We start from the raw sequence: 130544 nt of genomic DNA on the forward strand, positions 1-130544 counted from the left end.
GCAGACATCTCTTCCCCACAAGGCATGCAAACACAGACAACATTACTAACCCCCCACCAATCCACACACATCCCTCACAGGGCCCCATGAGTCGGTTTTACAGAAACTGCAAAGTTCCTGTGACACAGTTTTCACTTCGTCAGAACACGAGTATATAAGTGTATCAGTACACAAACTGTAGTGTGTGCAAATAGCATGCCGTAGCCACTGAGAATAACCAGCACGTACAAGTTTATTAACAATATATAAAAAAAATGCCATCTGCTGAATTAACGTATGCTCCTTGTTGATATGAACAAACAATGAGCCTGCAAATGTATCATACAAATCCTTAAAAACGGCATGTGTCATTTATTTCCATCTTGACTGCTGTCTTACCAGCTGAATCCAAAACTAGCTTTTACCACAGAGAAGGACGTTTCATCTTAACAGATGCAGCCCATTCGTCAAAAATTACCCCCAGTGGCCTATTTCTATTATGTGGCAACAGGCCACATGTCACAGATAGGAAGAGCCATTGAAGTTGTGAAAACAGGACAGGAAATTGCAGCAAAGTTATAGAGAAGACATCTGCAGACTGAAACATCACGGCGTGATGCGCTGTGCGCTGCTGTGCCGTCCACCAGGCTGTACGATTAAATTAGAGCATCTGGACATTATGTGTACTATGAGGGTAACAAAAGGTGCATCTTTTCAAAATGACTAACATTTTAAAGTCTGAAGTCTGATCTTCTAGTTGATATAATCTACCATGTATAATCTACCACCCGAGATATACATTTTAAAAAGTCCACAGCAAGGGCAGGCTAAAAATGAGAATGACACTGCTCTTTGCTAATAAAAAAGGAATTACCTCGAGGAACCAACCCTATACATGGTTCTATCCAAAATGACAACACTTTCTCAAAAAAATCCCAAAACAAGATGTGCAAATTGCATATTATAACATACAAAGACACAACACTATGTCAACCAATGCTATTATTTGAGTTTGCAGGTTTCTCTGCTATATTATGAAGTATTCTTCTGCAGGCCGCAGTCAGAGCTGGTACAAGACAGAACCTAAACAAATGTTGAGAATCCATTGTTTCTTATAGATCTATTTCTTTTATATATGGTCATATTACAACCAGCTTTTGAATGGACAGTTCTTGTCATGCATGTGGACAAGCAGCTACTACATCTTGACACTGTTTAAGTGTCTCTTTAATGAAATCATACAGGATACGCTGTTTGATTTCAATTGTCAATCTATCAAGTTCTGGAGATCTGAAAATATATATCTGAAAACAATTTTAACATAAGCAGCTAGTTACGCTCCCTACAGCCTCTTTTGTGTCTCAGATCAATCACCTAATTTCAAAATCACAATGATTCAATGTTTAAAACACAAAAGGTATATAGGATAGGATAAAAGTCATGCAAGTCTGTGCGTGAGTCACACTGCCCTGCTGAATCCTTTCTTGCAGACATATTTGAAATGCTTCTTCCGGACTCTGCTGCTGTTTTGGCTGCTGTGTGGGAGCAATTTAAAGCATGACTCGACTGGAAAAGCTAAATTTGCCCTTTTATACATGTAAGCAAGCCTCCCACTGGCATTAGACATGTATAGGAGGCTAGTGCATCCTGCCTCTCATCACAGCCTATCCCTGATGTGTTTACATTCATACCAATAGCAACATGTCACAGCACAGGTATACTGGCAGCAGCAACAGCAAGAGAGGACATCAAATACCAGCAGCAGCGTACTCTCAACCGAGCCTGAATGAAAACAAGGACGACATTCCTGTTTATTTCTTGAACTATAAACCACAGTGCCATCTGATTATGTAACTTCCCACAACAGCTAATTTTTCCGAAGGGAGACATTTCTGGTTGGAGCTTTTGTTCTATATGAACTTTGCCAAAATACTTTGCACACCAGCTTTGCAGCATACGTGTTCAGATGGAGCACTGAAATCTCAGGGCTCCAAGTCTGAGTCAAGGCTGGGAACAGGGGACCCGGCTGTTGCAGAGGAGGCTACATACCAAACAGGTCTGGACACAAGCAGGCTGATGTGTCCACCCATAGTCAGGCATGCAGCACTACGCCTAGAGAGGGAATACAATCAACCAGAAATTAAATAATATTTTTTTTCTCTGTAGTGTCAAGCCCTTTGGGGTCAAGCTCTTCTTAAAATTATAGTTAAACGTTTTGGGAACTATGCTTAATTGCTTTTTGACAAGATTTAGATGAGAACATCTATGTCACTCTCACATCAGTAGAGCAAATATGTAGATAGAGCCAGCAGCCGGTTAGTCTAGCTTAGCATAAAGATTGGAAGCAGGGATCAAAAGCTAGCCCAGCTCTTTACAAAGGCAACACAATCCAACTACCGGCAGAGAGTTGACCTCATCCCGCTTGTAAAACTGAAGCTTGTGGATAAAAAAAAAAAAAAGGTAAACCCACAAGCTAACATATGAACATTTAGTTTGAGCCAGGCTAGCTGTTTAAGTCTTTCCGCTAAATTGAGCTAACCGGCTGCGGTATTAATCTTCTTAACTAACTCTGCAAGAAAGCAACAAAGTGTTTTTCCCCAAAAAAAATTATTCCTTTAAATCCACGATACAGTCTATCAGCCTACAATATGTCACACTATATTCATATATAGTATGTATGATAATGAGTCTTTGGTGGGAAAGGTTAAAACACTATGAAAAATGCTAATTTGAAGCTTTGGCAAAGCCCGATTCAAGATCCCTGCAGATCAAGCTTCAGTTTAGCAGCTAATAACGACTAAATCAACTCTTCTCATCTGATCCCTTGTAAAGCCTCACAGATAGGACCACTCACACTGAGACAGCTTAGCCCCTTCAAGAGAGCTTATCTGATTTCACACAATTGGATACTAGGTCAGTGTGGTATTAGGTATCGCTGGCCAATGTTTCTAGTCTTGATGCTGGTAAAAGTCTCCCCCATTCCGGGATCTGAGTCATGATGTCAGGTGCATACTTCAAATGGGGACAAAAACAGTTAAGTCATGTGACTGATCTAACAAGCCTAAACTACAACTCATGAGGTCATGACGAATGTTTGGATTGCATGGTTTAAGGATGACATCATCACTTACACCTCAGTCAGTTGATCTTGACATCTTGGCATGTTTTGCCAAGGCATGTCAGTTTTACACTTGCAATAATGTAAAAGTTAACAGAACTAATACCAATCATTTTCTTTTTAATCATTTATTTCAGCTGCAAACATCAAAGGTTCATTTCATGTCTTTGGTGGAGTATTGGAGCCTGTGCAGGAAGCAGAAGGACAGCCGGGTCAATATTTGAGAAGGCTTTATGAAATACACTCGTTTATGATAGTCAGGAGGTGGGGTGGGTGCAGCATGGGTGCAGGAGATGGGGACAATAAACTACTTGGCTACAGCAACTGACGTGCTCAATCTGGTCATATAAGAAAATATTTACATGGTTTTATTGTTTACCCATATTAAGGATCTGTAATAATTAAATGTTGGAAGAAGAAGAAGATAAGAGTTCAATGAAAATAACTCTAAATATATAACTTTTTTCAGAGGATACATACATTAAAGATGTATGTACACGGCAGCCTTTGCTTGAATACTACTTTGAATAAATAGGCCTGACAATCAGTCTGCCGAGGGGCTGGCATTATGTTGTTCTGACGAGAATCACGATGCAAAAACTCAAAAGGTAAACAAGGAGTGGCTGTTGCTTAGGAACAAGCAGAGGGAGAGGGCTGGTAAAGTACGCTCCGTGGTACAAGAAAGAGAGAGTTGGTGGGCCTCGTTCAGCTCAAGGCCCCTAGTGTTTGCAAGGGAGCATGTTGGAGACAAAGCCTGACAAGCATAAACAGACAACTAACTGAATGGATTGTCAAAGTGCTTCTGCCTGTGTAGTAAACTGCTCCAACTGGATGAATCAAAGAAACAATTGGAAGAATCTGACATTGCATCACCAATAGCACTATTGTAAAGTGACAGCTATAGTTGTTGTTCAAGAAACATGACATCAGATACTTTCAACAATACTGATGTAAATGGAGCTACACTAATGAGCAACACTCAACATTTTGGGAGAACTAGATGAGACTGATCTCATGTCTGTACAGTGCATAAGAAACCAGAGGCAGGAGACCGTTAGCTTAGCATAAAGACTGAAAACAAGTGAAAACTAGCGCGGCTCAATCCAGAGGTAAAAACATCTGTCCAGCACATGTAATTTCCTCAAATCAATACTTAATATCTTTTGTCTTCTATACCTAGCCAAAAAGTAGTACGGCAAATCGCTGTAAAACCATAACGTGTTCACATCTTTTGTTTTTTGTATGAATTAACCAAACAAGATATTAGGTGTTGCCTTAGGGAACTTTGGAGGTAGTGGTTGGCGGATTGTGTTGTCTTTGGACATGGTCCCGCTCGCTGCTTCCCCCTTTTTACATTCTTCATGCTAAGCTAATCAGTTGCAGGCGGTAGCTTTATATGTAAAGGACAGATAGGAGAGTGGTGTCAATCTTCTCATAAAACTCTCAGCAAGAAAGCCAATCAACATATTTCCCAAAAAATAAAACCACAGAAAAAACAGAGAGAGAAAAGTGTTTGTCAGCCATTAAGCAAAAATGTAACAAGTTTCACTTTCAAATAGGACTTGAAGAACTGAAAATTTCTCTGTAGTGTTACTAATACCCCAAATCTGCCAGCAGCTTCGTATGTGTGTTTGCTTTGCTGTAACGCGTTTATCTTTCAAACCTGTGGTTCAGCCCCTTGTTTTTCCTCTCACCGTGTCCAACAAACCAATCACATGACATGACACATTTTCACAGAAAGGGCACCTTCCTGCTGGTAAATGTGTCTCTTTGAGGCTCAATTTAAGCTAAAAGAAATGCCTCAGCCTTTCGTTTTTTGGTCATTTAACATTTCATGAACACGCAGGAGAAAGTGATGAAAGGGGGGAAAAAAGATAGTATGAAAGGAGAGCATCTTGGAAAAGGAAGAGAGCTTTCAAGACAAACATAAATAAATTAAGCAATAAATGAACTTCAGCTCTGGCCTCCATAACTGAAACCTTTCCACTCAGACAGGAGTTCAGCAGATCATTTGAGTGCAGGAGTCATTATGGCATGGCCAGTTTTCCATATAACAGCCTGCTGCTGAGGCTTCTAGACACAGACAACCACTGCAGCTGGGTGTCTGGGTCCAAAGCCTCCGCATACCATGTGGGCAATCAATTTCCCTCAGTGCCTGGGTCAGAATGCCTCATTGTACCAAGTGCTACTGCATTAAAGGCAACATGATGTTTAAATTAGCATGAGGGAGTGAGGGAGTTGGCAACAGACATCAGCTAAAACGAATTTCACCGAGTATGTCAGTTTTATGTTCAAACGCACCCCTTTTTTTTAAACCACGTTACCTCAATAAGGGTGCAACCCATGTAACTGGAAAGAAAAACATTGCAGTGTGAAGGTATTTTCAGGCCACTGCATTATATAGTAACATTCTAGCAATGTATGTAGCTGTATTGTATTCTCCTATCTACAAATGACCGTACAGTAACAATAACCGTGATTCAAACAAAGACGGGGCCAACAGAAAGCTGTAATGAGGTTCTGCATGCTGCTTTTATCTGGCACAAAGTAAACCTGCACCTCAAACCTGCCTCCACCCACACAAGCACGAGGACAGATAAACTTTCATCAAGACATGCATTATCACAATTTTCCCAGTAAAGCATCACACAAGAGAAAATAGTTGAGTTTACTAATAAAGTCAGTTCCATGAACTGCATGCTTTTAAAATGACATGTCATTTCCAAAAATAGAATCAGAAGAGTATCAGCTTATTTAGTTGAACTTCTGGTAGTTCATAAATCAGGAACAGTGAATATAATAATTCCTTACTATCTAATGGTCTCATCGTCACCTGAGGTATATAATATCCACGAACAAAAGTCAACTTTTTATTTAGAAATGTATAGGAAGTTGTGTGTGTGTTGTTGGGTAAATCAAGCTCCTTTACTTGAGCAAAAGGTATCATATCCACAATGTACAAATACTTAAATAAAAGTAAAATTCCTGCATACAAAAATGTCTTAAGAACACATAAGGGCAGCATAATGTTGTATGTAGACAAGTAAATATAGCTGTAACAGAGAACAAAATACAACATTCCCTTTTAAATATAGTAGACGCATAAAGTAGCATCATTTGGAATAGTAAAGTAAAACTACCTAAGTACAGCAGTTAAGGTAACGTACATGAAACCCTTTTTTACGACTAGACTAGTGGAACTATTTTCAGCCATATAAAGAGGAGACTCTTGCTTTTACCAGCACAGAATCTGTGCCCCGACCTGACATGGTACGTTGCATAACCAGGAGTGTTATCAAAAGGTGTGACCTGATATTCCACATATCATCTCTCTCTTTCACACACTCTCTCTCTCCCTTTTTTTCTCTGTCTGAAAACATGACCCTCTTGTCTTTCACCCATTCCTTCTGAGTTTCATACTAAACTCTTTTAGGGCTTCTAGTCGGACTGTGCGGCGATACGATACTTATCATAATACAGGGGTTACCATTCAATATACTGCAATATATTGCATTACTGTAAGCAAGGTGATACACTGCAACGTTGTTTTATTTATTTAAGGAAGACAAATAAAAAAATTTAAAAAGTGAACTTTTTGATTTGCCATCAGAACAGTGGGATCTACGGTTGCATTTTTTACACTGTCTGCCACACATTTTTACATGTAAACTATTAACTAAAAATCTATAGTGTTTTTGAGAATTGTCAATGTCACAAAACATAATATTCGATACTGAAGTGTATTGATGTTTTCTGACACCCCTAGTTTTTAGTGGATTTAAAGCAGTTTTAATGTGATAAATAACAGCAAAAATGTGCAAATGACTATCAAAAGTGCATTCAAAGTACTGTCACTTCACCATCATACACCACTAATGTAAAAATTAAAATATCTGAAAGACCGAAGCCATTCTGGATCGTCAACATCAGTTTTCTTATCACTGAAAAGTCCATTATTGCATCACATCCTTTTAAGTTCTCAGTAAATAAATGAAAGGAAAAACACAAGAGGAAAAAAGTATGAGCCCTGCTACTCTGATACAAATCACAATTTTCAGGGCTGAACTGAAATCGGTCTGGACTGGGCTCTGTGTTTAGATGTGATGATCACAGCTCTGGTTTGTTATGTTCTGCTAGTCCCAGCATGCTCTTAGTATGAGACAGTTGCAACACGGAGAGACTTGCTCAATCGATTTCCCTTTATTTATCAAGGGAGGGTGTCCTGAAAAGAGACCTGCAGTATATTAACACAGAAACACAAGTGTCATTGGCCTGCTGAGTGTAGCTATGCCTGGAGCACCTTGAGACGCAGTATGTGCCTTGCTCAGTGGCACCTTGACGCCATAAGGGCAGAGGAGAGTGTTACACATTAACTTTCCCCACCCAGTTTTTTCCAGCTGGCCACAGGAGTTCAAACTTCCCGTCACAAGCCCACTTCTTCAACCTTTATACATCCACTCCAGAAAAAGAGAGTGCCATGGAAATTAAAATGTATCAGAAGAAATGAAGAAACTGACATGGAAATACAATGCAAATCTATTGAAGCAATACAAAAATAGTCAAACAAACCATCAAAACAGGATAGGAGTGCTGACGCTTTCTTATTTTTATATTTTCCAGGCAGTTTGATTAAAAAATAATGACTGTGGATAAACAAGACATGTAATTCTGGTCTCCTTTCGGTTTAAAATATTTTATGAGTTTTAAGTTTGAAAATATTTAAAGATTTCTCCATTTGTTTTCCATTTTAGGACCAAACAGGTTGAGTTTAAGCTTGTTTATGCCACTGACATTCAATCAGTATAATATTTAGCCTGCACAAATTAATTATATTTGCAATATTGCTGCCAACAGATATGATATGCATGTAAAGAAAGAAATGTTTTAGTCTGTTCAATACAAGGCATTCAAAACAATGTGTACCTGACCATACAAAGTTGGCTCTGTTTTTAGTCTTTCTGAACCATGTGCCTGTAACGAAACTGAATAAGTCCTCCACTTTTACATATCTTGGCATGCTGGGACTTTAATAAACTCCTCCCCACCTCCTTTCGTCATGCCCTTCTCTTGCAACGCCTCCGTCATCTTGCCCAAGTCTAATGATCTAATTACAGGTTAAGACTTGTTGACTTTGTATTGAAAGAGGAGCCTACCTGATACTACTGTCCAGCCCCCCTCCGTCTCCTCATCAGCCTCTGTGTCCTCTGAATGAGGCACACACAAAGCCTCACTAAACACCACATTCAGCACAAGTTCATCCTCTGAGGCACGACGGCCTCATTTACAATCCAAATCAGGGTGGGCACCGAGTACGAAGAGTCAGGTCAAATGCAAACTCACCTGCTCCACTCAACAGCGCTATTCACTCACTGCGTCATGTGCTGATACTACAGCAGGTGTTAAATATAAATGGAGTCCAAGGCCAATTGATCCAAAGCTAACAATAGTTAAGTAACTGAGCCTAAAGTATACAGATATATATTTGGTATCTCTGGGATCTGTCCTCAGTTGCCTGTATTTGGCCTCAACTGCACGCAACGTCAGAGATTATGTCAACAAAATCAATTATAAATGCCAAACCCATGAAACAATCTCAAGCTTTGGTCTTTTGCATATGGCTTCATGAAAAAAGATGAACCAAAATTGGATAAAATCTGTACTGGTTTACTTTTGTAGACGGAATCGATAAAAAGTGGGTGTGAAATCTAGACGCTCAAACTGTAGTCGTGTTTATTCAGTGATACAGAATTTGCACAATGTCTTGTGTGGTCCCAAAAAAGTGCAGAGTAGATTTCTGGGGAAACAGGAAGTGTGATTTTTATCTCTGCTGCACTGAGCAACTTTTAGAAACAGATTCTCACCAGCATTAAGACAAATAACTTAACTGGCTGATGGGGGGAGGGGGGGGGGGGGGGCAACTAATTTGGCCATTAAAGAGGAAGCAACACAATGTGGGACCAAACTTCTTGCCAAATTGAACTGAGGACCTTGCGGGCCTTTACTTTACAAGATTAACCTTCTGTTCCGATGAACTGAAGATGAAGCACTGAATGACAGACTCCACGCACCAGACTCGGGAGTGCAACAACAGCAAAGCCACAGCAGTTTTTGTGCCAACTGACGCAACATTCAACATGTTAATTAAGGACTGTATTAAACTTTGAAAGCAATCACAGATCAAAATCAACATCATCAACATGATGTAATTACAGATTACTACACCATGAAAAATACATGTGGGCTTGGTCAAAGGGCTTGCAAAACACTGTTCCCGCCCTTGCTTCGGCACACCATATAAGGCAACAATTCATAAAAGAAAAGCAACTATTATATTTTTCGTATTAGTTCTTAGAACGACAAACTCTGGAACTCAGCCCCATTACTTGAGCTCACGCGTTGTCAAGTCGGAGAAGTGTCAACTTCAAACCAGTTTGAGGGAACTGGTTTGATCTGCGCAACACAACAGAAAAGCTTCATGTATAAAACTCACAGAACTATTAATACTATGTTGCTGTTTCCTTGAATACATTTTGATGTAGAAGTAGGCTTGGAAAACATTATATGGGGGAGGGGGGGGGGGAGAAAAGCTCCCTTAACAAAAATCGTACAATATGTCATGTGTGCTAATGAAAATGCTACGATAAAACCAAAAGGTACGCATTATGGCGACCTATCTAGCTGCCTGTTCAATAACAAATACAACTCCCAAATAATGTAATAAATAAGAATCAAAAGGCTTTGGGTGTTAAACTTAAAAATTCTCAGAAAAACAATTTTACGGCATTTGTTTCTACTAACAAGAAACAACAAAACATGTCAAGTGTGAAGAGGAGGAGGAGAACTATTCATCACTAACCTCAAAGACTCAGGATTCGGGTGACAATGTCCATAATGGCAACCGAACAAGTGTCGCTCACAGTAACCAATGAAAATCAAGAGGGAAAACCGACAACAAAACACGAAAAGGGGAATAATCCAAAGTGCGTTCCGAAGGGGACAAAGCTGTCTGAAGGTGGGGACCACAGGCCAGCCTCACACCTCTTTCTCAAAGCAACTAAAACAAAACTGTAGAGGACGGAGAGAAAAAAAAGACAATGCAATGGCTGCTGTTTGAAGCAGAAAAAGGAGAAGTGTAGTGAAGCAACTTGTCCTCTCCCTATGAGTCACGCAGCACTACCACCATTGGTAGGGGAGCCCTGAGGCAGAGTGCTTTTACCTGGCCAATCAGCAGCAAGTATCGGCCCTGAACGCAAATCCTTTCAGGTGAGTTTGATGTGTGGCGGGGATTGGACGATGCTGCGGCGGGGGAGGGGAGAGCAGAGAGGTCCAACAAGAGAGCCACACCTCAAACAGCATGAAAGACGATAGACAGGTTTCTCCTGCAGAGGCGGAGGAGTGCTGGTGGTGCAGGTAAACAGTTGGACAGGTATGCACTTACTTTAGACTTTGACCAGACAATATGGGCCAGCGCGGTTATTAAAATCTGTATGGCAGCTCAGAAGTAAAGTTCACATCCCTTTGTGTCCCATTAAAACATTTACAATGAATTGTGAGTCTATTAGCCGTGTCAGGGAGCCAGTTAAGCTGCTGACTTGTGGGGGAGTTGTTCTCCCGGCAGTAGAAAGCCCCATAAAACAACTTCTACCAGTGGGAGGTACAAAGAAATGAAACTGTAAAGTTGACTTTGTTTAGGTATGAGCAAGTGCTTTATCTCAGAGGGCCAAAAAATGCTCCTCCCCCTCCTCCTCCTCCTCTTTAGGATTCAGTGATCATGATAACGAGAAAGCTCCTGCTGTGAGCGAACATCTAATGCACGTTTAACTCAAGCACAAGGTATTTATGTCTCACATTTGACATTTAAGGTGTTACAATAAACAGAAAGTGCCCCAGATCAGCTGCAGTAGGTATCACCGGTCATGTTACTGTCACATGTCTTGTTAAGTTTGGAGTACACAGATATAACTGAGACTTGATAAGAATCTAACAGAAATGACACTCACAGGAAGTGGTGGTCTGCGGTGAGTGCTGAGCACTTTGTGTCTTCACACTCCTGGCTGTGCATCAATACATGTTTTCCACTGAAAAGCCCCATGTAGTGCATTCAACAGTCAAATGTGTAAATAAAACATGGCTCAAATTGGGATTGTTGGGAAAGAACATAAACAGACACTGGACTTGGAGATTGATGTTTAAAAAATGAACCCATTAAACTCAATTGCAACTGCAGCGGGGGTCTGTTGGTCGCGGACGCCTAAATAACCCTCTCAGTCTCCACCGAGTGCTCTAATCATCACATTAATTCTTCCTGGCCTCCATTCAATACAGTTCAGCTCATCTGTTTGCCTTAGAGCAAATAGATATCCTTGCTGTGAGGGAAACGTACACCAAACAAGCTCCATTCATCACCGCCATGTGGAAATACTGTCCACAACTCTGAAGCAGTGGAGGAAACTGCTCACTTCTTGTATTATTTACTCTTAAGGCTGATGCAGTGCAGCACTGCTAAAATCCAGGACAACTATGTAAACAATCAAAAACACACACACACATGCATGTGCAAGAGCAAAAGACATTGTACTCCCCTTATGTAAGCCGTAAGGATAAACTAAATCTCTATGCAAACAAAATTGTTTTAAATAGCATTTGAGGCCCAAAAGTAGAGGTGCATAAATTCAGCACATTATTGTCAATATTATGGATCAATTGTGTGCCACTACCTCGCCACTATCAACAGGGACTTTCTGGGTCCATAATTTAACCGTACTCTGGATCCTGAAAACCCATTTATATCTTCTGAAGGGGGGAAAGCCATCAAAGGAAAGGAGACTTCAGAGAGCTGTAGTACTGACAATAAGCTTTTAGATTCCCAAAGCACAAATTCAGCATATTCTTTCCAAAATGACAAAAGAATAGAAACCCATAAAGAGAGTGCACTACATTCCATAGATCTGTTAATTGTGGGTAATCAGCTGTGACGGGAAAAATATTTCCCGACCAGGAAGTCTCTTAAGAGGAGCAAACAAATAGAGAGATGGCATCAAAAACAATTCATGCATCTCCTTCAATGAATATTAAGGATAACATTTATTCCTCTATGTGTGCCAATCAAGCGGAAACCTCTGGTGCTAAAAATGTAAGCAAAAGTGGAAGTGTCAAAAATTGTAGTTCTTGAAATGGTCAGTTGAGACTGACTCCAAAAGCGAGACAAAAAAGACCCCATTTTAAAGCAGTTATGCACATCTGGTACACCTGATACAAAATGGTTTTGGTCTCTATACCTAATATTCCCGTTCATGACTGTACGAGAGTTGACATTTGATATAAGTCAACCATTTGCATTTGAGCCAAACACTTTGAGCTTCACAACTTGAGGTGACGTCACGGATGTCAAGCGAGCTTGCAACCATTCCTGAAAATGATCATTTCTGCTTAATATATTTCAATGGAGAGGGTGGATAGCAAAGACATCAAACAATAGATTTCTGCATCACCATTATTTATGATGTCTGCTTCTGAAACATCCAGTAAGTAGTACCACTGAGATGCTAAATACCAAAGTCAGAGCATATCTATTGCCTCAACACAGCTCTCAATATGGCGACAGCTGAGCGGCTAACAGTACTTGCAAATCCTCAGATTGTATGGCTTTTTTCAGCTTCATATCCTAAAATGACAACGTAAGAAATCCCCTGACATTAGTTCAGGCTTTGGTGATTTCAGACACTTCATAAACATTATTATTTCTTGATCAAGCACATGTCAAATGAATTAATTGTGGATTGAATCTAATATCTTTGTATTGTTTAAGGTCTGAAAAACACCAACGTTATATAGAAACAGTACAAAATGTCAAGTTTTATTTATATATGACAAAATGACAAATTTGCTTTACAATCTGTACTGCAGACACTATTCTTTGACTCTTGCATCAGATAAGGAAAAACTCTTTTTACAGGAGAAAGGAGCAAACTTCAACAAGCCAGGAGGGCTCAGGATGGACAGACATGCAAACACATCTTTCATGTTTAAGTGGATGTTTGGGGTAAAAACACACAATGAAACAGGGAAATCACTGTTCTAAAGTTTGGATTGAAAGAGAATGCACTAGACACACAACTTTGGCTTACAGTGTTTGAAGAGGCTCATTTGTGGCGTCAAATCTAAACTAAACTGTAAAGCCTCATGAATGTGAATAATGTGTTATTGTGTTTTTTTTATTGAACGCAGCAACAAAAAAACAAAAAAAACTATTTGCACTTATCCTCTCCAAAGGATTTACAATCTTTCCAATTATCTTCTGCAATGCTGAACGCAAACTCACCCAGATTTGCACAACAAATCACATCTACACTCTGGGGGGAAAGCAATAAAAGTGAAGATGTTTAAATTACTGGTGCTTCATGACATCTCAGTGGGATACAATTAAAATCAGCCCGCAGTGTGTGAACACAAAAATCTTGTCTAACACAGTGCATTGTGTTCTTGCTTCATTTCTACAATGGTGGTGTATTAATGCAAGCAAAACATTGTCTTGTTGTGGGATCAGTGCAAAACCGCTTGAACCTGTAGACTCACTGAAAAGACATACCTTTCCTTTGCAGCAATTCTTTTTTTCTTTGCAATGAAAAAACTATTATGTTGTGCTAGCTCTGCAGACAGAGGCCAACCACGACAGGACAAGCCCTAAAAGGCCCCATTTCCTGCAGTATCTCCCCAATAAAGGGCAGAGAGAGCACAGCATTACTTTACAGCACAAAGCTGCTGTGGTTATGGCCTGTGTCAGTGAATTCCCTTTAACCCAAAAGAGGGACATACGATCGTCATCTAGACAATTGCGTGCTGTTAATCGTTCCGCTTGTCTATCCAAATGTCATTTTGAGTTGCTAGATTCACATTATAACATTACTATTATTATATGAATATGACAGAATGCCACTTAGTTATTCAGTTTACTACACAAATGTCTATGATAATAAATGTTATATAAGCCAGTGTTTATTTTTATAGGTTGAAGTTTCGCAAACGCAGCCCTCAAATAGAGCACAACTAGTCCTCGCTGCAGTTTATATTTTTGCACCCAAACTTGATTCATGTGACACAATTTATCTCGGCATGCCCTACAAAGTTGTACCTGACAGATCACTTCACTAAGAACTGCACTCGTAAAATCCAGATCACTCAGTTAAGAGTTATTTTGGAGTTCTGTGTGACAAACATTTTGGAACAGTCCTTGGCAGGCTGAGATATGAGAGCATTTGGAGGCCGCACAGAATTATTTGTGTAGCTTGGAGGTCAGAATTGATCCAGAATGCTGCAGCGTGTACGAACAAAAGCTAAGAAAAGAGATCATATTACTCCTGCATTAGCTTCTCTGCACTGGCTCCCAGTAAAATCCCAAACTGAGTTTGAAATCCTTCTCCTCACCTACAAAGCCCTAATTGGCCAGGCAACATCATATCTTAAGGAGCTTATAGTACCATATTACCCCACTAGAGAGCTGCGCTCACTGAATGTGGGGCTACTTGTGGTTCCTAGAGTCCCAAAAAGTAGGATGGGAGCCAGAGCCTTCAGTTATCATGCTCCTCTTCTGTGGAACCAGCTCCCAGTTTCAGTCCGGGGGGCAGACACACTCACCACATTTAAGAGTAGGCTTACGACTTTGCTCTTTGATAACGCTTATCATTCGCTGGCTCAGGTTTGCCTCGGTCCAGCCCCTAGATATGCTGCTATAGGCCTAAATTGCTGGGGGACTTCCTAAGATACATTGAGCTCCTCTCTCTCTCCTTATGGATGAATTAACTTTCCCATTAGTACACATTACTATTGTTCCTTCTTCACCTGAGTCTTTGTGCTTTCTTGCAGGTTTCCATGCACCGTAGTTATATCTGGACCGTGACTGTACCTCCTGCTGTGGCCCTGCTGACACCCACTGCTACCATCATTATGACTATTATTATTACCGATACCATTACTGCTTTTATCATCAATATTATTCTACTATATCCACTGCTGTCGTTATTATTAGAAGTCGTAATTTCCCCATCATTATTTTACTTGCTACCGGTACTCTAATTAATACGTACATACAACATCTATTGCACTTCTGTCCATCCTGGGAGAGGGATCCCTCCTCGGTTGCTCTCCTAAATACAGAACAGAGAGGCTGAGGCTGTGAGACGCCAGCTAACAGGACAGGAGGGCACCCCATAAGAAACACAGAATGTGGTGAACGAGAGGGCAGTGAGGCTGTATAAGCAACCCCACTGAGATGGACATAGTATTGCTGTCGGTGACACTCAAAAACATATGTCATATCTGGATTGTAGGGAAAGATTGAAGGCAGTTGTTATGATGTAATAACTGCCAGCATGCCAGCTGGTTGAGGTCAAACTTTCTTGTTGCAACAAGTTTGTTCAATAAGCTTGACAGCTCATAGCGCTGTGAAAACTTCATCATTCTCGGACAGTGACCATCCTGACTGACGTGATTCATAGTGCTGACTGAGTCTGGCTGCTGTACATACAGACCAGAAAACGAGCGGTGTAGGTGGACGGCTATAAAGCCAATGCATTCAGTGTGCAGCAGCTCATCCAACTGTATGCAAGTGATTCAGTAGCAGTTCGGAGAACAACGCTCAGACCACAGGCCTTCAGCAGATAATATTTATGTGGTATTGAACACTATGTGCAAGCTGAGCAGCTATTGGTTTACCTCCTGTTCAGTAGAACAATGCAGCTTGAGATTGAATACCTTTAGAATGGAAGCTTGAAGACAGGAAGTCACATTATTAAAAATCAAAAAATGTAATCAAATGTCAAATGCTCCTTTGCCGTTTGAGTGTTTATGTTGGCAATTACTCTAAATTAAAAGATTGGGAAGAAATACATACATTTGTGAACCAGATTTAAACCTAACTGTGTCTTTCCGCTGTTTGCTACCTGGAAACGGTGCTGATGAGACATACAGTGGCTGTTGAACAGATAGGCAGGGGCTAGCTGTTGTATTCACATTACGTCTACTGCTGCCGATACACACATACAGACTGCAAGTCATTCATTATTAAATACAGAGAGCAGGCCAACAATCCAGGTCATCCACATCACACCTCTGTGGGCTGTAAAAGCTACCTGCAGTCAGATACTGGCAGAAAGCATTCATTGTTACGCGACGTCACTGAACCACATAACTGCTGTTTCTCATAGAGACGTCTTATCGTAAACAATCGCTGAGGTTCTGAAAAGGCCATCTGTGTCACACCAACTAATTCAGGGCCAAGAGCATGCCTGCTTCAGTGTGCGCCAACAGCCAGCAGCTTTTCACCCGAGAGCTCTAGTTTATCTCAAGCTCATTATTAATAAAATGCCATGAGGCCCTAAGAGCATATTGCTCTGTCACTCAGGGCCTAGATTATAATACCCATTGCCTGCATGCAGTTAAATAATTTAACCAGCCTGAGGACTCCCTGTCACTTTGAAATTAACCCAAAAGGGGGAAAAAAATAAAATAAAGAATAACTGACAGGGAAGACAGACACTTGCCTCTCAGCAGATATGATGAGCTGCCTGAGCTCACTGCAAATTCTGTTAACTCTGTCTTTGCTTGCGTTAGTCATTTGTTGAAAGAGTTTGTTGAAAGTTGAATGAGGAAAGATCCTTTGGCTTCTTCGAGCAAAGCTTGCACTTGGAATCCAACCACCACTGGCTGAGCTGACTCATGAAAGGCCTCTGTGAACCACTCACTGCTACCTCATTAGCTCCAAGAGACATGAGAAATGACAGGGTGAAATATCATTATGCGCCAAAGTTGCAGGTTGAGCCATTTTCTATTTTTGTTCGGAGCTACTTTGTGTGGTCAAACTACAGTAAGGTAGAACACTTCTCTCCCTAATGTAGTTACACATACATCAGGGATACGGCTCACTACACTGTGTGCTTACGTGGACCTCGGCGGGAGTCGTAAAAATATCGAAGTAATGTGGTTAACTAATCTGATGATGTCAACATGCTGCCAGAGTGGACGCGTTATACTCTGATTCATCATACAGTATTCTTCCTACAGACAAAGTATATTGCGGCTAAGGGGTTCTTTTACTTTCCCTGGTATCTGGAGGAACATAATCTAATGTGAAATGCATCATCTCTCTGCAACAATAAGCAAATTTCCCAAAATGTCAAGCTATTCCTATAAGTAAAACTATTAACACTTTTTGACCAATACAGTCTATTCCCACTTGATTATCACAACAAACTTGACTGCTGAATAAATAAATACTCAATAACTAAACTATAATACTGCATTTAAACAATGATATACTTAAAACACAAAGTCACATTGTCCTCTTTTCGCATGCTAAAAATAGCTTGACTGGAACACTGCATTACATCATGACAATGCTCAAATTCATGGAGAAACTCTTGTCCAAGTCACATGCTTGTGAGACCGGCAGCATGAGAGCAGAGTGAGGTGACAGGTGGAATTTCCCTCGACTCTCCTTTCTCTCTGACGTCAGGTCCAGTGGCAGCGGTTTACTGCTGCGATTAAACATGTCCGACAAGGTGATATTCAGGTGTCAAGAGTCTAAGGTTGTGAAACAGCAGCGTACAATTATGGAACTCTGCAAACAGCAGTTCCCCTGAGAGCCCTCAACAGAAAGCAGGCCAACGTGAGGTATGTTTTCTGCACATGAAAAGGGGGAAGTTCTACAGTTTTATTTCTCTTTTCACAAGTCGGTTCCTGCATTTTTGCAAGTCATTTGAGGTGTCAGCCATCTCGTATGATTGTTTGTTTAGTCGAAGCATAAGAACATTGCCATCTTGTGGTTGTTCCTAAACTACCAAGTTACACCTAATGTCATTGCTTACAGCTGGGATTAAGAAAATGTGTTTTCCTCGTTTTAGCAAGCAAGTACACTTTATTTGCAGCAGCATGTGTGAACACTCATCATTAAATCTCTGGGTTAAACAATGTCACAATAGTTCCTCAATACTCAAATATGTCTGAACACAGTTACAGGGGGTCGACTTGTTTTTTAAAGATTACCACATATGCCAACTTGCAAAAGATTGCCAGTAACTTGCAAGGCCACTCTGAAAGCTTGTGTGAAACTGCAGTGCTGCTTTCTAAATAGGATAAAAGCTCAGATCTTCTTTTTGTGTAGCCAAATCAATATCCAGCAGCCCATTAAGGCCGGCGGGTACGTCTTGGGCAATAAGAAGTGTCTAATGTCTGAGGAGCTCCTCGTCACTGGAGGGAGAACAGCACAGGAAGGCTCTCCATTATTGCCCTTGGTCAGATGGTGACATCACTGTCACAGGATAAGAAGGCTACCGGGAACTGCTTTAACCTCAACCAGACAGTCTTCTGTCTGCCGTGCACACACACACACACACACACACACCCACACAAACACCCACACACAGTATAGAATTCAAGCTACCAAAGCAGAGAGGACAGGGGAAGAAGAGAGGCTAAATATGTGGACAGAAGCATGGAAGGATGTTTCTAAAACAAGGGCACACGCTAAAAAAGAAAAAAAGAAAACAAGACAACCCTACACTGGAGTATTTTTGGAAAGTCTTGCTCTGGATAATTGATTTCAGGGGAAGTTTCCAGTTATGCACAAGCCTCTGCCAGTGTTCCCACCATAGGAAGATTGTAAGGGGAGAGCGGGTGGGTGAAGGGTTGGTGGGTCCAGCTGGTCCCGTCTCTAGCGGGACTGACGAGCTCAGGGCTCGTAACTCTTCGCCTCCCTCTGCGTCACAGCCGCCTCCTCTGAAGGGAGCAACTGGAGTCGACCAATGAGATTGTGTTTGTCCGTCCCATGATACAAGCATCTTAACTGAAAAATGTAAACATCTGGCAAACATTTAGACTTGCCACAAAATAGAGTTGATCAACTAGACTAAAGAGAAAAACATTTTTGCTGTGAATCTCAGACATATATTTGTAGAAATTGAGAAAAACATAATTTATATTTGTCCTCCGAGGAAGCTAAATGAGTATTTCAGACTCCGTCTCAAAGCAACTCTCTTATTTTAGTCAATATATTCAGTCTGAGGCCTCTTCATTTGAATGAGTGAAAATTAGGAAATATATGGATATAATAGAAAATGAATAACAATCTCTGAGAGCCCAAGTTACCATCGTTGATCAAAACTGCTTAATTTATGCAACCAACAGTCTGAGGCAAAAAAAAACAAGCGCTTTACTATAATTGAAGACTTCAAAGAAAATCCAAAGGCATTTTTGTGAAAAAACAGACAAACTGAATGATTAGTCTAAATGCATTCGATCATTCGATGGATTAATTGATTTAACACCAATTAACTCTAATAAGAGGCCTAACATCTATGCTTGTTAAAACTTATTCTGAGGGGTTATAAAAACAGTAGATTAACAAGGTTCCATGTTTTCAAGAAAAGACTACAAATGGCGTCAGGGTCAAGACTCACAATTTATCTGACTATGTTAGATGAAACTAGAGCTCTTTGTTCATAACAACTATTAGTATTAAAGCTCTGAGCACAAATAAGCACTACAAACTGTACTGACATTCCTCTTCATGTCTATCTTACAAATAAGTGGTTATTAGATGTAGCTGTAGATTGTCGAGGGGGCATCTCTGAAGCACTTAATTGTGCAGATTTTCATCACACTCACACACACACGCGCACACACACACGCGCACACACACACACACACACACACACACACACACACACACACACACACACACACACACACAGTCACATGATGACCAACACAAAGGGCAGACACAGAAATGGAGTAGTATGTATCCCAGATGACAGTAGTATCATCATGAGTTCAGTCATGCTTATTTAGCTGTAGTGTGATCACTTTTTGTGTACTGAGTGAAGGCAAAGTGCAATAAAATACATAAACTGCTAGAATATTGTACAAATCAATAATAGCTTAAAGTAATTTAACATGAAAAGCACCATGAACAATGTCATCAGCATAACTCCAAAGAGTTCTCACATAGGCCTAGTACAGATATTCGGCCCGCATTGTTAATTAAGGCTACAAGAAAGTAAACAATAAGTATAAAACATGCTCGACTGGACTCACCCTGGTAGAAGATGTCATCACACGTCCTGGCGTCATGCTCCCAGTTAGTGTCTATCCTCTGTCCTCGTGAAAACACGCTGTCGTTAAAGGGGAGACAGACGGTACTATAGCTCCATCATCCCACAGTCACCCGTCGACTTAAACATCCTGCTGCGTCCGTGTGCTTTCTGACACAAGGTTGCAGTTTTCTTCGACAGGGGCTGATGCGTGGGGAATTCCTAACAGTCACATTTTCCTGGGAAATGATTGGCCCGGTAGCAGAGTTTGTCTAGCTGTAGCCTCGTACTAGTAAAGGGGAATCAGGAGTGGTTTCAGTTGAGAGCAATATATTATCGAGGGACGAGGGTGGATTAAAAGGCGCTATGACAAAATAAAGAAAGTGGTCGCGACATGTCCTATTGCTTAAAATGTAAATAATGACCAATATATTTAGTTTTTTTACGATAAGGATATTATTAACATGTAAACCATTACTGAAACGTAGGTAACCATTAAACAAACTGTTATCTAAGCGACAGCTAGGTTAACGTTAATGTTAATAAACCGTGACGCGGTCACAGGTGTCACTTTAAAGGCAATTTTGTCAACAGCTCAACGCGATTTAGGTCAAATTAAGTTGCGGACGAAAAGACAAAAGCGGTTGTAGGCTTCAAGCTTGCGTTGAAGTTGTTCTTTTTAGACGAGTTTGTTTTCCTCCACCAGACAACGATAAGTGTTAGCACAGGGAGAAAAAAGTGCAAATGGGCATCTTCCGGGAAGGTCCAAGCCCTTGTGAGATGAGAGCAGTCGAGGATAACTCCTTAACGGGCGGGGTCTAAAGCACCGTGAGATTCCCAGAGAAGGACGAGCGAGAATTACAATAGCTGTATCAAATAGAATGAAGTACTCACCAATCCTAAATATGAATGTGCTTCTCTATATTTGGGATATATATAAGGAATTATTATTTTAACCTTGGACAAAAGTACGTTCCCATACCGGGAGTCGAACCCGGGCCGCCTGGGTGAAAACCAGGAATCCTAACCGCTAGACCATATGGGAAAGATATCATATTTTCTTGTCTGTCTGAATAGTTACATGAACTGACATTTAATGAAAAGGAAATTGCATGTATTTGCAGTGATCTGATAAACCAACAAGCTTTAGTTATTACCATGATAGCTACACACTCATGGTACACACGTTACATTAAAGGCAATCTTATCCTTGATTGTTTTGTCGCGTAATAAACACTTGAGGACTAGGTACCATCTAGTGGTCTTTAACTGTTACTGTTGATTGAATACAGGATGTCAGCCATAAACAACTTGTGTTGGTAACGGTTATTGGTTATACCCAAAGTAAATAATGTAATATGAATTTAATTAATTGATACATTTCCGAAGAAACAAATAAATATGACGAACAAAGGAGGGATCAAACCTTAAAATCACACGAATTGTTACAGTGTTCAAAACAAACTAAATATGGGTGCTAAACATATGACGTAATTCCATTTGGACTAACACAAGTTTAGAGACGAGGTTTATCCACTGTATACAAATATTTTTAGCTAAGTATATTATGACCTGAAACTGGTTCACACAAAAAAAAAAAGGCATACCCTACAGTACTTCTATCAGTGATACGTTCATCGTGGATTCATGTGTTTATCACAGCTCACCAATTCACAGCCTGTCGGTTAAAATACCCTCCTTTTTCTAGCTTGAATGGTAGCGCCCGTAGACTCGCACAGGCAGCCAAATATTTGACAAACTAGCAATGGTTGGCTAGTCAGTTAGGAGTTAAAATAACACACCGAGAAAAATATAGATATTTCCCTGACACATAACCCGTTTACGTTTATGCCAAGTATTTAGGTGTCCGCGTCAACAGGATGTCAACTCCAGCAAGACGACGTTTAATGAGAGATTTTAAACGGTAAGCGACAGGAAACCATCAGCGAAGTAAGCTAATAGCATAGGCTAACGTTAGCTTGTTAGCGTTAGCCCATAACTGCTCCTGAACTACAACTCTAATAATACAGAACACATATAAACACTGGTGGATTATTTGTTAGCGAGGGTACTGGATGTTAGTTTTGCGGTCGTGTTAACTAGTTAACGGCTGGTCACAGATTAACTGGTAACGATGATGGTAACGTTACTGGCGACCAGCGTTGGCGAGTAGCAACGACGGTGTTGTGCAATTCATGGTCACTGATCGCTGTCGTGTGTCGATGTTTTTAAACAATGTAACATAATATGGTCGCCTTTCCCGAAACTGTCAGTGGTTATGTTTATACGTAGTGTGTGTGTGTGTGTGTGTGTGGGCTGGCTCATTGGTATGTATTTGTAACTGGTTATACTGGAAAATGCGGTTCAGGTCGGTGGCCAGATGGCCCTTCACAGGCAGATGAAAGGTTTGGGTCTAGGGAACACTGTCCAAATACACGATGATCAAGGGATCTCCGATTCCCGGGCCCCTGATAGATCACTATATAAGCCTGAGGATAAGCAACCATCTGCCAGGCAGTCACTGAAGATCTGCAGACCCTTCAGCACAGTCCGCTACTGCACATGGTTTCTTATCTACAGTATGTTCCGACTAAACAGAACTGATTGTCACAGACAAAGGCCTAGAGTTGATCCTGGTTTGCCCACTTTCTAAAACAGCACAGTATTTATCTGACGACGTGACTAAAGGACTAGACTTCAATAAACGGTCACTAAGAACTTGGCTGGAATGGCCAAGCAGGTAAAGGCATTGTCCATTCTCACTGAGATACAACAGTACACTATAGACAACTCTATTTTCCACTGTACAATCTTACAACAGTATGATTTATATCATTATATTACCAAAACAGACATTCCAGATGAGTAATTAGCATTATAATCATGTTTCCTTTGTGGATGTATGTCCAGCTGTAAATCCTGGAGTGTTTTCTATTAAAAAATGTGCAAACTCTCTCCTTGAGCATACAATTGCCCACCCGGCCTTAGAAATGGAACGTGGGGCTTGTACTCCTGTTTTCATATTCAATAGAGCCTTGCTGTCTGCTGATTTAACTTCCATCTGTTTTGCTCATTGGAATATCACCTGTATTTTGTGATAGCATTGTGCTTTTTTTACTCCATTAGACTGCAAGAGGATCCTCCAGCTGGAGTTAGTGGGGCACCATCAGAGAACAATATCATGGTATGGAATGCTGTCATTTTTGGGTAAGTCAAGTTAATTTGTTAAATGTAATTCATTACATTTATTTTAATAATCAGTTGTTTTGTAGAAATTGTCACTGCTTGTTTTTGAATACAAAATGTGATAATACTGTAGTTTGTCAGCAGATGTTGTGAGTATTTAAAATGAGGGTATGAAAAGTGAATTGGATGTTTTTGTTTTTGAAAGTGATGATCGACCGCTTCTTTTTTACCTCTCTTTTAGACCCGAGGGAACACCTTTTGAAGATGGTAAGTCCTATAAAGCTCTTTATATTCAAAAATGTCCAACCCCCATTATGACATTACTCATTATTATTCACGAGGACCCCATCATTGGACGTGGGAAGTTAAATTGCATTGATTGGTATGGTAATGAGTAGATTTTAGATGATGCCTTGAATTTTAAATCAAAATCGCCAGAACCAGATCAAATTGATACATGCATTTTCTTGTTGGCTAGATTACTGTAATGCACTGTAACACTGTTACTGTTCCTGATATAAACTGTTAGTAGTTAATGTATCTCAATTAATAAAATTCTGTTTCTTCTTACTTTCAGGAACCTTCAAACTTACCATTGAATTCACAGAGGAATATCCAAATAAACCACCAACAGTGCGATTTGTCTCAAAAATGTTTCATCCAAATGGTATGTTAGTAATATATAGCACTATTTAAATTGCAGAAATTGCATTTTGTTCCACATATTTTTTTTATGTAATAAAATGATGTATATTTTACATTATATTATGTGTGCTCCTTCGCAGTGTATGCCGACGGCAGCATATGCTTAGATATTCTTCAGAATCGTTGGAGTCCAACCTATGATGTCTCTTCAATCTTAACTTCAATACAGGTAATCTAACATTCCTTTATGTAGGTAAACACATTGTGTGCCATTAGTTGACGTGACAAAGAGAAATAATACCCACATCATTTTTATAAACAAGTACAAGTAATGTATACGTTATGACTGTGTTATGTCATAAACCTTCATTTGAAAAAAAAAAAATTGTTGTGTATTTTTAAGTCTTTACTGGATGAGCCAAACCCAAACAGTCCAGCCAACAGCCAAGCAGCCCAGCTGTACCAGGAAAACAAGCGGGAGTACGAGAAGAGGGTTTCTGCTATTGTTGAACAGAGTTGGCGTGACTGTTGACCCCCCCGTTATCGCTCGAGTATGAACAGTGTCCGGCCCAGAATCAAGAAACCACCGATCAAGAAAACAGCTGATCTCACAGAAATAAAATGACACATTTTAAAATCCTTCTCAGTATATTTGTCCCATAGCTGTTGCTAAGTTTGTATGCTGTTGTGTTGTGGCATTCATTCATGCCAAATGCTATTGTTGGGCTATAGCGTATGTTTGTTAAAAGTAAATGTACCTTGTTATATCTGGGTTACTTACATGCACCAACTCTTTTCTTTAAAAAAAAAAAAAAAAAAAAGGCAATAGCCAGTCTGTCACTTTACTATTCGTTTATTTTTTTTTACATGAAGTAGACTGTTTGGATGACACAGTGACAGTTAATTAGACGTGCTTGCTGTGTGGTTTGCTGTGTAGATACCGATGGTACATATTTACAAAAAAACAGCTGTTCATGGGTGTTTCTCCTGTTTCAGTGGCCTCACTTCTTTTGGTTTCGTTTCCATCTGTCCTTTGAATGCCTTTCAGAGGGATAGAAATTTAACCTGGCATGGACATCCATCCCTCTAACAAGTTGTCAGCTCAACAGATGCCTTTGGGCGTCATTTTTATCTCAACTGTTCTTGTAAAGCTATGCCTTTGAGTTTATAAAAAACTTTCTAGATATTGGTGAATATATAGCTATATGTCCCACTTCAACACAGAAACAAGATATTTAGTTCCCTTTCCGGGCACTTAACTTTGTTTCATGCAGTTTCATAATGCTGATATTTAAAGGCTGTGTGAGAAAATTTCTATGCTATTTTACAATCTTACAAATCAGCTGACATAATACTGTTTAAAAACAGGAAGTTGTCCGTTTTCAGATTATAAAACTTTGCACTGGTAACCCATGTAACAAACTGTACATTTTCTTGTAAATAAAATAAATATACATCAGTTGTCTGTTACTTTAACTCTCAATACAAAAATATCCATCTGATGTCATCAGTTTAAATTTATTCAGTCGTTACAGCTGTGAAAACAAGCAGACAAGTCAACTGTACTCACATAAACCAACACATCTGACATTTAACAAAGATCACAGCTTACAGTTTCCATGTAAAGATTTTCTGATAATGGATGCAGCTTGTATTTGTAGAATGACCTCCAGGTGTGGAAAGAGCAGACCGCATTGCTGGTAGAGAGATAGAAATGTATCACTACATTGAGACTGATATGAGCATCGAGCTACAGTTTGATGCTTCATGAGGCAACTATCTACAATGTTCAATAACAAGCAGTGAAAAGCTGCATTTTCTGCAAAGTTCCTTAAATAGCCACAAAACTAAAAGTGGAATTTGGTAATAAAGAAGCAATTATTTTTAAAATAACTTCTCATTCGTAAAGTAATGACATACCACACAAAGTATTGAAGCTTGTGCAAAAGTTAAACAAATAGACGTGGAATGGCAGGAGACAAAAAAAAAAGACAAATCACTTATTCTAAAGCCCCTGCTAAAGCTGAAGTACAATTCATGGCAAAGGAATGCAGAAACCACAGGTGATCCCTGAAGGATTCTCCTTTATTCATGTGTGTTGTAAGTTTGTCACATACAAGTATAAACACAGCATTTACGCTTGAGTGTGATTTGTACTGAAGTTTAATGGATATCCAATGTTTTTTTTGCCCTGCATGCATGTCAGTGAATGGCCTGAGGTTTTACAAGCTCGTATCGTCCCACCTGTCCCTCTTGTAAAAGCTGACCAATGAGCTGGTCTTTGTGTACTTTGCGACTGACAATAAGGAACCTCTGCCGTCCCTGTCCGTACGACTTGCTTCGTAGGCCGTATTTCTGAGATATCTGGTGGATCTGTTTGCGTTCGTCGTTGGTGAGGTCAGTGGAGAATCGAAGGTCATCCTGGCGGTCTGAACTGGCGTAGTTACGAATGATATCCTCTATGTCACGCTTGCTGAGCTGGTTTCCGGTTTTGTTTGTCTCCATACCAAAACCTTCTCTGGAGAACTGCTCCTTCACTTTGATAGGTTCTGCGATCCCTTCCCCGTCTCGGCCCAGACCACCTCCTTTCCATCCCATCTTGCGGAGCAGCTGGTTTCCGATGTTGTCTTCCTTAATCTCCTGCTTTATGGCCTCCTCGCCGGAGCGAGCCAGGATCTGGGATCGCGATATGGCGTCGCCGTGACCCTCCTTTCTGAGGTTGGATTTGACCACAGCCTGTGTCAGCCTTAAGGTGGTCAAGGCCTCCTTTGCTGCAATGTGCTTCACTATTTTCTTGGGTCCAATTCCTGCTGCTACATACTGTCCTTCCAAATAAACCTCACACCTCCATCGATGATCAGGCAAAACTGTGAACTTGTAATCAGCAGTCACTTTATTAAACTGCGCTGTGTCATTTATGATACAGATTGCATTGTCAGAGTTTTCCAGGATGACCAACTCACTCAGATGCTTCTTTTTGCCAATCTGTTGTCCAAAGCGTCCACCAGAATCTGATTGATTATTTCCTCTGGAGTATTGTGATAGTTGTTGCTGCTGTTGTTGCGGCTGCTGCTGTTGCTGCTGCTGCTGCTGCTCTCGTTGTGCCTGGTTCATCCGAAGTTTCCTCACAGCGTCTTCAGCCGCTAAATGCTTTGAGCTTTTTTTGGTACCTGTCGACTGCGCCACCAGCTCACCTTGCAGGAAAACACTGCACAGCCAAGCAGTGTTGTTGGGGAGCACGTCAAACTTATAGTCTACCTTCATGCGATTAAAAGCTGCGGAGTTGTTGAGTATGCAGATGGCATCGTGCGCATTGTCCATAACCACAAACTCTGTCCAGTGCTTACGTTGGTCAGGCTCGTATTGGCCCTTAGAGCTGGGTGTCGGTTTATCCTCTGGGTTTCGGAGTGCAGGTAAAAAGCCAGGGGTTGGGCTGTGCGTCTGGCACACAACTATGTCATTGACTACCAAGTGTCTGTATTTGCGCTGCACCACACGAATCTCAACTGTTTTCAGGAAGAGTTTAACAGCCTGCTCAGAGGCCCGGTCCCTCGCTCCATTTTTACTCCCAGAGTAACCGGTGGCAAGATACACACCCTGACATCTCAATTCACAGGCGTAACCATCGGTTGGTATTTTCCTGTTCTTCGGTAGGTCGGATTGAGGAATGTCCTTCAGGTTGACGTAAATATACTCAGGATTAGTCTTGCAGGCCTGAATACTGCGGCTCAACATGAAATTATAGTTTGGCGATTCACTTCCAGTAATGAACATCGGGTCCCTAAATGCAACAGCCAATGCAGCCGCTACACTGGAAATCAGCCTTTGCTTCTCATCCAATGTTGGCTGAGTTATAGTAATAGGCTGAGATGAAGAAACAGACTGAGAAGTGGTGGGACTGCTCCTGCCTGGGCTGTTGTAGACTCTGCTGAATGGCCTGCTTGATGCCGGCCGGTCCAGATGACTGAATCCCAAACCCTGACGTCCTGTATCCCAGCCTCCTGGTCTGCTCGCTGCCCCGTATCCATTGTATCTGTGGGGCTGAGAATAGGAATCTGAACCTTGAGAGGAGTGAGATTCATACTTGGCTGAGTAGTCCTGCTCTGTTTTCACCATAAAGTTTGAAGTGGGCAAACGTCCTCCATAACCCAACCCACTTGTGCTCCCTGAAAAAATCTCTCTGTCTCTGTGGGAACCCCAAGAGTCAGAACTGTGCGATGGCACTCTGTCAAAAGCAGGCCTCAGGGAGGAGGAGCCCTGCGCTCTGCTGGTGCCGCCGTAGGTAGAGCGCTCAGAGTCCCACTGTCTCGCACCAAACGACTCACTCCTCCTGCGCTCCTTATCGTTTTCCTTCTCATCAGTGCCAGTTCCTCCACTGACAAAGTGTACAGGCTCAAATCGAGGTCTGGAACCAAATTTTGACATAGGCATTTTCCTCATTGGCTCGTCTCCTGCAAAAACATAATAAAAGTTTTAAAAAATTATAATAAAAAAAGTGTCCAACTTGACTTCAATAAATCATCAACTAAGATGGGCACAATGTGGTTAATGTCATAAAAGTCCCATGAAACCTGTTTGTAGGTGCGATTTCATTCTTTTCTTCAAACGGGATGTTGTGGCAGAACTCAATGGTCAAGTTTCTGAAGTTGGCAGGTCAAAGACTGTAGAACGGGCACAAATTGTAATTTGCCTCCTTAACCATCCCCATTTACAGAGGAGGAATATGTGCATTTCAAAGTGTTGTGCTACGCAGATCTGAGCCTTTAACGATAAGTCTGGTGATCGTCTGTATTTTTCTTATCGTCAACAAATCCCATGAAAAGTGAATAGCACTTTAACAGTAAATATATCCTTCTACAGAGCAGTCTTTGTAGAAGGATATATTTACTGTTAAAGTGCTATTCACTTTTCATGCATCACTCTGGAAACAGGTTCTCTATAAGGATGTGTGCACATCAGTATGTGCACACATCCTTACAGAGAACATGTTTCCAGAGTGATACATTTTGTATGTTAAGATGACGGCCATATTGTCTGCCCAGAGAATTCTGTTTACATTCCCCCTGATGCAAATGTAAAGCACTATAAAGCACAATAAACCTTATTCCTGTGTGCCATAGACTCCAAAAACACATTTCTTCAAAACGATGAGCATGTGCACTGTAGTTTATTTACGTTAATCCTACATACTTTCTCCTGCTGCAGTAAAACTCAGTAGTGCACCAAAATGCAGCTTAAAATGGTCTGTATCTAGGCTAATGCAATACTTTACCCCAAAAACATCAAATCCCAATTAATGAACGTTTTAGATAGATAAATACTTTATTCATCCCCAGGGGGGGGATTTGTTTGTAGCAGCAAGCAAAGCTACAGAGTAAACATACAAATATTAAGTATGAAAAACACGTACTTATATATATATATATATATATATATATATATATATATACACACACACACACACACACACACACACACACACACACACACTACAATGTCTAACAGTAGTTATACATGTGTGATCAAAATGTATATATTTGGGAATATTTGGATATTAAGATGTGAGCAGCAAATCACAAACAGCAGATAATAAAAAGACGATACAACATAGATCAACACTCACTGCCATCAGAAGAAGTAGGTCTCTTTTTTGCTTCAGAACTAGGACTTGGGTCAAAGGAGGGCATTTCGCCAGTGTCAGTCCCTTCTGCCATCACCAGCACCGTCCAAATCAAATCCGGGCCATACCTGTTATTGAGGCAAAATATGTTGGACATTAATTACATGAATGGATGAAATACAAACACACACAAGCAATATCTAGAGTTAATACTCCATGCTGCCTCTGAAGGCTCAAAACATCCCGTGGAAATCAAACACCACCTGCCAGCAGCATGCAGGGACCGAAACACAAACTATCGATACGTGCCTGGACAAAACAACTAATATTGTAATACTAATACTAGAAATAAAGTATAAGATGTTATTTGAACAGAAGGAAATACAGTTGCATTTGGCACCAAAACAAGGCCCTGACAGAATGACGCAGTAGGCCGACAGAGTTCCTTTCTCACAAGTAAACGTGTTTAAACAAACACACATAAACATTTAAATGTGCGACTTATTACGCGCTAAATTCCTACCTTAAGGTGTAGCCTTTGGTCCGATTTGTACCCCTGTCCCTCGGCTGCGGAAGAGACGGTGCATGTATTCGTGTTTAGCTAGCGAGCTAACACGGGCTCTCCCGGTAAAGACGGCTAGCTTCAGCCAGCTAGCTGCTAGCCTCGAGCTAACCCGGCTGCACTTCAGCAGCAGCAACCTGCTCATATAGTTTTATATCAGATTCAGAAACCAGCATGTACGTGTGTGTCCTCTAGGTGTAGCATCCGAGACGGTCGGATTGAAATGATGCGTAAAACCTCCTGGGAGCTTCAGACACCCATTGAGCTAGCTAGCTAGCAGAAAGCCTCCATTTTCTGGTCCAGCTACAGTAAAAAACATGGCGTCTGTCAGCGCACTGACCCAGAATGCTTTGCTGCCGGACAGTTCGGGCACACTGGGCTGCTGTAAATTCACGCCAGAGAAAATACAATATAAACATATTTTAGTATTTACTGACTAATAGAATAAGGTAAGTCTCGTTTAAAAATGTGAACATGTATTACTCAGCTGATCATTATTATTGTCGAGGTAATACAATGATGTAAATTGTTAATTCTGTGAGTACTCTCAGGAACACTTCCTTCATTTGTTCTGGCACTGTACCAATACTAAAAGGCTATGCAAGGACTTGAGTAGATTTAATATAATGATATAATAATACTATATGATAATATTGACTCTTATTTCACTTTATGCCAAGAGAAGGTTTTGTTTGGTTTTAATTAATGTAATGGCAATGGAATTAATGAATATTATATGATGTACCTAATCTTTCTTTTAGCAAAATCTCATGTCCACAAATCAAAATTGTATAACTCATTGTATAACTCGATACCCTTTTTATTATGTTTGGGAATGAAACCAAGCGATATAAACTATTTTCTCCTCCAGAAACAAGACGTCTATAACAGTGAATGTGTGCACGTCCTAATGTAACTACTGTATTTGTATGGAAGGAATAATGTCTTCTGACTTTGTATTCTGTTCCCTGAAATTCTGGTTGTTGTTGTTGTTATATCCTTTTTTAAACTAAATTTATTATGATTGGTTGATGTCATATATAACCTCTGTATTCTATTTTTATAATCATTTATTTTTACATCAACAACCAATAACAACAATATCAACAATGATTGTCTCAGTAGCGAGAGAGACCAGTCCCTTCTACATCCATGTACCTCAATGTATTTACACGTTTCCTTACTTTGCTTCATCTAACCATTCCATAAATTCACCCGACAAATGTATATACACCTCCTAGCGTTGCAAACATAATTTTATTTTTGAATCTAATTTTCCTCTAAGCTGGTAATGTTCTGCAAATAAAGGTAGTACTGCCACAGTATAAAATGATGTGGTACAAGTAAAAGTATCACAGTATTTCCCTCTGAAAGATAGTGAAGTAGACGTTTCATTGCAATTCCTAAAGTACATGTACTTTAAAATTCATTTAAGTGCAGCCCTTCAGGAAATGCACTTAATGCATTTCACCATGCGCTTTCTTAAACTGTGACATGTATTTTATACCCATCAAATATCACAGAATAATTGAAACTATGTGGAATGAAATTAATTTTTTGTATAATTAATTGTCTCTTTTCTATGTCCCTGTAGTGCATTTAATTGTGATATATGTGAATGCTTTATAGCAATAATATGTGTTATCTAAGGGGAATTGATTCTTTACAATTTAACTGCTGATAATGGAGGTGTCTCACAGTTGTCATACTCATATACAGTTGTAAGTACTGATTACAGGTCATATTAGCAGAGTTTCACAGCCCACAAAAACTATAATTATAAACATGATCTGGGGTAACCATTAGTGTCTGTACACTGTAAATAAAAGTCAAAAGCTTGATATGTTTGGATACTTTTTTTTATTGAAAATGTACATCAATGGAATCAAACTAGAGTAAGATATTTAATTATTTGTAGTGTGGGAGAGTCTTTGACTACAAGAGGTGATGACTGATACTAGAAAAATGTATGGCATTTGTTTTACACCAAAATGTTACTTTACACTCAGATTCACGTCCAAAGGTCATAGGTAATAAACCACAAGTCTCCACTTCAATACACAAAATATATCCTTATAAATTATACAAATGCATGAGTATCTTTTTAATACTCATATCTGGGATTCAGTTCAACTCCATCTTACACTAATATTTGGCAAAAAAGGGAGCTGAAATGATAGGACAGAGCAAATATACATTAATAATACGCACCATTTGAAGAAAACAGCAATGAAGTTGAAATAGATTGCAAAACTGAATTATTGAGGGATAAAAAAACAAGCAGGTAAAAGCTCAAAGAGGTAATCAATTAAAAAGATGCATGCAAAAAATAAAGAATAGGCTGGTGAATATTAAAGCACAATGTGTAATAAAAAGACCATTACATGTGACCTCCATGGTATTCAACAGTGACTTGTAAACATGGGCAGCATCAAATGAATGTTGACTCTGGTAAGAATGAATATTGCTTTGGCTTTTGCATTAATTCAATTTTAGTGTTCAGAATACCTGGAACCAGGAGGTTTTCATTTAAAACTGGATTAGATTCGAGAAAACAACATGATTACTCATTATATTCATAACACGTTATACATAGTGCATTAAGTGCTTCTTGACTTGATGAGTTTGTCTCAATGTTTCAGGAGCATGTATTAATTTAAGAACCCTATTGAAAAGATGAGTGCAAAGTCCAGGTCATTGTAATTCAAATAATGATTTCACATGAGTCATGTAAATGTATTAACCCCAACTGATGATTTCTATGAACTACAAGCGTTTCTTTATATACATTAAGACATAACAGCAGATTTAAACAGTGCCCCGTTCCCAACCTGCATGGGTTTAGAGCATCACTAGGTGGTCAGAAATACCATGCGAGTCCACATAAGGCCATAATCAAAAAAAGGAGATGCAATGGGGAGAATAAAAAAGGGTCGATACAGCGAGAAAAACGGGGAGAGGTAAAGGGTGCTTAGTTCTTGCTGAAGCTGCAATCCCCTCTTCAGGTGGTCAAGACAGATTAAAAGAAGCTATATAGACAAAGAAAGAGAAAGCCAGCAGTTAGAAAGGTGGCAAAGCAGAAACTCTTAAACAAAACACACACACTTCAAGCTTGAGATGCAGAAGTGCATCTGATTTTAGGTAGAAAATTTATCTAGGTTTGATTATCATAAATACAAAGTTAGGTGGTAAAAAAATCCCTGGGATCGTAGTTGTTCAAGCAACACAATACGCATACAATTATGAGATGATATTGTGCCCACTGCTGATGATGCATGATTGTTAAACAGTGGATTGATCACATCTCATCTGTGGTCCAATTTACAAGAGGAAAAAAAGTGTTAAAAACTATCCAAATACAACAATAAATCAAGTGGAAAAAATGTTAGTAACAGCCCCAAAACTAACTGTGCACCTATAAACATAAGCAGAGGCAAAAAAAAAGAAGCAGCAGCAGCAAGAATGGAATGGCTGAGGGTGAGGTTAGAATGGCAGTGAAACACAGATACACATTAATCAAAATTATAGCAGAGCAGGTAATGATTAAGAAACCCTGAAGGATGGGGTCCACAAAGCCTCTGGTCACATTTGAGGTACTCAGTACCCACAAAGGCTGGTCCCTTAGCAAAGCTTGAGGGCTGAGGGCCTACTCAGTGCAGAGCCAGGGATTACTGCAAAGGAAAGTAAAACCACACAGACCAGTGAGCTGAGGATTAGGAGGAGGGAATGGCTCTTTGTCTTCATGTGTTTTTTACCCTGGTAGCATGTGGAAATAGTTTTTATGCAGCAATGTCTTGAATCCAAGACAATTTGATCTCTCATGAGATAACAAAAGCAACCTTTAACCTTGAAGTGGTGAAAAAACAAGTAATAACTGATCAGATCATCACACTAACGCTTATTGGCGTCAACATTCATTCCTGGTCTTCGAGACTTGGACAGTGTTGATCTCCAACTAAGAAGAAATCAGCCCGAAACGCTTCATCCTGCAAATTAAGCGTACCCATTTGGATTCTTTACATTTTTAGTCTAATCTCCTAATTTACGGCAATATTTGTCATACACAATGATTATGGCCACAGTTGTAATATTTGGTGAAAAATTGGCCTTTATTTTCTTTTGAGATAATATTTCTTGTATGTGTAACACCAATACAAACACTGGACATCATAAGGAACTACTTTTAAATGTGCCTTCAAAGTAAGTGAAATAAAAAGAAAGTTACAATTGCCCTTGACAACATTAATATATACTTAAAAAACATCACATTTGTGTATAAAAAAAGTGCAAATGTGAAAGGTAATACAATTATGCACATAACACATGACAATGAATGAGGTGTGGGAGAAGTGGCAAGGAGATTAGGCTCACAACTACTCATGCATCTGGATAAAGTGAAACAGCATCAGCAAAAGGACATAAATACCAAAACAAATAAAATCTCAAATTCATTTAATATTGTAGGTCTAAAGTCTATACAGTTGAGGTAATAATGAGTGGAAAATAGTTATATTTCTTAAGATTTTCTTAAGATTTTCATGAAATCTAATCTCCTTTTTTTGATATTATCCAATGGCATTCAATGTTTTTACATTCTGTAATTATAGTCTACATTGTTAGTGGCGGGGTCCGCCATTACCAAGGTGGATTAATTTTGCCCTCACTTGCAAGAGGGATTAAGAGGAAAAGATGCATGCATGTAATCCAGGGTTACTGTGTCATTTTATCTCATTGATAACCTCACTGTTTACTGTTCGCTCTCCTACAGCCATATCAGAGCTGTAGTGAGATGAAGTGACCTCTCTCAACTGCCGAACCACGCGATGGCTTCCATTGTGAAGCCGTCGCAGGAAACAATGTTTTCGTGATCAGTGATAAAAAAAATTATACCACTGTTTTTAGACCACGTTGGTTTGGCCTGGAAGTGAACAGATACACCCGTTGCTCTTTGGTTGCATTTTCGACAAAGTAGCAGCGCAACGGTCGATGCTGTACTCACTTGCTGTTACCAGGGTAACGACAGGCTTAAAATCGTAAGTATTATAACTGTAATCTAATAACAAACTAACAATGACTAAATACTGACGTTTTTCAGTCAGAAACTGCTGTTACTTGGCGTTTGTAAAATGTAGAATCCCCATACTGTTTGCTGTGCTTTAATCTGAAGGTGGCTGAATATTAATTAATCCATCCTCACATCAATTGACCTAATTCTTTCTTTCCTTTAATCTTCTGCAGATCTTTGACCACACATGTTGTTCACACATGTCCTACTCGCTGATGCATATTTCACTTTACCCTCAACACATTTCTGCCCATCACTACAGTAGCCATGTATGTTAATATTCAAAAAGCTCACTCCGTCATGCAATTAATTACTTAATATAAAACAAACATTTAAATTTGTATAAAAAAGTCCAGCCAAACAATTGCTTGTACAAACCATATAATATACAAGCAACATTCAGGAAAAACTGTCAAACTGATAGCAATGCCCAGCGTCTTCCAGAGAGCAGGGGGCATGTGGAGGGTTGAATTATGGGGGTTGGGTGAGGGTGAGGGTGGGGAAGGGGTACTGTAAAAAGATGATGGGGTGGAAACTCATTCACAGCAGGATGGCCACAAGGGAGCACTTTTTCTACAGGAATCCTAAGCTGGAAATGAGAGAGAAGGGCTGTTATTGCTTTCTTTTGAGTTAAAACATCATCACGACACACACTGTTTCACATGGGTGACATCACATCAACATTAGTGACCAGGTGGTATTTAGAGGAGGTCGTGCTCAAAAAGGCTTGTGTGCACAGCGGTTAGGCAAGTACAGTAGTCTACTTCCTTCAAATCAGCAAAATAATTGTATTAAGATAATTGTATTTTATTTGTATAGGTTTTGTACGTGAGCTTTAATAAACAATGCTTTTGATTGTCTTCCTCATCAAACAGCAGCTTGCTTTTGTCTATTTTAAGAGTCCTGAGCTGCTTGAGGAGTTTACAGATTGCTAGACAGATGTCTTCGTTCACTTCTACCCTCCCCAACGGTTGAGACTCACAACATCTCTCTGTGGATTTGGCTTTTTTTATCCACTCAAGAGGGAGGGGAGGCAGAGGGAGTCATCATATGGCTGTGAGATCAACAAAACATGTCATCGCTGCAAACAGAGATGGGCCCCGAGGCTGTTTGCTGCTCTGGTGTGGCCTGTTAGTCTCAGCTCAGCCTTGAATGGTTCTTTGTGCGATTGCAGGGCTGGGTGGGGACGGACTTTGGAGAGCCACAAAAAAAACCTGTTGTGGATTTAGGGAGGCAGATGGGGCAGTTTATCAAATGGGTGTGTGGGGAGCTAATAAACTGGTTGATTTAGAAGCTGGCACAAGGGCAGTAAACATTGCCAGCTCAAGGATATGATGAACACAGATGTTACCAGTGATATACTGTCGGCTTGCACTTCTATATTAGAATTACTGTGCCCATTTATCTTAATGTACTACATATTAAAAGGGCAAATTAAATGCATGTTAATTTAGATCATATATTTAATAGCTTTCAAGGTTCATTTGATTGTGTTTGCATTCTAAGGTGGAGCTGCAGAAAGGCAGTTGTGTGCACAGTCTGTTCTATATTTAGGCCAGTTGCAGGATGTCAATTAAAGGGGAAAGAAAGGCGAGAATCCGAAAACTATCATTTGGCTGATGTTTATTCTGAACTTGTTTTTTACAGCAATTGTTTATTCATGTACTGGTCATAAGTTAAAAGTCAATACCTCACTTATATTTTGAGATTGTCGGTGGTGTCTTACCAGAAAGGATGCCCCATGCAGCATGCAGCAAGAGTGGGAGGAGTTAACTGGAAAACATTACGGATGCAACATAGGTGACACATGCACTCACAGGACAGATTCACATCTACACAACAAGCAGTAATTAATAATTGTGTCATCTGAAAACCGAAGAAAACACTCAAGGATAAACAAATATTGTCCGTGTTAACACTTGAAGTGCAAGACCCCTTTTGTCGGTTTTAATCAGTGAACCACAGACAAAGCTAAAGTTGCACAGAGGCCCCCTTTTTGGAAGAGAAACTTTCGAAGCAGAGAAGAAGTGGCTGTGAAGAAAATAAATTAACAGGGAAGAAAATAAAGCAACAAGAACCTTCTCAGTGCAAGTGTCTTCTTCCATTTCTAACAGGCACGGCGTCACATCAGCTTCAACACAAAACCAGGGGTTGATTACCAACATGAAGGGACCAGCAATGTCAACAGCACTACAATTATACTCAAAACACATCTGGCTTCAAACACTGCCTGTAAGCATGAAACATGCTGTGGAAAACAGTCTCATACGCTCATGATTAGTGAAAGAACTACAGTATTAATGTCAGATATAATAGGAAAAACAAATATGGAAAATCAAGTTAATACTCTAGATTGATGAAAAAAGTGGCCACTGTGAGGAACATTGTCAAATAATTTCCACTGAAACAATTATGAAATGTGAATAAAATGTACTTTCAAGTTAATGGAACTGTCCAGTAATTATTAACAGAGTTGCAATTAAGTTATTTACACAAATCTGTTCAGAGTATTTCATTTCATGATGAGGATTTCTGACAGTTGGCAACTTTCCAACTATTTAGATGAGGACAGCGAGGCATTGTCACCAGTCACTCCTCCTCTCTGCTCCTCTTAATTTTCCACATTGGTGATATATTATGAATTCTGGTCCGCTCTCTTCGAATGGAATTTACTGCTGAACATGTTCTCTGTTATTTTATGGAGGGTAAACTGGCGCATCAGCCTCTTTCAGAAGATCAGAGTGACAGTCTGAGAGAAGTCTTTGGCTTAGCCAGAGCCTTTAACTACTCAACACATTAAATTACACAAATATTTGGGGGTTTATAAACGAGTGGTGACAGAGAAACCACTCAGTGTTTGATCACATTAGTGGGACAGACCAAAATTAAGTTCTGCCTGCAGCACATGTGCATAAAGTGGAGTGAATGCTAAAGGAGTTAGCATTTTTTCAGGATACGGCTACATATTTTAGTCTGTCACACAACATAAGAACCCCAACAACTTCTCACATATTGGCAATGATATTCTTGTACTGATTTGGCAAATGATCAACATCCTGAAATAATATGTGGCCTTCCTCTCAGGTTCATAGTATCCTGCCTTTTCCAATCCTAATACAACTGGAGGTGGTTTCCTGCGCCTGAGATGGAAGGATAGATGTAAGGAAGTCACAGGAGGAAAAGAACAAACTTACTTTTTCCTCTCTTTGTCCCTCTTGAGCGTGGTGGAGCCCCCTGCCTGCTGGGCTTGGTTCTGCAAGAGCTCTGCAGCAGTCTTTTTCTGTTTGAACATGTTGAGCTCGTCGTCCACGGACTTCCTCTTGTCCTCCAGTTTCTTTTTCTCGTCCTGGTGGAGCTTCTTCAGACGGTCAAACTTCTCATGCAGCTATGCGTTGATGAAAAAAAGACACAATACTTTAGATTATTTACAACGAGAGCAGAAACTTCCCTAAACAAGTGATGGCACATGATATTTCAGGATGGTGTGCGATCAGAGTTTAACGATACCTCTTTCTCTGCCTCTTTGAGCTCGGCCTCCTTCTCTTTGACTCTTTGGACAAACATTTGTCTCATTTCTTCTTCTTTCTTCTGCAGCTCACCCATGAACTCGTTCCTCTTAGCTTCATACGTCTCCTGAAGACTGACGCAGGAAAAAGGGAATAAAATTGAGTAACATAAACATTGAACCAAACTGTACACACCTGCAGACACAAACACAAACTGGTGCATCCCAGCAATACAAATGAAGGTTCCAATTATGAAGGGATGAAGACAAATGCATAATAAAATAGAGAGCAGAGTAGAAACAAGTAGGTGTAGGTGGAGAACATGAATATAAAATCCAGCTGCATGGGAGCAGTCTACTACCTGAAGGGCTTGCTGTCAGGGTCTGTGTCTTTGAAGCCCATCTCCTCCAGTTTGCAGCGGCGGTAGAGTTCATAATGACGCGTGTGAGTCTGCTCTCGCAGGTCCTCCATGTTCACTCTAATCAGCATTTCACGCAGCTTGACAAAGTCACAGTGATTCTCATTTTCCACTGTGAAAAACACACACATCATAGACACACATGAATGCTTCACTTAACACATCAGATGGCTTCCTACTAATTACGGATCATGTAATTAGCAATAAGTGAGCAATGGCAGAAACAGCCAACACTAGCATCACTTAATGTTTACATTAATTTACAGCAAATAATCTAATGTATTAAAACATGATAGAATGTCACAGACCCAGTCAGGACAGAATAGTGTTGATGTCCTGTGGCTTGTTTATAGACCGTGTGACTGAGTGCATGTTTACTCACAGGATGTCATTATGTGAACAGAATCAATGTCAGATAAAGGAGAGCAATACTAAACAGGGCAGTTGGTAATTATTAGGAGAGCAATGTTGTCATTGTTGTTGATGCAATCCAGCACATTATATTCAAAATGAAACAATGACTATGAGGTTCAAGTGCTGACTCAATTTTGAGGAGATATATATATATATATATATATATATATAAAAAACACAATACATTTTAGCTCTAACGTGTTTTAGCTGCAACAGTTCATTGATTAGTCAATTGACAGAAAATTAAAACAGCAACTATGTTTACAGTCGCATCATCATTCTAGTTATTTATGGCAAAATGCCAACCAGTCTGTGATTCTAGTTTCTCATGGGAAGATGTTTTGCCTTTTTTCTGTTTTATATCATTATAACTGATCATCTTTGGGTTTTGAACTGTTGGATGGATAAAACAAGACATTTGAAGATGCCATCTTGGTGAACATTGTCTCTACTTTGTGGACTTCAATAGGCAAGAAATGAATTGAGTAGATCAACTAGCTTTCTATCTACAATACATAACCCAGTCTGTTATGTATTGATCAAGTAAGTCAATAATAATAAATCGATTGAAACATCATCAGGGATATTACATACATCTACTAGATCTGTAGAAACTAAGAGCTGATGCAACACTAACATATAGTGTAATGGTAGAGAGGGTGCTAAATGAGGTTATATAACAGCTTATCAACTAGTTTGCAGCAGCTTGTTGGAGCTGAGGAGGAATATGAGGACAGGGAGAAGCTGCAGAAGAGGGAGCATGCTCTCATTTCCTGTGCAGGATGTGACCTTGGCTTACCCTGCACCGTCCCCCAGGGGTACTGCCGGGCCTTCACCATCTTGTTCCCAATCTTCACCTCCTCCGTGCTCCCCACCACAGCAAATGGCAAATGGCTCTGTGGAGCAGAGGAAAAAGCAACGTTGGTGTGAAACATTTTTCGGAACCTTCTTCAAATTTTTCATATAACCACCAACAAAATTGTACATAATGACGCTCATCTATTATTTCATGACTCAAGAATCTGAGAATATTACAACAATCTCATTCATACGTGCCCAGGATACATTCCTAACATCGCTTAGAAACTGACTATTAATAGCCAATTTTTGCAGACATCTAGAAACAGCGGGAGGATGTATGACTTGTTATCAGAACAGAGTGGTGGTCAGACTGTACAACAACAGCCAAGAGGCAAAGTCGAACATAATCAGTTCGGGAGAGTTCAGGCATTTTCACAGATCAGACCTTATAAACAGCTAAGTGAGCCTTGGCTCATCTGTCAGTGAACACAGGCCCGTTCCCACACTGCAGGCTTCCTGCAGAGTGAGCTGATTGTGCTGCTCTGAAGTCACTTCTCCCTGCATGGAGTGGCTTCCTGGCAGCCTGAGCAGACACAGGCGATGCCTGTCCTGATTCTACATCACATGTTGTTTATGCCGCTAACGCATAACAGAATTCATGTTAAAGCTTACACACAGGTAACGTGTTGCATGTGTATTTCCTTCAGATTAAAGGGAAAACTGTCTGGTCAATATTACCTTCCACGTCATTTCTAATATGAACTAAGAAACATATTCTGTGTAAAAGCATGTGGTGCAGATAGAAAGCCAGTTATGAGACTTACGTTCATGGTGGAGTTGATCTCTGCCACAGACTCATCATCAGTGGGGAATTGGTAGATCTGCACTCCGTTGCTCACCAGCTCACTGGTGATTTTGATTTTAAACTTTGCCAGCTCGCTCTTGGAGATGGCGTCCGACTTGGCAACGATTGGGATAATGTTGACCTGCATTTGTGAAATTAGGAGATGACAAGGTGCAGACAATGCTTGCAGATGTGCAGTTAAACACTAGATGTCTGTAAGTAGCATCTTTCTTTCATCACCATTTGCATAGTCCAGATTTGGAAAGCAGTTCATATAGTTTTTTTAAGTACCACAAGTTAAAACAATGCAAATCACATAATTCTGGTATTTTAGAAGATCTCCACCAGCATTCAGGTTCAGCAACAATAAAATACACCTATACCCCTTTCCTTTATGCTGCTTCCAATCCCTGGTTACCCAGAATAACCTGTGCTCTTTTCATCATTTCAACACATCACAGCTCTTTCTAGCTCCAAGCCTGAGTGTATCACAAACAATTACACATTCTTAAGCCCGGAGATAAAAATAGTAAATGCAGCAAAAGAAGCAGCAGGCTTCCATCTTCTGCTTCAGTTCACGTAAAAGCTCTCCAAACATGGTGTTAATAGTCAGACTCAAATGATTTCAACGACATTTGTGCTATCCATGTTATCCAAACAGAAAAGAAAGGAGGTAGGTGGGAAGAGAACAAAAATGCAGGCAGGGTCATTCTTCACAACTATCCGAGGAGACTTTTCCTCCAACACAACTATTTTCTACAAGCTCCATCGCCCACACATTTCCAAATTATTTGCTCTCCAACCGGAGGCCATTTAACAGCAAGGGAAGCTCAGGGTCATGTGAACAAGTAATGATTTACTTCCCTCCTGTCTGGTGGGGAATCAACATCTTGCTCATGGACACGTCAGCAGAGGTTTGTTTGTAGACCCCCGAGGTGAATGTGTAAACAGAGGAGGCTCTGCTCTGGATCACGCTGTTGTGAGCACCTGCCAGAGGGCACAGCTGCTCTGGCAAATACTGAGCCGACTCTTTGTACAAAAGTCAGGACATCCATGCAAATAAGCTACTGTGGAAAGGCACTCGCCAAAAACGAGGCTGCAGTCACTGAGCAGACTGCATTTCACAGCTGACCTACACCGACGCAGAAACAAGACCACAGCCCATTGGCATGCAGGCAGATGGCCTAGAAAAGGTTTATGACCCATGACTTGAGTAGATAGATCAAATGCTGTGAACAACAATGCAGTGCCAAAGGATTTACCTTCAGTATATCTGTTGCATGCTACAGTAAGTTTATCCCAGTTTGTAAGCATTAAAATAGTTATTCCAGAACATAATTCTTCTGCAGTACAACAGTCCTTCTCATTCAACACTAAAAAACAAAACAACAGACACCATGCATGGCTATAACATTTGTGAATCTCGCAATATTGCAATAAACTGCAGAGTTTAATACATTACAAGAGCCAGTATTAAAACCCTAACACTAATTGATCTGGAACTGATGGAAACACCCAGGATCGAAGGCAGGTATCGGAATTATCCCAAAGCTTCAAAGAAACAACAAAAACAAACTAAACATAAAATGGCATCTGGTGAAGCAAAGCTCACCTTGCTATCAAGTTTCTTCATGGTCACCAAGTCCAGGGATTTGAGTGAGTGTCCCGTGGGAGCGATGAAGTACAGGCATGCGTGGATGCGGGTGTCGTGGTAGCTGTGTAGCGTGCGCTTTATTTTCAGCTCCTCTTGTAGATATGCTTCAAACTGGGCATCAATGAACTCCACGATAGATTTGTAGCTGTCAGAAAAAGGAGCAATAGGGAAGTAATTTCAGCATATCTTTGATGCATTACATTATTAGCATCTGTCATGTTTCAAAGCAATACATGTTGTGTATATAAGTATATAAAAAAGTGAACACTAGTTGGAAATAGACAAACTGATCCCTTTCACAGGCTTCTCCAAATTTGGAGGACAAAGATGAAGTATTTTGTTTCATATACTTTTTTGTATTTTGTTTCATGAAGCATTGTGGCAACCCTCATCAACTCCGGGAAAAATATTATGAGACCATTACTTTTACATGGTATTTGTGTTCAGTAGGTCACCAGTAAAAAAAATAAACCACCAAAAAAGCCACTTAAAAATGTTAAAAAACAATTTAGTGAGCAGGCATATATTATTTGTTACTATAAACATGCTATAGTGTTTGACAATTATCCATTATGTGTTGAAGTAAAATGCCACAGCTCATACACAGTTATCAAGCAACTTCTCCCAGTTTACACCTGGTATTTACATTTGAGAGATATTTCGTGGTAAACACTAAATCTTTAACTTAACATGTTGATAGAATTGATTTTCAGTTTCGGTCTCTGCGAGGAAAGACTCATTTGGAGGAAGGTCTCACCACCCTTGGAAGACCCAACTTCAAGGTTTGCGACAAATTTAAAATTGTCATTTTCAATCAATAGACTAATACAATACATCTTTCAACATTACCTGCAAACCATACAGTTATATGTGCTACAGAAAATGGACAAAAATATGTTTGACCCCAAGCATTAAAGACTACAGGAAGCTTCACCCTTCCCAGCGAACAGATGACCAGAAACAAACAAAAAAAATTACTAAACTAAAATGAAGTATGTCCATGTTATTTATTCTATTACGGTAATTTGATACTGAACAATTTGTGAAACCTGAAAAAAACTGACGCCTTCTCATAACAGTGAGCTCGCAGAGTTGGAGGTCACATGACATCTCGCCCTAAACTTAACCTCAGAAGCAGAGTTAAACGTTGTTTAGAATGGCGCTTGGCGCCGTAGAGCGAGTCTCCGCAGGCGGCACGCAAGCTCCGAGCATGAACGGAGGCGTTTATAGTTTATGCACTGTGTGCTGCATTATTCTCCGAAATGCCAGAGGGCCTACTAACTAATTGAACTGTGAAGAATAGTAGGTGTCAGTAGGCCGTAAACCAACCTCAACAATGCCGAGGAGGGATTGTAATTATCTGTAAACTCATATCTCATATTCATGGACTACTTTATTGCTTTTGTAAAAGCCCTGTAAAGAAACAAGTTAGCTATTGCATGCATTATAAATAAACAAAGGTTTAATATCCTGTAAAAAATTTGATTTGGCTGCAAAATATATACAATTCTCATGAAGTTTCTTTATAGATTCTCCTGTTTCTAAAGCATCTAAAAACTGGCCTACTTTGTATAATCCCCAGACATGTAAATAGTGTTTTATCAGTAAACTATTTGTGACAGTCACGTGATCGCGCATGCCAAGTTACAAAAATTCAGAGGTAAGGGGTCGCGACACTTGGCCTCTGACATAGTCGCGGCCAACGCTCCGGCCACGATTACATCTGATTGCATCTTGCGCCGGCTTCACTACGGAGAGTATAAACTAAGCTTTAGCAATTAGATTGTGGATAGCAAGCTTGGTCACAATATTTTAGGTTTGATGAAATAAATCTTGTTAAACACCAGAAAAAGACAAAGCATCGGCATCTGTTTTCAGTTTGTAAGAGTTGATAGAATGAAACTGCTGTGGAAACTCCCTGAGATGGAGAGACTTGATTCCACATCCTACGGGTCGGTTACAGTTTCATTCAGGATCGGGACCAAAAGAACCTGAGCTCCCAAAGGGCTCAGAGCTCTCACAGAGTCATTGTATGTCAGGAATGTAGCGTGCATGATCAAGTGGGGATTGTATTACCTGTCTTCTTTGTTGATCTGGTCTCCGAAACCTACAGTGTTGACAACAGTGAGTTTGAGGCGCACGTTACTCTCCTGGAGCTCATAGGTGTTGGATTTGAGCGTGACTCCCGGCTGGTTGTGCTGGGTGGGCTCGCCCTCAAACTTGGTGTTGAACAACGTGTCCATGAGGGTGGACTTTCCCAGACCCGTCTCACCTAGACAACACAGAGAAATATCATCATGTTATTGAGATCCTACAAACCTTGATCTTTGCACCTCCATTCAGTCCTGACACCCTGCATATTTCCTTTTTATTTCGTCAGCTTCTGATAAATCCATGCTCAAGCTGATCAAAAAAAAGTCAAGATTCTATTTGATATATTGAAGATGCTCTGAACAAAATATATCATATATACTTACAGTCGCAAAAGCAACAGAAGTAGTTGCTTATTTACTGATAAATTCTGACATCAGTTTACTGTTAAGAGGCCGTCATATGACTCAGATCAAGAGCTCCCTCTGAAAGAAATTCTATTTTTATTCCTCACAGCTTGACCTACAGTCTAAGCATGTTAGCCCATTTTTTATGCTCCAAATTTCTCATCTTCACTCAGAATCCAAAGAAACAGATGCATCAAGGGTCCTTTTTCCTGTTTCTGAGCACAGTTTAAGTCACTATAGAAAAGTCTCTAATGCAAATAAGAAATTTGGCATCTCGTTTTAAAAAAACTAAGGGACAAACTGGAAAGAATTGCAATCAAACCTCCTATAACCTATAATAAAAATTACATAATATAAACCCTGTGCAGAAATGTCATTTGTCTGTAGCCCAATGGAACCAATGATCTTCATATTTTTAATTCCCTTTTTGGAATTTTAGACCACAACCAAAACATAGAGAAGCAAAGATCACATGTCTTTGCCTCAAGTAATGCTTGTACTAATGTGAATTGCTGCACTTGTGAGTCACAGCATTTACAGTTTGCAAGAGAAGATGTTGCTAGTCTCCTACACCATCTTTGCTTTTATATTCTTAATGTATTGTACTAATACATGTTCAGAGAGTTATGCTTTAGTTGTTATCACCCCAATATTAAGTATGTTATTAACTATGGCATTAGTTTTGTTAAAATTGTGAAAAACACAAACATTATTGTTAAGCGATATCCACTTTTCACTCGGGCACAAATATAAATAGACTCAGGTTTTCAGTTTGGAGGCAACCATCCCACTAAAAATGCCCACAAATCATCGTGCGTGTGTGCGTGCGTGTGTGTGTCATGTCTTCCCGTGTGTGTGTGTTAAACAAAAATTAGGAGATGTTTGGGGAAAAAAAACACACACAAAGTAGAAAGAAAAAACATTGCTATCCAATTGGTTACACATTTCCATTGCTCCTTGAAGATTTTGGTGCCCGAGAAATAACATGATTCTAAATAGCAAAAAAAATTGCAAAATGCAGCAGGCAGTAATGCAATGTTGCCAAAAACGTAAACATCTTAACTTCAAGCCAGCACTCACTGACACAGATGGAGTGGAAAAATATTAGAAACACCTCTCAGTATAACCCAATACAATGAAACAGCACCACAAACTATCGCCCTCAAAATGACCATGAAGTTAAATAACCACCTTTCTAATACAGCTTAAAGATTGAGTTTATTGCATGATTTTTTTGTATTAGATTTCACTAGTTGTAGCTCAGTGCACCTCATGAACTGGCAATTGAGTATATGTGAGTGAACAATCCTAGCACTAAAGTAAAAAAAAAAAAAAGATCATTGATCACGCGCTTGTATTCTAGATGAATGTCATGCTAAAATTAAATAACTACTACAATTCTGAATTTCTTACACGTACTATATACATTTTCTGTACACGTATCTGAGCATCTCACTCATCATGGTAACCAATGACAACGAGCCAAAAGGAATCTAAGCAGGTCAAATACAGAGCGATGTGCTTTGCATCTTGAGGCAAAGCCTGGCTTTCATTGAGGCAAATAAGTCATCTTTTAGCCTAAGGAGAGAGAGAGAGTAAAAGCATTTTGTACGCATGACATACTCACCAACACAGAGGATGTTAAAGCAGAATCCGTGGTTGACAGATTTGTTAACCAGCTGATCAGGCATGCTGTCAAAGCCGACATGGCCTGCCAGAGGTACAGCACGAGCACCTTCACCCTAAAATCAACATAAAACAACAGAGTAATATCGATCACTTTATGGATTGAAATGCCTTGTTAAAAGGCTATGGCTTTTCTCTAGCGGTCTACAATTATCATATACATCTAAATAATTGTTGTTCTGTGGATGAATAATCTTTTATTTTCTAATTACACTCGACTTAACACACTAGCCACAATATTTGATCATGTTAGTCTTTGAGACTGACTTCTGGTACAATGTTGCTCACTTCCTGTTTCCTGAGTTGGAACTGCCTTCCCCACAAACGAGACAGTTACAAACCACAATGTACATATATGGAAAGGTATTGTGGATAATGTGTTTAGACAATTTCAAAAACAATAAAGAGCTTTGGCAATAAATATATACTTTAAAAACGGATTGATTTCGAAATGCAAAAAGAGTCCAGTTTGCCACCAATGTGTTTCTGTGGTGTCACTTTAACTTGAACCTTTAGCTTCCTATTTTTGGCCGGTTGCACTTCCGCTTCACGCTAATTTTATACCGTTTGTACACAGTCTATCTCTGGACCAGAGTGACACAAAACACCCAAGTGTAAAAGCACTGTTGTTACATGTGTGTGGGGGCGTGTGGCTGCTGGTGAGTATCTCCATCTCTGTGAATCTCATTTCGGCAGCCCACGTCTACATTATGAGGTGCAGGAAAGCAAAGAATTTAGATTATATGGCAAAGTGAGGGCTCTCAACCAGCTAGACCTCAGCCAACCAGCCATTATGTGGCTGAACATAACACAGTGTTGCTTAATTTGCTCTCCAATGTGGCTTTGAGAGGAAAACATTCTGTTTGAGGGTCAATTTAAAAATAACTGGTCAAGCTGGTGGTACTGGACAGTTGTGGATTATTTGGATAGTTGAAATTGGCTTTAAACAGCTGAGGGAGTATTTGGGAAGCTGGGGGTAATCTGACTGGACAAACAGCCTTTCCTCTTCAGCTGCAAGTGCAACATTCCTGAAACCATTCCTGCTTTTTCAAGACATTTACAGTCAAATTACAACACACAGTGGGTTTCCATTTACTGGGCCGCAAAGAGATATCAAAATGCAAAACCGTGCTATTCTGAGCACTCTTTCTGGGTGTAGTGTCCCCTCCTCCCAAAAAGAAAACAAAAGCCAGGTAAACTTTACACACGCATTTCAAATGACAGCGTCCAAACGACGATAACCGAGAATATGTTTGGTCCATATGTTCTATGAACGTCAGACAACGCCCGACTGAAAGTTAACGGGACTTAACGTTATTTGAAACAACATAACGGAAATGAGCAGCGTCGCTGTGCTAAAAATGGGGGCGTTCAGAATGAATGGCCTCCCGACGGCTCTATAATAAGTGGTCCGTGTCCCCGTGAGATAGTACAGAATACACTAGACGGTATTTAACATATTTAATTCCACGAAGCCCCGTTTGGTTTGAACCCGTTAGTTTTAGCCATCGATATCGGAGCAGGATGTCTGGAGGCGTTAGCTCGCGGAAATGAAGATAGTTAGCGTTAACATAGAGCTACGGCCCATCAACCGCGGGTATTTTTCTTTAAACCATCTATTCTATAACATCAGATGGTAAAAGCTAACCGCCACCCAACGTCGTTGTTGCTTGGCGACGTTCCATTTCATTTTGGGTGGACTATACGTTAACCATGAACAGGGTGCTCGCTAACCTAAATATCTCCCAAACGTAACGCTAAGATTATATATTTGACATTGATATAGGATGGCAAACACATTTCAAAAGCGATGTGTTGACGGTGGAAACGGCATCCTGAGTAAAATAGGTTACTCACCGCTTGCCTCGCTATCTCAGTTGACGCCATGGTGGTAACGGAGGACGAAACCTCTGCCTCTGTCTCTAGTTAGCAAAGGAAGCTGCGCTGTGGAAGTTACGCCGAAAGGTGGCCTAGTTGGAATGTACCACTATTCGAACAGACTATTCTATTCCTGTTGCAGCTGTGCTCACATTGGGCGTTGTTTATTTGAGACAATTATAAACGCCAGATACAACTCGGCTCGTGTTTTTGAAAAATGTTTTTTTTTTTTTTAAAGGATTACAAATAAACGCTGTCCTCTGGGCTCCCCCACATGCTGCCTTTATGGTATCGTGCATTGCAAACTTGAGAGACTAGTCAATGAAAATTACAACGGAAGATGACTAAATTCAGAAACAATTTCCATCTCTGAATAGAAAAGGCTTTCATCTTGACGTTAGATAAACTACACGGACTACATTCCCAAATACTTCGGTCGTGTACTTATTTATGTACCTACATTTTAGCCATGGAACAGTATTGCGCATTGGAGCCATACTAAGAGAAGGTCACGTGAACGGTTGAAAAACTCTAGATTGTCACTTGATTCACTTTGACTTCAGATGGTTCCAGAATGTAGCTGGCAGGCAATTTGAATACATATATATTTGGTAGGAATCGATACAAAGAGATTATTTACAATATTAATATAGAGGAACGACATATGTATTTATTTAAATCAATTTGGCGTTTGTTCTTTGAAACAAAATGTTACCTGACTTGTTGATATATTTTAGGCTAAAGTGTCCTTGAATTTTAAGAATCTGTAACACGTAAGTGTAGTACACACATATAACATTGCTATATCTGCAAATTAGTTGAAATGTACTATTTATTATCCGCCATTTTTGTAAAACAAAAACAAAAATGGTCCATCGGAGTGAACGGAGATGACGTGACTCTTATTTTACGGCTCTGGTATAAAATATGTTTGGGAAACTCCCATTCAAGGCGTCTTTTCTTCAGCGACCAATAGGACGAAGGCCGTGAATTTAAAAAGCAGTCGCGGTCTTTGCAAACGAAATTCCAGACCATAACAAATGTGAAACCCGAGAGTAAAGGAGCACCCAACGGCGTTTATCATACAGACCGAGGTAACGTTCAGGCTAAAACCGGTGTTTCAACGGTACTATTGCATGTATCACGCCGAGCTAACAATGTCACGTTACATGTCAGTTACGTTGCATTAACTGACAAAGACTGTCAGACTGTTAGCTAACGTCGAAGAGCTAATTTAGCTGAATGTGTTCTCTGAAGTCCATCAACAAAGTTAATTAATAACCTAATGATTTGAATTGGCTTTTAGCCGTTGAATGTAGGTTGGCCTTTTTTATTTTAACGTTGACGAATTCGAATTGGCGTTATAACAAAACTGCGAGGCTGAAGTTGGTTAACAGGATGATTAGTGCAACAAGACAGCCGAGTGACGTGGACGTGTAGCATAATTAGCGTAGCATAGTTAGCCTAAAGACAGCCAGCTTGTGTTTCAGCTGTCTGGGAGCTAAAGGAGGATGAGTGTCATTCATTAATGATCGCTACAGCTGTTAAGTGATGTAACGCTGCCAGCTAGTTTACTTTCTCTTCCTCTAGAATATGTAGTGGCTGTACAAACTTGGAGCTTTAGTCTAGTTTTGATTTCACATGACCTGATACACTGCAAAGATAATCCGTGTAATATCCTGTTTTGCTTTGATTTTGAAACCAATTAACCTTCAGGACACTTGGGCCCCCAGTAACATAATCATTTGTCAAAAAATTATTCAAATCTCAATTTGATGTCTACTTCATCTTTTTACACATCTTAAAATGCATCAGTCTCACTGTCTTCATGAGCAGATGAGTTTGTTCAGTTGTGATAATGAGACTGAGATGTGGTTTAAGGCAAGCAAGTTGATCTTGAGTAACATTTTCCAGGTCAAGAATTGACTTTCACATTAACATGTTTCTTTTTAATTAATTGATCTCCCTGATAAATGTACATCTGTACAATACAAACCTATCATGCCAATGAAAAGCGATTTCACATTTGGGTTTAAACCATAACTAACTGACTTTGCAAAGTTTCCTATTCTGTTGAGTGCTTCAGCGCTAAAATCTTTATTGTTGGTTCGGTTCTATTCAAGTGTCCCACGACCCTGCATGCACAAGACCAGAACCACATTGGCCCTTTTCTTAAAGACAAATCTGCCACGGAAAGGTCTCTTCCCTTGTGATGAATTATGTGTTCCACTTGCTAATATCATATTGTGTTTTCAGATACAATGGCCAACATAATCTTTGCAGAGCGAGAAAATGCAGGTCTTCATCCACCTAATCTGAAGATGCGTCAGCGCCTTCAGTCTGCTCCAGGTAAATGCCAACCGTGTGCAATTTGTATTCTTCTCGCAGTAATATTTGGTCAGTTAACCTTTTTGCTTTCCCCCCACCAGAGAAACTCTACTCTCCTATGAGTGCCAAAACCTTCCACACTCCTCGACCATATGGTCGTAAGGCTTTTGGTGCAGTCAACAAAATCTTAACCCCTGTCGTTGGCACACTAGAGAAGTTGAAGCCACAGGTTAGAATAAACCATAAAGTTACAATCTAAAAGTAATGTCAGGCCACTTGTGTAATAATTATATATTTTGTTCTCTGCAGGAAACTAAAGTAAAAAATGCTTCTCTGATCAAAGTGGAGGAATACCCGGAAATTGAGAAGTTCATCCCATATGACCCACTAGGTAACAATGATGCATTCAGAAGTGACAGTTCTCAGTTAAACCTTTTCCTTCTGGTGCTACCAAAATATCATACTAAGAAAGTTAACGGCAATTTACTTTATAGAATACAGTAATACATATTTGTAACGCGACACACTCTGCTATCAGGCCACATTTCAGGAATGGCCGTTGGATGTAAAATGCTGTTCAATCAGGAAGTCCATGAGTCCATTAATGGTGTATTCCCCCAGGACTCAACCCATAGAGTGCTATTTATTTTGTAGGCCAACTGCTGAAGTTGGCATCACACTGGATCGGATCCATGACAAAAGGCCAAAGGGATTTTACTATCAGATTTGGGGTTATTGCAGTAAAAAAAAGCTCTGTGGCAAACAAGTTTATGATAATTACAAGTTTTGTTCAGCGAGATTCTTCACAAATAAATACCACTTTTGATTTGAGTAAATGCAACCACCAGAAGTACCAAGCTAATGTTGGGCTATAAACAAACGACACCATGCTCGCATGACTGCAAGGATGCACAACAAGCTGGAAAGGTGGATTAGTCGGCCCAATGTTTTGTAGCCTTATTTAGCCAAGATGTGTGAACGCCTCGAAATTCAAGAGGGGTATTTACTGACATATTTTATATCTTGGAACAAAAAGTTGTTTTACCACAGACCACATTTGTACAGAAGAGAAATTCATGCCAAATATATTAATGATTCAACATTTCTTTTCCCACACTGTCTTGAAACGTATAATACATGAGTTTTGACATATCATTTTCCAGAATTTGAGAAGTACAGCATACCTGAAGATTTGATTCTTCTCGGTGACTTTGCGCTGCCTGGACTCGCCCGTTTCCCACAAGCTCCTCATCTGTGTGAGGAAGATCTGGATATGTTTGACCTTCTCCCAAATCAGTCGCCTGTAAAGATGCCAAAACGTTCAGGTATTGACTTCAGTTCCATCAGGGCTGCATTCACACTTATTGTTTGGGTTGAGAACGTATCTTAATAAAGTATCAGTCCATTGAATTAGTCTAATTTATTAAATAAAGCACAGCACGGGGTGGATAAAGTCCTGTCACAACATTTAAGAAATAATAAAAGAAGGTATTGCCCTAAAACAATCATTTGATTTCCAACATTTGTCTAAATTTCTCAAATGCTAGTTAAAATGATGCTAAAGTGTGACCACATGCAAATTAATTCATACCAGCATTTTTTTTTTTTTTTTTTTTTTCGTGAAACATTACATCTTTTAAACTGGGGGAAATAACCAGAACTAGTATGTGGAGGAGCACTTCTAGTGAGTAAAATGTTATCTTATGAATGATAGACAGGTTTCAACAGCAACATTTATTACTGAATAAGAAGCGACAATTGTCTGGCAACTGTAGCCGTAAGTATGGGGCGCATGCTCCAAGGGACAAGTATCATTAACCTCCTGTATCATTAACTTCACTGTCCCCTCTGCAGATCATTGCTCAGAGCTGGACGCCTTTCTGCAAACACTCGACGAGCTGACTGTTGAACTTCCGCCAGAGTCTTTTACTGACTGAATTAATGTTGATGCATGTTTTGTTTTTATGGCATTTTTACTGAAATAAAGTTTGTTTTATCTGTCTCTGCTATCGGTGTTGTTTGCTTTGCAGTGCTGGTTTTATAATGGGTGACAGGCTGTGAAAGTATCAGGGGAGTATCCACTGTACTTACTTCCTGCTTTGAAGTCCATCAGTGGTCACATGTGAGGGATTCTCGCCATTCGAATGAACTTTGTCTCAGTTCCTCTTGTAAAGGAAAGAAGGCTAGTGGCTTGACTCTATCGCTCAATTAGTTGGGAGAAAACCTTAAATGGTCCCTATCTATCAACATTCTCATAATGTTAACAGAGTTTGGTGCGCTTAATGATCAATAGTTGGGAGAGTCAAGTGTGCGCTGACTAAAAGTCCGTATGCGCTTTGGAAAAGAGCATGTGAGTAACATTGGTGTGGCAGAAACTGTAGACTAAAATGTAAATATTTGGGCAGGATGTATTAAATGTGACTGTCTTGGCTTTGCAAAATGAGGAACTTGGTATATTTGCAGTAACGTTTAAAGTTGCACACTTGTGCATTTCCCACACCTAAACGTGTGTGCGTGTATATATTTAATACTTTCCTCCCGTGACTCAGGGAATGAGTTTACTAGAGTTATCGGGAACCAGTTTCTAGTTTATAATTCGCTTCTGTCTTCGGGGTGTTGTCTAAATATAGGAAGTAACCTTGAACTCTTCGTGCAGGCAGCCGAGCAGCATGAATGAGAGCAGATCGGATGATGCTGGATGCGACTCAACTGGATCTGAACCAGCTGTCCGTCATGCCGACGCCCACGGCAGCAGGACGAGGAGACAGGGCACCGTTGTGGAGCGACTCTCTCGGTATGGCATGCAGGTCATGCCCAGCGCCTTCCAGCGTAGGTCGAGGCTGCAGAGGCAGCTGGAGGTCACCGACAGCCCCGCTGCGGGGGGGCCTCAGAGGGAGGCTCCGGAGCGAGGCTCGCTCACACCCGCCATGCGTAAAAGATACCTGAAAGAGTTGCTTCTGAGCAATCCGTCGCACAGCGGGCTGTCACAAACTCGCAGCGTATCCTCCGAGCAGGACGCGGGCTGGGCTTTGTGTCCGATGGAGCACGCGTGGATGCTGTCCGCCGTGGAGGGAAACTACGAGACCATCCTGGAGTTCATCTCCGAGGACCCCTACCTGTTAACCAGGAAGGATTTCATCAGCGGGTACTCGGTCCTGCACTGGCTGGCCAAGAAGGGACGGGACGAGACGCTACTCCAACTTTTGCGGTACGCACAAAGTGCGGAGATCCCCGTGAACGTGAACGTGCGGGGCAGCGGCGGGCTCACTCCGCTGCACGTCGCCAGCATGCACAGGCAGTACATGGTCATCAAGCTGCTGGTCGGCGCCTTCAGTGCCAACGTCGATGCCATGGACTACAATGGGAAGAGGGCCTGGCAGTATCTGGAGGGAGACGCCCCGCTGGAGATGAGGGAGCTGCTGGGGACCTGGGATGATGAGCACAGCAGCGGATGTGCGCAGACCGTCAGACTAAACGTCAACAACAACAGCGCTGGGGCGATGAACTTGACCGCACATGACGAGGTCGATCAGGGAGAGATGGAGGCGGTGGACTTCTTTAACCGGACTCAGAGAGGGGACAGCTGGAGGTTTGGGTTCATTAGGAAGCTGCTGCCCTCCTTTTCGTTTCTTGGAAACAAAAGCTGAGTGGTTATGACACAAGCCTTCAAATATGTGCATTATCTCATGCAGCTCACTTCCAGTGGTTCCCAACTTTCTGAAGAAAGAAAATCGTATTACTTAAGTCCTAACATTTCTTTTAACCCTCGTTGTCTTGGGGTTAAAATAACCCGTGTAAGAATGTGTGTTGATGGGTCATTTTGACCCCAAGACAACACGAGGTTAAAGGGGAAACTGCAGAGCAGATACTCATTTCTGAAAAATGCTCGAAAACTTAGTGTTATCACATTCCAGATGCACTCGTCTACATGTTTATGAAAGGGAAGTTATTTTCTACATGTTTTAACTGGGTAGAAATGATCAAGGTGATGAACAAGGGATTACAGTTTTATCAAATACACTTGATGTTTACTTGGATCCTTCAAATGAAATAGTTCATAACGTGTGAGATGCCACCAAAAAAAGGCATTAGTACATTTTAAAGGGAAGCCAAGTTTAGGAGCCACTTCCCCATTTCACAAATAATCCTGTCAGTAGCAATAATGCTTTTCAGAGTCCTGGAAAGAATAGATTTTAATGCTGTCAACTTATTTTGCACTGTCACTGAAGCAAACTTAAATAAAAGCACTTTTATATACACTGAGATTTTTCTTCTGACCCAATTCTGCTTATGTAAACAGTTAGCAATTGCTGACGTGGCAAACATTCTACCGTTTTAGCACCACGGTAAACATTTCATTGTGTGCCTTACATTTTAATTGTTAAATAGCAGCGCTGTCTTTGGCACTAGCAACAAAGACAGAGCTCGGATTCCAGCCAAACTAGAAATAACCACCGTCTTGCATGAAAGCAATTCAGAAGTATTTGCTGTGTGGTCAAGAGAGTGAAACCCCCTTCAGAGGCCTCTTCTGCTGCGCTGCGTCAGCATTACCCATGCTATGTCTAGTTTACCTCAAAAACACTGTAAATGGATTGAACAAAAAGGCAGATCAGCCTCATACCAAGTTTGATCTCAGATCTTTTATTGTCAAACATGAGCATAACCAGAGTATCTGTACAAAACAACTGCTGCTCCAGATAACATGGCTCCCTCCTCGGGGTCAGGCTCCGCAGCTGGAGGTCCTGGCAGATGTTGGGATGGAGGGATGCTGGGGACCAGGGACCCCCACATTTACAGGCCAAGCTTGGTCCTCCTCCAGTGTCTCCTCTTGGAATTGTACCTGAAAGCAAACAAAACAAATTCATCAGGAATCTTAAAACACATTTTCAAGGTCAGGAGTTTCCCCCTGAGTTCTGTATAAATGGAGTTCCTACTCATTTCCATGGAGATGTAAAGACTAACCTGGTCTCCGAAAACTACTAGACAGATGGTACCAGTATTCTCATTCAAATAGGAAACAGTCAAATTAAGGGCAGGTTCAAGGGTTCAGTTTAAACTATGCAAATTCTCTCTTTTAAAATAGGGGCTATAAACAAAAACACATCCTGGGCTGTACAGCACATCGCTTAAGTAAACACAATAATTCTGTTTTGAAATCTAATTTGTAACCCCCTTGGAAATAAAACTTGAACGCATGAGCAATTACAGCAGAGCAATTTAGTGGACAGATCAGATACTTTTGGGCAAACAGTGAATGTTCAGCTACAGAGCTTCCTCATCACCACCACAGTGAACAGGAATAGAGCTGTGTAGCAGAAAGATGCTCTCAGCAGGAATAATGACAGCACTCTATGGAAATAGAGTGCTGCAATTGCAGACCTGCTTTACATGACGCTCCTGTTTCTTCTCTACATTAGTGAGCGTTACGTCTCTGCACTTATTGATAACAGAGCTTAACAATGAAACTGTACCAGAGTAAGTGCAGTTTATTTTATTTTTGTCTTATGGTTATATGGGGGATGTAGTTGGTGGAGCCAGTCAATTATTTCGCATTATACTGTGATGCTTCCCGCATAATATCTACTTTGATAAAACACATCTCAATATAACGCAGTACGGCTTCTCAGCACCGCAAAAAGCAAGCCCTAAAAATATAAAGTTGATTAAACGCACGTAAACTAGTCACATAATGTTATGGTAGGATTGATTGCTGCATTAGTTTTAACAGGAAGTGCCCAATTAACTAGCAACTGAGGATGCACGTGTGAATAACTAGCACTCAACTGTAGTGACTTTAAAAAGTGTAACTATAAAACATGACTGCCAAGTCTTGCAAAAACTTTCAGTATGCAGCTTTTCGCCTTTCCTTAATATCCCATTGACTGCACATTACAATGAGGGTTGAAAATCACACTGTAACATTGCTACACGTTAAGTGGACCTAGTTAAAAGGATAAATAAATGTACACATGTACACACTGCATGCGTTCCTCAACACGGCAGCTTCACCGTAGTCATGTTACACAAAACACAATGAACTCACCTGATCTTATTTCCCGTCTTCATTCTGATCCACTGAGGAATGGGCCTGTTCTGTTTCTGCTTCTTGGCGAGGAAGCGCTTGATCCTGAACGTCTTGTGGGACGACTAGAAAACAAAGAAGAGCGCCATTAACGCCAGGTATCCACACAATATGTATATCCGATGTTGTACATCTGCTACTATAAATGAATGCATTTAAAGCACATCGTAAGTAACGGTGTACAAGCTAGCAGCTAACGTCTATGGAGGAAGCTACATGCGCAGAGTGGGTACCGGCTAGCATCTTAGACCAGCTTTAAAATGCTCGTATTCTTTCTTTTTTTACAACATAGAGATTTGTGAGGTACCATTGATATATTTATCAAGCACACACTATATCGTAGCAGGTTTACAGAGGCTACAGACATGGATGTTTAAAGATTTTGCATTTACCATTTTGTCCACAGTCCTCTCGCGACTATGGCGGCGGCCGAAGAGAGAGAAGGAAGTGACATCGACGGTTTTATCCAATTGGCGGCCACCGAACAGGTACACGTCATTCACACAGCGACACCTAGTGGAAGGTTTGTTTACGTGCATCTTGGTACTTTCAGGCACGATGTGATGTGTGTGTGTACAATTCTGAGCTATGTGTACTATTCTTGAGTATTTATATTTTTGATGCTACTTCATGCTTATACTAGGGAAGCTGAAGGGATATGTTGCAATGTTTACTCCACTACACGTATCCATCAGATGCAGTTACTTTGCGTAGAAGGATTTTGACAAACAAAACAAATGAAAACCTCATAAACAATATTTAAAGTAGTAAGTGTTTCAAAATGTAGACACTTTAAGGACGTAATACTTCAGTACTTTTTCTTTTTGCATCTGAGTATTGCTACTTTTATTAAAAGATCTGACTACTGCTTCCACCACTACCCAAGATGAAACCCTATCAATACTTGGAACTGAAAAGCTGCCATGTATACAGCGTTATACAGTTTATCGGAAAAGATCAACATATTTTGGATTAAAAGTAGATTACTAATTGGGTAATGCTGGCAGCAGCCAATAAGTCAAGGTTTACTACATGTCAGGTATGGTTTGCTAGTTTGGGGTCTGCATTATGAGTTACATGCAGCAACAGGAGGCAAGTCCTTACCAATGAATGTAATAAAGAAACATCTCAATCCATCTCATACAAAAATTCAAACATTATAATATGTACAATATATAAAAAACGAACCGTGCGGGGATCAAGGACAATCATTTGTAATGAGTTATTGGAGGAGAGTAACGGAAGGAGGGTGTGAAGTTTTAGCTTTTTCTGCAACTCATTCCAGTCGCTTTGAGCAGCAAACTGGAACGAGAAACGGCTAAAGGCAGTGAGGACTTTTGGAATGACCATATTGATGAAATTGCTAGAGCATAAATTGCAGTTACTGTTGGAGATGATGAGTAGAGAGCGGAGATTTGTGAGGGTTTGATCAATGACCTGATACCAGTGGATTAGTCTGTGGGTGTGGAGTGATGGCCAGCTGACTAAAGAGTACAGGTTTTCAACGACATCCACTTAAACACAGACAGTGGCAGAATCTCAGTCTTAGTATTATTGGATCTCAGTGCTGCATTCGACACGGTTGATCATGACATACTACTAGACAGACTGAAAGTCTGGGTAGGACTCTCTGGCGCAGCACTTAACTGGTTTGAATACTACTTGAAGGACCGACAATACTTTGTGTCGGTAGCTAATTACACATCAGAGCTGACTAGGATGACATGTGGTGTTCCCCAAGGTTCAATACTGGGGCCTCTTCTGTTCAACATCTACATGCTTCCACTGGCTCAGATTATGAAAAACAACAAAGTGTGTTATCATAATTATGCAGATGACACACAACTCTACATAACTATATCACCAGGGGACTATAGTCCCATACAAGGGCTGGCTAAATGCATTGAAGAAATCAATAACTGGATGTGCCAGAATTTTCTTCAATTAAATCAAGATAAAACAGAAGTAATTGTTTTTGGTCCCAAGGACGAACGATTGAAAGTCAGCGCTCAGCTTCAATCACTAATGTTAAAAACCTCAAACCAAGCCAGAAATCTAGGTGTAGTTATGGATTCAGACCTCAACCTGAACAGCCATATCAAGACAATTACAAAATCAGCCTACTATCACCTGAAGAATATATCAAGGGTTAGAGGACTTATGTCTCAACAGGATCTGGAGAAACTTGTCCATGCATTTATCTTCAGTAGACTTGACTACTGTAACGGTGTGTTCACAGGCCTCTGTAAAAAGTCAATCAGAAAGCTGCAGCTGATTCAGAACGCTGCAGCTCGAGTCCTCACTAAGACCAGGAAAGTGGATCACATCACTCCAGTTCTGAGGTCTTTGCACTGGCTCCCTGTCAAACAAAGAATTGACTTTAAAATCCTGCTGCTGGTTTATAAAGCACTGAATGGTTTAGGGCCTAAGTATGTTTGCGATCTACTGCTACCTTATGAACCATCCCGGCCACTCAGGTCGTCTGGGACGAGTCTACCCTCTGTTCCAAGAGTCAGAACTAAACATGGAGAAGCAGCGTTCAGCTTTTCTGCTCCACATATCTGGAACAAGGTCCCTGAAAGCTGCAGGTCTGCTGAGACCCTCAGCTCCTTTAAGTCCACATTGAAGACTTTTCTGTTTGCTGTTGCCTTTAACTGAACCAGATTCAATTACTGCATCTCACTACTGCATTTTATTTCTTAAACTGCACTGCAACTTTTTTTCAACTTTTATTTTTTATGTTGCTTTTTCTACTTTTATTTTGCTTTTTGACTGTTTATATGTTTTCTTAACTGTTTTAAAATCTGCATTATGTTTTGATGCTTTTAATGGTTTTATGTGAAGCACTTTGAATCGCCTTGTTGTTGAAATGTGCTATACAAATAAACTTGCCTTGCCTTGCCTTGCAGACTGCACTGATGAGTGTTGAAAGGAGCGCCGGTGACGAAGAGAATGACGTAAATCTTAAATCTAGTTTATTGAGATTTTTGGAGGCGGACCTGTCAATTATGTAACTATAGGCGAAAATGGAAGGACTGTTATCTTAACCAGAGATAGCAGGGATCCTGTGTTCCACCAAAGGAGTACTTGGGGAGGTCGATAGCAACCCGAACAAAACATTTTTGTCCCATTCTTGGACAAAGATTCAGAAAGGTGGACAAAACTGAACTCCTGCAGTGTTATGCAATCAAAAGCCCATAACTTAAAAAGCTATACTGAACATATTAAACATCTTAATCACAAAGAAGAAGAAAAAAGACATGTACACTTAAGCAAAGACCTCTTTTATTTCCAGTCAAAAGTGTTTACTGTATACAAGCATCAGCAGCAGTGATGTGTTCTCATGCTGTATTCAGTTTAGTTCATCACACATTCATTTTTAAGGGGAGATTCAGTTTAGAAAAGGAAGGAAGGCCACTGGTTGATCCCTCTGACTGAAGTTTGCATGCAGGGATGGCTGTCACATGGCAGTCTAGTCTGAAATGGCTGTTTCCTCTCTGTCACTGCATGAATGTAAGAATGAAAAACATGATCCCAAACCAGGTTAAGTACAGACTCTGTACTTCAGTCTACAAGCCAATTGTACAGCTGCTGACCATGAAAAGGTTTAATTCAAGCTCTGCACATACATTTAGATTGTCTCGCTTCCCAGGCAGAGTAAGATTTCCGTGTTTAAACTTCAAACTGAACGTGTCAATGCTACAACAGAAATCTCATTCATGACAGTGAAGAAACGATATTGATAAGCTTGGCAATTTTGACGTGTTGAGTAATTGGGAAGTTGTGATATGGATTAACTCGTTGAAAGCCAATGTTGAAAGCCCATGTTGGCAGTGTGTATAACACTGTATATCAAAGAAACAATACTGAAGCAAGGTCACTTTGAGTTTACGTGGTCCAAGAAAGCTTTGGCTTCAACTAATGTGCCCGACAGCCAAACTGTAAGCCAAAGGTCACGGTTGCCTTTCATAACAAATAAAACTAAAGAGGGTCACATTCAGGCCCTAAGAGGCTCCACAATCACATCTCTGCCTCCGAGACTGGGAGAGCTGGATGCAGCCCTGCTTGAACTGCAGTGCATGTCGCCCTGAGGCGCCACACCGCTGCTCTGAGCCTCACAGGCCTGTCTCCCCTCTCCTCACCGCACTTAAAATGCCATAAGTCGAGATCTGCTCAATCGTCTCCTTTGTCAGCCACTTTCTCGGTCTCAGTATCTGGCTTTCTCTCGGGAGAGTGGGATTCCGATCCTCCTCCTCCACCTCGATTGCGGCTTCTGGCCCCTGGCTGGTACAGCTGAATCGCAGGCCGGTCCTGATGTAAAGAAACGATGCTCTTAGAAATACTCAAAAGTTTTGCAAAAATTACTTGATTTGAGAGGCTTAAGCCATTACCTTATTTCGTAGACGGTCTCTTTTATTACTCTCCTCCTTCTTGTAGTCTTTGGTCGACCTCTCTGGCCTCTCTGGTCTCTCAGAGTCTCCAATGTGTTCACCCTTTTTCTTCTCCTTGGCACGCTCTTTGTCTCTTTTAACATCGTCCTCCCTCTTTCTGCACGAGTTCTCTCCATCCTGACGATCTCTCCTTCTCCGCCGATTTTCGTCCTGGCGCCTTATGCGCTCCTTCTCTCTCTGCAGCCGCTCCCTCTCCCGCTCCCGGTCGCGCTCTCTGTCGCGCTCTGTGTCACGTTCCCTGAACTCCTTCCTCCCCTCTTCGTCCGCTCTGTATTTTGTAAAGTACATATTCGGTTTAAGCAACCTGTTAAAAGTGAAACATTTATTAAAAAAAAAAAAAGACTTAAACAACTAACTTCCTTCCTCGGTCCTCCTTATTTTCAATGTGTTGACGCCTCTTATGATCTGCACCCCCCATGGATCTGTCTTCTTTATTTGGTCTGTCTGGTTTCTTGGCCTTTTCCTTGGACTTCTCAGAATCAGCATCATCACTTCTGTCCGGCTTCTTCAGGAGCTACACATTTGAAATGAAAGAAAAAAAATCATAATGAGGTATTGGAGATTTCCCACCAAATTAAACTGCTTAAATCCAATGCAGCACACACCTTAATCTTTGGTTCTTCTTTAACTTGGTCCTTGTCTTTCTCCAGGGGCTTCTCATGCCTCTTCATCTTATCTGTATCTTTGCGTTTCCTTCTCTCATCCTCCCTCCATTTACGGCGCTCCTCGTCACGCTGGCGCTTGCGTTCAAGCTCCCTTCTTCTTCTCTCTTCTTTCTTTTCCTCCCTGATTCTCTGAACAGCATTAAAACAAGACGAAAAGTCAGCATTAACCTGTAACTTAACAATTGTAACTAGTAGACCAAACTGTTGTGCCACAGTACTTTATTTACCTGTTTATTCTTCAAGAAGTCGAGCAGAGGAGTTGTTTTTTTAGCTTCAAGGGCGAAAAGAAGAAGTATTTTTAAACAAATCCATCCAGCAGTGTGTCTCTTATAAAACGTATACAATGATGATTCAGGTGCACTTTTTGGAGACCGTTTACTGACCTACAAGTTCCTTTGATTTTGCCTCAATCTCTTCCAACAGTGTTTCTGGTGTTGATGCCAACTTGTCATCATCCCCGTTGTAAAATTCAAGAAACTTTTTGTAATCAGGATCTGAAAGAAAATATAAAACATATAAATGAAAATATGTCGCTGATTCTGGTAAGATTGCATCTCTGTAACTAACTAACTAACTAATTATTTGAGGTGATCTTTTGAGAAAACAAAATACACGAAATCTCTTTTTTATTATAACATAACCAAAAGCACTAAATGTCTTTACCTTCATCAATTGTTCCACATTTTGCGTCCTTTTTCTTACTTCTTTTCTTGGCAGTCTTTTGAAAAGGTGCGAACTCCACGATGGCAGGATACTCCTGTCCTGTTAAAAAAACAAAATGTGCACAAGCATGAAGCATTGTCTGAGAAAATCCTTCAGTTTGTGTATTGAGCTGTAAATGAATACTCTTCATACCTCTGCTGTCAATGAACACATATCCATCAAATCGATCTCTGAAAAGAACTATATCCTCTTGATTCTTAAAATTGATGTATGCCCTTGCAAAGAGGTGAGGATAAAGGCTGAAATGACAGAATACTCATGTTAGATTCTCAGATTTACTGATAGGATCTTTTTAAATAATAAAACGTCTTCATATATCAACTCACCTGGCGTCATTGGAGAAAAACTCAAGGTAGTCCACCTCTGGGAGAGGTTGTAACTGCTCCTCCAGCTCCTCCTTGGTCAGACTTGGTGGTAAACGTCTGATCACAATCTATGATAACAAAATATTGCCAGTTTAAGATAATATCTCAAAGGTAAGAATAATCAGAGGAACTGAGGAAAAGAGACCAGAGAGAACAATTCACTAACATTTACTTGAAGTTGGGTCAAATAACAATGTGTCTAACTCGTGATATAAAGTAATAGGAGACAATGCATGTTCCAAAAAAAGCTAGTTAAAAGCATGCCGTTATTTCATGAAACTAGAATTATTCATAACTGACGACACAGAGCAACAGTAGCTAACCTAGCTAGCCAGTTTTACCTTTGTCATGGCCTCTTTCTTTTCCTTCGACCTCTCTGTCTTTTCTCCATCTTCACAGTCTATTTCCACTTTTCGCTCCTTCGGCCGAGCGTTTTCTTTGTCTTCCTTCATAGTTGAAAATCTACTTTATCCGCGGTTGTATTTCATCTCATTCCACAGACTTGTTTACTTTTTTTAGCAAGTTAGCCGGCTAGTAGCAACCGTAACTTCCTCTCTGGCGGGTAGAGGAGCTGCAGTTTGGTGTCGCAGCCAGGCGGGGGCGCTGTGAGATAAACTAGCCAATACGGGGAATAAAAAAAAAAAATAGAATTAAATGTATTTAGTTTTCTCCATTTGTTTTTGTCGGCGTTCTGTCAATTTTAATGAAATGTTATATTTTTATCGTTTTGTTCTATTTAAAAATGAATTACCTTTAAGTCCAAAAAACGCTTCCTCTTTAAACATAAAAGTTAAGTTCACATTTTGAGCCGTATATTTTATTTCTGACACTATTGTCACAAAAACCGAGTGTTCAGTTTGCTTATTAATAATAATGCAACCTAAAAGCGATTCAAAGTAATATTCGCTGCTGAATAAACTTGTCTCTTAACAGTCGGTGTGTAATCTAAAATATAAATCCTGTTATTAACCATTAAAGCAATCATTTCAACAACAAAAAAATATAAATAAATATGTTTCCCCATAATGTATACTAACGTTAGATGGCATAAAATACTCTAGTTTTAGTAGAACAATGACGATATGTATCATCTTTGTCGCGCAGATGCTTTTCTTTTGAAAAAAACAAACAACCGGAAGTGTTATTCTTGTTCTTCCGGCAGAACACAGGTCATCAAGAGAGTCGACATTTTGTTCGCTCCTGAGCAAAATAAACCGTCGAAGGTTGTCTCAGGGCGACTTGTTTATAATCAGCGGTGCTCTCTGTCGCCTGACAGTTACCGGCTGCCGTCATGTGGTACGAGATCCTGCCGGCCTTCGGCGTCATGACCGTGTGTCTGATCATTCCGGGCATCGCCACCGCTCAGATACACAAGTTCACCAACGGAGGAAAGGTGAGGATGTCACCATGTTGACGAGTAGAAGTCGGCTTCAAAGTGCTGCATGTTGGTATTTTTGTTCTCTAAACTAAGCGATTAACTAAAAACTGCTCTACCTTGTAGGAAAAGAGAATTGCTCGGTTTCCGTGGCACTGGTATCTGATGGAGAGAGACAAGCGCGTGTCGGGATCAGGACAGTATCATGACTCCAAGGTGAGCGTCATGTGTCTTTATCTACAACCCAGTGATGTGCAACGCTTCAGACTGTGTAGCCTATGTCAGGACACTATGAAAATATACCAGCATTTATGAGACTATATATTAGAGAAGTTAGACAAGAAGAAAGAGCGTTAACCTCCACCTAGCGTTACATCCATAGTTTGGGTGGCAGATGCCAGACATTAGTGAATTCGTGAGCTGTGGAAATGGTAATAAAATTGTATCTGAAAATGACTTTTTACATTCTGAATATACAACTGACGTACCCGCTATGAGACTTGGATAAAGTAAAAATGCTGAGGGGTAATGTGAACAACTAATGCTTTCAAGATGATGTGTACAGTTGTTTAAGCAAACAATGCAAGTATGAAATCAAAACCATAATGAGTTCTAATATACTAACACCCTGTTAACATACACAAAGTGTGTTCTCAACTATATGTTATTATGTGTATTGCCATATGCAGGCTTTATGGGGTTAATCCAGCAACTGTTTTGAGGGACAAGTTGAATAGCCTATTGGGTGGTCAAGTTGTCAAATTGACATGTGATAATAAAGTTTTACTTTTTGAATGACAGAGTTCCACATAAACTAAAGTTATGCCCCACATTGTCTTTATTCCTCAGTCCTATCAGTATATTAGGTTTAACACTGGATATCGCTATACAAAACCAAATCTGATAACACACCCCTCACTCAATAATCAGATTACAACCTGGAGTACAGACATGAGTACATATTACAACCCTAAGTGGTCCCAATACAAGTGAATAAAATATACAAGCCGTAACATTGTTGAATGTATTAAGACAAGTTAAGTTGAACAGACAAGTTCAGTTGAACAGTTAAATGTCCTCCAAACTGTACTTTAGCATGTCATTTGCATGTTTATTTCTATTATTATTTAACAATTTTAATGGACATAACTGAGTCTACCTACACAGGAGTTTTTAACATTTGCTGATTTAAACCTCTTTTTGGCTTAAAGGTGAACCAAGCTATGCTAGAAATTAAGCAAGGTCATCAAAATAATTTACCTAAAAACAAAAAGTGCTAAAGAGAGATGTCAGTCTGTAAACACTGTTGCAGTAGTTCTAGTAAGGGAACAATAATCCACTGAACTAAAAGCAGAAGCTGTCTGGGGAACAAACAAACAAAACAAAAAACTTTTGCCTGACCAAGTCAGATTATGTATGAAAGTGTTAATGATACGTAATATGACTGGAGTTATAATCTTTTTCTTCCTCAAAAGGGACTGGAGAACATCCACTGATGACCAGAAACATGGAGACCCTGATGAGAAGGAAGTTGGACATTAAAAGATTATATTTAACATTCAGCTGTTTTATTTTGTTCGGTCTTGTAAGGCAGTCGTCCCGGTTACCTAATTAAACTGTTCCCACCTGCAAATCTTCCGAGGCTTCTCGGCTCATATAGTGAATTTCAAAAGCAACGAACAAGAGATTGGTGCTTTAATCAAATAAACGTTTTACACCTGTTCATATGTTGTGGAGTTTATACTTTTGCGGTGCTCTCGGGAGATCTCTCTTTGCAGTCAGACTACAGTTTATCCTGTGATGCATCTGAAATGTCTCCTGGTGAAAAGGCTGCTTCAGACTACTGAAAGACTGCAATCTAATTGAATTGTTCAAAGTAACAGCCGGACCCTCCATCCGTCTGTCATATTATTTATATATATACATATATATATATATACTACCGTTCAAAGGTTTGGGGTCACCCAGACACATTTTCAGTTTCTTCGCAATTTCTCGCATGGAATAGCCTTTTAGAGTTTCACATGTAAATTATCTTTCTGGACATTTTGAGAGTCTAATCCCACAAATGTGATGCTCCAGATACTCAACTAGCTCAAAGGAAGGCCAGTTTTATAGCTTCTCCAACCAGCATAACTGTGTTAAGCTGTGCTAACATAATTGCACAACCATTTTCTAATCATCCATTAGTCTATGCGATTAGCAAACACAATGTACCATTAGAACACTGGAGTGATAGTTGCTGGAACTGGGCCTCTATACACCTATGTAGATATTTCATTAAAAACCAGACATTTCCACCTAGAATAGTCATTTACCACATTATCAATGTAGTGTATTTCTGATTTATTTAATGTTATCTTCATTGAAAAAAAAGTGATTTTCTTTGAAAAATAAGGACATTTCTAAGTGACCTCAATCTTTTGAACGGTAGTGTATATATATATATAATATAATATATAAATATATATATATATATATAAATATAAATATATATATATAAAATATATAAATATATATATATAAATAGATATATATTTTATATAAATATATATATTTATATATTATATATATAATATATAATATTTATATATATATATAATATTAATATATATATATATATATATTATATATATATATATAAAATATATATTTATTTACTAATAAATATATAATATATATAAATAATATTTATTATATAATATATATATTATATAATATATATAATAATATATATTATAATATATATATATATTATAATATATATATAATATAATATATATATATATATATATATATATATATAATATATATATTATATATAAAATCAGTAAGAAACTGCCACTTTATCATTGTTGGTTGGTTTAATGTCTTTGGGTTTTAGACTATTTAGGCAAGACATTTAAAGACGTCACCCTGAGTTGAGGTGTGATATGCATTTTCTGTTCAGGTCCTGCTGTGACTTGAACAAACTATCAATTGTACCTTTTGTTTTACTGGTTAAATACATTTTAAAATAAATTAATCAAGTACAAAATGTTTAAAAAAAACAACTTGATAATCAAAATTTATTTACCATTCTGATCAGGATAAACATTTACAAGTGCAAGTTACGGTTGAACACTCGAAAGGGAAAACAGAATAGTCTTACATTTCTTTAAAAAAGTAAAATCATCCCGCCACACTGTACATTCCAGTACATCTGAATGTGGTTATCCTCCAAAGGAATAACATGAATCCCCCTCCTAAAAAAGGGTAATCTGCACCAATGTGATGTTCACTTCTCCTCTTTGCCGATGGTTTTCCGGTACACCATCTGCCTGAAGCTCGACAGGATCTTGCTCTCTCTCTTCCTCCTCTCCTCCTGGTTGAAGGACGCCAGAGCTCGCTTCTCATCTGCACTGTAGATCTGGTTTTCCTTTCTCAGACGCACAGCCTCCATACGACGATGTCTGCAGGGTTACATTGGAAACTCGTCAGCATCAAAGTAGAGATAAATATTGGATATCTCATTGGATCATGCCGACATCTGAAACATCCATTTAATTGCTGCGTTACGATTCTCATCACAGCCACGAGGAGAGTTTGTAGTGCTTCTCATGAATATCACGAACCTGCTGCCGCTCATCACGTAGCCAGACTTCTCGAAGTCTGCGATCTCGTCGCTGGTGAGACCGATCTCACCTCTTCTCGGGATGCGTTTGCCCGCTTTTACGTACTCCGCCATCGCAGCACCTTCACCTGGCAACAGGGCATGACCGAAACTGGAAGAACAGAAAACGAGAAGAGTCGTTTATGTGGGGAAAAAAGTAACGTAGAATAAAATATTTTATATTCGCCGATTCTGGAAAAACTACCCCAACCAGTAATATTACGAAGCAAACTTCTTGCCCTGCAAAATCTTAAATCTTATTGCAGATTATTTTCACCCGTTTGTGTTGCTTTAAAAAGGGAAATGATAAAAACATGATCGCGTCACTTTTATTCTGCTCTAAACTTTACTGAAACAGAATTACAACAGGAAGCTGTCCTCCTGGCATTGGTAGTAATGATAACCTGTCAGCGTTAGGGAATCTTCTCATAACCCGATGCGGTGCTTTTATTTTGGAAATTCTAATTATAACAATGTCAAGTGCATTAGTTAAATAACATCAAACCAACTTACTCTAAAGGTCGGTCGTCCTGCGACATGGCTGTGAGCGGAGCTTCGGGGCCGACCACGTTTTCGTCCATGCAGGTTTTCTCCACCCACATCACTGCGTTGGGATCTTCCTCCTCCCCCTCCCCTTCCCCTTCCTCCCCCTCCTCCCCGGACTCTTCACTGCTGGAGTTGCTGGACTCCTTCAGACTCTTCTTTGCCTTCTTCTTCTTGGACTTCTTTGACCTAAAAAGGAAACAAGAGACGTTTGGTTCATCAAAATGTCCCTTTTCTGTGTGAATGAAGCTGGCGTAAAGATACATCTTAGCACATACTTCTTGCTCTTCTTGCTTTTCTTTTTCTTCTTCTTTATTTCTTCTCCTGAAAGATAAAAATAACAGGAAAATAAAAAAGATTTCAGCCGATATAACGCACGAAAAAGACTTGAATGCATCTTAAATTCATATAATTATGATAATGATTATATTGTTTTACCGTCTGATTCTGATTCCAGCTCGCTGTCCTCAGAGTGCTTTTTGTTCTTTTTCTTCTTGGATTTCTTCTTCTTCTTTTTCTTCTTCTTCTTTTCTCCTGAGAATGACAGAAGTGTTTGTAAATTAAAACGACATACTATATAAATGTAATTTTTATTCATGTTCAAACACTAAGTGCCGTACCGTCTGAGCTTGATTCTGAACTTTTCTCGTCTTCTTCGACTGGTGTGAATTCATCAGAGCTGGTGGAGAACAAAGACAGAAATCTGAGCTTTCGCGACATCTTCCTCTGTAAATAAAAATAAAGTGCTGTGCTTCTCAAAAACAACGTGTTACTTTGGAGGTGAGATTCTTGACTTACTCTGGCTCTTTAACTCTTGGTGAATATCCCCAAACTTCAGGACAGCCTACCTCCCCGATCCGCTCTCTCTCTTGCAGACGCCTGGAACAGAACAAAATAACTTATTATGTTACAACCTGAAGTTAAAAGTAAATATGGGAAAACACTTCGAAGCAGCATTGTCAGTGCCTCCATTCGTTGAAAAAAACTGAAATATTACATTGTTTTGTCAGATCTGCTGTAGAACGGATTAATACCTGTATTAATATTGTGATGATTTCAACAATTTAGTCATATTGTTTAAACCATTTCTGGATCATTTAGGAATATTCCAAGAGTATATTATTTATTTTATAACTACAGTTGTATCAATGAGTTGTTATGTTACCATATAAATAGATCAATAAATGTCCAATAGGCTGAATCTGACTCTTTAAATATTCTTTTCACAGGAAAGGACTTTCAGAATAACAATGATTTGTTTTTGCATTGAATATGTTGGAAAAGGTTTTGTCTCTTGATGCTTTTGACTATTATCAAGTTGAGGTATTTGATTGAAGATGGCTTTTAACAAAACACCATGAAAACCCACTGAAATATTACATTTCATAAAATAGATTATGGAAATATATTGTGATTTTAAAAGACGAATGTTGTTCTTCCGCTCCAAAGGAAATGCAACATTGAAAGTGACCCTTCAATGAAGCTGGGCCAATAGATGTAAGGACCATTAGCTGTATTATTAGTGTTTTAATTTGTTACCTGGCAATAAAAACCTCTTGTCTCTGTCTCTGAGCGTCGTCCCGTTGCTGTTCGTAGTAATAATCATCTTTGAAGCTTCCGTGTTTCCCAGAAGCGTCCCGTTGCTCGGACCAGTTGCTGTGGCTGTTGTTGTTGGTATTGTTGTTGGTGTTGGTGTGACGCTCCCTGGACCGGGACCGGCTACGGCGGGGGCTTGCTATGCGGATCCGCCTGATGTTTCTCGCCTCGCGGAACCGGCGGTCCCGTTCCTCGTGCTCCTTCTCCCTGTTGCGCGGCTTCGGGAGTTTGGGCCCGAAACTGTACGGAGACAGGCTGCGCTCGCGGCTGCCGCTGCGGTGGCGGCTGCGGGAGCGACTGCGAGGTCTGCGGGCCCGAGGGCTGCGGGGCGCCGCGCCGCCGTCTGAGCTCGAGCGATCCGACATCTAGAGATTACACACAGTAAACAGTTGGTGCTTAAAGAGAGAAAGATTAACACGCGTCCATGTTTTCTGTGATACGAAAGAAAAGCGTCCAACAACAGGAAGTCGTCGTCCTCTTCTTCTTCTTCTTCTGCTGCTTCTTCGTCTTCTTCTTCGGTGCTAATGGCGGATTGCAACAAGCTGACTTATTACCGCCCTCTGCTGTTGTCTTAAGGAGCTCTCGGCTCAAGTTCTTCCCGTCCAGTATATTTGAGAAAAGTGAGGATGTGATTCAGAATAACTCTTTATAATAAATCCCCTCTGGTCTAAGTAAAGATATATGACTGCTCCTTAAAGCAACTTTTCAAAACTTGGTACACTTATCTTCTACTTTATCAATAGGACTTTTATATGCAACCTTATTGTTCACCGATATTCCCAGGAATTTAAATGCTTTCACTCTCTTTCTACTCCTTGGCTATATCATTTTAAATTAACATATTCTCCTATCTTTTTGTTTTCTACTGATAACTTTAACCTCCATGTCAGAGACCAGTTTTCAGTTTCTATAATAGCCTCCTCAATTTTTCCCACAATATGCTTTACATACCTAACCCTTTTTCCAAATTGAACCAACATCAGCAAAACGTGACATACCAATATCTCTATATTGATATATATATATATATATAGGATATATATATATATATATATATATATATATATATATATATATATATATATATATATATGTATATATATATATATAATAGGGTTAGGGTTAGGGTTATATATATAATATATATATATATATATATATATATATATATATATATATATATATATATATATATATATATATATATTATATATCTATATATATAAACAGTCCCAACACGACTCGGATAGCATGGCCAAATAAAATATCCATAACATAATGATATACTTTACCCCTAACAACCATGATATCTAGTCCCTCCTTCCACATCATGTCATATGTCTTTTCCACATCAAAGAACAGCTACAACACTCTTTATTTGCTTGTATAGCAGTATATTCATATACGACACTAAAAGTAAAGTGTTACAGACTATTACCATTCCATCAAAAGAACAGTGTGGAACATTTAACATAATCAATTGGTATGAATTGAATATAATATGTTTCTTAGTGTAAAAGACAAAGCAGTTAGGACAGAGAATAGAAATAATGATTGATACTATCAGATGTCGGTTTTCTTCTTTATTGATTATCATTTATCAACTTTACTCAGGAATGTTATTTATATAATTACCATTTTAGATTGGTTTCCAATGAGCTATTAATTACTTTATATCATTACTTTTCTGTTTTGCTGCTGTAGAAACAATATTTAGTATTAGGAATAATTTGTGTTTTTAAAAACAATTATTTAGTCATGACAAATAACAGAGTTTTGTGTTATTGAATCACGTTTATTTTTATCTTCGTTGTTGGTTGTTTTTGTTATGTGTTGATAGGGCAAATGTTAGACATCCTGATCCACCCTCCATACCAGTTGGTGGCGGTAATGCACCAAACAGTTGTTTGCCAACCGCCAATAAACCTTAAAGAAGAAGATGAAGCGACGCATGAAGACCTCGGAGGGCAGGCACAACACCGGAAGTTCAAATCAATGTGGTCTGTGTGGACTCTTAACCGAGCAACCACCAAGCAAACGGAGGAAAGGAGTTTGTTATGCTACACAACAACATCGGTACTCTCGGTTAAGTAGTCCGTGTTTTGGTACGGTCAGAGTCGCGCGACAGAACAACTCAGAACAAGCAAGATGCCGTCTAATACCGGCAAACTGGTGAAGCCAGTGTGTAATCAAATTGACGAGGCTCTGGCAATGGAGTTCTTTTTCACGGAGTTGGATGTGACCGCCACATGCCTCATCTGCAGGCAGAAAGTGTTGTTCAAGGGGTCGATTCTGAAGCGGCATTACTTCGCAAAACACGCGGGAAAGTATGATAAATACAAAGGACGGAGCAGGAAGACCATGTCCGACGAGCTTCATGCAGACTTCAACAACTCCAAATGGACCGCGGCGACAGAACCTGAACCTAAAGCGATCGACCCAGGTCTGTTTGATTTACTTTGTATTTAACGTGTAGTGAGTCTACGCTTTTATTTTGAAGGCAATGAACCGGCAGTCATCTCTCCGCTCATCCCGATGCGGAAACAGATAACCGTTGGCGAACTAACCCGTTTTTCCCCCTGCTGAATTAACGACTCGTTTACATTGTGCATTGCCGCCAACATGACTACACCGACGTGTTGTTGTTGTTGTACATCTTGTGATGATATCAAGGTTGAACTGTGCGCTTGTTAATCCGACACGACGGCGACTCCTTGTGGCGGCTCGACCGACGAGGCTCGAGCGCGCGCTGCAGGGGAAGTTGTCTGTTGTTCGCCTGTTGTCTGTGGCCACGAAACTACAGACGGTGTTAGTGGTGCCGCGCAGTCTCGGCAGCGAACACCTGGGGTTGCAGGTAAACGGAAGTCGGTTTTATGTGTGGCTGTTTAAAGGAACACGAGTCCACGCGTCCGTCGAGGTGTTGTGTTTGAAGCTAGCGGGAAGCTAAGCGGTAGGCCGCGCCTCTTGCAGAGCAGGAAGTGAGGAGGAAGCACAGCGTTACCTTTGTTAGCTCGACCGTTACCTATCGGATCTTTGTAAACGGATCGATTGCGTGAATGAAGGGTTGATCAATGTAGCGAATGTCCCCGTTAAAGCCCAATAAACGTAGTTTTGCACGTGCGCGTTGTCATGCGAGACTAATCCTAAAGCTTGTGTCCACAACTTTGTTAAACTGACGTGTAACGTAAGCTAACGTGGGGCTAAGGGGACGTTATTGTTTTTGTTGCCTGACTAAATTGCGATGCCTAGCACGACTACAAACAGTGAGGTTAAAATGCATACTGTGACTAAGACACGGCCCTTTTGTTCTAATAAATACGTGCATATTTATTGTAATCGTGGGACTATGTTGACTGACAGGTTACAGAACATTTGAGCTCATCTGGACTGGAGCACACTAAAAACAATGTACTCTAAAAAGTAGAATTCACTACAATACAACAGCTTCTCAAAATAAAATGCCCACAAGTCAACCCATCTTTAAGACGAGTTCAACAAAAACAAACATGTCTGTCTATGACTCTCAGACCACTGGAAACTGGGTGTAACTAAAGTATTGTTTAAAAAAAAAAAAGGGGGTTGAACAAACTGTCTGGATTGTTCACCTATTGAATGCTTGGCTGTCGAAAGATAGTTGACTTAGAAACTGGACTTGGAAAAGCAGGATGTGTTAATGACCCAAACAGAACTTGAGCCAAAACCTTCGCTGCATAATTGTATACGGCATGTCATCATGATATAATCTTCTGCCTTTTCTTTTGGATTCATAAATGTGATCATCATTTGTTTTTTTTTCTCTCTACAGCCATGCCAAGTCTAAAGCTGATATCGGCAACCGACACGCAGTATTCAGCAGCTGTGCTGAAGTCAATGAACGAACAGCGAAATCATGGATTATTTTGTGACGTCACCATTATCATACAGGACAAGAAATTCCGAGCGCACAAAACAATCCTGTCTGCTTCAAGTACATATTTCCACCAGCTCTTCAGTGTAGCTGGACAAGTGATAGAGTTAAACTTCATCAAAGCGGAAATTTTTGAAGAGATTCTCAATTACATCTACAGTGCCAAGATCTTCCGTGTCCGCTCCGACATGCTTGAGGAGCTCATCAATGCTGGACAGATACTTGGAGTCAAGTTCATTGCAAACTTGGGGTCACCGTTATCACAAGTTAAGGGTCTGCCTGGTTTGTCAAAGGAGACTGGGAGCAAAAGTGACACATCCACAGAAATGATGCCCATCATCTCGGAGTCTTTCTCAATATCTTCCGAGGAATTCAATCAGACAAGCAAGCAGGCGGGCAACGACTCGGACTCGGACAGTGATGTTATGTTTGTCTCACAGACGGACGCTGAAAGCAGAGCAGCCAATCAAAAAGCCAAATCTGGTGAGGTAATTGATGTGGATACAGCAGATTCAGGAAAAGCAGCATCAACGCAAAATGAAGAATCAAATAATACAGCTGCGAAAGAGAAAGCCGAGAAAGCCGAGAAAGCCCAGACCTCCTTGAAAACTAGTCCTGCAAAGCCTCCCAGCATCAGTGGTCCAATCCCCAGTATCCCCAAAATCAGCGGTCCAATCCCCAGCATCCCCAAAATCATCCCTCTGAACAGTCCAGACAGCAGCTCCAATAACTCATCGTCCCCGGCCAGAGGCCAGAGTGCTCCAACAACGCCAGCCAGGTCAAGCAATGTCACCCCTGAGTCCTCAAGTGCCTCTCAGTCCTCTGAAAACAGCGCGCTAATGGGAGTCCACAAGAAGCAGATTTCTGCTTCTTCTCAGCAAGGGGATTTCAAATTAAAGCTCGTAGATTTGTCTAACCAAGCAAATCAAACTAACAGTCCCAAATCAGTCATGGCAGCGAAAAAGACAGTGACGCTCAATACAACCACAGAGATTGATTCAATTTCATCAGGCTGTAAAGTGTATGCGAATATTGGAGAAAACACGTACGACATTGTCCCAGTGAAGGAAGATCCAGGCGAAGGGGGCTCTAAAGCCATTAAAGGGAAGAGGTCATTGATGGCTACGCCTTTGAAACCCCTGGATAAACCCCCCACCTCACCCTTGGGTGGGCCGAACAAGAAGAAGACCAAGATGGAGCTTGAGGATCACTATGAGCTCATCATGGATGGGAAGACTTTCTACGTGTGCGTCGTCTGCAAGCGCCCCTACGTTTGTCTGACGAGTCTCCGTCGTCACTTCAACATCCACTCGTGGGAAAAGAAGTATCCGTGTCACTACTGCAACAAGGTCTTTGCGCTCGCCGAGTACAGAACTAAACATGAAATCCATCACACGGGAGAGAGGAGGTACCAGTGCTTGGTGTGCAATGAAATGTTCATGAACTACCAGCTGCTGTCAACCCACTGCAAGCAGGCCCACAACCAGGATCCCAGTGGGAGGAAAGAGAAAGATGAGACGGACAACAACGTATACCGGCTCCTGCCGTGTAAAACTGTGCAGATGAAGCCGTACTCGTGGAGCACCGACGGGGAGGGAGTCCCCGTCATATCGGAGGACGGCAGCGTGCATCACATAACCTCCGTCGGCGAAGAGGTCCACTCCTCCACTCAGACCAGGATGTTGAACTGGGACGACATCTTTATTGAGCCTGACGCTCACATGCCGCCGGATGCTCGCGCCCGACAGGCGTCGACCATCAACAGTCCTCAACCGGGAGCCACGGAGTTTGACTTTGTTATACCAGAGACCTACTGAGCAGCCCTCGCTGCCTCATTACCTGTGCCTTTGAGGTGCCTCCCCCTCCTATTTCCTCCTTGGTTCCATGTCAACAATATTCTCCTGTAATTCTTAATAGTCAGCTTAACGTACGGTCACATTAGCATTCCCTTTCAATTACTTTTTTTCTGGTGTAATATTGTACTAAACTCAGTGATGATGCACGCTAGAATAATGTTGAGTCGGCCAGAGCAAGCTAGAGATTGCTTGAATGTCGTAGTCATGCCGTCTGGAGTTGAAGGGAAAGAGAGACGCAGCGAATAGTTGCAGAGCGAAAGCGTAATGTGACCATACCGTTACTCATGTTGCTCTGCTTGTGTAATAGTCTCGATCTTTTTGTATCATTGGAAGAAATGATAGTCACATTAACAAAAACGTATGGACGTGGTTACCGCCCAGTAATATGATAAAGGAAAACAATTAGTTTATGTGGAAGATAAAAAAATCCATGTAAGAAGACTCACCAGCTGTAATAAAAAGTGTGGCGCAAGTTATATCGACATAAACTTAAACTTTACTTTTATCATCTTCTACATACAGGTAAATTAAGTTTGCCTATTTAAGAATGTGAATCATTGAGAGATGATTTTTGTAACTGGGCGACCTGCTGTTCTCCGGAAACATTATAATGCATTTTGTGGTTTCAAAAGATTTGTATAAAATACGATATGACCCGTAATGAAATGAAACACTGTTGCTCAAATTTTTAATCTATTATTACCGGATGCATTGGTCATGATTTAGATGGAACTTTTCATTTTGTGTGTGTGTGTGTGTATGTATGTGTGTGTGTGTATTGTTTGCAATTCCACATCTGGGTATTGTGGAAGGGAAGATATACAATGGTTATTTAATTTTTCAGTGGCTGGAAAACAAATTATGGCTTACTTTTTTCTTGATTTAAACACCTGTTTTATTTTCATAATTGTACATTTTTATTTCCTAGACTTATTATGTTTCCTTTTATTTTTAATATATTTCAATGCCAAAATCCTCCATAGAGACTAGCCTAAATGTAATGATAGGTTTGACATCAATTGAGTGATTTCAATCCGTACATAAAGCACTTGGTGTTGGATCAGGCAGAAGATTTTTCTGTAATATTTTTACTTTTTTACTCTTTTCCATTGTGTCAAAATGTAGTAATTATGCAATATGAGTAAAAAAAAAAAGTAGTGTTAACATGGGAATCTATTCTGCTTTGTGTCATTCAATAAAATAATGCAAAATTAGTTTATAATTAACATATTAACATTGATGTCTGGTGTACAGTATATTTCTTTTAATCTAATTTTGTGTTTGTTTCAGGTGTATTTATTAGGTTTATAGCAGTATACAACATGAAATAGTTATTAAATTCTCTGTTCTGTTGGCATTTAACTAAATGTTCTTTTTTTTGTCACTTAGTAACGAGGGTTCCCTGATGGTAAATAAATTATTCTTTTACTATTTTTACTTAATTGTCTTGCACCACCAGCATTTAAACATCTGTGATTTTAGTTACTGTGCTGTGATATACCTTCTCCAGTCTGAGAACCTTACATGAAATCCTGTCTGGACCAGATGTGAGAGTTGAACTCACTAGTGTAGTGAGACATGCGTATATATTTATGTTCAGTGCAATGGAAAAACTTGTCTGTGGGTTAAATAATGCGGGTTTCGCAGATGAAATTTAGCCACAGCCTTTCTATTGGCTCTGTGAGGTTGTACTGGGGTACTGTGGCTAAGTGGGGTTAGCATGCCCGTCTTTCAATCATAGGGTCGGTGGTTTGAGCCTCGGCTCCGCTAGTCCACGTCAATGTGTCCTTGACCAAGACCCCATACGGTGTATAGAGCAAAAATGTAAGTTGCTTTGGGTGAAAGCGTCAGCTAAATGAAGTGTAATGTACTTAAGAACGGCGGGCTTTGAGCCAACGTGCTGATGTTAGCAGGTATGATGTTTACCCCTGTCACCATATTCATTCAGCAACTTAGCATGCTGACATTTGCTAATTAGCACTATACATAAAATAGAGCTGAGACTGAGTTTTTCAGGTATTTGGTAAAGAATTGACGACATGATAGGCCATGTGAAAAGTTATGGGGGTCATCAAAATTACTAGTTTTATCTTTAGAGGGGGACATCTACACCAAATGTCATGGCAATCCATCAAATGAGGAATTTCTTCCGACCAAAAATGTCGACCCCGTGACCTCACGACGGCGCTACAGGAAAAGTTGTGACCACTGAGGTCTGTCGGGATCGTGCTCTGGCCACTGAACGTCTGCAGAGCTTCATGGCCTCCTTTAGTTGTTGACATGTTTCGGTCCGACTCAAAGCGATCGTGGTGTTGCTCCCTTGAATAAGATGTAACACTCTTTTGAATTACACAAAACATTCTTTTAATGGCAAGAAAAAAAGGAACTGAGAATCAGCCCCTGAGAATGTGTGGTTTAAATGATAAAAAGCAGTGATTAAAGCTGACGGAGACCCGTCTCATGGACGGAAGTTTGCTCTTCTTCACTCTTCCTCAGTGATCAACAGTACTTTCGACTCCTCATGATCTGCCATCTCATGTCAGTGAATCCAGCACCGACTGTCCACGCTCGGCCTGACAGACAACACATTTCAACTCAGATGTGATATTACGACTACTTACAAAGACAGAGACCATATATGTGTACCGGCATGGCAGCTTTTAGTGAAAAGACAATAAATAGGGTTTGAAGTGCAAGTTAACTTAACCGTCCTTCCATAACATCTACTGCAGAATAACTTATTTCTTCCAAAGCATTGCTCTGCAAAGATAAATAGACACCATGATCTGTTCATACACCTTAGTCTTAACTGCTAAAGGAGCATCTGTTTAGCATACTGCTACATACATTACAAGCATGTAATACCTCCATTACAGTCTACTTTGCTTGCTAAACCGCTATGGAAACGTTCGCTTTGGCCTACAACTACAGTTATTAATTTTCTAGCTCATTCAGATTCGGTGGAGACGGCAACGCTTTTATTTAACTGGGGTTCGAACTCACAGGAAGGTCGTAGCTGTGAGCACCAGTCCTGATCCTCACAGTGCAAACAGTGAGGATCATCATCGTCTGCCGCTCGAGGCATGAAGCATTTACAGTGAGAACTGAAGAGAGGTAAACATAAAGCATGAGCTGGAGGAGAGTTGTTGACGTCGTACAGAATAAGTCCAGGAGACCAAGAGCTGCAGCGCTGGAAGCCCGTTTGCGTTAAGGCAGATAGATGTGTAAACAGTTCTGGCTTTGAACCGGGTGTCTCTCTTGATGTGTAGATGCACACACAGTGCAGGCATGAGTGTGAGTGGTGCCCAGGGAGGCAAACGCTCTCTGCGGTCGTCGTCCTCTTCCTCACAACCTTTTCTTCAACACAGTTCTCAAAGATTGTGAGGAAAAGCTCAGAGGAATTGTGCATTCAAACCACTCAGTCAGCATCTGAAAACACTGGATAATGTTTCAGGCGCCGTCTTTGCTCGCAGCCGCATTACGGGCTGTACGGTGGAGGCTTCTCGTCGGGATGGTTGTGAGGAGGAGAGTAGCGGGGAGGGATCATAGTGGGCCACAGGTGGCTGGCTCCAGACTGGGAGTCATCGGAAAGACCCGAGGAGTCGGGGAACAGGGAGCCCTGAAGGGAAGACACAACATTGAGGAGAAGGTTACGACTTTGGTTTCAGTGATTGAATAGTCAATCAATCAATCACTTATTTTATCCCCCTATAAAAATATAGATTAGTACAACTATAAATAAACAAAAAACATAGAGCACAGAATTTGATCGCTGATATAAGATCAGGCCGTCTTTCTCAAAGTGTTTAGAGCGATAGCAGAGGTTGTGAAAGATTCTTTACGTCAATTAGTTATCTTAATCTGAAACTGCTTTCTTTATCAACTGTTTCATTTTGCTGCAGAAATGTACCACCCTATTTAGATGATCTTGATGTTGACAGTGAGAGAAGAACTCCAACAGATTACTAGAAAGCATAAGAGCTCAAGAGACTATTGACTGCAGGCATTGAAACGTTGAGCCCGGTTCGAGTTCATTCTGAAGTTAAAGGCCTTTTCACAACATAATATTGCCTGATTACTTTCACGAGTATTCTGCTCTTCAAAAAAACGAACTGTTGAATGAAACACTTGAGCTGAACTGGACGTCACTGATGAAACAAATAATAAATCCATAACTGATGCAGACCAAGCTCTGCAGATTTGTATGGGCCCTTCACCTGCAGGTCGTAAGCGGTGTAAGGCGGCAGGCAGGGGGCAGCGTTGTAATATGAGTTGATGGTGGTGGTGGGTGGACGAGCCTGTGAGAGGACTGGAGCTGTGATAGCCTCTGGTTCAGATGTACTCTCTAAGGCAGCAGAGGGAATCTTACAAAGACATGAAGAATATTGATCAGTTTCTATAAATGCTAACAACAGAGAATTACAATTGCTCATAAGTACAAAGCCACAATAATTTCATAAACATTCAGCAGTATTTGAGCCCAGCTGTCTTCTCTTCTTTGTTGGTTAACATACAGTGTGTACCCACCATGTCTTTGAAGCCTCCCAGCACTGCCGCAGTGATGATGCCCAGAAAGAGGGCGACGATGTTCAGGATGGTCGCGGACCACAGCAGGTGATAGAGGTGCACCACGTCCTGGCAGCTCTTCACATCGGTGTATTCGTGGTAGCCACCAATCATCTCGACACGGCTGGACCAGTGGGTGGAACAGAGAGGGAGACGGCATACAGTCAAGCTATAAAAGCCTCTAATTCAGTTTATCTTTCTTGTATTTAGGACACAATAGAAGAAAAACACATGTTTTTTTATTTATAGAGATAAATGAGTCGAGGAGAGCTAGAGACACAGAGGACACAAAAAGGACATGCAGAGAGGAAATGACAACCTAAAAACACATTTCTAATGCGAATTACATCATGAAGACTCCACACAATTACTTTAGTCATCACTTATCAACATGAGTTGATAATTTAATCGCCGATATGTTTCTAGAAAAAAAAATGGACCTACTTCCAAATCATGGAGGATTTCCTAAACTTTTTCAAAACATCTTTATTCTGAAGTCCCATAAGAGGATGTTCTCTGAAACAAAGGTTAAAAGAAAAGAAACAGTCTTGCTCTAATACAATCAACGTTGCAGTGCAAAAAAAATCACCCACAAAAATGGCACAACGGTACACATAAAAAATCCAAACAATCAAAGCAGCACAGCAAAGAAAGGAGCCGCTGATTCAGAGGTTTGTCCGTAGCGCAGCGTACTCACTTCCCGCAGTTGTAGAGGTCGCAGCAGTAACAGGTGCTTCCCCTCACACGCAGGTTACAGGACATCCGTGATGATGTCTGACAGGGCACCTGAAGGTCAAAAAAACATTTTAAATAAGTAGTCCTTTGACTTTAGGTCGGATTCTGGCTCTTAACAACGTCCCCATACAATTTCAGGGCGAACACATACACCGAGGATGAAAGGAATAGTATTTCTGTAAACAGATAGTAAATAAAATGTGTTTCTTACGTCACGTTCAGGTTTCTCACTAGAGTGATACACACAGCGGCCGGCATTCAGAGGCCTGAGGTCCTGCAGTAGTACGACAAACATTTTGTTATAGATTGCACAGCACAATTCGTCACTGGTCTACTTTTGAACCAGACTAACGAACAAGAAGAAGCAAAAGCAACGAGACGAGAGCTTGTATGTGATTAGTGCTGCATGATTAATGACAGCAATGCTAATCATGGTTATAGTGGTGAAATCAAACTTCATCAATCAAAACTTCATAGAAAGCTCGTCAAGAAGGCGGATTATGATTATGGTTATTATGCACTTAATTGTGCAACAATTTATGTACATTCAGGGCAAAGCAAGAAAGGATTTTGTCCTTCGGCACCATAAAGTGATTCAGTTTCAGAAGTAAAATTCAGATTTGTTTTAGATACATGTAAGTCAGAAAAAAGAAAACCTCATCTCTTCCGTCTGCCACGGCATCATATTCCTAATTCTATTTTTTTCAATTGCGTGCCAGCAGCCTCTTAGAAGTTCCGTGCACAAAAAAGTTCGAAAAGAAATTCTCCATTTCACTGACGCCAGTGGCAAATGAAAACCTGCTAATGGTGCTGATCTCACTTTTCACCCAGCCATAACTTATTTTCGCATAATTGTTTTCAAGGGTGCATTAGTGGTTATTTAATGTTTGAAGTACTTTGCGTCTTAGAGAATCATCTCACTTTACCACATAATATATTTCTCTCGCTGAGACGGGTGCAGCAGCTGCTACAGACAGCCACATGTGAGCAATGGCATTGCAGAAGGGCATACGTTTAACTATACGTCTAATGCAGACAGAGCATAGTAAGCTGGCATTGATTAATCCGCTTTTTATATGTCAGAGCATAAATGTTATGATATTCATAATTGATCAGCTCGCTTAAATAAATAGAAGCCTCAGTGATACTTACAATATGCCTCGCAGCAAACACTCCATCGACAATAGCGCAGCAGAAGGCGGCCACCACTCCGAAACTGATGAAGACAATAGATGCCACTAACTGTGAAGGAAAACATCAGCTTCATCACTCATCTCTATCATGATTTTGAGACTATAAACTCAATTTAAACAGGCACGATTTGGATTTTTGATCTTTCTCTCACCACTTGAATCGGGTTACATTTCCAACACCAATGAGCATCATCATGCAGGAGTATGAATCCTTCTAAATGGAATAGGATGAGGATGAGGGTGGAGGGGGCTGTGGTTTGTCATCTAGCTCCGGTGATGTTTGTCCTAGCTGGCACGATGCCCAGCTCGTTATAGACACAAAACCCTTGACCCCCCCCCACACACACACACACACACACATTCACTGAACTCTCCTCCCTACACTCCTCAATATAAAAGACAGCATGTATTCAATTAAACACCACCGCACCCTGTCTGCAGACTAGCTCGCTAGAGGGAGGCAGTGCAGGTGACACAACGGATCAAACAGGGAGAGGTAACAGGGATTTATGTCTGTGCAACGATTTCTATGATGCTAACATGAAGAAATTTAGCAATTTAACAACACATGTTCAGGATTTGAGTCGTGATGTGTTGACTTGCTTTGTCAAACCAATCAGATCAAACCACACTCACATTGTCCCGATGAGTGTTAAACTCTTCATAAATAATCCCTAAAGATATTTTTCCAAACTAAACCCAGTCATTTTTGTCCAAGCAACAGTCCAAAATCCAAATATATGTAATTTACTATCATAAAACACCCTTCAAGCCGTGAATTGTTAGCATTTGTGCTTAAAGAGGAATAAAGTGATCGAAATAGTGAGTTCATTTTGTGTCGGTCAACTTATCATTTCAGCTTTACTGAAAATGTAAGTAATGTGTGCTTCTAATACCCCAAACCACTAAAATAAATCTTCAAATTCCGCGTCATAACATTTTATGAGAAACAGCGTACATCTCAGGGGCAGAGTGGCGTAACATGTCATAGCTCAATCATTTGTGGGATTCCAGCCATCCAAACCTTGCTGAGTGATGTAAAAAGATGTCACGGCAAACTCGTTCTTCATTGCAGCCCTGACAGTTCCCGCCCGGCACCCACCACCTGCTCCCCTGATCTGCAGTTTCCTTGCCCACATTCCAGTGTGGACATCTGTCCTCCTCAACTTACACCCTACTTCTATTTCTGGCTCCATCTCCCTTGAAGTGATACTTGCTCCGATACACAAACCTCCTCAGGCCAAGTGGGACTCGCAGTCTGGGTCGGGTCTGCTCTTTCTGTTGTCACTTTAAAAACATAATCAGGCCTACCGGCTGTCGTGAGGTCGTTGGGACTAATGCACAGTTTAATGACAGTTTTCTGTGAGGGCAGAGATAAGGAGACACCAAGCACTCAAGGTGATCTCAATGCACAGAGGTAATACACATCCTCTTACCATTTGCCTCTTGTTCTCTATCAAATGAGTGCCGATAATTCCCAGAAAAGAGCCAAGGCCCAGCTGAAAAAAAATTAAAAAAAAGCTATTAGGGCATTTATCTAATTTGATTATAAAGCAGTGAGATAAAACATGTGTTTCTGTAATGCCATGAGGGAAGAATTTCTGCATGTTTACAATCTTATAGATAAGCGAAATACATTTAACTATGACTCTGATGAATTTGAGGATACAGTTTAAAGGCGCATCCCAAGAAATGTCGCTCTTTACTTGAGGCAGAATGCTAAAAGCAGAGTATTGTGAATAAAACCCATTTATGGACTGAGATACTTTACCTCACTTAGCCCCTAATGACAGTGATGCTGAATAATGAATGTGGGGAAAATTCAACCCTCAGAGACCTTCAGTAATTAGTTTCGGCAGGAGCGGGAAGAGCTGGCTGGAAACACTCTCCCTTCACTCACACCTCAGTCCTTATGGACTCTGACAGGTCTGCTGCTGTGGCACACAGATGTGACCGTGCACTCACAATGACTCCTGGGTAGTAGCCGCCCACTGTGATGTTCTGCGTCCGGGTGGTCGCTGCCAGGCCAAAGATGAGGATGAGTATGGATACGATGAGCAGCAACACCGTCAGTATTATGGATTTCCTCTTCCTCTTCTTAAAGGAACCTGCCAGAAAAATGAGAGAGCATTACTGATGTGACGTGAGCTGTAAAGTGATGTGAAATCAGAGGATGAGGTTGCAACTAAAATCCACCACAAGCATTGATGCACTGGGAAGTAGTTACAGAGACTCAAGACTGGACTCAAGTTCACATTTACAGTGAGTGGCCAATTCTAAAAAGTATTTACCTCTGAAAATGACAACGATTTCTTATGCTGCTCATAAAAAAAATCTATGGCTTGTGCGCCAACATTAAACAATTTAAAACAAAATACACCATTTTTACTTGACATATTTATATGTGTTACTTTTTTGATAGGCTCAAATGAGGTTGAATCATTTTACACGCAACGTACTATATGATGCATGTATGGTAAGCGTATACGTTTTCATCCTGTTTAATTAACTATTGGCATTGCAACAAATATTGTTAAGAATTTGGCTCAGTGATGTCATAGTGCAACAGGACGGACAGGACAACATTCAACACACGATTCTAATAAAAACCATGGAGGTCCATCTGCTTCTGGCTGATCTACTTTGTCTATTTGTTTTACTTCTTCCTGTTTTGTTCCGCTGTGTTCAGAATGTTCCGCGGTATCTTCTGTTTTATTAAACACAGCGTGGGTGAGCAACAATAAAGATGTCACTGCTACTAAAGTATGATGCTCCAACCTGAAGATCTAGAAGAAGTCACGACACTGAGAAGGGAAAGCAAATGTTCTCTGTCAGGTTTTCCCACCATGACGCCTGCATAACAGCCTCTGAGATTAGTGATCTAGAAATGTATCTCCAATTTTGCAGGGCTGGGAGTAACAATTATATTCTGATGATACTTCATTTCCTCTGGGATTATGTTTATTGTAATTGTGTATTGTAGATTGTTTTTATTTGGTTCAAATGTTAAATTACAGCTAATTGAAACATGTTGCTGCTTTGCATCATTGAAATAAAAATAAAAAAGTATTTGATTTTACAATCATACCACATCCTTTCAGTTTTAATCTCCGAGACCACATCATCCAATGCTGGCTTTTAGGTAAAATATCATATGAAATTACAACAATTTTTTCACCTAACATGTCATCTGATGGTCGATATAAGGTTGAAGTAATAACAATCAATGTGCTCTGCCTCTAAGTCAAAGTCATACATGGCTAAAGACGTGTTAACTATACTTTCAAGTATGGATACTGTTATTTGAGATTTGAGATTTAAGATTAGTTATGTTTTTTGTTATTCAAATACTATTACAAAAGTAGATCCAGTGTGACATAACCATTCCAGTATGGTTACACCACCAACCTATCTATGCCTCTCCAGTCCAGTGATGCTTCAGTCGGTGACTACTTTTCATTCTCAAACATGGACCTCCAATGAATATGAGGTCTAAAAAAAAATTACATGCAAGCTTCTTCTATTTACTCAACAATCAACAATCCAAGACTATATATTGTGTAACATAACAATAACTCACATGAATGCTGCTGCTATCAGCTGTGTAGACTGAGTGCTACAGTTAACAAGCCAGTGCTATCTAGTGAGAATAACCTAATATGGGCAGCACTAAAATGCAGACAATCTATTCACAGATGTACCCCTGCACAAAAAGACCCCTTTATCCATTTCATCACCGTGGTAGCAGAGCATCCTGCATAGACCTCTGTGTCAGGCAGTTGACCACCAGAGCCAAACACCCAGGCTCTTGTGGTTACTTAACGTCGCCGCGCCTGCAGTGACGCGCTGCGGCCTGGGCCAGAAAAAAACGGTCCGGAGATCAACGAGTGTTTTTGTCTGCTTTTGTGAGAGGAACAAAACAACATACCGTTGCTTTTTTTTAAACGACAAAAATATGAGTGAGTGGTGTAATTATTACCCTTTGTGTATAGGAACAATGGAAAGACTGCTCTCTGAGCTACACTCCTCAAATTGTGGTAAACCCAGTATTTTTATTTAATGGATCAAACCTGCTGCAGACACGCCATTGACCTTGCACACACACACACACACACACACACACACACACACACACACACACACACACACACACACACACACACACACACACACACACACACACACACACACACACACACACACACACACACACACACACACACACACACCTACCCGGGCTTATTTCAGAGAGGGTCAGCCTGCTGGATTGAAGGCTCTGAGCAGGAGGCATGCCGGCTGGAGGATGTTTTAACGCAATCCACCGGACAACCCTCTTGCAAATGAAAAAAAAAAACCTATAATCACGACTCAACGGTATTGGTTATTTCTCTATACATTTTTTGTAGAGCTAGCGGGGAACAATCGGGAGCAAACGCTGTGCCGGTTTCCTGTGTGGCATTCTCCGTCCTCGCCCAGCCCAGTCTGTCTCACATCCCCGCGGCTGTGATGCGTCCGTCGGCCTCCGTCCTCGCGGTGTGTCGGTGTCGGACGGCGGGGCGCTGCTGCTGCTGCTGCTGCTGCTGGCTGTGTGTGCGCATGTCAAACATAGAGCTACTCAAAAAAGCAAACCTACTCTTACAGTCGTTACTTAGTCGTTTCAAAGTGTAACGATACTTAACTGAGTTAAGATATTATCAGTGTTTTACATCACGGTCGTTACTTCTGTCACAAACCGCTTTGTATACGAAATGTTCATGTCTGCTCATGTCTGATAGCCGATTAAATATAAGTGTAACTAACATACAAAAAAGTATTCCGTCATTTAAATGATAATGAACTGTTGGGAAATGTTCTTATATTTGAGCAAATATAATACAATAAAACAAAAACGTCAATGGGAGGTGAGAGGTACATGTAACGGGGTCACGAGCATGGTACCGCCTCACTGAAAGCAGGGGTAAAAACATGAATGTGAAATGAAGTGAAATAAATAAAGTTTGGTTTGTTTAAATTATTTTATACTGCTGTGTATGTGATTTACATTGATTTGGAGCTCCTTGTCATTGTTGGGGAGAAAGTAGAAGTTGCAGCTGGCACAGGTCTCTTCAGGCCGAGGGTCGAGCGCCATCGTGTGGTAGAAACACAGCGTTGCGTTCAAGAGCCATCAGACGTTCAATGAGCAGCAGGTGAATTACCAAACAACGTGACACCTGTTGCCTTCATGGACGTGAGGGCTTACAGTTCTGAACACGACTTTTTTTTTTAATCAATTACCCAATAAATCAATTCAAGACCTAATATTATTTAGACCCTCATGTAGGAAAATAGCATTACAGCAACTGTTATCTATTATATTGTATTTGTTATATTAATTTAGTTCATTGAAAATACTGAATTTAGTTAACTGAATGTTATATAGTGTAAAATGATATAGGCTATTTGCATACCTTTTGAGGGGGTTGCAACTGCTGTGACAGACTTGGTGACATGACCTCAGTATCTCTAAAATCCTATCGGCACACATGGCAACCTTTGCCTGAAACTGTTTGTATAGGCCTTTATAGACCCTATAAAACCCTGCCCCAAAGTCTAATTTAAACATGTTCCTCTAAAGATGACGATAGAGAGTGATTATAAACTCTTATGGAATTTGCAAAAGTATATTAGAAGGAAACAGAGTTATTTTGGGGGTGTGCAGGCTGACCATTAGCCTGCACACTAAAAGGCTGCTTTGGATCCAGGCACTGTTTTCTAGGTCGCTAACACACTGCAGCTACAGTGTTCTTTAGCGAGCCACCGGAACTTCCCAAATTGCTCCATTGTTTAATCAAATTACCACACATCAAATCTGTTGCATGTTCTCATGAATGTTTTCCTGCAAAACGTCCTGCCTCCACTGAAACATGCACACGCATAAGCACGCGCATACAGGCACAAGTGCACGTTTTTGCCGCGAAAATCTCAAAGAACAGTTTTTTCCATGACGCAATTTCTCTTTTCACGTTAAAGAAGAAGAAAAAGCCCCCCAGCGCCCACTTTTAACATGGGGTAACAGCGCGTTACGTGACCGGCGTGCAGATGGGATCAGGGATGAGGACAACTTGAATTTCCCCAGAGGGGAGCTTATGGTAAGCAGTTGCTGCAGGAGTCTATGGACCTGCTGGCGTTGGCAACGGGATCAATGTGCATGCATGTGCAGAGACAATAGGCCTACTTGATGACAATACTATTACATGTATGATTCTTTTGTTTCATATTAAATATATGCCCGATCAATTATAATAACACTAATAAAATATAAAACACGTTTTTAGAAACACGTTAATTATACTACTGTCTATGTGCACGTACAGTGCGCAGTCAGGCAATGATTGACAACAGTGTCTTGTGCTGGAATAAGCTATAAATTCATGCTTTGCTTCAGTCTTAGCAGACAATGGCTGATGGTGTACGTGTACTGAATGCAGTGCTGTGGTCCGCGCCGCTGCCAAAACGTCTCTAGGTCCAAAAAAAAAAGCACTTTGTATCCCACCCCCAGTTTTTCTCTGTCCAGCGTTCATTCACTATGATGCGAGCTTAGTTGCAGGAGGTTCTCCAGACCCGCTACCCTTTGCATGCCTTTAAACTTTCTAATGAAATCCCCAAACACTTTTTGACAAACATTATTTTTTTTTGCTCTGGGGGTCAAGAGGGCTTTCGACACTTTAAGACGCGTTTCTATTGCAAAGAAAACTTCAGGTATGTCCGATCTTTAAATGAAATTGTATTTGTTGCACCTGTAATAATTATGTATTGTGTCTTATTTGCAGAGTTAGCTATTTAGATAACTTAGCATTGTTGTGAAAAGTTTTACAAATGTTGTTAAACTTGACAAGATTGCAGATGTAAAGATGTGACGCTTTCAGTTCATGGCATGGGAGATGTGATTGGTTTAACAAGTGCCTTTTCCTTCTGTGAAGAATATGGAGCCCAGTTCCACAGAGGGAGGAGCTGAAGAGACGCTCCTTAAAAATCATCCACCAAGTCTTGTAAGTGCTGATTTTAGATAGAAAACATATAACTTTATGATCACCTTATTCACTGAAGCACATGCAGCAATTACGGCATCTTTCCCACAAACAATGGAGTTGATAGATTTTTATGAAAAGCCCAGTTATTATATACTCAATAATCACATTTTTATTGGCACAAGATGCATTTTAAACATTTAACAGCAGATTCTTTTAAAAGCCAAACTCTCCCAAATGAAGTGACTTTTTGGTGACACTTTCAAGCGTCCTGTGGTTCCTCTGGGATCTGTGTGTCCTGGCTTGTGGATGCTGAGAGTCAGTGAGTAACATCTGGCTGTCAAAGTGACCCTCCAGCTCAGCTGTCTGCAGCTGCTGCTCCAAGCAGGAGGGTCCACTCAGAGGAGGTCAGCTCTCCCAATGAGTGCCAGAGAGGTCACCAGCGGGTTTATAATTTGCAGAAACAGGGGACAGAACCATCAGTGCGATGTTCATTAATATGCAGAGCACTCTGTGGCAGTTTATATCGTCTGTCATACTCGGATCAGAAGGCATGCCATTTTTTTCTGGCAGCGATTTGAAAAGAAAATAGGTTGACTGCAGAACTTAGCAGTTAAGAATATGTGTGGTGAGGGCTTTTTCTCTCCTTCTTCTTTCAACCAGCCTCACAAAGTGATACTCAAACATGGCCAGGAGTTGGAGGAAGAGCAGGAGGAGTTGGCCGAGCACCAGCCTCTAGAGCAGGAAGACCTGAACTTTGAGAGATGGAAGCGCAGGCCGCTACCCCAGAGGACGCTCTACCAGAAAATAGACGACATTAAGACATACTTGTGGAATGCAGAGACCAAGGAATTCATGGGTCGCTCTGGGAAGAGCTGGAGTGAGTTGACGATTATGACAAGTTCTATGTTGTTGGGATGTGATGGGGGAACGTTTGGATTAATGCAAAAGTATTTCATTTTTTTACTGCATGTGTCCAATTATTACAGATCTAATGTCTAATGCTTTACAGTTTGAATTGTCTTCAACAAGAGCAGACAAAGTGTTTGAATGTCTTTAAAAGATAGTTTATGGAGTTAGAAATGTCTCTCCAGTCCAGTGACTCTGCTCACTGTGCTGAGTGTGTGTGTGTCCTTATGCTCAATGTTTACATAGGTGCATGGACAATTCAGAGTGGCCCGACAAAAACAGACTGCCTGGGGACGCGTCCCCAGCGGGAGCCCACTGTCCCGGGCCTCGCATTGGCCAGGAATCACATTCCTCTACATCTTACCATGCTCTCCACAGCCTCTTTCCCAAACCCTTGGTGACCTCACTGTTGAACTTTACATGCTTCAGGCCCCTCATATGCAGCTAAACACGTAGAGATGCTCTTCACTTTTTCTTTTTTTTTATCTCTAGAGCTCACTGCCAAATTGAGCTTTGGTGCAGGCCAACTTTACTTGGCAGAAGCGACAAACTGGATGAGTTTGTTGAGTCAATGATGATGGAGCAGCCTCTTGGTATTCCAGGGTAGCTGCCATGTGACGCCATTGAGCCCCTCCCTCAGCTTCACTGTACACAATGGCAAACATGATCCCACTGAGTGTAGAGAGAATATCCAAGGGAAGTGTGTGTTACTCGCATAAGCTGATATGCTGGATCCTGGGCCGAGCTCAGAGCTCATTTCAGCTACAAAATCAGTGTGCACACGTGTAGAGGAGTGGGGCCCATGTGTCTGATGAAGAAAGGCTCTGAGTTGAAGTCTGTGCTGTGTGTCCTGTGAGACGAGTGTGTAACAGGGGACACAATACCAGAGTGGGGTGATTGGGGCTCCTTGGAGCTGGCCGGGCCTCTAAGGCTGCAAAAGACCTTCACTACGATGGCAACCGGAGGTTCACTGTGTTCCTAAGTGAAAGGACAGCTGGGAGAATTCTCACTGAGCTCAAACAGAAAGGCCTTTGTGGCTCCAGGGACGCAAGGCTGGCTGCAGCTAGGCCCCTGTGAAATTGCCCGCACAGCAAAAGCCATTTAATTTAGGGCACGTTTGGCTTGATTAGTTGCTAATGGACTGGTAATTGAAAATTGTTCTTGGGCTTTCTTTGTTACGGAGTTCTCACACTAGCTCACTATGGTATATTTTATACCAAAACTACTAGTTATTTAGAGTTATTTGCAAGTCCAGTCATGAAGGCAGGACAGTGCTTTTGTATGACTAAACAAATTAGTGACCGTCCTGATCAAAGACAGTAGCTGGAGTCCAGACTCAGTCTGAGCAAAAGAGGAAATGAATGGGTCATTGTCCTTCTCCGCTCATATCAGAGGTTTGTTGAGAAATGCGGCATCTGTTATGCAAGCCACTTTTGTGCAAATACTGGATCATAAAATATTCACCCTAATCGCTCTTTTTTCATTTCTCTTCCAGGCCTCATCCTTCTCTTCTACGCTGTACTTTATTTGTTTCTCGCAGCCATGTTTGGTGGCTGTATGTTTTGCCTCATGTGGTCTATTAGTCCCTACCATCCAACCTATAATGATAGAGTGATGCCACCAGGTAAATAAAACCCCAAACTCAAAACACTCCATGCATCCTCTGCTGTCACTTTCCTCTCGTCTCTCTGCTCTGTCCTTCAGTCTCCTGCTTCTACTTGAGTCTCAGCACAGTTGACTGTCTCTGGGTCTCCACTGGCAGGTATGACGATGGCCCCACACCTAGATGCGCACGAGATCGCTTTCAACGCCTCTAATCGCAAGTCCTGGAAGATGTACGCGAAGTCTATGGATGAATATCTGAGACGTGAGTCTGTGGCGATTGTGGAGGATGACGTAAAAATTGAGGGGGTCAAACGAGGTTGTTGAATTTGTTTAAAATCAAGCGGGCATGTAATGAGTTAATCCTCATCTTCACTACCTTTGTCCCCTTTTTCCATTTGATTCTTGCAGGGCATGCTGGGAAGGGAAGCCTCTTTGTGGGCAGAGTGCAGCTATTCAATTTATTCTTTTTTTTCTCACCCTGCTTTTGTTAATCAGAGGCCTGAGTCTGGCAGGGTATTGCTGTTGCAAGGGTTTATTTATGCCCTCTTCCTCTCCTCCCCCCTCATCCCTCCGCCTGCCTCTTTCTCCCTGCTCTCCATTTTCAGCGTATAACGATGGTCCTCAGCAGAAGAAGAATATTCATTGCACACAGGAAAAATACTTCATGCAGGACGACTTGGAGGAGAGCGCAGAGCGGAAAGCGTGTGAGTTCAGGAGGTCCTGGTTGGGGGAATGTTCGGGGCTGCAGGACCCCAACTATGGCTATTCTCAGGGAAGGCCATGCATCCTCCTTCGAATGAACCGGGTAAGACGAGCATTAGTCACCAAAACCCGTAAAACAGTGTGCTTTTAAACGTACAAACGAAAGAGGGTCATAAAACAGCAGGAACACAGTGTGTTACCGGACTGTTGAAGCTCACGGTTTTCTCATTGAGTGACATCTTGTGGCCATTTCAGGGGGAGGATGAACATACATGAAACCACTTGTGCACTACTTTTTGAATGTTGAATGATATTTTATCCAGAATCACATTCTCATATTATTTTAGTTAGAATTAAAACCTTTGCTTGTAATTTGTATTTTTTATGTTTAAAGACATTCTCTTGCTGGAGTTGAAACAAAGAAGGTGGATAGTGTGTACATCAACACAAAAAAAGCATAAAATGGAAAAGGAGAGGCTGATCACACACTGACATTTACAAACTACCAACATTTTTATTTATGCAAAGTTTTGACCTCCAAAGTCTTTCTCGGGCAAACATCCACGAGAGTTCGGTTTGAAGACACGTTGAACAAAAATATAGAACCGAAATAGGCGTTGAAGAAAATTTTGTTTGTTTCTTACTGTTCTTACTTTTCAATAGATTCTTGGTTATTTACCTGGACAGGGCAAACCAATAAACGTGACTTGTGAAGTTAAGGTACAGTAATCATCAACACACTCTTATATTAATCACATATGTAATATTATCAAAGTGATAAGCAACCTATCTGAAAATGTAGAAAACACAACATCTTCCTTTTTCAGAAAGGACCTCCAGAAGCCTTGGGAGAAATCCAATTTTTCCCGAAAAGCTTTTTTGATCTGAAGTACTATCCATACTATGGGAAGCTCAGACATGTGAGTGAGAGTTTCATCGTTGTGGATAGAATATCCACACTTGTAATGAAATATGAAATAACATCTGTTGTGTCACTTCTGTCTCAGACAAACTACTCTGCACCGGTGGTGGCTGTGCGTTTTGGGTTAGTGCAGTACGACACTCACATCCAAGTCAAATGCAAGCTGAATGGAAAGGGCATCATCAACGATTCCCCCACTGACCGCTACCTGGGCAGTGTGACCTTCTCCTTGGATATCGGAGCGTAAGGCAAATATATCGCTGCCAGCAGGATGCTCCCGTGACAACGAGGCAGGAAAATGTACAAGAAAAAAATATGTTGAACCATTATTTTCCATGAAATATGTAATTTCCCTCTCCTCATCTTTCACTTAAATATCCACATCTTTTGCTGTGAAACAAATTCCTCAAGAAGTAGATATTTACTCTTGTGTTTCTGTTGTATCTTTGTACCCTGAGCGTGCTACTGGCACCTGCACCCACAACAAACAGTGCCGAGCACAGGACAAGTGTCATAGAGAGTTACAGTTCCTGATATTTTGTAATGATTAGCAAGATTAATCAAACTAAATTATGCTCTGCCCAATAGTTAGAATTTCTGGCTATGCAAATCCAATTGTGACTTAAAACATTACTAGGCAATTAGACATATTGGTATATCAGGTTAGATCATGGTTTTGTGAGCACAGTTTTGTGTGACAATGTGTACTAATTTGTTTTGAATTATATTTTTCAAACATGTATATTGTAAGAATTATCTATCATGCAAACACTGAAAGCAGGACTTGTACTGTACTTACACAGTAAAAAAAAGACATAGTAAATGACTGCAAATACACTATTACTATATTTTTGTTGAATAGAGCAGTATTATACATTTATGATAAAGCATCACGAGCCACTTCTTGCCTTCTTTTGTAAAAACATGCTTTTGAAAATGAAATACTACACAAGACTGATCAATAAAGAGACATACTGTACTGTGAAATAGTTTGTGACATGTCTGTACCATTTAAAAAATAACTGTTTTGTGATCGTATTAATCTGTCTGAACTTTGCTACTAAACATGGTATCAATGTTGTATTTATTCCTATTATAGATCTTATAATAAATACAATATCCTGGTATGTACTGTAAGTTTTCTTCCACATCAACTTTTACAACGCTTGTAACATATCTAAACTCTTTAATTTTCAGTAAAACTTTACATTCTTTTGGAGGTAAACACATTTGAAAATCCAGTCTTTCAGCAATTACATAACCTTGAACTGATGACATGTTGTCTGCTACAGAAAATTAGAAATTATAAACTGCATAATGGTTAAATACAATGTATTTTAATATTCTCGTTATTTATGACTGGAGTTTGACTATGAGAGGTCTAACAGACTATACTTGAGGACTAACAAAAGGAACATAAAACTCATGTCTCTCCCATAACGTGTAAAACATGAAATATATCTTTATTAAAAAAAAGAATCTACAGCCATGCTAGCTGTAGCGGGTTTTTGAGTTAAATGCTAACACATCTTAGTTTAGCTTATTAGCTACAGTGAATGTTGTTAGTCATTGCAGATATATGGTGATGATGATGACTTAGGTTGTAAAGTAGTAGGTATTATAAGTTAATTATGAGAGGGACATGAATGGCTGGGACAGCATGTGTGTATTTACTCAATTTATTCAGAAGTGCAGGCCCCGTTTGGGGTAAAGGGAAGTGTTAGAACACCTGTAAACCTTTCTAACATGAGTTTTATAATGGCAGAATAAATCAAATAAATATTTCAAGGACACCCAACAACCAGGAAGGAAAGCCAATGCCAACAAAACACAGATTAACAGTTCATTAAATTGTATAAACTAGACTTGAGCCTTAATATACTGCTGTGACCTCTGCGTAAAATTGCATAACTGCCTGAATGCCTGTGATAGCTGGCGTGAGTCATGCCTCTGGTTATAAAAAAGCACGCCGTTGAGCAAAGTTGAGCAGACGTTATGAGCAATCACAGCAGTTCACCGAACCACGTGAGCGTTTAGTTTTGAACCGTTAACCTTTGAATTCAGCTCGGTCACAAGACTCACAATCTTCTGAAAACTTCACACTAAACGTAGAGCCGTTAAAAGAATGACAGTGATACTAAACAAGAATGAAACTTTATTTAATTTGTTTCCCACTTGTGTTAAACAAGCTCATCGTGTCACATTCTTTCTCAGATGGAGACAAGCTTCAAGCGAGCAACTCAGAGGTGCACAACAGAAAGGCACGAAACTGTCGGAGGGGAACGATTGAATGAACAGAATCGAGGGTCGTGGAAATGAAATGTTGGGTCTTAAATATTACCGTTGATTTTACTGTACTGTCACATGAAGGGAGAAATTAATGTACATGCAACCACATTTGATCCTGGTGACAAAATTGTTAAACTTTTGAGAAAACAAGGGTACAACACTATCATCGATTAACCAAACACTCAAATGTAGATCTTTTAAGAGAAGTGTACATTTCAAGAAAATAAATCTTCTCAATGACGGTGAAAGAAACATGAAACATTCCCCAAAAAACTAAAATAAACTGGTCCCAATGCTGGTAAAGTGTCGTAGTTAGTGTCCCTTTCATTGAACAACAATTTACTGACTAAAAGTGCAAAAGGGAGTGTTTCCTTTAGGCATAATTTATGTTACATGAAGGTTAATACAACGCAAGGACATTGGCGCCTGGGATGGAACAGTGGAGCTTGCTCGTTACATTCACGTCATCAAAAATCAATGTCAGTCATTCTATACAAGAGAGTAATTTACACATATACTATTATACAGCACAGAAAGCGAGAGGGAAAAGGCCTCTCTGGGGAGGGAGGAGGTCGGCGGCTACTCACAGCCATAAATTTAATTTTCAAAACATGCAATCTACAATCAAACGATGCAATATTGATCATAAATGTTTTGGTACTTGATTTAGTCATTGGCATTAAAGCAAAAACAAAAGGAAACTGTTGGAGGGTGGGATAAATTCTAAACTGTGTACAAGAAATAAGCTAAAGGTTATTTTTAGGCAAACAGAAATTAGCAGGAAATTTTGGATGCTTTCGATGCACTGGCGGGCAGGGAAGGTGTTTTTTTTAGAGTCGTGAGGGTTGAAAAGGGTGCGAGAGGCCGAAGCAGCAGGGTTGGATTATACAGACTGGTAGCCAGTACGACTCTTCCTCCGACCAATCAGGTAAGAGATAAGCACAAGGATGATTAGGAAGCTGAGCGCCACGCCCACTGCAATGGGCACCAAAAAGCTCAAATCAGAGTCCAGGAAGCATTCTTCAGCTGACAGACGGAAAGAGAGACAGACAGACAGCAGGTTAGTGATTTTAGTCAGCGGAAAACATTACTTGGAGAAGAATTTGAGATGTTTACAGTCCACAGAGGCTTCGAGAACAGAGACAGAGCAGCAAGAACAGAGATCAGAACCTACAGACATTTTGAGATCAGAGGAACGGGTTATCAAATATTCCAAAGACACAACAAGGAAATCACTCAAGTGGTTGTTACTTATTGGCGTTTGTGAACATTTATGTTGATAATGATGAGTAAAGGAAATTCTTAAAGAAATAGTCAAGACTTTGGGAAATGTGCAAAATGCTCTCTTGCTTGTAGTCAGTTCAATACATTTTTCTGCAGCGTCACAAACGCCCCAAACGTATTCTTTATAGTATCAGACATCCATTCAGTCAAATAGCAAAAAGTCTAGAAGAGCAGTTTCATCAAATTATTTCACGTCATTCAAGTCTTTAGTATATGCATCCAGTAAAAACCATTTAATTCTTACACTACTGGTTTTGTACCTATGAAACAAATAATATTGAACATGTTCATCTATGAGCTTTAGGCCGTTTCAAGTCGTTTTGCTAAGCTAAGCTAAGCTACAGCTTCATACTTAAGGAGAGTGGTTCAAATATTCTTGCACATTTCCCAAAATATCAAATGATTGCTTTACGAAAACAGTCAGCACTAAACACTACATGGAAATGTCAATACAACACTTTGATAATTTGTAGTCAAAATGTAGCAGTTCACTGACTATCCTTTGAAGAGTGTTAAGATCTAAACGAGGAAAGGTTCATTATAAAGACTCGTAGCTGGAGGCCATGTTTCTCTTTCTCCCGATGAAGTAGGCCAGCAGAACGATAAGAATGAGAACAAGCAGGGAAACTCCGACAGCTATGGGAACAATGAAGTTCTCCGCATCAGCCTGGCAATCCTCAGCTAGATGGGGGTGAAGAGAGCAGAGAGGTGAATGTCTTAGAGAAGAAGCGTTAAAGTAAAAAATATTAATGGTTAAAAGCATGAACGGCTGAAAGAAAGGCGTACCCTGCATACGGACTTTAAGAAGCCCCACCAAGTATTTAAAGCAGCAACCGTTTTGAACAAGAATACACATTTACTCAGGTTGCCAGGGCAGAAAGACATTTTTATTTCCATGAATCTTAAAAGACTAAAAAGCCTCACAGTCTGTCAGACAATTTGAAATCCAATGTATTATAGCGAACAGCGTGAGCGAATGGAGACAAAATCCTCTCTATTCACATAACACACATCTGAATTTATCTTTATCAAGATGGTCTTGCACCACAAATTCCCTTGACTGAATTGTGTGTGCAATGTTCTCAAACAGTGAAGGGAAATCAACCTAAAAGGTTTCTGAGGCGTATAAGCGAGTTATTGAATGAACAAAAAAGAAATGTATCATTAAGCAAGGCACAGCCGTCATGATGATAAACCTGTTAAAATGATGTATTGAGAACAAAGGAGATTAACGTTGAGGAAAACAAACATTTCTACCAGTGCTGCAAAACCCATCTTTATAGTTAAGGCAACTGAGATTGTACAAAGCTGAAATATACAAAACCGCAAAAAAAACAACAACAAAAAAAGCTAATATTTATCTATTTATCAACACATGCAAAATATCCTGGGAAAGCCAATTCTGTAAGCAACTTAATGAAAACATTTAACTATCTCTCCTCATATTCAATGTAGTTTACTGCCTGCTTGTCTCCAGTCTTGAATAGTAACAAGGATGATAGTACACAACACTAATTAAGCAACAATACACAGCAACTTTTAAGTGTAACGTTGGTTTCTATTATTTCAGAAATACACATTCTGGGGCTTGACTCCATCCCTGATACTGCATCACCCTCACCTGCACTATTTCCCTGACTTAAAAGCTCCCGTAAAAACCTGCTTTCAGCTTCTTACTACATGAAAACAGTTTTGTCTGTTTCACATGACTGATTGTTTCTTTTTCCTATTCAGCAATTTTGTAACCAAATCTAATGACGGTTTGGGGTTGTCACTGCTATCACTGCTGAACAAAACACGGATCAAAACACCCAAGATGAGCTTTCAAAAGGAGTTTTTTTTTGTGCTTTATTTCTGAGAGCTAGATGAGAACATCAATAACACTCAAACAAACATGATGAAACATGCTAAGTGAGCGCTAGAGGTGCTGGTAGGCAGACGCGTCGCTCGGACAGAGCCCGGCTTTTCCCACCGTTTCTAGTCAATTAGAACTGTCTCCGGGCTGAAGCTTCGTATCGAACAGAATATTCAGATCAAACCCTCAGCGAGAAAGCAAATAACTGGAGACAAAATGTCTACTGTATTAAACTCTTCATGAATAAATACATTTTTCTATAGTTTCTTGTTCGTTCATACAACGTTTCCAGGGGCTTTAACGCCCCCTGGTCCAGCTGCAGCCCTCTAGAGCTCAGGCCAAGCCCACACCTACACACAGGTAAGACAATGCGACAGCAGCCTCAACAAGATCCATTTAAAGAGCGCCTTAGTGCATTTATATGTAAATATCCTCTTAAGAGGGACTATCTACTGAACAAAACTCTCCCTTTTCTAAACCTAATGCCAAAACTGGTTGTATGAGAAAAAAGAACTGTTGATGTTTGTCAAATTTATTCTCACAGCATTCTCGTGTGCAAATGTAAGAGACCGTTTAAAAATAGCAGACATTTTGATATTGTACAGCAGGAAAGGCAAAGGTGTGATTAATGACACTAACGATGTACCGTTACACCCAAATGTAAACGAGACCTCGTTAATGTCCTTAGTTCCACCTGGACTTACTGCTCATACCGAAACGTCCTTCAAAAGAAAAGGTCTCTTCATATGTTTAAACAAACACTTTGATGTCACATTCCATATATGATTTGAGACACCTAATCAGGACAATGATTCCAATGTTTCTCCTGCTCTACAGGGTAAAACATGGGCTAAAGCACTACTTTCCAAGTTGAATAGACTTTCATCCTTGTGAATTGCCCCCAAGAAAGAAAGAACGAAAGCTGAAAGGCTGCTGATAATTATTGTTCTTTTATAATGTAAATAATAATGTGGATGAACAGTCAAACCATAATGAAAGTAAAAACTAAAATGTGCACCAAGATTAAACGGTGACAAGTGGAAACAAAAAGGGAATGTCTGCAGAGCAAGTGCAGGATCCTACAGCAACAGATTTAAAGTGAAACACATATCCTAAGAATGAAAGTCCAGAGGCTTTTTTACATGTAGAAGTGTACTGTACATGTGAATATAGTCTATATATTGCATTGAAAGCCACCTTTCATGTGATTATAATTACTTAAATGAAAAAAAAGTTTCTGTGGATGTTGCACTTGCTCATTAACAAAAAACACAATGAAAAAAAGGGACGACAAGACATCCAGAAAAAAAACAAAAAACAAAAACATTGGGGGTAGACAAGTTTGGTCCTTGAAAAAAACACCAAACCCTCCATCTGTACATAGGGTTTTACTCCTTATAGTTTCATTAAAAACTTGCGCATGTCATGTCTCATAATGACCATTAACTTCAATAATGCATCGCATGTTGTTTTTTTCAGAGACTTTAGTTTAGATTTTGGCTCTTGATAATGTTTTTCAAGTTATTTGCCAATTAAACAATTGCACATGAAACCCAAGGACCAGTCTTGGGAACCCCCGTGATATTGATTGCAAACTGGATTTAAAGGGTCTGATATCCAACATAAGTCTTTCTTCGACCAATCACGTAAGCGATCACTACAATGAGAATCAAGCCGGCCAGAGCAGCGCCAACAATGATTGGGATTAAGATGTTGGTGTCATCCAGTGAACATTCATGGGCTGCAGATAAAAAGAGAGTTATGTCAACAGGTGGAACATTGATTTTCTGATTAACAACAGCAGGAACGCAGATTATTTGCCATCAGCTGTGCCAAAACACGTAATTGTCTCTACTTTAAAGCGGTCACTGTGCTCATTTGAATGGACATCTTTGGCATGATAGCTGATGGTAGACGCACTGAGTACCAATGAAGGCGTGCTGCAGGAGGAAATTTGTGCGTGAATTTCCAAGTGATCATGAAGATACATTAGCCTGGGATGGACTTGATTAGAAATATGATTGTCTGTTCCTAGGATTCTAACCAGTGGTTAAAACACTGAGGGTCAGGACTCCTCAAGGAGTCCCGAGCAAAACATCTGAAGAGGGTGGGGGGGGGGGGGGGGTCACAAAATAATGTCTATTGTTTTTGTTATTTTTAAATACTATATACTTTCTCATTGCAAAAAGGTTGAGAATAGGGGTGTCACGATTCTCCATATCCATGATTCAATTTGACTTTCGATTCTACGGTCACAATTTGGACGAAATCGTGACATCCCTCGTTGAGGACAACTAATTTGAAATTTGTATACTCAAAACACGTCCCCTTAGTGGTTTGGATCATTTGAAGTAAAACAGCAGTACTTATTACTAAGGCTAGGAGTCAGTGCTATCGATCACTGTAACATTTTAATGTGTAAAGCAAAGTTTAATTATTACTAGTGAATTGCACATCATCTTTCTCAATCTAATCAAGTTTATACTGTTTAAAACATGTGAAACTTATGATCTTAAATGTTTGTATGATCTTAAATGTTTTTGGTTTCCTTTGGGAAATTGAATTGCATTAAAAACATTGTTTGATAATATTATCAGAGAAGAAATACACTTTCAACTAAATAATACTGCACTGAAACAAACCAACTATATAATCAATTGTGTTGTTTCAAACACAGGAAATATCAGCTTGCTCATGACAGCCTGAAAAACCATCAGCCTCTAAACATGAAACACTTTTGTCAGGGTCTGCTCCGCAGAGTCGGTTTTAAGAGACTTTAAAGAAAAACCTACCTGTACTGAAATCCCCCTTCTTGACTCCAAAGGGTTGTACTTGAAGGTAGAAGGTGTAGATGGTGAGCTGGCTGGTGATGGTGTAGTTCTGCTCCTTGTTGCACATGTAGGAGCTGCCGACAGCCGCCTCCCACAGACTCAGGTTGGTGTTCGCTTCAGAAAACGCCACACCTTGAAAGAAACACAAATAAAAACAGAAAAAAACTCGACATTAGCTTGCTTCTCAGTGTGATTCTTGGTCTTTGTGGTAGATAGGATTCTTCTAATTACCAGAGCTTGTTTTTCCGGTGATGTTCAGAGCATGTAGGCGGAATTTCTTTGTGTCCTGTCAAGACAGAAAAAAAGAAACACAAAAACTGTTTCAGGGACGAGAACATTCAACATTTAGTTGCATCCTGTCTACATGATGTCATCAAATATCTTATTTTATCCAACCAAATATAGTACATTTATTAGCATATGAAAATAAGGAAAACTGGCAAATTCTCAAATTCTTGAAGATGCACAAAAATGAAAGAAAATATGAAAATTCCTGCTCGTAATTATCTTAAAATCCGAAAGCCATCCTTTAAACACTGAGAAAATGTGAAGAGGGAGGTTCATCAAACTTACATTGGCGAAATTGAGCATGATTGTCATTGCGCTGGACGTCAACACCAGCTGACTGCTGTTGTCTCCGCATGAGCCAGAGACTGTTGTCCCGTTGGGCTCAAAGTTCATCTTGGGACATTAAAGGAAGAGAAGGGAATAAAATCAGCAAAAGCACGATGAAGATTATCCATTTATAATCTGTAAACCAAGATTGCAACATTATAATTCTGCGTTTATGAACATACCTCTATGCTCTTGAAATTGATCCGCAGGCCAAAGTTGGCTATCAGACAGGCTGTGCTGTTTTCATCAGTCTTCAAGCTGTACTTCCCAGCTGTGGGAGTGGGGAGGGTGGGGGTTGGGGTGGTGGTCGGAGGAGGAGGGGGGGCAGTGGAAGTGTTTGTGGCAGGAGTTACAGGGGCAGTCGTGGCATTAGTGGTGGGGGCAACCGTGGTCACGGGTAAGTCAGCAGCACAAGAAGTAACTGAGGGAGAGAATAGACAATGAATGTAAAGAGAACAGGCGAGAAATGTTCCAGGCAGGATAAGATGTGACGCTGCGTTTGCACTTACTCTTTTCACTTATGCTGTTGTTACTAACAAAAGCCTGTATGAGCACGTCCCACAGCGTCTGATTGACTGAGTCAGCCTCCAGCGTCTCTTTACTCTTGCATGAATAGCAGGTGTCCATACCTACATCTGTGATTTGAGGCTTCACAGTGACAGTTGCGGTGTCTAAAAGAAATTAAAAAACACGTCAACATCAGTAAAAGGCCTTTCATCCAAATGTGTTTTTGTTTGTACTTTGAGGTGTCGAAGTTACCATTAAGTACAGAATTACGGAAGACGGTTGTGTCACTGAGGTTGTAGGAAAAGGTGATGGTGTCAGCCTGGTACTGTTTTTCATTGATGGTAAAGTTCACGCTCCAGGAGTGTCCTTTGCCAAAATTGAGCTTCAACGTTGAGCTTGTGTTATCACAAGTACTTCCATCTGTTGTGACTTCAGCAGGAAGTTCAAAATTCACCATTTCACTCTGAAAGAGAGCAGAGTGTAAACTTATTAAACGTCATTATACAAGCATAATGTAAAACTGTTTAAAAGCTAATTTCACAGACCTGGAGCAGATACACTGACCCTGAAGTCATACAAAAGTCTCTGCCATTGCCTCTGCCATACTTTATTGTTACTACTATTGTGCTTGACAAAAACAATAACTAACAAATGCTTAAATATTTAAAAAAAAAAAGAGTAAATATATTAAACATTCTGTTTCTAGGCATCTGTCAAACTTACAAGCAGCTTCTCGCTCCTAAAGCATCTCCCCTGCAAACATGGCATTAACAATATTCCAATAGGCCACGGTCTGATATGACCGATCCATTATTTATAAACACAGATGACAAAATGTCAATAAAAAATGTCAATACATTTGAAGTTGCTTTCTCTAGACAGGAACACACAGGACATAAAACCACAGGATATGGATCAGGAAAACTCACTAACTAGAATGCTGAATAGTCAGAATATATGTTCTTTGTAGTGACACTCATCATTTCCTCTTCCCCTTTCCATGATGACATTTTTTTCCCACAAGAGCTGTCAGATAGCGTTACTGCGTTTTATTACTGTGGGTTTTAGTCATCGTTTTTATTCTTAGCCATGGTGTGTGTGGCTAACATAATTAAGGCTGCCGAATAAGAGCAGAGATAGAATATTGTACAGCCTGATGTACTAAATATATCAAACACAGTCGGTCATTGTAGAGGCTCTTGTGACTAAGACCAGACACTCACCTTATTGTTAGCTACTTCATAGGAGACTGAGAAGTTGACCGTCAGATTGGCATAGATGCATATGTTGTTGTCTTTGTCTTTGACATTCACCTCAGTGCCATGTGACAGCTGGCACGCTGAAAAGAAAAAGTAAAATTACTCTATTATCCCTTTTATGATTAAATATTAGTCCAGTTGAAAATTATTAGATTCCCGTCTGAAATTACATTTCAGCATTGACCCCACACATCTTTAGGCAGTACAGTCAGAACCTCCATACTCGAACTGATGATGGATGGCCTCCACAGCCAATGCCAAATAGTAAAAAACAACTTGAATCAGGCAATTTTGTGAACAAAATGGGTCTTAATGTAATGAAAAAAGCTAGTCCCAGGCAGTAAATGATAATAAAAAAATCAGCTACTTATAAACTGGGAATATCATTGCTTACCTGTGTAGTGTATTTAAGAGCTATTTCTGATGTATGCAAACACAATAAATCACATGACCCCAGGTTCACTGAACAACATAAAAACACTCTTGTAATATTCTAAATGACAGTACACTCCTAAAATAAAAATGCAGCCATATAACAAAGCCCTGTACCTTTCTACAGGCTTTGAGAAGTTGTTTACAATGAACAGAATAAAGGCCAAGGTCCATTCGGATTTACAATATGTGGTTTGTCATCAATTTAACAGCTGGCTGCTACAATCTTATTATTTAACTTAAAAGCACCCAACTTAAACTCCCAGATGTTTGCAATCTTACTATACGTTACATTGAAATCCCATTTTGTGATCCTGTTTAAGGACGCACCAGTTTTTGTTGCACGTGATAATGTAGCTACAATAACATCCACAGTAAAACATAACCGAAAGCCTTCATAAGGTTGCAGAACTTAATGGGTCACAATATGTGGTGCAACACCGCATCAGCGTTTGAGAACAGAGACAACTATAAGCATGTGTGCCAAAACTGACGTTGATCAACACAGTGGATCAAGTAACAGCTAGCATGGATGTAACATTAGCTAGTATCAACAGAAGACTAGCTAAGACTATCAGAATCCTCATTTAAAACGATCATCTGAAATAAAAGTAATGGCGGTTTCAGTGTTTTGTGTAGTGTGTATTGCTTGGGAGACATCATATATTAATTTAGTGAAACGACCGTTGTACAGTTGTTAAATAGGTTAGGTTAGCTGGTTTGCTAACTAGCTACGTCACAGAACGTTAGCTGTGTTCCGGTGTCACGTGCTAACCGGCTAACCGACTGTAAACTACAAACGTAGCTAGATAAACGTCTATGGTTACGGTTCTACCAGGAAATAAATTGTGAATGCGTTTTATTATCGTGACCAACTGGGTTTCGGTTCTCGTTTTAACCGTGGTATGTGTGTGGCTACCGTTGTTTAGACTCAAGAGGGTTTCATCATTAACTCAAACTTGAGTTTCAAAACAAGTAGTTATTATCTAACGAGTTAAGCCAACAGCCAACATTAACCAACACGTTGAGGCAGTGCGACCGTAAAGCTTTACAGTAACTGGTCGTTAAACTTTGGCCTGCAAGATACATAACAACGGTGGAGGGAACATGTAGCTTCTTGAGCTGCATACGACGACTTCACGGGGTTCGTGTTAATGTTGTTGACGTAGGTAAGAATTGGTTATCAAGCTTCATGAGCTAACGCTAGTTAAACATCACGACTCCAACGAACAAGGCCTGTCCTGTAAAATCACCCTCAGACAAAAGTTAACGCTACGTCTGAACAATTAAACACGTATATGTTTAATAATCCTTTAGAGCAGCAGCTAGCCCGAGCCCAGGAGCACCAGGCCCCTTGCGTCCCATAAGTTTATCGTTAATCGCGTCACTTGACAAAAACTGATTTTTTTTTTATCCTTTCTTTCTTTTTGCATTTAATTTGAGGACGAATTGAGGGGATGATACATACCGATTGCAATGGCGAGGCATAACACAACTGAAGCATATCGATACATGATGGCTCGATGTCTTTTGGAGTGTCAGCCACAGGAGAGACGATGAATAACCCGACAGTAACGCTCAGTCAGCGGTGTTTGGTCCGGAGCTCTGGCGCCGACTGTACCAGGAAATAGAAGTCATATGACAGGGACGGTCTCAAACCAGGAGGAGGTGGGCTCTCGGCCCTTTTAGAGTTTATAATTGTACTGTATGCATTTTTTTCTTTTAAGGCTCACGAGAATGTGAATGTGTTAGGGCTTCAGACAAAAAAAAAGAAGGGCTGCTTTCATGCTAGAGTTAGTGATGTATGATGGAAATCTATAATAAATAAAAGAAAAACCTGATTGAAACAGTTGTTTTAATCTGAAGCAACAAATCTAACAGACTCATACAAACAATGGCATGTCTAATCAATCATATTTTCCCTCATGTGTTGAGGCAATCCACTCCCATCACCCCCATGTTCCATCAAGGCCTGCAAAGCCCCACACGGAGACATACAAAAAAAAAAATATAGTGTGTATGTAGTATGACACCAGGGAAGATGGGGCCTCTGGTGACATTGTGCTTTTAGTATACTTTCTAAGGGTTAACAAAAAGCCTAAAAAGCAGTTGACTGTCAGATGAGATCATTTAAAATGTCACTTTTGTGAAGTATGTACAAAAACGTACAAAGACAGAACAAATGAAAAACCCAAATGCATATTCTTGTCCAACTGAAGTGTTATAGCAGCTTGAGTTCACCCTATAACAAAAGAAGTGCTCCTTTTTTTAGCACAAACTCTGCTTTGAACGCTTTATATGTTCATGATCACAGCTTTATCAGGCCTTAAAAATGGTAAAAACTTTGCTGCAGGTTCACACATTTGACACCGATCTTCCCCAAGTTGTTAATTCCCTACTATGAATGTTAGTCCAACAGTCCCACACTTGACACTGACCAAAGAAACAAGCGTCAGTTTAATGTTTTGATCCTTTTTTCTCTCTCCATTTAGAGCTTTGTTAAGTGTATCAGCAACAACATGACAAAAAAGTGACTTGATAACAAAGAGCATGTTGATTAAACTATGGACAAAGAAGAATCTAAGTTTGAAAATAAATATTTTTCATCTCCATAAAAAAAAAAAAAAAAAAGAGCAAAACGGAACAACATCTTTGTGTCTTCTTTGCGTGTCCACGGTAGCCAGACTCTCTCAGAGGTTCTGAGAAATATGGACAATATTCTCTTTTCGATGGGCATGCAGTCCACAGGATCACAAGACCCCTGACAAAAATCTTGTGGAGCAGTATCCATTCACTTGTCGATCGCTGGGTTGAAGATGATAATGGTTAACATCCATTGGAGCAAAATATTTAAAGACCGATCACCTCAGCCTGAATGGACCATCTGCATCTCTTTTTCTCAGTCACTTTTTCTTTCTCTAAGCCACATAGTTGTACTGGTTGGGGTTCTCCTTGTCACGCTCCATATAGTCCCTGTCAATAAGAGACTCTATCCTCTTCTTCAAGTCAGCAGGCTGCGAGGGAAGAAGACAGACAGGAGGCAGAGGTTAAGACACAAAGCACATGCCAACATTTCTATGTCCAAGTTACCAAGGCGTAACTTACTAATAACCAAGTCTTTTTTTTTTTTTTTTTTTTTTTTTTTTTTTAAATACAAGACAGTTTAGATCTTATCCTGGTAGCTTTTGTCTAAAATCAACTTTTATTCAACACCGACAGTACTTGTTGGTAGCTTGTTGGTTATAAAATAACACATTTAAAAACAGCCTGTACTTTCAGATTCATTATTGTAGATCTCATACAATATTGCATTGAAGAATGCAGATATTGACGTAGTTGTCACCCTATAAGGTACATGAAATAGCATTATAGCAATTCCAAATATATGTCGAAGTAAATTTAGAAAAAGTGTCTAAAGTGTCATAAATTAATACAACTTTAAAATGTCCTGCTAAGTACAAATTGTGGTCAAAATTCTTAAAGGTTTCTTTAACTATCAAATATCAGTATTGACCCTAAAAAAAAACTAAAAAAAAAAAACAGTATTTATAATCCTCAAATGTGTTACTACTAATCATCCGGTGTAAATGTTGATCTGCTACATAATGGAAACAAGATGAAGCCAACACAGAAAACAAATTTTGATGGTGACACAGAATATAAATACCACATATACATCAATGAAATAAAGCGATTCAGTGTTGTGTTAATCACCTTGACAGGGAATTTGAGCTGGTTGTACACTTCAGACATCAAGAGATTATGGGTCAGAGTCTTCCTCATCTTCATGATCCGCACGATGGCAGCATCAATCTGATACTGACGATCCTGAAAGACCCTTTCTGTGGTACTGGCTTGCTCCTCCACCTGCGAGAAAACAATTAGTTCAAATAATTCACCAAAACCTTTACACGAGGAAACTGCTGCAAGATAATATTATACCGTCTCTTTCATCTGGATCTGGTTTATTTTGATCCTGAAGAGTTTGTGTTTGAAGTCGTCATTGCAAGAAAACTTGTCCCCGTCCTCCACATCTTTGCTTTTTGGGATTTTGGTGAGGACGCGTGCTTTTCCACAAGCTAGTGACTGCAGAGTCCGGCGCAGTTCACTGTCCTCTGTGAACCAAAACAGACAAAAACAGTGTTTTAGATCAGTGGTGCTGCCTTTTAAGCCCCGAATGGACCTATATAGGTCCTTTTTTAAAAGTTTAATTAAAGTGTGTAAAACATTACAATAATCATGAACAAATATATTGATGCTACACATCAAATTAAACAAGAGAACCTGGGCTACAATAATTAGTCAGCCATTTCAACACAACTCAAACACCAACTAAAATAATTAATAAAATAAAATAGTTATAATTTTGTCACGGGTCAGCCCACTCTGCATGTTTCCGGAACTAGCAGCCCGTAGCTTGGTGCTATCAGAAAAAGACAAATAGCAAGACAATTCCACACAGATTCCAAATCTATATTCACCAAATCCCTCTGCTGCAAAGCATCATTGAGATATGAACCAAAGAACACAGCAACATAAATCGCTGAGTCAGCAAATTTTGAAAACAAAATTGAGAAAATAGCAAATATAAGAAAAAATGCATTTCCCTCAGTAAATCCCCACTAATACAAGTTTATTGAACATCATAAGTCATATACAAGTGAAATATAAGGTTTGCTACATGAAAAAATTCAAATGTCACAGATGCGCGAAAATATGCGCAAATGTGCCGAAATGCAAATTTTGCATTCTCGCCTGAATTCTCTCTGTACTTTACCCAATCTGACTTTGTTCTGCTTCACTTTTTCAAGTGAAAACAGTGCAGAGAGACTTTTCACATATTGTGCTATGATTTGGGAGAGATTCAGGCTTAGTGAAGCATCATTTCAAGGAGATAATCATCCTGAAAGTGCAGGCGGACCTGGAACTTTTATTTTGTCTGTGTTTCAATCTTTATTTACTCTTAGCCAGCAACATATATACTAATATTTACACATCTGACCAAAAGCTCACAAGGGTTGCCTTTATCATAACACCAAAATTATTCAAATAGCCCTTGTGGTTGCAGAGATACACCCTTTTTAGTTTGGGTATGCTATTTCGAGCTAAATCCTAAAAAATGCCTTGGGGTTTAACGGGGCTTATAGTGTTAATGAGTGCTTCCCCAAAGTTCTGCCGACCAAACCTTAATGTAGTCACAGACCTATTCCTGTTGCCAGTTTGATCTCCTCCAGGGTGAACTCCTCTCCTTCGTTAAACATTAGCAGCACAAGTGTTTGGAAGAGCGACACCTGCAGCTCCTTCTTGCCCTTTTGTAACAAATAATCAAAGAACACATTTAACATTGTGCTGTATTCAGTGGAAACACGGCAGAACATTCTCTTCGTAGTTATCTACCTCTTTATATTCAGCTTTTAAGACACAATGGCCAAGTGTCGATTGCCACTGCAGCTTCCTGCCGCTGTGTTTGCCCAGGTAAAAGGTCTTGAAGATCTCCTGCAGTCGCACCATCTGGACGAAAATAGCAGAGGCGTTACAAAGCAACACTAAGTAGATTTATTGCATGGCAGGTTATAAAAACAAATTTTGTGTATGTGTTTATATATATATATATATGCACAGCACCAACCTCAGGAGGCAGGTGAACTTCCATCGGGACATAGGTTGGCCAGTAGCCCATCGTCAGAATGTTCACCGTCAGCTCAATGTTACCAGGAATGTTTTGGCACTGCATATGCTACAGAAATGAAAATGACACACATGATGTGATATCCATCTGCCATAATTCTTTTTTTGGGCTTTAGGTTATCGGTCATGCCGTTTCAGCGAGATGATGAAATATGATCCATAAAGCACAGTCTGATTAATAAATCCATGAGTTTGAAGGCTTTTTTTTTTAATTCACAGGGGTGTGCAATAATATGGGGAGGGATTTTACAACTCTGAAAACGTCACTTTCATTTGTTGCAACGATATTACATTTATGAGTGGAAATAAGTAATTTCTGTTACAAAGTAATCTACCAGGGAGAGATGAAAAGATTAATCGAATTTAAAATAACATTTTATGTAAACATAAACACTTCCTTGTCCCAGCTTCTCCCAGGTAAAGATTAGCAGCTGTTTGTTTTTTTGACTGGACAAAATTTGACATTTGAGGAAGACACCTAGGGTTTCTTCGAAATTACAATGTGCATTTTTCAACATTTCTGAACAAAGTTAATTCAACAAGTAAGGGATTTACCAAGAAAATAATTGATGTAATATTTAATCATCTTTAGTTGCATCCCTAATAAGTATTCAATTGCCCATTGCCACCCGTTGCCAGATGGTGTTGCTGCAAAGTTTGAGCCAGGTTCAATGATTCTGCATTTTTAATCTGCAGCCCTCTGTATCGGGATCCCTACTGTGTCAACACAGAGGGCACATTGAAATGAACAAGGGAGCTGCATTTTTCTCGCAGTGCTTCTTCTGTCTGTGTGAAAATTAAACGGCCATCTCATTGCGTCAAAAGTAAAATTCACATGCATCTTCTTATCGATTGAACCTACTGTTGATGATCTGACCTGTTTGAACTGCACCATGATGTCTTTAGAAAGCTCCATATCCTTGAACATCCCCTCCAGTTTGCTGGTGAACGCTGCTCCACATTCTGAGGAAACATCAAAAGTCAATGTGTATTCATGGTGGGGGTGTCCCAATATACTGGTATTGGCAATAACCGTGATATTTAGGAAATTCAATATTGATATTATGTTAGTAGTGCACATATGATAATATTGTGTAAAAAATCAAGTGCCTCTTTAAAATAATTCAAGCTTCTTTCCATTCTCGCTTTCTGTACAGAAATGGTGGCATACTCCCTCTCCTCCTCCCTACACTATTTTTAATTTGCCAAAAAAAGAGACGAAACACATAATAATCCAAGTTAAAGATGAATTTGACTGATGGCCTTTTTATCATTAATTTGTAGTTGTGAATTCTTTTTGGCATGGTAATACAAATCTGGTATCGTGACAGACCAAATGTAGGGTAAATATTCCCTTTCTGTGATTCATTTCAGTGTTTAAAAAGGATTAAACTCACCATGTTTCAGCTTTGACAACATTGATTTTTCAGCATCCACAGAGGCGCTTTTTCCAACCAGCAACCTCTTGGCCAGATCCTTTTTGTAAAAGGCCTCAAAAACATCTTTTCCTAATATGACAACACATTATATTATTACGAACAGAGAGGGGGGAGCGGGTCCTAAACTGAAAGCAATGCAATAGTAAATATTACCATAGATGAATCTAAAGATGATCATGATCTTATCCAGCATCTTCTCCAGTTCTTCATCTGTTGCTTCTTTGTTTCCTGCCCGTAGCTTTGAATCCACATGTTTTGCTGTAAATTAAAGTATATTTATGGCACATTGTGATTAGTTGCACTTTCATAATTGCTGGCGTAGCAGCATTTATTAATGGGGGAAATGCTCACTGACCTATAAGCTCTGCGGGTTTATTTGGCCGTTTGTTGATGAATGTTTCGAAAGCCTCCTTCATGGCGTTGACAAACTTCTCGTTCTTCATGAAGCAGATGTCAATGACGTGATCCACTTTGTCCTTGAAGTCCAGCAACTCTTGCACCATCGTTTTATCTTTTTCTGGATTGATTACGATTGTGCTTCCAAAAGCCTAGTTTGTCAAGACATCGGAAAACAACAGTTAGCAAATGAATATGCAAAACCCTCAGCTCAGCACCTTCATCATACATCATCTTCAGACTTGTGTCACTGCTGACGCCGTCATACCTTTATGTACTCTATCCAGTGCTGCAGGAGAACCTGAACGCCACCTCGCACTCGACTGAAGAGCTGATAGAGAAGACACAGATCCTGAATTCTGTTCTCGTCCAGCAGGTGAGTCAGCCCTGGAAGATCCCAACAACAGAAAGTCAAGGGTCAGAATTCAGGCTGCTTTTATCTCAAGACTTGAAGGAGTCGCCAGGCAGGCGGCATAGTTAGATATCTGATACATTCTAGACACGTACTTACTGCTGTAAAAGGGACTCATGTATAAGTATTTACTGTTGTGTACCTTTTTGCAGCGTAGCGGTGAGATGTTCACCCAGCAACTGCTTCTCCACAGTAGCAATGAGCGGTTTTCTGAGCGGGAAAAAAAAGATAAAACTCAGGTAACAGCGTTAAACAGCAAACTGAAAACTACAGTCGATCACTCACTGTGTGCTCTGGTCTAAATATGTGATGACTCTGTCAGCCTCCTCCTCTAATCGCTTGTTGACATGATGGAGATAGTCTGGTACCTACAAAAAAAAAAATGGGGGAAAGCATATTGGGATCTCTTAATATCAACTACTTATATAAAATACTGTCGAGCTGCCAACATATAAAACAACATTTCATATGCCTTAAGAGCCTTTTCTCCAATACAGCTGCATTTTTAATAACCCTGGTTAAAAAGTGCTTTGCATAGAGCAGCAACTTAAAATAGACAATAATAAAATAAAATGAGGAACTTATAGATAGCGAAAGACATTGGCAGGACCCGCATCAAATAGATAAAACATATTAAATAAAGAGACAATTTAAGTCAAATCAAGCAAATAAAACTCAGGATGAATTCAGGGTTAGCGACACCAAAATCCCCAAGGTAACAGTAAAGTACAGTTTGTCAGGTACACCTTACTACAACTAATGAAGTTGAATGTAACAAGCGATGATTCAACTGTATGATCATTTTAGAGGATGTAGTTTGTGGTGCGGTTAAACTGCATTTCATTATACAGAGAGATGTCCCCGTTGTGTAGCCTCTCCGCATTGATACATATGGAATTGACAGCTTTCTAAAACAGTTTCAACAAAAAATTAACATTAGAATCTTCATTAAGGTTGGACTTGTTGCAGGACTATTTGCAGTTTTATTCAGGTACCTAATTAACTGGCAACTGAGTGTAAAAACCTGGACAGGAATCAGAGCAGCCTTTACAATCACAACCACCTGGGAGAAAAGTAAGGCGCCATATTTGAATGCAGGAATACTGTGAGAAGTACTATTTAAACTGTCCATGTATGATTCAGTAAATGTTTTTTAATCACAGTTTTCTTCTTGAAGAAAATTCTACTTTTCTTTAAAAAAACAAAACCTGATTCTGAAAAAGAGATTTAAAAAGATGTCACTAACTCAACTCTCATTTTACATTCATTCAAATAAATATATTTTACTTTCGCGTTTGCAAAAGCGTTTTGACAACCTGTAGGAAAAAAATCAAACTCTGAGCTGAGACAGCAAAGAGTGAAAATGTGTCTCAATCCAATGAGTCAGTAAGTAAACAAAGATGCTTTAAAAGCAAAAGCTTTTTTAGCTGAGATAAAAGAAAACCTTCACTCAAAACGCACCATTTATTATGCAGTACGGCATTTTGGTGGATGTGCTGCTGTTTTTGTTCTTTTCTGATGGATTTCATGCTGTGCTTGAATTGCTTTTGTTTGTTTTCAACATTAAACACAAAAAACAGTGTGTCCTTTCTGTTCTGAGGAACTAAAATAAAAGACCTAATGTTGCAAGTTTTGTAAACATAGATATTAAAATGGTCACTGAACAGAACATATAGCATGTAATCAGACGGCCCATCTTTGACCAGGTATTCACTGAAATAAGAAACGGATTTGGCCCAGAGAATGAGGGCCACATAAATCACCTCTCTCTCCTGCATCAGCCTCTGTCCCTCTGCAGCATACAGCCGATTGGTTTCCTCCAAAAAGCGTTGCTCAAAGGAGTCCTGATAAATCTGCCGGGGACGGAGAGAATGCAGGTTTCATTAAAGCTATTTGTCAAGAAGAAGCTGACAACTCATCAAACCCCTGTGCGGGTGATGATCACAAACAACACAGCCGTAGGAGCCACACTCTCCTTCTAGCGCAGGACCAAGATACAGGCTTTCAGAAACAGATTTACACCAGGACTGTTGTTAAAGCAAGAATAAAACGGTCCATGGTCGGTTACCTGCAGGTCAGAGAGCATGCTCAGCAGGCTCCTCAGCAGACTGCGGTCTATCGCCTCTCCGTTTCGCTCCCTCTCAACGAGCAGCAGAATCCCGTCGATGGTTTTACTCTGGACTTTAAGGTCACTGATGATGTAGAACCTGAACAGCTCCAGACCCATGTCCCTGCAGACCAGAGCAGCTTGTTCAAACACCCGCTTTAAAAACAGAAATCTGCCTCACACTACTGCAGAACAGCTGACATCAGGGTTCACTCACCAGATTGATGGCAGCATTGAATTTTGTAAAACATAGGTGCGGTCCAAAAACAAAAATATACTCCTAACCATGATCTGTGAAACAATGACAAACAATCACAGTAAGGAAGCAGAACTGATGGACGTTGTGATTCGTTTTTTGATTCCACATACAAAGATCAGTTTACTTGTCACAAAGTCAGTCTGTGAAAACAGTTGTTTGATGTCTTTCTGTGGCAACTTTATGGAAGTGCAATACGACATCAGTGGAATAACCATTTAAACATGACAATTGAATAACAAACAAATCGCATGGAAAGGGATGTGACAACGACCCCTTGACTTATTAAAGTTATCAAACATACCATTTGTCTGCAGTGATCTTGCCAGCACGTGTCAATTTTCTTTAGGAAAAGCACACTGTCCAGGGCATCCGTAGAAACAGCGTTAAGGAAAAAGAGTTTCACTGCGACACGGCTGCAGGATAAACACTGAGCTATACAAAAGGAAGTAAAGATCCACATAGAAATTGAAGAGGAGTAGAAACTGTAAAGGATATTCTCTGAATTGATTAATTTGTGCCTTGATGTGGTCTTCACACACGGCCCTCAGCTGTTTGTAAAGTTTGGCAGATATCTTATGGGAGCACAGGTTCTCGACAGCCTGCGGGGACAAAAGAAAGTGTCAAAAGGGACATGTTTTTCTTTCTCAATGAGCTTCCTCTGGGAGGTCAACAGGTCTGTACCGATACCTGATAGAGTTCCTCTAGATTGTACTTGATTGAAGTGCTGTTCTGTATGGCCTCCACCGCCTCCTTCAGCTTCTGCCAGGTCTCCTGCGTGTAGTTCTCAGGTAATTTGGGCTTTTCTATGTGCAGAACAAAGAACACAAACCGCTGTGATAAGACTGTAAACTTAATCAGCTAAACACCCTGAACAACAAACAGTGGACCTCATGATGCTGCTGTGTAAAACGGTGCCATTTTAAAACGTGCGTTTATGACTTTCTAAAGTATAGCTGGATGATAGTGAAATCTAATATCTTGTGTTATGACTGTCCTTTTGATATTGCCTGAGGTTTTGGTTACTGTAATATAAAAAAAAAGTATGAACAGGGCTCTGTTCTGTAATATGTTTATCACTGATAAGAATTAGTCATCTCTGGATATTCATCTATAAAACTCTGCCGTTACAGGTCACACCTCTCCTCTCTGCATCTGGTATCTGCAGGAAACAATATCTACCTAATATTATCTATTGTACATGTACACACATACCGTGGCTGTTGCGCCCCTTAAACGAAATGAAGTGCAAACTGCCTCAAAGCAGATTCTTTAGTTTTACCATCTGATCAGTTTTATTACGCATTTAATTGTTTCAATTGACTATTTGTTTCTTGATCGCTGGTCATTTGATCTTTTATGCTGGTTGTCGGACTCTCAATGTTTCAAGTCTCTCCTGGAGACAAGAAACATCGTATTCTCAATAAAATTGTGACGCGTCAACAAATGGTCAAATATAATTAAAATAGTTTAAACGTGGCTGAAATCATCAATATCTCAATATAACATTACACATAAAAAGGAATGTTTCTGTTTCCCCAATATTTCTAAATTAGATATAAGATAAGAATATAATGTATCATTGTCAAAGCAGGGACGTTTGCAAAGATACTGGTTTTACGGGTTATGAATTAGGCCCACTTATTTGTGTCACGCAACTTAATTATTAATAATTTCTTGCTCAGAATCATTAATTTTGACTACTGAACCTGAGAAACTATGAAATCACAAGATCAATAGTCGTCACAATATGACCTTGGATCAAACAATATATATATATATATATATATATATATATATATATATATATATATATATATATATATATATATATATATATATATAAAAATCACCAAGCCTCTTTATGGCCACATTAGCAACTCCTAAAAAGGATTTTCTGAACTTTTTTTGGACCATTTCTGTTATGGTCAGCGCCTCTACTTAATTAACTGGTACTTTATCAGAAACATTCTACGTCTACACTTCCTCTGACTGAACTGTGACGTTAGAAGCCTTCATTGTTCTCTCTTATCATATTGTAGTATGTAAAATTAACCTGCAGCCTTCAGGACTAAGAAAAAGAGCAGCGAGTCCGTCAGAAGACTCGCAGCTTTAAGTCGCATCACTAGACGCAAGCTTGAAGCATGAACCACATCATCATCCACCAGACTGTCTGCTACCTTTGAAGTTCTTGATGACTAGTTTCTTGGCAGCGCCGGGTTTACTGGTGGAGAAGATGCCGGAGCCCGCGGGCTTCGTCAGCCCGTTCGCGTGGTGCCCCGCGCCACCGGCCAGGAACACGGCTTTGCTTTTGTTATTGGAGCACGAAGCGGCGGCGGCGGCAGCAGCCTCCTCGGCCATTTTCACATCCAGTCCAATGAAATCCACCGAATCCTCAAACCTCAACTTCTTCTGGATGTGCAGCGGAGTGGGAGACGAGGAGGAGGAGGAGGAAGAGGAGGAAGAGGAGGAATTCAGGGTCTTGGGAGGCGAAGAAGAGATCGTGTCAGCGGCGTCTTCCCTCTCTGAGCCGTTTATTTTCCTCTTCTTCGGGGATGTGATGTTACCGCTGTCGGGTTTGACATCAGTAGCCGCGGGTCTAGCCTCCTGGGTTGGCGGTGGTGGGGGATTAGGGGAAGATAAACCTGTTGGAAACATGAAAAAACGGGAATACTAATTCTTAACAGCCAGTCTTCTGATACCGAAACTTCCAGGCTCGCCGGGGGATGAGCTCAGTGTCCGGGAGCTTTTAACGGTGTCTTTCTGAACGCGGACAGGTTCCTCCCAGGCTTTTATCCGGAACAAAACAGATATTAAAGTGTGAACTACACAGAACCACTTGGACCTAGCCTTGTCTCTTTCTTGTTATTGCTGGCAGGAGAAGAAAGATGGTTGGCTATTGCTTCCTCTTTTCGCCTCTCGTGTCCAACCGCGTTGTGCAGTCGTTTCAGCGCGATCGGTTAACTGAAGCGGCTGTTAGCGATAATTATTTACAGAATAAACGTGGCTACAGCGAGAAATAGGCTCACATAATACTAAAAAAGCCGCTGGTAAACACGGGGGAGAAAAATTGCTCGTAAAAGCTCGTCGGTGACCCCACCGGAAGTACTTTGTACAAAAAGTACTTTTTGCCCAAGCATGTTTTTTTTATAACCGCGGCAGTTACAGCACTGTAACTGCCGCGGCCACAAGATGGCGCCATGCCATCACCATGGACTGATGTCATTGTTTTATGGTCATCAATTCCCCAAACGTGAATAAATAAAGTTAGATATGAATCGGAATATGCTATCTTGTGAATATTTTCTAGTTTACACAGTAAAACCTTAACAGTAAAATCTTCCACTACAGTATATTGTTGTTAGGATGGTGCAAAGAAACACATATTGCATGGATAAACATGTGGGTGGTTACATCTAGCTTAGTATATGTGTGCAGGATTTATATTTGACAGTAATATATAGACTAGTAATTCTTAAACTGTGAATGAAAATGTATACATTTTAAGCACGTGGATTGTTTAGTATCACACGGTTTTTGAACACGATGTAAAACGAATAGTTTTATAGAACAAAAACAAAGATAGACAGCAGCAGAGCACGACTAACCTAAATATCTCAGTCTATTATGTTTCTACGGCTCTGAGTCACAGACAGCAAGGACCAGGTGACCAGATCTGCCGTGTAACGCACACAACTGTCGTAAAATGACGCGCCACTCACACCGCTGGCCCTGCACTGCTAAACAGGCGTGGGATTGCTGAAGCATATATTCACTGTATTCTGCTATTTACTTGAATTTACCAGACTCGATCTGGCGCAGTAAGTCCCGACAAGCTTTGTGACAACTGGGGGGCGCGGTAACGCCAACAGCGACCAACGAGGATGTTTAAAAAGTACGTTGTTGATTATTTCCATGTTGCAACGTTAGCTAACCACAGCTAAGTGGCTAACGCTAACTGATTAGCAATCACGTCTTCAAGTTTTTTGTCGGCTCACGTTCAATTAATGAGACATGAGTTATGATGTTATGTGAGATCCTCTGTTATTACGTTCGGCGAGGCCTGTAAATATATAGGTTATATGTGCACGTGTCAGTGCTGTGTGATCTATAACAAAGACTTGTTTTTTAACAACACAGTGCCTTAAATACCAAATTCAAGTCGTGTCATCCTGAGACAATTGGGTACATTCAGGCACATCTCAGACCAGACAAGCGTATTATTAAAGTAATTGAATTTAGCTCATAGCGACCATTTCCTGTTCACAAAGTTTTTAAAACTCTCAATTTTCTCAAAAGAGTGTATTTAAATGAGTGTGATTATGTTTACCCTAAAATAAATGTGTTTGGATGAGATTCAAAATATTTATATATTCATACATGTGAATATATGATATCATGATATTTGATATAATATGCATAACTGTTTATGTAAGTCAGTAAATGAGTGCCTGCTGTTCTTCTCTTAAGACTGTAAATTCATATTTTTCCCCCAAAATATCAGCCTACTGTGGGTACTGGTTGATATTTGCTTGAAAAAAAATAATATCCAACCAAAACCAACCTTTACTGCCAATATTTGCCTTGTGTATGTTTGATGCATGTTTAACTAATAGATGATCACAAATAAAAAGTTTAAAAAAAGGCTTAAACTTCATGGTGAAATGCAGTTCTACCATATGAAGAACATGCCACAAAAGCTTGTTCTGTTTGTTTCAGATTTGACGAGAAGGAAAATGTCTCGAACTGTATCCAGCTGAAAACATCTGTGATCAAAGGCATCAAAAATCAGCTCTTGGAACAATTTCCCGACATTGAGACATGGCTTAATCACATAATGCCAAAAAAAGATCCTGTCAAAATAGTGAGATGGTATGACTAATCATTTTTATTTATATTATCACGTTGCTCACATGAAATCTGTTTTCAGTATAGTGGATCTTCTTCTTCGGTGTTTATATTGCTCTTCTTCCCACAGCCATGAACACATTGAAATCCTGACAGTGAATGGGGAACTGCTTTTCTTCAGACAGAGAGAAGGACCCTTCTACCCAACCCTCAGACTGTTGCATAAATGTAAGTTCTTCTAACACCAACTGCTTGATGGTTGTGTTTGAGTTTCCTCACACTGATAATAAATTATCTTTTTCTAGATCCTTTCATTCTTCCACACCAGCAAGTAGACAAAGGAGCCATTAAATTTGTCCTAAGTGGAGCCAACATAATGTGTCCGGGGCTGACGTCACCAGGCGCTAAACTCTACCCAGCTGCAACTGACACTGTAGTTGTATCCTTTTATTCATGATGCTGCACATGGAAGCTTTTCAAATATTTCTTCTATATTCATAAATATAATATCTCACCTTCCTTCCACATTTTATGTCACTCACAAGTTTCTTTAACAAGTGGATGCAGGCCATAATGGCGGAGGGAAAAACACTTGCACTTTGTGTTGGCGTTATGAAGATGTCTGCAGACAGCATGTAAGATATTATTTCTACATTTTACACAAGCAAAACAAAATAAATCCTTTCTGTTGCTGCTCTTGTGATGCCTGATTTTAATCTGTCTTTTGCAAACAGAGAAAAAGTCAACAAGGGAATTGGAATTGAGAACGTTCACTATTTGAATGATGGATTGTGGCACATGAAGACGTATAAATGATGACATCAACACACACACACCCCTCCCCCCCTGGAAAGTGTGGAGCTCTTGACAGCAACGCATGAGCTACCCCTCAACTGTTTACACCTAAGGACTTAGCTGTGTAACTTGCTGAAGGCTATGAATATATCACCATATGCACAAATAAAACAAAATCTTGCTTTAAATCGTTCTCAGCTGGTATTTTGCATTGGATCCAATTTAAGGTCAAAGTATAAGGTTGTACAACATGGGGTTGCAAAACAAAATGCAGCTGATGCTTCTGTATCTCTTGCCAGACGGCAACAGGATGAACAGGCTGTTGATTGGGTGGGTTGTCTTTTAATGTCCTTTGGGCCCTTCGCAGGCACCGTTTTTCACCAATAATGTTCTTGGCGGTTTTAAGCGCCCACTGTAGAGCCCTTCCGTCCTGGGTTATGCAAATCCTATGCCAGTTTAATAGGGTTCCAGTCAGGATGCTTTCTATTAGTCCTCTGTAGACGTGAACAAGCACTTGGCATGGGAATTTTCCTTTTAAGTTTTCTCAAAATAAATACAGCTGAGCACACAGCCCTGGGGGGCTCCGCTGTTGAACACAAAAGTGTGGGGTCTGTTTGTGAGGATATATTAGAATTTAATGAAATGGTAGACATGACAACTTTTTTATATTCATTACTTTTTTCATCTAGTGTAGTATCTAGTTGGAGTTCGGATATAGTTTGTCCACTCATCAATCCAGGATGTGAGCATATTTACACGACTGAAGGAGCGGTACGATGTCACTGGCTCACCACTGTTATACCTGTTAGTCTGCTCCTCTCTTTACGCAGTACAGCTGTTCACCGTCTTTGCTGTTGGATAGTCAAGGGGAATTTTAGCCACTGTTTAATTTACACGTAGTGGCCAGTTTATTAGGTACACCTAACTAAAAATAATGTTTAACATCAGAAATATGCACATAAAAAAAATCTTACAATTATAATGTTCCATTTTTGTTGAAGTTTTATCTGATTGTTGATTCAACTTTAAGGGAATTTTAAAGGTTTATGGATATTTTTAACCGTGTTGCATAATACAGAGGTGTGTTTATGGCCAATAGCTATAATGCTAATAACCTTCGTTATAATTTTACTACATATTTCAATAGTACAAGGCTATCAATGAGAACTGCAATACTTTTATTTGTTTCTTACCTGACAGCAGTAAAATATGAATATACATGATATGTACAACATAGAGGCCTGCAGTAGAATACATTCACAGTTCTATATCAAATTAGTTAAGTTTAACAAAGCAATATACTGTAAAAATATTTCCCTTTACCAAAAATCCTTCAGTCTGCTTAACAGGTGTAAACCATTAACAACTCAACTACTCTTTTCTGATTTATCCTCATTCCGAGCTTTCAACAGTTTGTTGGATCAGTCAAGACCACATAACTACATTAAACACAAATCAGAAATCTATTTTATTCACTTTTATTATGCAAAACTAATTATATATTGTTTAAAGGAATCATTTTGTCAGATCAACACCTAGCCTGTGTGTTTCTTCTGATGCGTAACAATAAAATACAGTAAGCACTTTATCCAGTAGTCAACACTGAGGATTATTATGTTCCATGTAGCTGTGAAGTCCAATCTTCATAAGAGGAGGAAACCAAGCAAATGCAAGAAATGCACTTCATTTAGAGCGGGGTTGTGCCACCACATTGAATACTGGTGCTTCCATACATTCTTAAAATCAGCTGGGTGATCTATTCTCTGAGATAAAAAAGAAGTTACTCATAACGTGGTTAGGATGGCGAAGTTAAATAATTAAAGAAACTTATTTTCAGAATAGCCATCACCGTATAAATTGAATGTAGCTTTAAGACCACAAAAAGACAAACTTTTAAAGATACATAACAATACCTAAAACTTCAAGATAATCTAGTCTCGTGTCACAAATTTGCTATATGTCCGCACCCTGTCTTCATTCAAAGGGACGGCACACCCATTGACTCTTTACCTTCACCACAAAGGAACAAGGTGCTCATTGTGCCAAGTGCAAAAAGGTACAAACATACATAAAAGCGTTATTCCCACCTAGGATCCAGTTTTAAAAACAATTAGAAAAAACATCGCCCCACAGTAAGGTTTGCCATCATAGAAGCAAAATATATAAAATGCCCCATCCACCTCGAAGGGTTGAGTCTCTAGTCATTATCTGAACCATCAGGAGGGTTGAATACTAACGAGTCATGAAAATCGTGGCCATAAGGACGAAGTCTGTAAACTCCAAACATCATGACCTGCATTTGATTGGGCGACATCCCGTTGAACGTGACAGCCATGTCGGAGCAGCAGCCATCCACCACATTATTGGGGTTGGCCTTCATGCTGTCCGTTATCAGGCTGTCCACACTCTTGCTGTTGAACAAGCCCTTTCCGTGCGAGTCTTCTCCGTTCTCTGCGAAGACACCTGTATATTTGAGACACACGGCCAGCTGCTTGTCCTCACTCAGCTTCCACAGGGCGCGTCCTCTTTCTGGACATTTGTCTTCATCCTGGAACACATGCACGAGCCTTTTGAGTGCTTCATAACTTAGAACAATGCCACTGTCGTACGCCACGTATTCAAGCTCCCCGGACTTCATCGCGTTGCCGAGGTAGAAGGGCTCGCTGGGATCCTTCGCGAGCACCAGGTATTTGAGGTTCTCGATGATGGCAAACGTTGTCGCTTGTGCCACAAAGAACCAGCGCAGGTCTCCTGCGTTCTCATAAGCATGCTTCAGAGCTTTACGTAACCTCGCCCAGTCGTCGTTTTCATTCAGGTCAACTGCCTCGAGCGCTTTGGAGGTTTCAGAGGTGTAAAACACAGCTTTGTCACAGTGTTTGCTCCAAGTGTCCACCGCGGTGGCCCAGTAAACAAGGATCTTGGGCTGAACCATGATGATGCAAGAGACCTTGACTTGATTGCTAAACTCTTGCATGTGACCGTCAGAGAGGCGGGTCAGCTCATCTTTACTCTGGGCCTTGACGTGATGATGATGATGATTATTGCCGTCTATGTCGGACTCCGTGCTCAACCTAAAACAACCCAGCAGTGACAGCAGCAAGCAGAAGAGGCCTCCCATGAGCATCCCCTTCATGAAATAACCTCCTTCGGACAACATTTTGGCAGCAAACACTGGACAAGAGAGAGAAAATTAATTAATTAACCAGTTGTGCAGCTTCCAATTCTTCATCTCAGTGATAACACATACATACAAAATAAGAAGGCTGCACTATATACATATATATATATATATATATATAAAAAAAAAAAATCACAATTTGTGGAATTGTGGCTAAAAAAAAAAAAGACTGTTGATTGAGTAATTGATGAATCGATTATTTGTTTCAGCTCTGATGAATCAATTACTTTGTGTAAGGCATGTAATTAAATCGCTTCACCTTTTTCTGACATTTCACAGCCAAAAACTTAAATTGACACTTGTATCAACAAATTTATTGGCACTGCCCAATTTAAAAAAAATTGTGATGACCAAATATAATATGCCAACTTGTGTTTTGTATAGAAAGTCACCCATGACTTCGCCCAACTGCCACTTATGGCCCATATTAGAAGAGCCAATTCTAAATCGAAGAGATTGCACTATTCAGTTGCAGAAAAGTGCCTTTTCCTCCTCTCAACCCCCATTCGTAGTACATGATGATTTAATCCTCATCAAATGTGTGACCAAATAAATCTGTGTCTTACTATATTTGTGGATCTTGAAAAGGCCTGAGGACCTAAACGTCATCTGAATAACGGCGGCAGACTATGCAACACCTTTGTCTCCTGCTGTCAGGTCTGCTTCCAGTGACACCTTGGTGTGCGTTACTTTTCTAGTGTTCTACAGAAATAATTCATTTAGCCACTCAGACTCTTCTGTCAGAGGTTCAAGTGGAAAATAAATATACATAAACACACACACACACATATATATATATATATATATATATATATATATATATATATATATATATATATATATATATAGCTGTGTCCTGCTTTTCTGCACTAGATCTACATGTAAACATGTTACTAATGCTTTCAAAACCAGTGTGTCCTTTTTCATGACCTGTTTTTGTTTATGCTCTGATGTACTCAAGGAATCTTTTTAAATCCTTTTGTTTTTAATTATTCTGATGTATTTTAGGACGCCTTTAGTAACATAATGTATTAACTTAATAATTTGCAATGTCTCTATAAACTATTACCAATAGTGGACACATTGGTTGGTTGCAGGCAGCTTCATTGTGGTCAACGGGTTTCATTAAGATGGCGTTAAGCTTGTTCCTCTTGTTAAAAGGAGTAGAGCAGCTGATAATGTCTGAGCTGTATCTAAAGCGAACAACGGGTTGAGCGTTTCGATTAAACACCGCGGACATTTGACCCGTCCACCTGCTCGTTGACACGTAAAAGGAGCATTTCTGGACCGCCAGCGTGAACATGATGTAGCCGTGTCAGCTACCATGACTTTATATCAAAGAGTTGGAGCAGTTGATCGCCAACCGTTAGCCTCCAAACGTCGCGACGTTCCCACTGAACGGCTAACTCGGGAGTCTAGTTAGCAGCTTACATACAACCGTAAAAGAGCGTTTACTGTACCTGTCTCTGTTAATGTTGCCCTGCCTGGTGGTGCTCCTGCTTTCACCCCGTCTCTCGGCTCCCACTGGTCGGCGAGACGTCCGGGCAGTTAATTAACAACTAGGTAGGCTCATGATCACGAATAACGAAGTTCAACCCTCGCAGCTACTTCCGCAGTCGCAGGTCACGTGACTCGTTTCAATAACCCTGTCAGTTTCTTTTGTTTATGTGACATGGAGTAAAACCACAATAAATACCGCATATTATAATAGAATATTCAATGAATACATGGCGTAAAATACATCCAATATATTTTCAAATACTTGTAAAGACTATTTAAACTTAATAATATATTATAATAAGTTATTATTAGTATTTTTCAAATGATGTCAGTGACACCTATATTTTATATTAAATTTGATTTATTGATTTCTTTTTTAAACTTTATTTATTCATAAGATTATTTCATTATGTATTTATCTACACAACATGAAGGAAGATTGTGTAATTTGTTCCCATTTAGACTCTAATTGTGAGATATTCTTTGTTAGTTGTGGGGTTGTACATATGGGACTACTGCACTCCCCCCAACCAAGACTGAACTCAAGTGTTGACCTTGTGTAAAGATGCAGTTCTGTTTTTTTTATTTATTGCAGGCAAATTTCTGAGAAATATACAAATATGTATTAAAACTGCTCATCCATTGCACTATAACTACATTATAATGTAACTAGATTTGAAACAACTAGACAACGGTGGTGCTCAACTGTTTTGGTTTGTGACGAATACTAATAAAAAGTGTCTGGTTGGGGCATGTTTGAGACGTTTGTTAACTGTTCCATCAGAGAGAGATTTTTATCTCTAAACTTCTCAGATTGTTTCATTTAAACAACGGTATGAGGGCCAAAGAGGTAAAATTATCAAATATATTTTACAAAAAAGAGTTTGAGAGTATACAAGTCTAAAGCTCAAAACATAAATACAAATCTGTGTAGCAGAACTTTTCCCCACACTATTAATCATCTGCTCAGACCCAGATATTGAAAACCATTGGACTAAAGTTCGTAATTGTATATGAAGTACAGATGCGTAAGATTTTATTTAACAATTTAATAATTTAATAATATGTTTGCCACAGCCACTTTTAATTTGCTAATAATACTTGTCCTTACATAAATGCACCACTTAGGACCTCGAATGTACATTTCCTGTGACCACAATTTACAAATCCTACATGTATCCTGCATGTAATTTTAACAGGGATAAGTTATTGTTTCTTTCCTTTTCCAGATGAGTAATTTATCTGTCTGATTTACTTTTACCTCTTCTCATTGACTGCTCAGCAGCAAAATGTATCAAATGTTGTTGTTTTCAACACTGTGGAGACAACCTTATAAATCACCTGAAGCCACGAACTCTCTTCTGAGGAGCATTAGTGACCTTTCAGTTTGACAGAAAGCCCTGCGGCCCAAAGCCTCCTCATGCACCCGAAACCTCTTACATTGTTTAGATGGTAAATAATAAACAATATCGAATACGCTTCTATGAAAAGCAATAAATACATTTACTCACACTGTAATTTCTCCAAAAGGACTGCAACACAAACATTGTTGCAGTTTTTTTAGCTCAATATAGCTCGTCAAAGCTAGAGAGGAATTTGAACTCAACACCTGGACATGACAGATCTGCATTCTGAAAAAGCTTCTGTCCTGAGTCCATCAGGAGGACTGTTTGACCTCTGTATGTCCTTGGCCGTCTTCAGCTAATCCTTTGCACTGCCCTGTATATTTAATATTTACATTTTTTTTTAAAAACATTTAACATACATTTCACATATATTTACAAGTTTAAGTCAAGCTACTGGCATGGGTCTCTAAAATGTAATATCTCAACAGCTATTAAATGGACTCTCATTGATATTTTTGCAATAACTTTAATAAATCGTAACTTTTCATCAAGTGCCAGCATCAGGTCAACATTTCCGCAAAACTAATGAGATCCCATCAGCCTCAACTGAAGTTCTCGTTTAGCGTAATTAGCAAATGTTATTTCAAACAAATGAAGAAAAGCACTCTCCAACTTCACCTAATAAATAAACCTTGAATCCTTGTTTTTCACACTAAATGTTGAATAAACCGGACAACATTGTGCTTTGAATTTAGTTGAATTTACGTGCAAAGTGCAACTAATATATTGAAAAGATTGGCCATGTAGTGCAACCAGGAAATAAAACTCAGCTTTAATCAATACATAGAAATGAAAACTGTGCAAGAGAGAACATTTCATTTCACAAAGAACAAAAAGCACGGCACCAGAACGATGCATATCATTGTTTGTATGTTTAACTCCTGACTACAACAATTGCAACATATTTACGACAATGTGATGTATTTGCTTCCTCAGACAGTCACAATGAAATGCTTTAGAATGGTTAGTCATTCAACACAAAGTGACGTACAAACCTGCAGCGACATATTTCCACCTGCTGTGTATCTCGGACATGAGCAATGACACTTTGGAGCAGCCCATCACACAGAAATGGTGTCAGACATAAACCATCAGAGCTCTGCTGGACAGCCGCTGATTACTGCAGCAGAGTAAACATTTGTTAGGCCTCTCTGTACAAGCAGAGATAGGCTCCGGCTCAATTGACAGGGTCTCCTAAATTGGGTCTATGACGCCTGATCCTTCGCGTCAAAACCATTAAGAGGGAGACTGGGTGTGATGATAATGTATTGATCAGGTTGTGATGGATGGCCACTGAGGATATATAAGTGAAGTTCTCCGCCAAGCAGAATTACAGACTAGATCAGGCCATCTAAAGATAGAGGCACCATGATTTCTGTAGCTCTGTTCTACCTCGTAGCTGTAATTTGTTCGGCAAGACAGATGCATGCTCTACCTCTGTACCCCGATACCAACTTGGAGCCACAGGCAGGTAAGACTCTGTTTATACTCTTTGCAAAACTATTTACTCCGCATGTCTGTTTTACTGTCTGTAGCTTCGTTGGTAGGGCATGCACCTTAAAGATTAAGATGATAGATAACATACAGAAAGTTCATGTTCTTCATACATTTCCTTTTAGATGAGGTTCTATCTTAACTTTACTAAAATATTTGAATGTCCTTTCTCATTTTTGCCCTTTAAGAGATGGTTAAAAATCCCCAGAGACATAATACAAGTTATTCTGCTGCAGGGATCTTAATATCACAATGTCAGGATGATGAAAGGACGATGCATTATTTTAACAGATTTCATTCAGAAATTTGTGTCGGAGGTGCAGGATGGACCCAACACTGCTGAGGCTGAGCAGCGAGAGGTGAATAATCTGTATCCTCTTCTGATGCGGCACAATGGAGCGATGGAGTCCTGGAATAGAGGTAACAATAATACAAATATTATGCAGATAAATTAGGCACATATGGACAACAGAAGGATTTTGTAACTTTGGATTTTTATGTTTTTTTTTAAGGCGCTAAAGATTCAGCACAGCAAGACAACTTTGCAAACATGGTGAGGCTTATCATCTCTGTACACTTTAAAAAAAAGTACTGATACAGCATATATACTGTATAGACATAGAAGAAATTAAACGTGAAATGGCTCAGAAAGATTTGAGTATTTAAATGAAGTCACTGAGGCCAGATAATGTTTAACAGGAAGGCTGTTTCAGAGTTCGGGGGCTCTGTCAACAAATGCATCTCCTTTAGATTTAAGTCTTTATCTGATGGATTAGTTGCAGGATCTGTGATTTAGTGCAGGTACATATGGGCAGACATGCTAACAAACGTAAGCAGGAACCAAACCACTTTAAAAGTGCTTTAAAAGTAAAGCCTTGAGTCAATATTAAAATCCACTGAAGGTCATTGCAAACAGTTTGTTTGATCAGTTCCAGTCAGTCTGTTCCAGTAAAAGCGCTAGCTGTAGTACACCACAACATATAAGCATTGTGTTTTTTCTTGATTTTAGGTTAAGGACCTCAGAGAAGCCGTCTTGAAGCTGGAAGCGGCAGACAAGTTTCGCTCTCAGGGTTTTCTCAGATCAGAGCAGAACTTGCCAAAAGCAAACAAAAGAGGTGTGTGACCATCAAGCACATGCCACACCTGCTCTTTATGATGTCTTAGCTGTTGTTGTTGTAATGCAATGGTCTAATCAAAAGGATGTTTAACTAAGGCATGGCTACACACGCACACGCACGCGCACGCGCACACGCACACACGCACATGCACACGCCCAGTATAACTATTGGTACTTAACTAATACCTAATTTACATATAAACATACAAAACATGGGTTCTAACACACTGTAAAGTAGTTGCAAACAGATCTAGGGCTATTTAAAGACGTATAGTCATAAATGATATTATTACAACTGTTATACTGGGTTTTTTAAATTGTCATACATGAGCCTCCGAGACTTTAGGAGTTATCGTTGTTGATAAACAATACACGGTTATATCGGCTTAAAATGACATCATAATGTGTTATAAACTGTTTATTAAACGTTTATGAATCTTAAAAAAGGGGGAATAAAGTAAATCATACAAGTAAATTATAAGTACACTCAACTGCTTTTGTTAAAGGAGAATTTATAAAGGCCCTAAATCACAAACTTCCTTGAAAGGACGTTACAATCTATACAACATATAGACACTTTCTTTCTTTCGACCCTATATGGAGAAACAGATCAACAATATTAAGTAATTATTACAATATGTATTAAGTGTAACAAGTTTAAGAAATGTAAAAAGTGTTGGAAAAAAATTGGATTAG

The 130544-nt window shown here is 40.0% G+C and overlaps 16 protein-coding genes across 21 annotated transcripts; 7 read left to right on the top strand and 9 right to left on the bottom strand.

Moving 5' to 3' along the window:
* Window positions 1–21948: 21948 nt before the first annotated feature.
* LOC306745552 (ubiquitin-conjugating enzyme E2 A) lies at window positions 21949–25490 on the top strand. The gene is made up of 6 exons (XM_079228364.1): window positions 21949–22105; window positions 23308–23388; window positions 23609–23634; window positions 23945–24034; window positions 24153–24241; window positions 24416–25490. The coding sequence occupies exons 1-6, from the start codon at window positions 22062–22064 to the stop codon at window positions 24542–24544; spliced, it is 459 nt and encodes a 152-aa protein (XP_079084490.1). The 5' UTR covers window positions 21949–22061; the 3' UTR covers window positions 24545–25490.
* A 112-nt stretch (window positions 25491–25602) lies between these two features.
* Window positions 25603–29753, bottom strand: nkrf (NFKB repressing factor). The gene is made up of 2 exons (XM_079228316.1): window positions 29636–29753; window positions 25603–28463 (listed from the first exon to the last, which is right to left on the bottom strand). The coding sequence occupies exons 1-2, from the start codon at window positions 29724–29726 to the stop codon at window positions 26215–26217; spliced, it is 2340 nt and encodes a 779-aa protein (XP_079084442.1). The 5' UTR covers window positions 29727–29753; the 3' UTR covers window positions 25603–26214.
* Window positions 29754–32035: 2282 nt separating this feature from the next.
* Window positions 32036–48987, bottom strand: septin6 (septin 6; the record flags this gene model as incomplete). Of its 3 annotated transcripts, XM_079228465.1 has the most annotated exons (11): window positions 48938–48987; window positions 47022–47136; window positions 44973–45168; window positions 42855–43041; window positions 41223–41384; window positions 40397–40493; window positions 39127–39295; window positions 38767–38899; window positions 38454–38644; window positions 36986–37032; window positions 34304–35848 (listed from the first exon to the last, which is right to left on the bottom strand). In XM_079228465.1, exons 1-10 carry the CDS (start codon window positions 48965–48967, stop codon window positions 37029–37031), a joined length of 1284 nt encoding a protein of 427 aa, XP_079084591.1. In that variant the 5' UTR covers window positions 48968–48987. The 3 variants fall into 3 exon arrangements, with proteins under 3 accessions (XP_079084589.1, XP_079084590.1, XP_079084591.1); XM_079228463.1 differs by lacking the exons at window positions 34304–35848; window positions 36986–37032 and adding an exon at window positions 32036–33223; XM_079228464.1 differs by lacking the exons at window positions 34304–35848; window positions 36986–37032 and adding an exon at window positions 33841–33865.
* A 996-nt stretch (window positions 48988–49983) lies between these two features.
* On the top strand, window positions 49984–53273 carry pttg1 (PTTG1 regulator of sister chromatid separation, securin). Its single transcript, XM_079228470.1, has 6 exons — window positions 49984–50052; window positions 51215–51307; window positions 51388–51515; window positions 51596–51677; window positions 52450–52611; window positions 53141–53273. Exons 2-6 carry the CDS (start codon window positions 51220–51222, stop codon window positions 53221–53223), a joined length of 543 nt encoding a protein of 180 aa, XP_079084596.1. The 5' UTR covers window positions 49984–50052; window positions 51215–51219; the 3' UTR covers window positions 53224–53273.
* A 682-nt stretch (window positions 53274–53955) lies between these two features.
* On the top strand, window positions 53956–55427 carry sowahd (sosondowah ankyrin repeat domain family d; the record flags this gene model as incomplete). The annotated part of the gene is made up of 1 exon (XM_079228469.1): window positions 53956–55427. The coding sequence occupies one exon, from the start codon at window positions 53956–53958 to the stop codon at window positions 54931–54933; it is 978 nt and encodes a 325-aa protein (XP_079084595.1). The 3' UTR covers window positions 54934–55427.
* Window positions 55428–55906: 479 nt separating this feature from the next.
* Window positions 55907–57815, bottom strand: rpl39 (ribosomal protein L39). Its single transcript, XM_079228471.1, has 3 exons — window positions 57761–57815; window positions 57330–57433; window positions 55907–56126 (listed from the first exon to the last, which is right to left on the bottom strand). Exons 1-3 carry the CDS (start codon window positions 57761–57763, stop codon window positions 56078–56080), a joined length of 156 nt encoding a protein of 51 aa, XP_079084597.1. The 5' UTR covers window positions 57764–57815; the 3' UTR covers window positions 55907–56077.
* A 2827-nt stretch (window positions 57816–60642) lies between these two features.
* On the bottom strand, window positions 60643–64039 carry upf3b (UPF3B regulator of nonsense mediated mRNA decay). Its single transcript, XM_079229093.1, has 10 exons — window positions 63914–64039; window positions 63534–63640; window positions 63340–63446; window positions 63148–63246; window positions 62868–62978; window positions 62712–62755; window positions 62425–62613; window positions 62176–62333; window positions 61760–62087; window positions 60643–61679 (listed from the first exon to the last, which is right to left on the bottom strand). Exons 1-10 carry the CDS (start codon window positions 64022–64024, stop codon window positions 61542–61544), a joined length of 1392 nt encoding a protein of 463 aa, XP_079085219.1. The 5' UTR covers window positions 64025–64039; the 3' UTR covers window positions 60643–61541.
* A 699-nt stretch (window positions 64040–64738) lies between these two features.
* ndufa1 (NADH:ubiquinone oxidoreductase subunit A1) lies at window positions 64739–66670 on the top strand. Its single transcript, XM_079228331.1, has 3 exons — window positions 64739–64965; window positions 65074–65163; window positions 66423–66670. The coding sequence occupies exons 1-3, from the start codon at window positions 64864–64866 to the stop codon at window positions 66441–66443; spliced, it is 213 nt and encodes a 70-aa protein (XP_079084457.1). The 5' UTR covers window positions 64739–64863; the 3' UTR covers window positions 66444–66670.
* Window positions 66671–68001: 1331 nt separating this feature from the next.
* Window positions 68002–71216, bottom strand: nkap (NFKB activating protein). Its single transcript, XM_079228964.1, has 8 exons — window positions 70682–71216; window positions 69941–70021; window positions 69763–69821; window positions 69581–69676; window positions 69421–69466; window positions 69113–69331; window positions 68562–68711; window positions 68002–68399 (listed from the first exon to the last, which is right to left on the bottom strand). The coding sequence occupies exons 1-8, from the start codon at window positions 71101–71103 to the stop codon at window positions 68225–68227; spliced, it is 1248 nt and encodes a 415-aa protein (XP_079085090.1). The 5' UTR covers window positions 71104–71216; the 3' UTR covers window positions 68002–68224.
* Window positions 71217–74545: 3329 nt separating this feature from the next.
* On the top strand, window positions 74546–76462 carry zbtb33 (zinc finger and BTB domain containing 33; the record flags this gene model as incomplete). Its single annotated transcript, XM_079228977.1, has 1 exon — window positions 74546–76462. The coding sequence occupies one exon, from the start codon at window positions 74546–74548 to the stop codon at window positions 76460–76462; it is 1917 nt and encodes a 638-aa protein (XP_079085103.1).
* A 3517-nt stretch (window positions 76463–79979) lies between these two features.
* tmem255a (transmembrane protein 255A) lies at window positions 79980–87286 on the bottom strand (the record flags this gene model as incomplete). The annotated part of the gene is made up of 10 exons (XM_079228456.1): window positions 79980–80120; window positions 80719–80865; window positions 81029–81191; window positions 81512–81583; window positions 81765–81853; window positions 82014–82076; window positions 82955–83044; window positions 84432–84494; window positions 84961–85103; window positions 87229–87286. 10 exons carry the CDS (start codon window positions 87284–87286, stop codon window positions 79980–79982), a joined length of 1029 nt encoding a protein of 342 aa, XP_079084582.1.
* Window positions 87287–89105: 1819 nt separating this feature from the next.
* Window positions 89106–95246, top strand: atp1b4 (ATPase Na+/K+ transporting subunit beta 4). The gene is made up of 9 exons (XM_079229176.1): window positions 89106–89123; window positions 89955–90023; window positions 90666–90882; window positions 92407–92535; window positions 92674–92778; window positions 93122–93321; window positions 93882–93938; window positions 94046–94138; window positions 94226–95246. Exons 1-9 carry the CDS (start codon window positions 89121–89123, stop codon window positions 94385–94387), a joined length of 1035 nt encoding a protein of 344 aa, XP_079085302.1. The 5' UTR covers window positions 89106–89120; the 3' UTR covers window positions 94388–95246.
* Window positions 95247–98251: 3005 nt separating this feature from the next.
* lamp2 (lysosomal-associated membrane protein 2) lies at window positions 98252–106726 on the bottom strand (the record flags this gene model as incomplete). Its single annotated transcript, XM_079228596.1, has 9 exons — window positions 98252–98394; window positions 102361–102531; window positions 102631–102685; window positions 102973–103080; window positions 103197–103435; window positions 103524–103685; window positions 103774–103984; window positions 104745–104860; window positions 106681–106726. The coding sequence occupies 9 exons, from the start codon at window positions 106724–106726 to the stop codon at window positions 98252–98254; spliced, it is 1251 nt and encodes a 416-aa protein (XP_079084722.1).
* A 387-nt stretch (window positions 106727–107113) lies between these two features.
* On the bottom strand, window positions 107114–118278 carry cul4b (cullin 4B). Of its 4 annotated transcripts, none has more exons than XM_079228722.1 (20): window positions 117691–118278; window positions 116201–116316; window positions 115997–116112; window positions 115815–115869; window positions 115472–115545; window positions 115216–115378; window positions 114911–115000; window positions 113433–113515; window positions 113290–113357; window positions 113004–113122; window positions 112695–112887; window positions 112493–112597; window positions 112298–112408; window positions 111778–111863; window positions 110842–110940; window positions 110610–110723; window positions 110416–110521; window positions 109155–109327; window positions 108927–109079; window positions 107114–108226 (listed from the first exon to the last, which is right to left on the bottom strand). In XM_079228722.1, exons 1-20 carry the CDS (start codon window positions 118166–118168, stop codon window positions 108131–108133), a joined length of 2598 nt encoding a protein of 865 aa, XP_079084848.1. In that variant the 5' UTR covers window positions 118169–118278; the 3' UTR covers window positions 107114–108130. The 4 variants fall into 4 exon arrangements, with proteins under 4 accessions (XP_079084848.1, XP_079084846.1, XP_079084845.1 ...); XM_079228720.1 differs by having other exon boundaries at window positions 110842–110949; XM_079228719.1 differs by having other exon boundaries at window positions 111736–111863.
* A 976-nt stretch (window positions 118279–119254) lies between these two features.
* mcts1 (MCTS1 re-initiation and release factor) lies at window positions 119255–121332 on the top strand. The gene is made up of 6 exons (XM_079229236.1): window positions 119255–119405; window positions 120230–120382; window positions 120489–120586; window positions 120664–120797; window positions 120926–120993; window positions 121093–121332. The coding sequence occupies exons 1-6, from the start codon at window positions 119395–119397 to the stop codon at window positions 121172–121174; spliced, it is 546 nt and encodes a 181-aa protein (XP_079085362.1). The 5' UTR covers window positions 119255–119394; the 3' UTR covers window positions 121175–121332.
* A 1065-nt stretch (window positions 121333–122397) lies between these two features.
* Window positions 122398–124310, bottom strand: c1galt1c1 (C1GALT1-specific chaperone 1; the record flags this gene model as incomplete). Its single annotated transcript, XM_079228695.1, has 1 exon — window positions 122398–124310. One exon carries the CDS (start codon window positions 124308–124310, stop codon window positions 123351–123353), a length of 960 nt encoding a protein of 319 aa, XP_079084821.1. The 3' UTR covers window positions 122398–123350.
* Between the last annotated feature and the right edge of the window lie 6234 nt (window positions 124311–130544).

This window comes from Taurulus bubalis (assembly GCF_910589615.1).
Source record: "Taurulus bubalis genome assembly, chromosome: 13".
Lineage (NCBI taxonomy): Eukaryota > Metazoa > Chordata > Actinopteri > Perciformes > Cottidae > Taurulus > Taurulus bubalis.

Bases quoted from the DNA above. Each gene is read 5' to 3' on its own strand.
- LOC306745552 (XM_079228364.1), top strand. From the start codon at position 22,062: ATGTCAACTCCAGCAAGACGACGTTTAATGAGAGATTTTAAACG. The intron at 22,106-23,307 runs GTAAGCGACAGG...TTACTCCATTAG, and splicing joins TTAATGAGAGATTTTAAACG to ACTGCAAGAGGATCCTCCAG. The intron at 24,242-24,415 runs GTAATCTAACAT...TGTATTTTTAAG, and splicing joins CAATCTTAACTTCAATACAG to TCTTTACTGGATGAGCCAAA.
- nkrf (XM_079228316.1), bottom strand. From the start codon at position 29,726: ATGGCAGAAGGGACTGACACTGGCGAAATGCCCTCCTTTGACCCAAGT. The intron at 28,464-29,635 runs GTGAGTGTTGAT...ATGTTTTTGCAG, and splicing joins ACCTACTTCTTCTGATGGCA to GAGACGAGCCAATGAGGAAA.
- pttg1 (XM_079228470.1), top strand. From the start codon at position 51,220: ATGGCCAACATAATCTTTGCAGAGCGAGAAAATGCAGGTCTTCATCCA. The intron at 51,308-51,387 runs GTAAATGCCAAC...TCCCCCCACCAG, and splicing joins GCGCCTTCAGTCTGCTCCAG to AGAAACTCTACTCTCCTATG. The intron at 52,612-53,140 runs GTATTGACTTCA...TCCCCTCTGCAG, and splicing joins AAAGATGCCAAAACGTTCAG to ATCATTGCTCAGAGCTGGAC.
- rpl39 (XM_079228471.1), bottom strand. The intron at 56,127-57,329 runs GTGAGTTCATTG...GTTTGCTTTCAG, and splicing joins AAGACGGGAAATAAGATCAG to GTACAATTCCAAGAGGAGAC.
- upf3b (XM_079229093.1), bottom strand. From the start codon at position 64,024: ATGAAGGAAGACAAAGAAAACGCTCGGCCGAAGGAGCGAAAAGTGGAA. The intron at 63,447-63,533 runs GTGAGTTGATAT...CTGTCATTTCAG, and splicing joins TTTTTCTCCAATGACGCCAG to CCTTTATCCTCACCTCTTTG. The intron at 61,680-61,759 runs GTAATGGCTTAA...TCTTTACATCAG, and splicing joins GAGACCGTCTACGAAATAAG to GACCGGCCTGCGATTCAGCT.
- ndufa1 (XM_079228331.1), top strand. From the start codon at position 64,864: ATGTGGTACGAGATCCTGCCGGCCTTCGGCGTCATGACCGTGTGTCTG. The intron at 64,966-65,073 runs GTGAGGATGTCA...TCTACCTTGTAG, and splicing joins AGTTCACCAACGGAGGAAAG to GAAAAGAGAATTGCTCGGTT. The intron at 65,164-66,422 runs GTGAGCGTCATG...CTTCCTCAAAAG, and splicing joins GACAGTATCATGACTCCAAG to GGACTGGAGAACATCCACTG.
- nkap (XM_079228964.1), bottom strand. From the start codon at position 71,103: ATGTCGGATCGCTCGAGCTCAGACGGCGGCGCGGCGCCCCGCAGCCCT. The intron at 70,022-70,681 runs GTAACAAATTAA...GTTCTGTTCCAG, and splicing joins CAAGAGGTTTTTATTGCCAG to GCGTCTGCAAGAGAGAGAGC. The intron at 69,677-69,762 runs GTACGGCACTTA...TGTCATTCTCAG, and splicing joins TTCAGAATCAAGCTCAGACG to GAGAAAAGAAGAAGAAGAAA.
- atp1b4 (XM_079229176.1), top strand. The intron at 93,939-94,045 runs GTACAGTAATCA...TTCCTTTTTCAG, and splicing joins ACGTGACTTGTGAAGTTAAG to AAAGGACCTCCAGAAGCCTT. The intron at 94,139-94,225 runs GTGAGTGAGAGT...CTTCTGTCTCAG, and splicing joins ACTATGGGAAGCTCAGACAT to ACAAACTACTCTGCACCGGT.
- cul4b (XM_079228719.1), bottom strand. From the start codon at position 118,168: ATGTTTCCAACAGGTTTATCTTCCCCTAATCCCCCACCACCGCCAACC. The intron at 113,516-114,910 runs GTGATTTATGTG...TTTTTTTTGTAG, and splicing joins GGCTGATGCAGGAGAGAGAG to GTACCAGACTATCTCCATCA. The intron at 111,864-112,297 runs GTGAGTTTAATC...ATGTTTCCTCAG, and splicing joins GTTGTCAAAGCTGAAACATG to AATGTGGAGCAGCGTTCACC.
- mcts1 (XM_079229236.1), top strand. The intron at 120,383-120,488 runs GTATGACTAATC...TTCTTCCCACAG, and splicing joins CCTGTCAAAATAGTGAGATG to CCATGAACACATTGAAATCC. The intron at 120,798-120,925 runs GTATCCTTTTAT...AAGTGGATGCAG, and splicing joins CTGCAACTGACACTGTAGTT to GCCATAATGGCGGAGGGAAA.